The following is a 121,896-nucleotide window of genomic DNA, read 5'->3' as shown; positions in this document are numbered from 1 at the left end:
GTTACACATCGAGTGGAACCGCGCCGTTACGAAAGTTTGTTTTTGGCCGATAAGTGATTCCAGGTAGCGACCTAGACAGGTAGCCGCAGCTAGAGATTGGTCAATAGGTCCAATATTTTAAACCATTTCGGACTGGGTTTTGTGTGGGAATATGCATCCCATAAATCACTTAAAATTTTCCTTATGGAACGCAACATTTTATAAATGAACTGATCTGCGAGCAAGAGTTATTTGAAAAGATAGCAACTGTGTGACAATTTCCCTGAACCACGAGCAACAATTATTCCCTTGCACAACGGTATAGCGTAACGTATCCGTTAATATCGTTTAGTAATCACCATCTTCAGCATCCCTTTAAGAAGCACAAGATTACGAGAAATTGTGCCCGACGTGTAATTAACGGCCGGCAGCATTTTAAAAGCCTCCAATATTATGCTACGCGTCCAAGAAACATCTGTTTTGGCACGTTTAAACGCTCCGTCGGTGATACGGGAAATCAAGCGGCTCGATTACGGTAATAGTTGGTTGGGGTGGTGGTCCGGAGGCACGGCATGGTGTCCGAATGGATGACCATCGGGGTCAGAGGTTGTACCGTAATAAAACCGCTACGCGCGCGATGGGCCTCACTTGGGATGGTCAGGACTTACGCACGCGATAAACTGACGTCCTCGTTTTGGGGGAGACGGCTGTGTCTTGTCGTGAGCTTCGAAAATTTGCATACTCAGCCTGTCCGACGTGCCTGACGGGATGTAGATATACAGAGGTGCGATATTCGGACGCTCATACAACGTGCCAATCACTCCAGGACTTTTGGACCTGGGTTTTGGGTGTATGCAAAACTTCTGTTATCTGACACCGATTCATGATCGGCCATGCGTCGGTGCGTTCGTCGTGTGAATCGGACATAAATCCTCGACGGTTTCGGTGGTTTTCTTTAGACAGGCGAATAGTACGTGCCATCTCTGGTGTTGGACAGGATACGCCCATAAAGACCAACACACCAGAAAACAAAATGAACTCGAGACAGCCGGTGTAGAGAGGAGTTGCTGGTGGATTCTTCGATGGCTTCCAGTACCTCCTTAGCTTTGTACGACACATTTCTCCTTCTCGATGACTACGGAAGCGCGACCTGAAAGGCCTCCAATGGATGAGCAACACCTTCTCCACCCCAACACTCTACACCAGCGTGGAATGGGTTGGAAAATTTGACAGTTTTGAATTACAAATAAGCATTACGGGACTCTGCGGTTAGCCACTGCCCGATGCCTCTCACCAGCTTCATCCAGCACGACCACCATGTTCCCGAACGGCGGCATGCGTCTTCTTAACATCTTGCCTCCCTCAATACTGCCCGTTAGAGTCGGCAGAGGAATGAGGTTCATGGTGTGAAAACTTGAAGCTTGTCTGTTCTTTGAAACGTTCCAAAAGCTGAGGACCGCATTGTAGTTCCTTTAGAACTCTGCTGTCCAGATTCCCACGACATTCGGCGGGGCGTCCGTGACGAATCGCGCGGGGGGTATTCTCTTCTCGACCTTCTGGAGTGTTCGCACTCCAGGGAATCTGTGCTGCCATTTCGCGAATCTGGCGAAATAAGAACCAAGTTTCCAAGCCTTACCCTACACCGCACGCGTACGTTGTGCCTCATTACCCTGCCAGGGACCCTATATCTCGCGATATAAGTGATTTCGGGAATCGGTTTTGAGGTGGTCACACCGACATTCGGCTCTAATGGCACAGCAAAGCCTGGCGTTTTGACTCCCAACTTGAACCTTTTTCCCGAAACGGTGCTGTGGTCATTAACCGGAGCGTTTTAGATATAGTCGCACGATAGGGAACCTTTGCCCGGCCGCGTACGCCCGCTGTTGATATGGTCGAAGAACTTCCCCCACAGAAGGGGGAAAAGATGGACGTTTTCGGGCTTAACTGTTCCTCACCGAAATTGCCTCCTTTAGCTCTGCATTTAGCGCCTTAACCGTTCTAGCTCGCCTCATTTTCTTGTTTTCTCTCTTCTCAAAATATTACCAGCGTGCAAAGAAAAGTGCGTGTGTTTGTTTGTGAGCAGCGTGAAGAAAGCAACGAGGGTACGGTTTGATTGAAGCATCGGAAGAAGCCAAATTACATCTTGCGAGGGTGGAAATTAAACTTACCGGCTCGTGCGGTTCGAGTTCCCCCCAAAAAAAACGAGCCATTGTGTGCAGTGTGTTGGCGTCGGGGCCGTCTCAGCTTCATGATCTCCTCCGCGGTGTGTGTGTTTCGTGTGTAAGCCACCATTGGGGATCGTTGGAGCGTTTGCAGTGCGAAAGAAACATCTTCAAATCGTCAGCAGTGTTTCCCGACACCGGAGTGAGTTCCCAGACACAATAAACAAAGTATAGCGCTTGCCATTCGCGAAAGTGTTCCCTCAACAAACGCACTCGTAGGAGAAGGTCACAGGATGGGTCAGCATGACTTTCGCCGAACTCCATCGGCGACCAGCAGAGGACTGATGACACTAACGGTGCTGCTCGTTCTGGGCATCCTCATCGGACAGGTATGTACACGAACAGCGGGATGAATTGCAAGCGAGGTTCTTTATGATCACCGAGGGAAGAAAAGGAAGAACGAAGACCTAAGTGCCCCGATGGAGGCAAATCTCCTGGTCAACGAGAATGGTCAACCGTTAGCTCGCGGGGACGGCGAAGTGCATTTGATTTGCATATGCGAACACTCGCGAAGCATTTCGCACCGGTCTAGTGCGAATAGTTGAGTCAACAAGAGCAACACCTAGAGGCTGTTGGTACTTGAAACCCGCAGAAAAGCACCCATCAAGGAGCGCCGCTTGAAGTTGCTTCCTTCGTTCTAATGCAGCTAACACCGCAAAGACGAAAAAGAAATCTCCATTTGTCGTTTCAATCACATCGGTATTTCCGCAGTTTCTGGAAGCAATACTTTGACAGAGCCAGGTCTGTCATCCACGTACATGTAAGTGCGGGGAGCGTTTGTCGCACTTTGTTGAAGCGGGATGACACGTCGGATGCATAATGAAGTATGTTTGAAGGTACGACATGGGAAAAACTTATTCTCGTTCGGTTGAAGACGGGGTGGATCTTCAATTGCCATGTGGTTATTTTAAAGCTGTTACAATGCTGCGTTGTTTAAATAGAATACAATATGATTAACACTAGAACTTCCGAGATGTGTACGTGTGCAATTCAACGCGCAAGAATTCAAATCACTATGGATTATTTCGTGAATACTTTTATAGACCTGTTTATACTTCAATACTTTTTACTTTTTATATTTCGATAATGATAAAAAAACGATATTTCATTGAATTGCTATTGAGTTTGACGAAGTGAGTAGCAGACACAAAGGCGCTAGAAAGGAACTGAACCAGTCAAAATTACTGGTCCGGTAATGCTAGTGGTATTCATTAAAAGAGTATAAAAACAACACAAAATTTGTCTTATGTTTGCATGAGCAGATACATTCAATACATATACTCTCTTCAATGGTGAATTTTGTGCTACATCCTTTTCGACATTATTTTACGAAACAAGTATTAGAGTATATAAGTGCACACATCTGAATGCAGTAAAAAAATCATTGTCGAGTTCTAATTTAAACAGACAAAATTGTGTTGGAAATACGAATGTTCTTTGAGCACATTGTGGTATGAGAGTTAATAGAGGGTTTATACTCAGTAGTTGAGTCATCGTCATTATATATATTTTGTCATTCAGGCCACTTAACCCGGATTCAGATCCTTATTATTTGCGAAAATTTCTACTTTTTATGCTTATAGACAGACAAAAAAACAAAAACAAATTGTCGGCAATCGATCGAAAATTGCCCCGGGAATACCCATACGAAAGAGAAGCTTCCAGCTCAAGGAACGATGCAGTCGTTGTTCCGTTTTTTGTACACATTCATCGCCAAATATGTACACATGTAGCAGGAGAAGCTTATGTGGTTTGTTTTTGTCTTGACACACCAACAGTTTCATGGAATTGAAATGTTCTCGCGTTGAGTCATGTTTTCCTCCTCCTGCCCGGGGTCTCAAGATGTGATGAAAAAGTGCCTTCGGCGGAGAAGATACGACCAAAAGAGATCGGCTGAAAGCCCGAAACGTGAATGAAATTTGTAATAATTATGCTTTCGAAGGTATGCTGGTATGCTTGTGACAAAAAAAAAAGGGGAATGCAAACACATGGCGTGTGTGAGTAAGTTTGTGTGTGTGTGTGTGTCGCCGCAAGGGAAGGATGTCATTTTCGTGGAAATATTTGTGATGCATATTAAAAAATATTTGTCCGCCGTATCGTCTCGGTCCCGGTTGTGAGGCACGGGAAAGGCTCGCAATGGGTTGATCAAACCATCGACGGTGACTTCCACGGGCTATGTAAATCATTCGAGCAAATCCTCCCCTTCCAGCCGCTGTCCACCGGTCGCGTCCCAATTGGAATCGGTTACGTTTCGTAACGACCGATCGCACCTACTTGCGAGCCAAGGTGAGCCGGTGTCGGTCTGGGCGTCTTCATTGTGACTTGGCTGTGTATGATATTATTATTTATTCTTCGTGTACCCGTGCGTGTGTGTGTGTGCGCGCGCCAGCGTTTGTGCACATCACATAATGTTGATATGCGCGTCGCCGAGGTCGCCCGATCGAGCATCGATCTCGTGATGAGCCGGGAGCAGCATGAAATTTTCTCCACCTTACGTAACGCCCGTCCCGCGCTTCGATTGACATTTCCAACGGTTTCGGCCTGAGGGCGCCGAAAAATTTCACATGTTTCACATGGTTCATTTGAAGTAAAGGGTTTTTTTTTACCACACTTCCCGCCTCGAATCAGAACTGCGCAAACAACCCACAAGCCAGTCGGGACAGGAAATGTATGTTCACCTCCATAAGTGCGCACACAATAACACTCACACAGCCTCATCGGTCGACTGGCGACTTAAGACGGCCTCCGCTTACCTTGAGTGGCTGCTGCTTAACCGGTGCCGGTGACGTAATGTCATTGGCCGTTTGGTGACGACCCGGACGACGGGGGAAGCGCAGAGAAAAAAAGCCGAGTTGGTGACACTAGCACTGGCTTCCACCTACGGAAGTGTTCGATCGGCGCTGGCGTATGACGGCTTTGGTCAGGAATTGAAGTAGGTTTGCAAACAGACTCTACCGTTTCCTTTCCGGACAATGCCAAGCGCCGTGAAGCCGGTTTGGTCGGGTCGTTTGCTTTAATAATTTAATGTAATGTAATGATTCTTTTAACTCGGAACGAAGGGGAACTCATTGGCTGCCAGTTCTCATGTCAGTCTCTGGTGTTGAGGAACGCATCCAACGTCCGTCGAAATGAGAGTAAGAAATTAAAATCCCATTCGAAACGAAAGTGACCCTTTTGGGTTTGAAAACAGAAAGGATACGGTTTAACCTCTCCTGGACGAAGACGCCTGTTCGCCCGTCGCTTTGCTGATGATGACGATAATAATGATGATTGACGATAAGTGGTCATTCCTGTTGCTCCCGTGCACTTCCCGGGGTGGCCCACCCTTTGCCGCCGCTTGACGCCCCTTTGATTGATCGCCGGTAATTATAATCGTAGCCAAAGACCGGACCCAAACGGTGATTATCCCGCACACTCCCGGAGGAGGTGTTTTTCTGTGTGGCAACCCCGGTGTGTGTGTGTGTGTGTTTTGCCACCCCGGGTTTCGTCCGGGATGGAAGATTTAAATCACGCGCACGTTATCGTACGTCACCGGAAAGGTCGATGGTGGCATCGTACATCATTTTTACAACCACACCATCCATTGGCACCTGATAAAGTCGCACTGCCCTCCGGGCCCGGGGGAGGACGGATGCCGATCTAGTTCTAGCGAGGTGCGAGATAGCATCGGTTTGGGTGTTTTTCTTTTCCATTTTCCATCGCCGGAGGTTCTTGAAAGGGGCATTCCGCCGCCCGGAAGGGAAGGTGAATGAATTGATTTTGCCTTCTTAAAAGCAATCAATCAGCTAGCCTCTTACCACCCCCACCCTCCCTCTAAGCCGCCTCCCACCCACTGCCAAACCAAGAACCAATTTCCCGCCCCTCGAACACGCGCCGGCGGAAACCGGCTGAAAAGTGTTTCCTCATTAGTTCGACAGCAACCATCTTTTGATTGTTTTTCCACCACCACCAGCTGGTGTGGGTCGCCGCGGGAGGAAAATGTATATGGTATATTTTGCATCGGTACAGCAAAAAAAAAAAAAATCAAACTCAAAGAGGAACCGAAATGAAAATGCGCAGCCCAATTTAAATCGCGACGCGCTGCGCCATTGCATTACGAGCGCGATCACGCGTCGGGGAAATCCCTTTGGACTGTTTTTGTTAAATTTTCCGTTCCAACGCTCTGTCTTCCGCCGACGCTAATATTTTTTTTTTGTATCATTATTATTTGCCCCTTTGCCGGCGGGAAAAAGCAATGAAAAACGGTTGCCCTCCCCCCTCTTCTCCATCCCCAACAACTGCTCCAAAAATCAAAAGGGTCGGCAAACGTGGTAGGGTCGATTTCATTTGCGATTCACTTCCGACATCATTAGGTGATGCTCCGGTAATGATTCTGTTGGTGGTGGAGGGGGTGGGAAGAGAGGACGGGTGGTGGGCGGCTGGCAGGCTATTTAGCTTTTATTTTCGTGCCCGGCGCGGACCACAGCAGCATCCACATTTCGCCCCGGGGTGAGAGTGGAAAATCAGCGTGATGATGGTGGTAGTGTTTTATGTGTTCCGAAGCGATCGCGCTGGAATGAAAAAAAAAAGAAAAAACGGCAAGACAAACACCCAGTGGGGTGGATCTTTTCATCGCCCTTCGTGCTGCTGCCGTGTGCTAGTTTTTCTTTTATGATTTTATTGTCTCTATTCAGCAGAACGTCGTTCGTTGCGGTGCGGGTGCCCCGTTTATGGGCACTTGTTTATGTTGGCTCTGCATACTGATGAGATGAAACATTTCCCTCCCCGTTTCCCGCCCGTTTTTGGGGGGGAGGGGGTGCATTTGTTTATTGCACACGGACGCGCGGGCAGTTCTAGATTTGCAATGGAAAGCGCATCTATTTGGAGCGGATCGTATATTCACGAAGCAGGTTCCAGGTGTGAGCATCGGGCTTTTTTTTCGGTGAGTTGGGTTTGGAAAAACGTTTTTTTCCCAGAATATCTGCCTACTAATATTAAAAGTAGATTTTTATTATCTTCTTCTCCAGAAATGGTTGGGAGAACTCTTTTGGGAAGTACCGTTGTCAAGATTGCCTGAGGGTGTAAGCGTCGGTTTTCGAAAGGAAACGAATAAATAAATAAACCCTTTGGAAAGGTTTTTCATAGCGGAAAACACTAGCCAACCTTCAGCACCGAAACTCCACCCCAAACACAACCAAGCACAATGCATAAATCTTCATTTGCGTTGCTAATCACAACCTTCCGAGTCGTTTCCACTTATTCTGTCTACATCCCAATCAGAAGGTGCTCGTTCTAATCAGCTTACGAGTACTGTTACAATCCTTCCCACGGGTCGCCCATCGCGCCATTGGAAGCTGCGTGTGTGTGTGTGCGATGTTTTCTTCCTCAAATCCGCGACTACCTGCGGTGCGGTATGTTTGGTCGAAGTCGAATGCATAATTTCCCATCATCTGCCACCCGCTGCTATTGAATCGACGATCCTTATCCGCTACAATCACGGCCACGACCAAACTGAACGCCTTTACCAGTTCCTTCCTAGTAGTTCCGTAGTCGAGCCTAATTATCACCTCCTCTAGAACTCACCGCGCGTTTCCTCAATCCGTTCTTCGTTTGCATGTTAATTTTTCCCAACCCGGGAAGGTGAAAACGGTTCGACACCGTACGACGACTAACAATTAGATAACAATCAACTAATGGCATGTAATCAGCACTTTCTTTCGCGTCTTCAAACCCAACGGAACAACCCACGATGTCTGTGTGCGGGAAAGTGCAATTAGACGCATCCAAAGAACGCCCCGAAGAGGTACTTAGAAGAAAAGCCAATAGAAAATGATAGTATTTTCCTTCCTCCCGAACCGTTTGCTAATAACATCGCACAGAACGGATGGAGTAAAGGAGTTAATTTTCTAAGCACCTAGCACAAACTGTGATGGTGATGGTGGAACTTTCGCTCTTCTGGCCTCGGGCACCGCCACGTCAATCAGCCCGCATTCGCTCACCAGCCACTCATTAGCATCGGGATGGCGGCGATGTTAAGGGCCTCCCGAAGACGTCGACGCGGTTTTGCGTTCGCTTGCATTCGCGGACGTACGTGCATGTGCTGGCGCTGCACTGCGCTGTTGCGTCATCGTTACGTTACCGGGGGTCGCTCGGAAATGCATCATGCAGAACTGCCCTTTCTCCGCACCCAAGCCAACCACCGAAGCGGGGTTGAAGCGCGCACACGATCCGTCGAAAGGCCGGGGTCGAATTTTTACGACAATTCGTGGAAGGCAGACATTTTCGTCGTCGTCCCCCACCCTCCATCCGTGTTGGGTGCCCGCTGATTTTTGCTTTCCGTTTTCGATGCAACAGCATCCTGCACCGTGCACTCATGGGGTGCATACGTGTAGTTTTCTTTATTTTATTTTTTTTGTTTTTGGCACTCGCCCTCCGGTCGCCAATCCGTCGCCGCGAAACCGGTTTGGTTTGGGGATTTCGGGTTGAAACGTTTTTCGAATTCGCCTCGCCTAACGCGAACGGAGGTCGTTGCATAAACGTCCTATGGCTTCGTCCTGGTGGATGAACGAAAAAGGGAGAACCCTGGTGGAGAGCCCGCGGGTTAACGATACAAAAATCTAACATGGTATGACGGTTTCGGTTCGGTTCGGTGGTGGCGTGCCGGAATTTGCAAACCCTCCGAAACGGTGGGATGATTTATCAGTCAATAACCGAACCCGGGTTGGTGCGGTGGGAACTGTACAATCTATTTCCCTTCACCTCCCCGGGTGACTGCCATTCCCCCATCAAGCCCTAGGAGATCGTGACCGTGCCGTGATCAGCCGATCGGAGTCCTGCCAGTGGATTTCATCACCGGCGAGCAAAAATAATGTGTGTCTGTGCCAACGGCCGGGAGACATCAGCGCCCAACCACCTGGAATCGGCGCGAAACAATGTTTGCCAGACGGTGTCGTTCACTCCCGGACACCGACGGGTGTTCCGTGTTCCGTTGGCCAAACTGGATTCGAACCTTGCACGCGCGTTCCATGTTTGGACCTTTGGGGGTTCGTTGCCTGCCCGGGCGTTGGTGTCGTTCGATTTGGAACGGCCAAAACCCCGAGCCGTCCGGCCTGCAGGCTACCGGTTTGCGGACAAACGGCGGTTCGGTCTCGCATTGTGCGGGAGTGGCACAAGAAGCAATAAGCCAGGATTAATACATATTTCACTCAGAGTTCGCGCAGTGTACATGGATTTTGCGCGTGGGTTGATCGGCCGGGACACACGTTGTTCGGGGTTCGGGTGGTTAAATCATTAACCGCTTTTATTTTCTACCTCGCCCCGCGGACCTGCAAACCCCCGGGGCAACGTCCTGCCTAGCGGGTCTTACACGGTCGAAACCTTGCAGCAATCACCATAAACCATATTGATTTCGCAAACTGCAGCACGCCCGCCCTCGTTCCCGTGCATTAAGGCCCGCCCGCTGCGATGCGTTCCGTCCGACGTAGTGGCCACTTAAAGGATTGCTGGATGGAAATAAAATACAACAGAGCGCGGTGCAAAAAAACAGGTTTCCCCCTTCGTCGAGTGCTAATCGACATTTCCCTGTAAAGCCGTGGATTGTCCGCATTGTAATGTGACTGGTAACGAAATGTTCTGCCAGGCGATGGACCGTCCGTCATCCCGCGCGAACGGTACAGTTTTCGTTGCCTTAACGCGTTTTATCTACCGTGATGGATGACACACAAAACGAGGGGGGGCGGGGGAGAAAAAGCATTATGCTTAAAGCTTGAAAAGTTTACTGTTTCACTCCGAGCGTTTAATTTAAACAACCCAACCAATCGCCCACCGGAGCTTATCGCTCCGAGAGGCTCTGTTTTGATGGGCCTATGATAACGCAAACGGCCGTACCGTTCTGAATGCTGGCCCGTTACACGCGTCATGCTCAAAGAACCGACCCACGGCGTAAGTGGCTAATGGGATAGTGAAAATTAAACGACGGGGAAAGCGAGAATACGTGAAGCGCTTAGCTTGCGCGCTCCCTTTACCTCCAAACATAAACCCATTGCGCTGGCGCCATTAAGTGTGGACCACTTCTGACGGGCGGGCGGTCGAAATTACGATCGTTCTGGAATCGAAAAAAAAAACCCACCGAGGTCCGGCGAACAGCGATGGGCAGTTTTGCTGTGTTTCGATCATTTCCCGCGTGTGTGCTGGAACTGCTTCCATGCGCTCAACATCTGTGTGTTGACTGTGAGCCAGTCATAATTGGTTTTTCGTTCGTTCCACTCGTCATTTTCTTCTCCAATGTGCGTGCAAGGATGTTAAGGACACCCCAAGAAATCCACGACGTTGAAAAAACAACGAGCATATGGTGAGAGTGCGATAAAAATAAACTCAGACTTTTCCCGCTTTAATCCTGCACTCAGCAGCTCACCATCGACCACGGAGCTCCATCGCCGTCTGTCAATAGGTTCCGTTACAGGAAGGTCTTCAAGGTACGCCCCACCGTTCGATTGCAGCTGCAGTTGGCGTCTTTCCGAATTGCGAGCGCCGCCATTCATCCGGAACAGAACCGCATCGGAAAAGCGGCAGCTTCGAGTTACACGATCGCCGATTAGAGCCGGTACGATCCCGCTACGATTTGTTTGCTTAGCATTCCCGTCACGGTTGATCGGGCGGTTCGGCAGGAAGCTTACCGGGACCGGTGCTGGTATTAATTTTCAATCACTCAATCATAACCGAGCGCGACGATGGCGGCGCGGGGATGGGGAGGGGGCAAATATCAATCAGTTGCGCCACCTGTCCCGCCAACCCTCCAGAAGCCGTTAGCTGTGTCCGTGTGGTCCGTGGACACGGTCCGAATGTTTGCCGCGCAATTTTCCCTCGATTTGCTTCATTGTTTAATTAGTGCAGCCCGTCGAATGGGGGGGGGGGGGGGGGGTTCTTTACGTTGAATGGCTTTTCCGGGCGATCAAAGGGCCTGCCTGCACGAAACCGTGCCGCGCTAGAATGGACGAAAATGGATGCCTTTGTCAACGGGGGCTGCTACCAGCCGGCGATGGCTCTTCCGAGGAGGAGCGTATCGTTCGTGAAGCCATCGCGGGTGTGCGCCGTGGAGCGAAGTAACAATTACGCCAGCGTGAGGTAATTAATTACTCTCCGCCCGCCGGAAAGATCGTCATCATCCTCATCATCATCATCAACATCAGCATCACCCTTCGCACCACGGAAAGATTCCTTTTCGGTTCCGCCGTTCCTTCGCGAAACGGAAGGGTGGGTTTGCCGTCTGCCACGATCGCTACTGATAAGTGAAAGCGCTAACGGGACCGAAGTTAAACAGATTGTGACAAGCGCCGGAGACGGTTCGGTGCAGCGATCGTGAGGCGGCAAACCGTGGGCACGTGGGTTCACCCCTCAGAACACTCGTGGTGGGAGGGTGGGGAAAAAGGGGGCCCATTCAGTGAGAAATCTTTCGCTGACATCGTGGACGGCTACCGGCTACCACGCCGATGCACTTCCGAGAAGCGGCTAACAAATGACAAGGAGGAGGTTGTACTTGTTAATTAAAAGTATCTAAAAGGGGGAAAGGGGGGGTGTGTGTGTACGTGTGTTTCAAAGAAAAGAATCTTCCCTTCGTGTACAGACTGGCTGGCATGGAGGCGACCGTAGATTGGATGGTGATTATCGGGCTGCCGAATGACGATGTGAAAACAAATTGGAATGATTTATACGACGCTGTTGAACACAGGAATAACGAATAACGAGGTGTTGAGTTTAAAAAACATAAGCATACGCACGGTACAGGATAAATTTTCACATCCAACCGTTTTAAGAAGAAGAAAAAACAAGAAATAATAATTCCATGTTTGTTATAAGGATCTTCCCAATTGATTCTTTTGCGTTTAAATCCAGCGTGAGAAGTACCATTCAAAATATGAATCGTTAATCTAAGTTTTTGGGTTTTCATACACAGTTCCAGTAGCAGGAATTAAAACATTTTATTTCAATACGGTAAGCAATGCAGCAAAATCAAAATTGTGATTGATTGGAACAAACCACACATCTTCTTTAAAAATGATTATGTAACTAGCAAATACACAGTTACAATATTGAACAGCATCTTGAAGTGAAAAAATAGTATTAAGTTTTGAATATTGGAGGATTGAAATATTACTTAAAATTATTTCGCAGTTCATTTTGTTTATCACGAATATAATTTGAATAAGTTGGACGTATAATTAAGGACCTGAATCCTTCCTCTTTATAACATTGTAAATAGAAGCGCTTTGAAAAAGTAAATAGGGATGCATCTTTTATTTCATTCAAATGAAAATAAACGAATTGTTGAAATCATGGTTACATCCTTTTAGATGCACGCTAAATTTTTCGGACTCAACTCTTAATCCCCTGCCTATTATTATAAAGATGAAATTTTATTCTGTTATGAAATTTAAGTTGCACTTCAGTTTAAACCCATTTGTTCGTGATTGGTTTGTGATGTAAAGTTTTCCCCCAAGGGATATTGGAAAGGGTGTTAAAACGTTCGGTCTTAACATCTCAACATCCCCCAGGGATCGTCAGTAACTCTCTTAACAACTGGTTCAGACGGTGTTGTGCATGTCGAGCCTTCGCCGTAACGAAAGCCCCCGAGGGAAAGGACGCGAACGAGGCTCAGGAATGGCCATGCAGCTGGAAATCGGTTTGTTATCGATGGAGGGAGGAGGTTGAAAGTATTCGCTGGCATGTTGGTTGGATCACACAATCTCCGATGGTCAACTCCGGTCGGCACGAGTAATTAGATCCTCATGTGCGCACTATGTTGCGGTTTGCTGCTCGAACAAATTTCGGTGATCTCTTTGTGGCCTGCGGTCAAATACCGAAACGGACCCGAAGTAAATTGTGCGTCGAAAACCGGACCAACCGGGCGCAATGTCGGAAACATGGTAGAAGGAGTAAGTAATCGGCATTTTCGGATCAGCGGCATCTGCGCCGGGTGGACCGATTTCTTTCAATGGTAATGAGCCATTGTTACTTGCCGGCCAAACGTCCGGGCGTGGGTTAAATCAGTCCGATCAGTCGCAGGAAGGTCCTTTCGGAGCTCGCTCGAAACACAGGAATTTCGACCCATTCCGATGCTGACCGATGGGCGCTCCGCAATGCATCCGTAACGACGAGTGTAGCGCAATTGTTATTTGTCCTGCGTGTGCGTGGATTCCCTCCATTGAGTTACCGCAAGGGTTTCGAGTACATTTATCTCTTCGGGCCCAGCGCGATACATTTTTCCGGCCTCAGCCCGGGTCGGTTCCGTCGCTTGTCATAAAACACCATCTTTTATTGTTGCCGCTCGTATGCAACCATCCCGGGTTGCCTTCGCACAATCCTGCTGGGTTCGTAATAAACTTGCTCAAAATATCGACACCGTTCCGTTTTCCTTCCTTCGGTCGATCCTCGCCCGAGACGAAACGAATGCAATCGCGATCACCCAACACGGGCTGGCAGGATACCATCGGGGGGGCCCTTTTTGCCACCCTCCTTCGAGAGGCATTCCGTACTAAAATTATTCATTTCGCAATTTCTCGCGAAATAAAAGCGGTCCGCTTTTACGACGTGCGCAAGCGATCGAAACGGACGTCGCGTGCTGCTTTTTTAATGCTCGCCCGAGATCCCGCGGACATGCGAGAGAACAGCCGGGCGGCATGAAAAGTGTAAATCCGACAGGTAAGGACAAAACGAGAGTGAAATCGAATTATCCGGTCGCGTTGCACAATTGCGCGGATCCGAATGCTCGGAATCGAACGATCGGAACCGGGGAACTCCTGCGGCTCGCTCCATCGAACGTTTTGCGCAATGAAAATCCCTGTCCGTGTGGTCGCGGATGTCTTTACTGGCAATGTTTCCCTCGGTACACGGTGGGCACGGTTTTCCAATTGGAAATTTATACTGCTCCGCATCGCCGTGCCGTAAGGAACGTTGTGTCACAATGTAGCAAAGGGTTTATGCTTGTATGGAATTATGGTTTTAATGTTTCCTTCTCTGATAGCACAACCAACCCTTCGAGAGACAAATGTGCATTGGTCATTTGAAGAAAAATGGAAGCTTGACGCATATTTGTCGGGAAAGATCGATGGTGGAAAATTTTCTTGCTCCAAATACTTTACTCGGTTGCTTTGACTCATCACAAATCCAAAATGTTCGAAGCAAGGAATAATGTTAATGACAGACAATTTGATGTTGATCCATTTGGATTTATTTTGAAATTATTTAATATTTTGCCAACGTTATATTTTGATCGAAAAATAATTGCATATAGCCCCCGGGTTCGGAACATTAGGCCCATGCTTATACGGAGCTGTCCATGCATACATATGGGAACTACTAGATCGTTATGTTACTTATTTTTCTTCATTTGTTAATCACTCAAATTAATCACAATAATTTCCTGAACTGAACTGAAAATGCGCATTTCATATGCCATCTGCTTTCGCGTGAAACGATTAGAAAGCCTTTACGCATCGCCATCGCGGGTAGCTGTTGTTTTACGGGATTCGAACAGTTTTTGGCCAACCGGGAAAAAGAGGTGGTTAACCGCCCCTCCGAAAAACGAAAAAAAGGGCCCCAAATTTAGCACACTTTCCAAATCGCACGATCGCAAAGAGTTTGTGTGCATGTGTGTGTGTGCGCGATTTTGTGCAAAAATCCCTAGCTATGGTTTTTGGCTTTTCTTTTCCAGCCTTTATCGTCAGTTCCGCGTGCTAATGAATGAATGGATGGAAATTTTTGCAAAACACCGTTTCCCAACCCCACTCTTGGAGCGAAAGTGGCGCGTTTTAAGCGCCAACCGCGCGGCCCGTCTCACTTTTACTTCTAGCGGTTCGGCACTCTCGAGGGTGGCATATGTGGGGTGAATTTAGCATCCCCCCTTTTGCTGATGCCGAGGAACGGTGGTTTTTAATGTTGATTTCAGCGTGCAATTCCGACGCAGCTACAAAGTAACGCTACAGAACGGCTAATCAAAGCGCATTCCTGCGCCGCCTTACCGAATCCCTTATTCTTTGGCGTGGGTTCCAGAAGGGATAGAACGTTGGCCGTGGCTAATGCGCCAGGTGCTCCCTGGGGACGTTGTCGGTTCCCCCCGCGGAGAGGGAGGGTTGAACTGTAATTCACTGTTTTCCCTTCCCGATTTGTGGTTTGTGGTTTTGACGGAAACAACACACAGGCTTTTTCCGTCCGCTGCTCGTGGCGAAGGCTTGTTGCGGTTTTGCGGTGCAGCGATCGCGACGGCCTAAGAAGGGGGGTGCGTATCGAATTGGTGGAATGATACGTGGCGTAAAACATAGTAGGTAAAATGTGTAATGGTACCATCGTGGTTTAAACCGAGATGCAGCTGTCGCTGGTTGCCTCCGAAGACGACGACGATCACGACGACGCATGAAACACAAAAGACGAGCAGCCATCGTACGCAGTCGTCGGGATCAGGCGGACGGTGTGCCCGAAGATTGAAGCACCCCATGGTGGCCTTGATGCTGGTGGTGGTGGTTGTTGTCACGGTTAAACCCCGAGGGAGCCCACGTACTCCGAGCGGGAAGGTTAAGATGTAGGGTTGGGTGTTCTTAACACCTCCTCAATTCTTGCGCTCGATGCTGCTGCGCCCGTGGGCAGCGTTTGCGCTGTTTGCGGACCGCCAAGACCTGGTGGCGCAAGTGCAGACCCGCACGCCACGGTTATTTTCGTTCGCTTCGTTCTTTTGTGGAGGTGCGACGTCCCACCAGCGAGCGGACTCGTGAAGGCCACCAGGGTCTTTTTGGGGTGGGAGTCCGGTCGGGTGCTGCCCATTCGATCAAGCTGCGAACACGGTGGCACGCAACACCACGATGGCGGTCGCTCGTTCATTGACCGACTGACCAACGCTCGTCCCGTGAGACATGGCTCGGTTTTAGGCGCACGAACCCAAAAAACAATGGACCGCTTGGCTTGGCGGGTTTGTTTTAGCATGCTCTAATTCTTGCCATAAACCCTCGTAAAACGGTTACCACCCTCTTACCCCGCTGTGTAAATGTGTATTCAAATCTGGCCGGTCGCGGTTTTTCTCCCAAACCACAAACGCTAATCGTATGCGTATCGCAACCCAAACAACGCTCGGTGCAGCTTCACCGCGCTGGGAAACAATGGACGAAAGCTGTTTATGCTCGCAAACATTAATAAGAGCAGCAGGAAAGCATCAGCAGCCGCCATCTTCTAGGCGGCGCAGCTAAAAAACCCCTCCCGTCGTAGAACGTTTGAGGAAAAAGGAACCGCGAGACGCTCGTCCGCCCTAGACCTTCACCGGAGCGGGGCCCTAGTTTATTTTTTTTTATCGTAGCGTTTATTGTTCACTCATAATGCCCTTCGCAAAAGGGTCGAACCGATCTGGAAGTTATTGGCAAGATGGCGCGCGATGTCTGTGAGCCCTCGGAAAACAGATTAAGTCCCGCGATACGGTACCGGTCGGGGAACGAGCGTGCGTAATTAAATTTTCGCTCAGATCTCGAAGCGGGCGATTCTCGGTCCATTATAAAGGTAATCGGAGGATATGGAGGTGAGACCGGGGACATGGGTGGGAGGATTACGCCTATTCCCCGGTTGGCCTCACTGAGAACAGTTTGCGGGAATTGGAAACGAAGTAAAGAAACCTGTTAGACTATCAAAATCCTCCCCCAAAACTCCGACTTTACCGACCAACGGAAGAACGGTTCAAAATGAGCTGCGAAATAGCAAAAATATTGAAACGGGAAGATAAAAGAAAAACGTTAGTCGAAGATTTTCCCAGACCGCGATTGAAAACCGTGCTGATCAGCGTGTGAATTTTACGATCAACGGTTCCTACCGACATTTTGTGGCCGATCATTGAAGTCTTCGGTCTGTGGATAGCGGGAAGTAGCGGGTAGTTTTAAGAACCTCAACGATTACGTTCACTTCAATGTGTGCTGGAAACTGTTTCAACCCTCCCGTGGGTGGGTGGAATGAATGATCGCTCGTTGGTTTGCTGAGTAAGGCCAAACAGAACTAATTAAATGATCATGTTTGAGTTTTGTTTTTTTTTGCAATACGTGTTCTAGACTCACACGTTTTATGATGCTGATTAATTCCGCCTCCCATTCCGATTCTTTTTCTTCCTTGTTTCGGTTCGGAAATTAGCTCGCATTGTGTTGGAACGGAAAAAAACATCGACCACCTGTTCAATTTGACACAAACCGATCAGGCTCTCATATGGAAGCAATTCGTTGTACACTTTGTAGTGGTCGTATGCAGAGATCGACCCGTCCACCACATTTCCACATACCAGGCAAACCCCTTCGGGTGACATAACTTATGCGGTCATATGCAAAAAAAACCTACATGTTTGCAGTTGTGCCATCCGCTTGATGGTTCGTCCGATAGGCAGCGATGTCTGCAGTGAAGTATTTAACATCAACAATCGAACACGATGTCCGGACGGAAAACCGACCGTTCGACCACCGTGCGGTATGACGCTCTTCGTGCCCATAACATACGGTCGCACCTGAGGACGTTCACTTTCCCTCGTGTCCGCGAAAACGGTTGTTGACTTTTCGATGGGCCGGGTGACGTGATGATGCTGGTACCTGATGTATGTAGGTCGCACAACTGGAACCCGCCGTGTTCATCATCATCATCGAGTGTCGGATCTGCAGTGTTGCATAGAGCGGTAGCGTTGTCGGAGGTCGTTTTGTTGATGGGTTTGATTTAATCGAGAACAGATCAATCTAGCCGCCTCCTCCTCCGTGTTTGACTGTATGCTAATGTGCCCTTTCCTCCCCATGGGCTGGCATTGAACATCGGAAGTGGTGGAATTGTCGCATTACAAAACGCTGATGTCAGCAACAACAGCAGCACAAAATGCACAATTAAAATCTTGTTAAAGCTACTGCTAAAGCCATCATCGGAAATGCAATTACTTCCATTGGAACTGGCAGGGTTTGATTAATTTGATTTTCAAAACGATGATCTCAACATATAACGTGTGTTGAACATTTACCAGTTTGGGCAGAGTCTTAATGTAGTTCGTAGTTAAAACAAAAAACTTTCATAAGCAACAAAATCTATATTCTAATCGTCCTTGTTTGTCCATCTTTGAATCATTGTTGTTTTTAAAAGAATTGTTTCTTGGTGAATATTTGGTCATTTCTTTGTCAACATGTTTGCTTACACTAACAATAAGAGTTTATTGGGGACTGTTAGAGTATAACCGTTTCATATCTGGTATTTATATAATGTTAAAAACGATAAATCAAGAAGAGTAACATTTTCTTGAATTGAATAAAACAGAAATACAATTTTAATATTATGTTGAAAATGTAATCCAATGGAACAACTGTCTACGAAAGGTCTCAAACTATTGTGAATCGTTAAGGTGTTTTCAATGGATGAAACGACCACAGTTAACAAGACTATACCCGTTTTTTTTTAATTACCACCATTCCATTAATTAATTACATAATTATCGATTAGAGGAGTAGTTGTATATCTTTAGGTGAACTTCCCACGATACCAAAGCAAAAGAAAGATTGTACAACAGATCAAGAAATCGGTAATAAACATTCCACTGTTGAATGTGCGCATCTATAAAAGTCGTATACCCGTTACGGAATGTTTTTCTTTTCTGAGGACTTAGGCGATATCCATAAAATTCTATTCAAATGCACCCGTTTCACAGCGACCTAGAGCATGACCATGTGGAATGTTTTCGTAATTGTCACCCGTTCCGGGGAGGTCTGCTAGAATCATCCTAGAATGCTACTCACGTAGCCTCTAAAGACGCTCTAATGATGATCGACTGGAGTGGTGTCACCACGTTTGACTCGTTGCTCTATCGTTCGCGGTCTTGAAGTGATCATCGGCTCATCAAAACGCACACGTCAACGCGCTGGAACGCGGTCGCGGTTGGCGGCCCGCGGGTGCGATTCAGGTCTCATTTCTCTAATATGATTAACGATAACGACCGGAGACGATGGTTGGCGACGACAGATGGGGTGGATCCTGTGGCGTAATGCAGCCAAGAGGTGGAGAAGTCGGTTCCCGCTTGGAGCGGGAAACGGAGCGGGAAACCATTCCCAGCGCCGACCGTGGAAAGTGGCCCGGAGGAAGTGGCCACCAGCTTGAAATGTGCAGCGTAACCGTTTTCCACCCGTTCGGGGGAGGTAGAGGGGGTGAGAGACGAAGGCGGTTGAGAGGACCAAAGGAAGGCGTCCGAAGTGAGTGTTAGAAATGAGGTTAAGTCAAGCGTTTCCCATCGATTGGAATTTTCTCAGCTCGTCACCGCGCCTCGGCTCGCTGCGGTCGTCATCTCGTGGATGATCGATCCGAGGTGCCGCCAGCTAATTGTGGACCCATCGTGGCGATCGTGGTCGCGGTGGATTTCTTTTATAAGACCCCCATCGAACGGCAGCGCCTCGGTGGGCTTTATCTGGGGCCTTCGGATAAGGGGCAGGCGTCGTTTTTTACCACCGTATTTTTCTTTTCGGATGGCATCAATCGGAAAATCGACAATTACCACCTGTCCGCACACAAACACCTCCGGCCTGCGAGTAACCTCTGGCCCGGACGGATGCAGACCGCCAATTATCGATCGTCTGACTGAAATCGGACTCACTCGAGACGAGTGTTTTGATTGGCCTCGTACGCCACCGAATCGTTCGTGGGAAGGGGATGCAGAGTACAGGAGCATTGGGAGAACTTGTTAAGTGGCAATGAATAAAAAAAGCAACCCGTAAACATTGCTAACGCGCCTTCTCACAGTCCACAATCGGGGTCCGAAAATCGAACCGGGAGGCTCGTCTTGTGCGTGGCCTTTCGTTCGCGTAACCATAAACAGTTGCTGGCGGTGGCCAAAGCCAAGCCCCAAGTGGCCTTCGGTGTTCGCTGGGGCATAGCAATTTTCACCGGCGCACCGTGTTTCGGATGGAAAGGGGGTGATTTTCCGCCGCCCGACCGCATCTTAGGACTTGCTGTTAGCACCTAGAGGCCCGTTAGGATTTATGCATTTATGAGAGGTTAAATTCGTTTTGGGAGTCGAAGATAGCAACGACAACCCGCCGTTCGCCTTGGGAATCGGTTCGGCTTCATTGCGCCCCGAGCACGGTGGACACGTTTTCCTTTCGCGTGAAAATTGATTCATCATTCGATTCGGTTCTTTGGCTCTGAGGGGGAAGGGAGTTGATGGGAGTAGGATTTATATTTTTATCTATATATTTCATGCAACTGTTATGCAATTTTCGATTATGATGAATTGATTATTAACTATCAAAAAGTGTCACATTTAAAAGGTGAACCATTTTGATGTAAAACCAAATTGTGATAATCCATGTGATTTTTTAGAATGATATAAGAATGGTTAAAAATAGATAACATGAGCTACGTTAACGCAATCATTTAAATGGCAAAATTAATATGCAAAAATAGAAGGAAAATTTAGACGTTGTCGAGGAACTTGTATGATAAGCAAAAGGTACATGTCCAACATCATACTTAATTATTCACATCAATTCCATTTTACTCATTTGATTAAAGACTTTGTTCTTCAATCCAAATCCATAGTTATTTTATTTGACACAACATGACTTGCTTTTAACACGTTGACTGCCAAGCCTTTTTAGCTCATTTTTTTAGTACAATCTTTTTTAATCAAATTTGTTTATACCATTCATTAAAACGATGGTTTTTGAAGGCTAAACAAAAACTTAGCTTCCCTGAGAATTGATATAAAATATGCCTATAATTTTTAAGTTACATTTTCTTGTATTTATCGGGTAAAAAGTTTTTAGATCTAATGACAGTTGGCTATCAAAAATGCTAGCCACGGTAGTCAACGTGTTAAAAATGGTTTTGCCTTACAAAAACACTTCCTCTTTTACCAAACCAATAAACTAATCTCATTCGTGCTATTACTTTTGAGAAAATTTTTCGGTTCTCTAACAAACAAAAAATTTCTCTTCGAATTAAAAAATCGTTCTATTTCAAACCGTTATCTCCTCGAACAGCACGAGATTAAAACGGCCAAGAATTTCTACCCAACATGCACAGAACAATGAACTCACGAATTTTGGCTTTTCTTGCCAATGGTACGCCCACAACACCAGTTTTGCGATCGAACAGAACCAAATTCCGCAACCTAAGACTACCTGTGTCTTTCCTTATCCTGACAATCGCGAAAACCGGGTCCCGAAATAAACACAACGGGGTAAACGAACGGATCGGTGGTGGTGTCCCGCGATTTGTGCACCAAGACAAGTTTCTCCGTGTGACATTCGCGCCCATGCGGAACCGCTTCGGACTGCGGACGGCTTTGCTTCCATACAGCCAAACAGCGCTGACATTGAGCCCTCTCGCCCGACGATCGCCTTGATCGGCTCAAGGTGCCGAAGGTACGTCCGTCCGTCAAAAGAAAAGAAAAAAATCGTTTGCCACCTCCACGTGGATGACAACAAATTAGATCCGCCGCCGACCTTTTCGGGGAGAGGGGGTCTGCTTCTTCTTCTTCTTCGCCCTCGGTGGTCACGTTCGGTGAAACCTGTCGCACTTTTGGCAGCAAGCAAGCAAATCGTGACTGACATTTAAAATTCTACCAACGAACCACATCGGTGTTCGGGTAAAAGTAGAAGTGATTTTGTTCGGTTTGGGAGTACGATTTTCCAACCCGCAACCTTTGCCGCTTGATGTTGATTTTACGGTTATAATGGCGGCACACGCGAGATGCGTGAATTTTTCGGCAAACACCCCGTGGCAAACTTCATCAACGTCAGCTCAAGGGGCACGGGGGTCCTTTCAGCTGTCACTTTGCGGCATTGATACGCGGTTCCGTTCGAGCCCTGCGTACTCTTGGAAAGGCCCAATCCCAATACACGGCGGAACCCGTCGCTTGTTGGTCGGTTGCGCAATTTCATTCCTCGGCCCTATTGTCCGGAAAAAAAAGTGGCCGGGCAAGGGGTTACCTCACAGGGCAACCATTAGTGAAAGTGGAGCTTCTCAGCGGGATCTCCGGACGGTCGTTAAGAAATCCGGACCATTTCGGCGGCTCCAACACGGACACTTCCCGACCCGACGGGTGGTACATTTGTATATTTGCATGAAATAGCCCTCCGTCGGCCATGGGAATGTTTTTCAGCGTAGTTTAATTAAATAAACCCCGGACGGTGGGATTCGGTGACGGCGTGAGATAAATCATAGCACCGGGAGCGGGACGTGTTCCGCAAGGCATATCCAAATTTTAAACTCATCTTTCTCTTCTTTTCCTTTCCTTCCTCCTCCGTAGGTCACCGGGCAGGACTCGGAGTTTGCGCCGCACGTCACGGCCACCTGCAAGTCGGGCACGATGAACATCCGGATCCAGTTCGCCGGCCCGTACAACGGCGTGGTTCACGCGCGCGACTTCCGGACGCCGGCCTGCATGGCGAACGGCAACGGGTCGGCCTCGCTGGCGCTCAGCCTCAACCTGCTGGCCAAGTCGGGCAACAGCGAGTACTGCGGCATACTCATCAGCAACGTGAGTGGTGGTGATGTAAGCATTCCCTGTTCCCTCGCTTCTAACGCGCTTTAGCTTTAGTTTAGGTAAACACATTCACAGCTCGTTTGCTGTCCGGAACGACGGAACGGTGGCCAGGTTTTCCTCGTTCACCGTTTTGTGTTCGTGAGTTTGAGTTTGTAGTTTTTGAAATTTGAGTCCGGACCCAAAACGGCAGCCAAACGGCAACGGAGTCCGACCCGAGTCCAGTTCCGTATGCGCGCAGCGTGTTTACTCGCGATCACGTTCGTCTTCGTCGGCGAAAATGGTCCGTGGTCGAGCTTCCTGAACCGACGGTTTGTTGATTTTGGCAAACGGTCACGATCGATACGACCGGCGGAATTAAAACAGCGAAAGGGGTTTCCGTTTGGCAAACACTGACGAACCCCGGTCTAATGAGCATCGTTTTGGTACCGCACGTTTCACGGAGTGGCAAACCGTTGTTTCAAAGATATGGCATGGGACGAATGCGTCCTACAGAGATAAATACAGTATTTTGCCATCGTGGCGTTTTCGGAACGTGCTTGCAACGTTTTATTTTAGTGTTGTTCTATTTTGATAGTGAAACATTTCATTTCTCATCAGCTGAATTTTCTTATCCAAATGTTTGCATAAGCATAATAATGCTTCAACAAGCAACACTTAAAATCAAGGCTCCTTCACTATTCATATGATAAATAATAATGCCATTAAAAACGTGTTTCAACATCGAAACATACTTAAAGACGCGAGAGAATGAAAACAGGACTGATTATTGTATCTCCAGAGCATGCGTGATTGCAGTCGACGAATTCCCACGAGGAATGCCGGTGGAATGCAGCTTGTTTTAAGCATTTTTCTTCACAAGACTTGTCACTCGGAGTCAGAGAACCTCGTCCCATAAATCATCGATCACCCGTGCCCGAACGTTTTCTACTGCAATGCTGCCACTTAATTGACAGCAATTGTGATCATTTACGATCCTTTAAGAACCGCTGGAAAAGTTGCCCGAGAATGGTAATCAGTTGTGGATGAACTGAACGGAGGGGAAAGGATAAAAAACATCCAGAAACCATCCGTCCGCTTTGGAGCCATTCCTATCCCGTGGCCCCTATTTAATCGTGATCTCTAGAGAGCTGGGAAAAGAAAACCCGTCGATCGCACCGGTATGGACTTCACATAAGGACCTCTAGCTCTAGGGAAGGTTCCTCTGGCCGGTGGGTGAATGTTAATTGCCTTCTCCCCGGCTCGGCTCGCGGGTGAAGCAAAATATGGCCATAATGAATGTGCGACAACTTGTCAAACTCGGATCGGCCGCGCGCCCGACCGAAGTGACAAGCGTGCAGCCAAACAAAGCGAAAGCCCGTCAAGGACTCGCGCGACGTCCCGCCGGGAATGATGCCTGTCATCGAACAGCAAGCGAGCGCAAAACGGACGTCGGCTCACCCAGGACGTGGATTTACCCGGTTTCTAGATATTCGCAATGCACCCTGCGATAATTATCCTCCACTCCGAACCGGATGGAAGAAGATCTCGCTTGATCTCCTGCCCGAACGGAACGCGCCGGAATGTGCCTGGATGGGCCGTGAAATGAAGAGATTACGTGTGACTCGGCTCGAAACGGTTCCCATGGAAATGGTTGCTTCGCTTGGCGGGGACTGTTGATCTTCTTTTGCCTTCCACCTGCGTTCCTTCGTCCGATCGACCGAAGGTAGATCACATTTTCTACGTCCAGTCTTCTGGCGGACGATTATTCAAATCTCGCACCACGGGACGGGGATGCACTGTCGCTTATCGTAACCGTCGATTTATCGATCTCTCCTGCCCGCTGACCGATCCGTTCAATTCCATCTGGATTGGCGGCTTACATGTGGTTCCCGGGCCCCCGTTCCCCGCCCGCTTGCGATTCACGTGGTGCGAACAAAACTACGGAAATTGAAATATACGTCGAGCCGCGGCCAGGGAAGGAGTGCGGAGATACGGGTGGGAAAAAAAAGAGTGTGCATAGTTTTCCGTACCATAGTTCCCGCACTCGTTCGCCGCCCCGTAGATAACGATCCGAATGGTCGAAGTGATTGCTATTGTATGGAAAACTGGCGAAACTGGCCGCAATGGGCAGTGAGGAGGGGTGCGGAAGGAAAGGTGGAGAATGTATGCACTCGATGCACAATAGGCCTTTTTCTCGGTGGGGTGCGGGTGGATTGGGCCGAGATCAAGGCACCAATCGTGATCAGGGTCGATACGTCGACTATGGGGAGGCCGTTAGGGTTCGCATGTTTTTTGCTGAATGTTCTACCTTTGCACAAATGAAAATGGCCAGGAAAGCTAAACGATCGCCCTTTGGCCACCCAAACGGTGCACAAAGAAATTAAAGGGCTTGCAACCGAATGAATATCATTTTATGATACGGTAGTTTATGTGATAGTTATGCAATTGCAATTACTTTAACTCTTGCAGACCCCACAGAGTTTTACTTCATGTTTGGTCTTTAAACATTACTGACCACTTGTGTGCCTCGAGGTCAATAAGAAAATAGTGAAATAAACATGATATTATGCGCATGTTTATTTCATAATTTTCTCTTTTTTTCCAGTGTCATAAACAGATAAACAACTGTAAGATTGAGCTATAATTTCGATTGCAAATCTGTTGGCTTTAAGTTGACCACGCTGCCAACTTTTCAACCAAACAGAATAAACTGTTCATCGGACCTTAGACAGGCAGATAACAGATCCGCTAAGCAGCCAAATCGTGAGCTCCTAATTCTAAACCGCCTCGACAACTATGTGTGCAGTTTCACTGGGTCAATGGTTATTGTGGTAAGATCGGCAGATTTTATCTCGACTATGCTCACTGCTTATCTTCATATACGCTCGTGTAGTTGAAAGAATTCATGTCTTCCTTACGACCCTACAGGGATTGCTGTTCACACTGTTGTGTCCGAGGCACTCCAGAGCCAAAGCCCCAGCTTGGAATGGGTAAGGATTGGCCCGTTTTTGCTGAGTAATGAGTGGTTGCGCATTGGTTGTGTGTTACCTTGTTCGCCTTGTGAATGATGCTGAAATCGAGTGGTAAAGATAACAATACAGGAAATAGACGACTTAGAGGGACTTCGAAAGCCATACTCATACACCGAGGGGTCAAAAGATTGTGGTTTCTTTGTGGTTTTCCTTTACTTTTTTTTTCGAAAGAACCGTTTCACAATCAGCGTCCAATTAATCGCCATCGTCCACCGGGCAAACCCGCCGAAGCAGGAAGAGGGAGAGAGGTGGGGAAAAAGGGCTGAACTTCACCTGGTTTTTGTGTTGAATGGCACGTCCCTTTTCCCGGGCGCGCCGCCAATCGGGATCGGAGGCACGAAATCCAGAACATCTCCACCGGCCCACAAGAAAAGGGTGACCTTAATTTGACTCGTGTTTAGCGGTTTATGCGCCAGGCTCGCCGAAGACATACCAATCCGAACGAAAGCGCACGCTCGCGCGCTGGACCGGACCAGATTCCAGAACCGAGCATTCCGGTGGTACGGCGGAACCGGGCGATGTCTTTCTGCGGCTAACGGTTTCGTCACAGCCGCCGCTACCACCACCTTCTGTTCCGGTCGGTGGTGGTGGTGTTTATGGGCTCCCGGTGCGCTTGAACGGCTCCCAGCGCGGGGGCCGTTACGGGTGAAGTGAGCTGCATCGGTCCACGGGCGAGCGAGATTCCCGGACGCCAGCGCAGCGCTAGTGCCTTCATTAGGGACCTTTATATAGATTTAAAGCGCTCTCGATAGAACATTTTAATTGAACCTTCCGATCGGCTGCAGCCAGTTCACGTCCGCCAAGGGCCAAGCGGACATGGCCACGGCCAGTCGGACAGGTGAGATTGGGATCTTAACTTGCTCGACATTGCCCGCCCTGACCCGGGTGCCGTGTACGCTGTTCGCTCGCCGGCAATGCTGAGCTTAACCGAACTCCGGATGGGAAGATGCCAGACTAGGCATTAGAGCAACAAGGGGTCACCGTAGGTGGTATGGAGTAAAGAAGGCTAATAAGTGGGTAAATTTGTAGATTTTTCCATACATTTTGTTACTGTTTTCATTATGACGGAACCTAATTCAAAAGCGAATTTATGTCGAGCGCATGATGTAGAAAGGCTGCATTTTTCAGAACGTCTCTGGTACATCAAATGCGAATTGTTAAAAATAGTAAAAAATAACTCTAGTATTTTTGGAAGAACTTTTGACATCCAAACTTTATCTATCTTGGCTTTGGCAAAGTACTTTCGAAATTTGAAAACTATGAATTTAACTCCTAAGCCAATTTTAAAACGTAAAACGTAAATGCTTATCGAAATACTTTCGGTTTTAAATTATAATAAAGATATTCAACCAAAACAAAAATTTAAGAAAATTAACTGTGAGCTAGGGAACTGTTTTTGCAAGTGCTATTAATACATATTGGTGTATAAATTATCTGACATAAGAGTATAGTCATGTGAAAGTACAGTAAAATTTATCACTTCACATTTTTATTCAGATTCAAGTAGAAAACTTCAAACATTTTTAATTTCATATGTTGGTGATACTCCTTGCGATCGTCTGGTTCAACCACGAGTTGCTGCAATCTAATCGAAATTGAGTTGAGCACAATACATTGTGAGATTCGACAACCGAGCGACGTGTAATAGAGCCAATCCCTTCAACAAGACCTGCCCAGAATCGATCACGATGTTTCTTTGAATATACTTTAAAATGAATCAGCACCACCCAACGGAGCGTCGAACACATTTCGACGTGGTGGATGAGGTGATTTTGATAAAATTGAAAGTAATTACCTCACGCATCCCTCCGACATCCTCTCTCGAGCGGAGTCCCACGAGATCGCGAAGCGCCAACGGGAGCAGTACCGATTGTTGAACCACTGACACCGGTGTGTCAGTATGATAATTGGAAAAACCGTCTAATCCACGTCGACCGCGTAGATTGTTTACGTAACCGACGGCGGGGCGGAATGATTGATTGATCGATCTTTGCTTGGAGAAACGTTTAATTATTGTGTGTGGTTTAGGGAGAGAATCGAAACCGACCAGGTCGGAACATTCGCCCGATCGAATCCTTCGGAACAAAGTACATCTCATGAGATACGGTGAACAGCGCCAGCAGGGGAGGACTCCGATTTCTTTCTTTGAGTTGAGCCGCACAGAACGCCCAAACAAAGCGGACCCCTTACCTAACTTCAAAATCATTGATAGTTCGTGATTAGGGATTGTAACAGTATGTTTTACGTCGCGCCCCCATAGCGAGCGCCACCTGCAACCTGCATCGCCTGGATTAAACCAGTAACGACGGTAGTCACGACGTCAAACACCGGCGCAGACTTTGCTCGGTACTGCTAATCCGTCGCAAATGGGCCGTGGCGTTCCTGCCGCTCCCTCGCTGGCCCCACATTGACCGCAGATTTATGCCCGGAAATGGGGCACACCCGGTTGAGGCCCGGTTGCAGGCTGATTTTTCGTGATGAAAGTAGAACGACACAGATTAATACTGGGGATGGCGGGCGAGGCTAGTGTGCACGGGAGAGCACCAACTTCAAAAACGGGTTCCCTTGTTCGGATGTCGGTCGGATGGAGTTTTGATAGGACTCGGCCTCTCGGAACGGGACCCGGACCCGATGCAACCGGTGGGTGCAACCTTGGTCGATGGATAGTTTTTTGTTTGTTAGTAATTTGCTCCTAATGATGACGCTCGAGCCCAGAAATCTGGCCGCACCAGAAACGATCCAGAATATTATGTTACCGGTGCTGTATCCATGGAGCAAGAGTAATTTCACCACGGTTCGCTCCACCATCACAACTAGGCCACTGCAACGTGACGGACTCCAGGCTAGGTTGCCGGTACCTGGCTGCCCTTTTGACGATAAGGGTTCACCCGGTTTTGCGGGAGTCTCGGAAGTCGTGCCTTTCGTTGCGCATTATTACAAGGTTGAACTAGTTTCACTCGGGAGCCCAACGCGAGCACCCTTCATTAGACGTTCTTTATTTCCTGTAACGTTTGATCTCACAGTACGAGGGATGATGATCCACATTATGTCGCATTAAAGGTACTAAAGTTCCATAAGAGTGCTCCCTATGGAACTTGATCAACCCGGTGGTCATAAGAGCACAGATTGGGTATGGTCTTATCGTTAGGCCGGCAGCAAGATCTCAAAAAACGCTGGCTGTAGCTTTGTGTCGTTCTAGGGACCTTTGGTATATTGGAGTTGACATTTTCGAAACTAACAAATCCGGTGAAAAAAAGTTAGTCCTGAGTCAGCCTCACATATTTTAAACCATTCCCTTGTTCAAATGCTAAAGTATTGTTTCTTTTTCAAGAACTCGTTTTCGAGCGAAACATTCTGACTTCTGGGTTTAGAAGTAGTTTGTGTGTGAGTGAGCATGGATTTTAGCTACCTTCACTCGGACCGCCACAAGCTCAGTTCAGCCAGCAACGCAAGCATGGCCTTCAAATTCCAAGCCCGCCGGCAAGCGGCACCTGATAAAAATGCGAAACGGACGGTCCTGGGTGGTTAATGGAATTACGATTCCATGCGATCGAAATGAACTCATCCCGGCGATCATGCACGGAGCAAATTGATTTAATGCTAATTGTTTTACCTTAAATGAGATCCAAGCGAAGAAGCGAACGCTACTACGTGGCCTGCTATAGATAATAGACAACGCGTTGGTCCACTCCACCGCAAACGTTGGGTCGCACGTAGTCGCGATCGCGAAAGTAATTAATAGCGAGCAGGCGGGGAACCCTCAGCGGTCTCAGCGTTCAACCACCGGGCCGGGTGATTGGAGCGCTTAAATCAACACGGCGGGAAATCGAACTTAATTAAGAAGAATAATGTGCTGCCGACTGGCGATGACTGCCGCCTGCTGTATTAATCAGAACCATCATACCGCGCTGTTGCGCATAAGCGAATTCCTTTCAGCAGAAGGACCGGGCAGCGAAAACAATCTTCGCCAACAAGTCTGCAGCATTGATATGATAGGCCGTCCGGGCCGATTGTGGAGGATGAAACTGAAAGCCCATCAATCGCCTTCAAAGCTTCCCCGCTCGACAATGTCTTTAGCCGCCTGCTGCTGGGAAAGGCTTTTAAGAAAGATGCCTTGCTCGACAGCTCGTTTCTCTTTTCCGAAGGCAGGAGGAATCCTTCTAAGGATTCCATCGATCTGTGGCTAGTCATTGATATGGCAATGAATACTAAAAGGAAGGATGTACGTGCGATTTGCAAGAACTTGTTTGAACATACACACACACCTACACCTCTGCCTGTAATTAGCTGCTGTACGCAACAAATCGCAACACGACGCCTTCCGATGGTCCGACGGAATTGTACACGATCACTTCTTTTTATTTGCCCCTGGACGCGATCCTGGTCCGGCAAAGCGATCCAATTTGATTGATGAACGAGCCGCAGAATAAAGCTGTCAAACGCAGTCCACCGCTTTCGGGGCGACGTTTAAAGAACATCTCCGTTTTGCCGGCCAGCGGCGCGAATGAGTACGGATAGTGGTGAGCGAGCTAAATTGAACGGTGTTAATGTTTAATGTACTGCCGCTGGTGTCTGCTTGAATGAGTGCTCGTTTGTCCGATGACACTTACAACGCTCCGGGGAGGGAATGGAACGTTTGCTTGTGCTTCACAGAAGAAACAAGTTCGCGTAAAGGAAAAAGTAAAATGCGTTGGAGATCAAGGTTTGATGTCCGATTGTTTTGGATCCCGTCTTTTAGAACTAAATCTCTTAGTAAAACAGAGGAAATAGAGTGTGGTGTTCCGTGGCGAGCTTCGTCGCAACACTGTTGCATTTCTTTGAAGTCATGCTGTTAAACGTCGGTTCCGGCGATCGATACACGCAAGGTGCTGCTATAACTTCTACTTAATCTATCACGGTTGTCAATACGTAGAATTGATGGCGTGAGGCGAGAATCCTGACAGGAAACGTTGAACATTGTATCGTCACGGGCTACGACAGGGACTGGGTTCCGAAGAAACTCGTTCTAAACCACCGCCGGCTGTCCGTTTAGTGATGCCTTTAAGTCTCTCGCCCCGCGCCAATGCTCATCATCGTGTCAGGGAATTTGTTAAAATTATGTAGAAGTCTTTCGTTTCATTTGCGTTTTTGGTCCGATCGTATATCCTGAGGGTTGTTGGGCCTTGCTCTAATTAAGACACGTCCGAACAGACATCTGTTTAGATTCGTACGAACCGTGGTCCGACACTTGAGGGTGTTTGGTGGTTAAAGCTCGATCATGCCCAACTGCGGACCAATTTCCAAGCCTTCCCTCCGTTAAAGGGTCAATCAAGGTAAATCGACGCAGGAAAGGACTTATTTGCCGTGATCGTGATCAACCGGGTTCGCCGACGGGAAATATCTCCCTTTGGGATAGAACCCCTTACCACCAAACAGCGGCAAAGAAACGAAAACACCATCCCGGCACGCCCTGTCCAAACGCCAGCGTTTAGATGGAGCTCCTGCTCTCTAATTCAGGGCACGGCGCGCAGGGTCACGATCGATGCCACCGATCACAAAGTCCCGCTAAATTCTACCGGGCACGGCGGCCGGGAGGAGATCGATTGAGATGGTTATTGCGATTTAAATGCTTCCGACAACGAAATGTGCACCATTTACCGCCGGAACCCGGATCGGATCGGGTTTGCACCTCGGTGCAGCTGATGCGGCCGGCTTTCTTTCGTCTGCAGATTGCGCAGAAATTGAATCGTGGCCCTCGCTTCAACCGTTCCGTGGAATCACGCTTTGGAAAGGGTTTTGATTTTGTGTTAGTTGTCGCCCGGGGATGTGGGCACGGTGGACTAGAATGATTTTCCCATTTTTTCCGGCACGAACTGTGGTTCTCGAACAAAAAGCGGTTGAAGTAACTTATACTTTATTTTACCTCAAAATCCTTGAGCTCCAGCATGTTCAAGAAAACCAGCAGTTGTTGTTTGGGTTCATTTCCTTCCCTTTAAGTTGATGCCAATTCAACCGAAGTGAGACACTGTGTTAGCGTTACAGGGCCGTCGGAAACTCGGCATTGTAAAATTGTTATGAAATCAGTTCGCTTCAACGAAAAAAGTAAAAACCAGTAAACACTCTCCTGGGCTAGACAACTCCTCGTCATGTTGCACCTCGCATTTACCGGCAAAATCCAATCCGGAAAAGTTTTCCACAACACTTGCCTTCAACCACTTGTTAAAGTTGGGGTTGAGGAGAAAGAAAAAAGTATACAATAAAAAATAAATACACAGTAAACAACGCCGCTGGATAGCAGTGTCGGTTTATCGTTTTCGGTGTAACTTTTACCACAAGTCACGAGGTGGGAAAGCTATGGCTCGGTGCGCTGCACGTGCATGGCCGTACCATTTTTAACCGATAATCGGCGGTATATGTGCGCCACAAAATTATCGCACTGTAAGGGAAGTAACATAAATACCGCAAACAAATTGTAATGCCGCCAGGAAAGGGACGATTTCGGAAAGTGGACTATGTCGAACGCGGACGGGCGTGTGTTTACGTAATGCATGCAGATAAGAACGTTTTCAATTATTTGTTGAAGCGTATGTGAAGTCGAAATATGGAATGGCATAGGCATTTAAAGTGCAGATAAGTCCGTGAGGGAATGATATGTACGATATAAATCGAAAAAATAGTGCGTTTGAGCGAAATTTATGGATATACAAATTGTTATACTGATGGAGTTTTGAAAAAAAGAGGTGATATTACTTCAAACTGCGTGAAAAAAGGCTTATCATTGGTTAAGGGAAAGTTATATTCTCGTGTGGGGTCTATTTAGGTAAATATGATTTGAAAAAAATATCTAATTTGAATTTTATTTAAGCACGAAATGGAAGCAAACAATTTAAAAGAACTGTCAACAATTTAAAATAAACTGTACAATGAGTTTTTGACTTTTAAGCAATTTGGTCATTCTACATTTCGACTGACAGTATTTTACGATTTTGCTTCAAGTAAACTAAGCATGAAATAATAGAAAACGACTGCAATTTTTTTGGAAAGTGTGTTGGGGAATCTGATCATGGATCTGATCATTCTATAAGAATGGTTGTTTTTTTTCAAAAAATTGTGATAAATTTATCCATGTACTATAAGAAGATTTCTGTACTTTAAGAAACATAATTGTTGCAAAATAATGTTTGTTAGAAAATCGGATCCAAAATACTGAGGTGTTGTAGGGCTTAGAAACTTTGTATTGGAGCACAATCTATCCTGCTGAAGACTGCCTAAGCACTGCGATTTGTAGGTCGATTAGGGTTAAATCGGAGAGGAAAAATCTACCACCCCAATAACGGGAACCCGCCCCGGGAGTGGCCAGCAACGTTTGGCCGGGAGTTCTTGACAGAATCCGAAATTTATCACCCTGCCCGTGGATGGGTTGGGAAGAAAATGGTGGGGGCAAAATCTGTAAACAACGGCCCTTTCAAGCCCGGCCATCCATTATTCTACCGAGCGGAATGATTTTGTAGGTCGCACGCGCATACCTTCCGGTCGCTCGGGTCGCCTAGTTTTCCCCGCCCGCCCTCGCCAAGGGTGACCGCCCGCCATCCGGCCGCGCCGGCCGATCGGTCCCATGGTATCATTATTTGTAATCCATTATCATAAATTGCATTGTTCAGCATAAATCGCGTTATGCACGCGGCGTCGCCGAGCGGGCTCAAGCGTCCAGGGGACGATCTTTCCAGCTGGTCGGGCAGAGCGCCGAGTGGACTCTGGCTCGAGTGCGTGGTTAAAATGCAAATTTCATCCAGTGGCCATCCGCCGTTGCATCCATGGCGAACCAATTCGCAACCCACGTGACCCACCCAATGGTGTTGCTATTACGGGGTGTGGGTGTCGGTATCGAGAGCTCCATCCGGAGAGGCCGGGAGGACGGGGATCAAATTTGCAGCTGACCTAAAAGGTTGCACAATGGAAGAATAACTTCCACGGCTCGGGACGCATTTTTTAAACTGGGACACGATGGTGTTAAAACACGGTGCAAGAATTTACCTTTTGGGGAAATGGGCTTCAGGGAAATTGTTTCGCTAGTCGATCGTAAAAAACGATCGCGGGCTGCGGATTTTCCAACACGCTTCACGTTCCGGGTTTGTTTCTTGTTTAATCGGAGTCGAATGTTAACCCCACACTAACCCGCATTATTAACGCCACCGCAAAGACCTTTCTTTCGTGCTTTGATTTTAATTGCAAGTCGTCATGAACAGTGACACTAACTCGCTCGGAACGATTAATCTTTGCTTGGCAAATACAGCTCTTTCAATAATCTTCGACGACACCGTCTTAGGTAATTGCACGCACCATCGAACCGGGCCAGAGATCGGCAAGTCAGCGGGAAAACGAACTGAAGGATACATAACGAATCAAAGCTTCGTCTAATGGAAAAACACACAGACGAACCGTGTCCATTTCCGTCTGCTATCCACCGGTATCGGTATCGGCTTTTCGAGCAGTGACATTGTAAGTTGATCTGTACAGAGAAAGTTCGCAAGTCGAGCCAGTCGCCTATCGATCATTTGGAACCGGGTGCGTCCTCCGCAACACCCGTCCCCAGCAACACCCGTGAGAAAAACATGCTCACACAAACCACCCCTCGAACAACGAAAGGCGGACTGTCATTGCCGACGAGGTACATCATTCTATCGTGCACGCTGAAGGCATTTCTCAGTCCGACGTTTGCGCGATGCGAAAATAAATAAATCGAACCGATGGGTTGTTTTATTTTCCCTCATACCTCCTGCGCGATCGAAAACCCACCGGACGGATATGATCGAAGTCGGAAAGGCCCGTGGTTGGAGGCTTTTTGCCTTTCCGATGCCCTCGACCGAAGAGACCGCCTCGTGCAGAAATAATAGCGGATGATTTTTCACTTTCGCTTTCGCGCCACCGAATGGTCCAAGTCTCTCTGGTATGTTGTTACCCGCGTCACCTTCCCCCGTGCACGCGGAGGAAACACACGAACAACGTGTCAGAACGCTTTACCGAGTGAGGTGTGAATGCGAACCTTCTATCGCCTTCTAGCGGGCTCACGCCACAAACCGACGCGACCGATAGCTTCGACGGGCCAATGGTTTCCGCTTCATCAAAAGTGTGCTGAGAGTAGAGTTCTTCGACATCGTTTGCATCCGGCACTCAAACGCGCATTCCATAATGCCGCGGGCTAAACGTGAAAATGCTTTTAGAATGCAGTACACGATGCATTATTTGTCTGGCGATTGTCCATGTAGCAGAGATACCACGAGAGCACCCCGTGAAGATTTCTCTACGGTTTGTCTGGCGTGCCCTTGAGTGATGTGCGTAAGTATCCTCCATTTTTGGACCTCCTCGATACACCGGAACTTCAGCCCGACTCACCGGGAATGATCCACCCTCGTGTGTGTGTGTGTAGGAGGCTCAACTGCGGGAAAAAATTACAAATGATTATTTTCAGTCAAGTTATGGATGTTGAACGATGCAACAGGCTGGAATGCATTTCGCGCACCCGTCAGATTTTTTTTTTTGCGCCCGAGAGAAAAACACACTCAGAGTAGGATGTTGTTGATGCCATACCACATCATCGCCTGCGGGTGCCTTGGGGTGAACAACTTCACGTCGAGCTGGTTCCTTCGGGGTTTGGCCTTTTGATTATGTTTATTGACTCACCGTCGAAGGTTGCATCGTCAGCCATTGGTTCACTTCTGAAGCCGTTGCTGGACCTATGCTTCGGATTGCCTTTTTTTAACCATCGGGAAGGTCGTTGCGTTCTGCTTGCGGATCTGGAATGACCGCTTGTCGAACTGCCTTCGACTTGCAATATTGCATGATACACTTTGCGTGGTAGGCGTCCATTGAAATCACGCCACGGACGCACATCAAGCGGTGGTTTCAGGTCATGAGAAAACGGAAATTGGCTGGCAGACGCAACGCGATAGAAAATTGAATTTCCAATTAATAAGCCAACACTTCAGGATAGCACCTACGGTTGGGCGAAGGGCGAAATAATACATGGCAATTTCATGGACATTTTCACCCGACACGACCCGACGCTCCGTTCCATTGCCACCCCACCATTAGACGTGGTCCAATTTTGCTCCCTTCACGACGTCACGACACTTTACCGGCGCTGGGCTCTCGATATATTTAGGTTCACACTCACCGTCTTTTTTTTTGGGGAGAGTTCTTTGCCGTCCCGTATCGATTGGGGCTCCGAGCGATGCCTCGCCGTTCGCGCCAAATACCGTCTCTAATAATATCGAAAAAAAAATCCTAGGGTCTGTCGAATGGTTTGGAATGGGTAGAAGAAAAAAATATGCCTGAATAAAAGCTACAAATACCGGGCACTTTACGGAGGATAGAGATGCCCTTCACCACGTTCGTGCGTATGCAGTACGGTTGCCAATTTTAGGTCAATCAGGCGGCGCGGGGAAAGTAACAACAAATTTACCACTATCGTCGGCCTAGCGGAGGTCGTCGATGGTGATGGGATAGGTCTTAAATCGAAAGGTTTGGAAAAAAACGGCAGGCAGGCTGTAGGCTTTTTTGGTAGCGAGGGTGCTTCACTAGATGGCGTTAACAAGTTTGTTCCCAATAGAGATGCCTCCGACTGGTCAGTGTAAGTCACTAAACCGTAAGCAGCGGTGCGAACATTCTCTAGAAGAAATCACTACAACCAAATTGTGCGTAAGTGCTTTTTCGAGAGACCCAAATGCAGGTGGGCTTGTAAGAAAGAGTTGCATGGTTTTGAACGCTACGGCCTGGTATGCTTCCGTTCCCAGTTATTCATTTAATTTCGGGGAAAATCCTCCAAACTAAACAACGGTTGTTGAGTCAGCATTTCCCACGCATAAAATTCTCACTAGGTTTTTTAAAGAGAAGTTATCTGTCCGTGATCCATGAATCACCACAAATGTGTGACAATGAACAAGTACAAATGGCTAGGATAATTGGTTTCCAACACCTTTTTGATGATGAGCGATCACCAACGCCACTATCTGCTTTTCGAGTTCGTCACTTTGCTTTTAATCGAAATCTTTCGTTTGCGCGTCGCTGCGGTTATATTTGAAATGCTAGTGCTGCGTATTGCTAATCAACGTGCGATAACTGTCCATTTTGCTCACACCACAACAACAGATAAATGAAGTAAAAAAATGTTTCAAATAATAAAACAACATTGAACCTATAAAATGCTTTCTATTTAAAACTATCTCACATTTTTTTTTCTAAATCGAACCGACTAATGGCAATAAAATTTGCAAACTCCAACAAACGAACTCAATATTAACAAACTCATTAATAACACGTCCGGCCAATCGAAGCCTGTCGCGATAAAACAGCTCATAAAGCTGTCACAGCAAGGGTTTGTACAAATTTGTAGTCGCGTTTTTAACGAGCAGCTCATCTCATCTGCGTTTTTCTTCCCCCTCTCCCTCCATCTCTATTTCATTCTCCCTGCCATATGCCATGGCCTACGGCAATGCTTTTCGCCTGCAGCGCACCGAGGAACGCTCCGTACAGCTAGCCGTCCGCGTGCACAAGACGCTCGAGCTGGCCGACGACAAATTCTACGTTATCACATGCGGCAAAACAGGATTCGCCAGGTAAGTGTTTCTCGCGGTTAGCCTCAGGAAGTGTGCAGGGTATTACTGAATCGAGGAAAGGAATGGCTAGGAGTGAATCACCGTAGACGATAGACAGCTAGCCGTTGACGGCTCAGTGGTGCGGGATGTCCCGAACGGAGAGAAAAAGAGCGATGAAGCAGGGGCCCACCATTAACCGGTGCGTGGTGGAGGTGAAAATAATATTACGCCACCCGGGCTACGATTAGTGCTAATGAGATAGAAACGTGTCATGATCGTTCTAGCAGCTCTGACCCGGCCACTCCGGGCTCACGGTGCGACGTCATCGTACATTCCGTTGCGTATGAGGAAGGAAGCGGGCGACTTCCGAAAGGGGCGCCGAGCTGGAGGCAGGGTGGACATTTTTAGTAGGTGTAAAATTTATGGAACGATCAGCGGAGTTCACACTCGCTTGCGAGTACGCGCAGACTTCAAACCAGAGATGGGCCCAAAAACGGAATGGCCGGACGTACAAAGGTGTACCGGAATCATGGAGGAACGGACGAGGCGAGGGTCGATCCATGACAGTGGCCTTCATGAATATTGCAGCAACCGCTCTCCCTCACTACACACCACGCAATCGGTGACGTTCCCTCCACATCCGAGGGTAAAATCAATCACATTCCTCCGCTCCCACTGGCCGGCTGGCCCGTTGTCCTTATTGAGAAGCTTCACCGGAGTTGTCCGTTTCAATGTCAGGTTTCGCATTTTCGAGTGCGAACAGCGAGTGTGCCAATTTCCGCCCCTCGGGGCTTGCGTGTCAATGTTGAGGCCTTTACTAATGTCTCCATCAATCGGTTAGCTTCAGTGGAGCGTAAAGGTAACCGTTGGTACCAGTTTCGTTAAGGACATCAGAATCTGCAGTTAGAAATGAAAATATGATTTAAAGCGTTTAAAGGAAATACAAGAAGGGAATTTATATTCAACACACGCTTGACCCTGACACGATGACCAATGTTTTCTATCGAGCAATCGAGCAAAGATGCCGGACGGACGAACACTTTTGTTCTAAGCAACGGACAACGTCTTCTTGGTTCCGTTGTATAGTAATGTTAGACGGCTTGGGTTACAACGTTTACTTGCCACGTATGAACGATAACCTAAAAATGTGCTCTTTTATTCCGGTAGGGATGATAGCGGTGCGGTAGCACTCAAGTTCCTGGACAACACTGGACGGCGCGTCCGGGAGACGGTTTACAATCGGGAGTACACGGTCAAGGCGGAGGTGACCAACCCGAACGGCACCTACGGCATTCGGGTGAAGAACTGTTTCGCTTTCAACAAGAAAAACATGTCCGTGGCGCTGATTGATGATCGAGGGTAAGTATTCCCGGCGACTCTCCACTGATTTGAGAGCTGGTTTTGAACATGCTTCACGTTATCTCCCAGATGTCCACTGCAGAACGACACGATGACCCGGTTCCGGACGAATGCGGACGGCACAAGCGCCACGGCAACGATCAGTTCGATGTTCAAGTTTGCCGAGGGCTCCGAGGTGCACTTCCAGTGTGACGTGGTGCAGTGCAACGGCCGCTGTCCGGAGTTGGACGATGCGGTCTGTACCGGCGATGCGAACGCCTTCGTCAAGTCGGCGCGCGCCCTCGGGCAGGTCGATGATGGTATGCTGCTGGCAGCCACAACCGTGTTTGTGATCGATCCAGCTTTCGCGCCCGGTAAGTTCGGCATTTGCATTTGTTGATGGACCGTGATTGACCTTTCTATTGCTTTTCCTTCCCGGACCAGTGATCTCCCCGATTTGCGACGACACGGGCATCCGCCCGCACTGGCTGCTGTGGTTGACGATCGCGCTCGGCGTCCTGTTCCTGATCATGCTGCTTATGAACATCTTCCTCTGCACGGCCATGAGCTGCAGCTGTGCCCAGACTGAGGTAAAACTAAGTCAAGCTAGCCGGTTTCTATCTTTTTCATGCATGCCATTCGTTTTGCAGATCATCGAAAAGGAACCGTCGATCATCGAAGAGTACGATCCGTACCGAAGTTGGCACGGGTCACAGTACGGATCGCGTTACTCGCTCCACGGTGGTCGCGAGGGTGGACACAACAAGGGCTACACGAGCGGTGGCAGCACGATCCACTCGAACCGATCGCTGCCAATCGACTCTGACCACTACGCGATCGTGCACAGCCGGCCAGGCTCCCGGCATTCCGGTCTCCACGGACACCGTCCCCGAGGACCGCCGAGCAATATGTAAAACGGACAGCGTGAAGGAACAAGCCACCAGTCCTTACTTCCCCAGGAGATTCCTCCATCGCCTCCTTTCCCTTCCTTCTTCTCTATCTTACACCTTTGCCATTCGGGTGGGAGCGCTGTGGACGATGATCGCAGCTCGCGGCTGTCGCTTCCCATCGACCGGGGGGGGGGGCATGTGCACTGCATTCAACGCCATTTGTAAATAACCCAACGAGCGTATGTATGGCAATGCTTGTCCCTGTTTCCCTGGTCTGTGCGGTAACGTTCTTGTACGTGCAGCCAGAACCGTTAGACGCCGGTGGCGGTGGGTAGACCTCCTTCCGGCAAAAGGATCATCGTCGTTGCTCTCCCCTGACACCGAAACAAACATTGCGAACGAAAGATTTCAAGCGCTACATGAGCGGCGCGAAAGCATCCTACAGTAACCGGTACGGCCCATTGGCCCACTTAACGTGCTCCAGGTAGTATTTCTATCATGCTTCGCATTCCATCGCAGCGCTCGGTGGCCGGATGTATTCTGAAGAGTTGAAGATCCGTGAATGTCGGCCGGTTGGAGACTGACCAAATGCCATTTAGCCGCCGACGATACCGCTGCCTTTCGCGAGATTTCCTTCGCAACCCCGAAGCGTGGTGGAAATACTCGAGCAGTATACATAAATAAAATACATGTTATTAGAGTTTTCCTATTGCATTAGGGCGGACAAAAAATTATTTTCGGTATTTGTTTCTACCAATTAAGTTTTACTTCGATGGCGTAATGGAGCAGATATTTTTTCGTACCCTCGAGCGAGGTAAAGGGTCACAACAGGGTTCATTTCAGAAAACAGGTAGGCAAGAGCGCCGTTACAGTAGCGCATCCAAAATAATTTGAAAAAAATGCGCATTTTCTACTATCGAAATGATGGTCCATGAGCGTACGGTAGCTGTAACGTTGAGCAATAATAAGTAGATTAATACATTTAACCGTGAACAATGTGAATGCGATATCAAACGTGAAATAATCACTACGGAGCAAACAGAAACAACAATAGCAAACAAAAACTTACACGAAAGGCAATGGCTCTTAATCATGTAAATTTTTGCGTAAGATAAATTAGAAAATAATAAAACTAAGCACTAATACGAATAAACCATTAGTGTTTGAGAGTTTTGTTTTACTTACGTTTCTTATTGAAAATATGTATAACCAATCAATCAAATAAATATGCGGCCACATGAACCGCCGTGATTGTTTTTAAAAACCAATGGTAAGAAACAAATATATTGAAATCAATAATTATTATATGCACCCAGCAAGTGAGTTTTTGGTTAAATTAAACGATAAAAACAAATGAATAATCAATCCAACCATACTCCGCGCAACACCGCCGCGCCCCAGTGCTCCACATCACCCCCAACCACTTTACCCTTACTTTGTTTAACATAAACACCAGCTGTTAGCTCTGCTCCAGTGGCGCAATTGGTTAGCGCACGGTACTTATATGACAGTAAACGTGGCTCGATATGAGCGATGCCGGGGTTGTGAGTTCGAACCTCACCTGGAGCAGGAAGTGTTCGAACGTGTTTGTATGCACGTTATCGACCTTTTTTACAGTCAAAGTCCAACCAGAAGGGACATATCAATCAAATCCCAGCCCCAGCCAGAAGCGTTCTAGTTTTAGTGGAGTTAAATAAGCGGATATTCAAATCCACTAACGACACTATTTCGTCGTTTTGTTCAGTAAACCTACCAGAGTACCAGTAATTTTCTCCATTAATCACCAAATTAAACTCCACTCCATTCGGCCACCACATTAACCACCGCATTCCACAAATATTTATGAATTTGTAGAGAAAATTGCTAGGAATCGACTACGAAAAAAATAGAATCGAAAAACGCCGGGGCTTGGTGCCCTTATCAATTACCATAGCTCTACCATTCTACGAATTCTATTTTTAGATTTGACTAATTTTGTTCTGTCGCCTACTTTGAAATTGCTTGGTTTAGTGATGATTAATTTTGTACACTTCGTGTCACCGGTTAAAAAGCGGTTGCCGCTACTCGCTCGAGGAGAGAAAAAAAGTGTATCTTTACATTTGGATTTCTTCGGGTAACAATTAAAAAAGGGATAACATTATAGGACGTACGAAAATCTTTATTATTTACTTTTTCAATCCAAATGCTAATCAATTCTTAACCTCTTTACTGCAATTCAAGTTCGTTTGTCTACTTTGAGAAAATAAAAAAGACTCTTTTGATACGAACAATATTCGAACTCTCCATACTGTCGAAAACAGGATTTACATTTAATGATTTCATTGTTGAGTGTTGTTTTTGCTTTTAACGCATTAGGAGCCTTACAATATCGCCAGCATTTGTTTGAGAAAAATGTTACTTAGCCTAGATGCGCCGACAGACGCACTATGTTGTTCTATTAAACCCTATCGACAATGGTTTTCAAGTGACTGTATAATGGCAAATATGAATTGCCTTCTGCTGGCAGTATTATGAAGAGAACAAGCATAGGGGAGTGGTGAATCTTAGTAGTGATCATTGTTTGTTCTTGGTCATTTGTATACCCGGCTTGTTAAGCACACCACTTTTCGAAATTCAAACCTAACCTTTCAAACCTACTGATCCTACACACTATAACTAAACGACAGATGACTTACCAGTGGGTAAACGATATCCCAGAATCACCACACTCTCTTCTAAATCAAATTTTCTCTGCGTACTGATGTGTTTATCCATCATCCTTATCCGTCTTGTATGGTGGATGACCGCTCAAACGATAATCAATTGTCGTCCGGGTGCGAAGTTCTGAAAGTTATCTGAATAGTTTTCCCAAGGTTTGCAACCGAGTGCGATTCCCTGCTGTCGGAATCATTGTCTAACCCCGAACGAGATGCTTCACCTTCGTCCAATCGTTCGGACGAGAGGAGCCGAACGGTTTTAGGTTTCGCGGATGGCGTGTGCAGTGACTCTTGAGGTTCTGAAAATGGAAATTTTGAAAACACAAATCACTCAACTCGTCGAACATCGGCTAGTAGCACAGTTTTGTGCGACAACAATACCTGTTTTGACCTGTACGTTTTGAATAGTAATTTTAAACCGCGACGCCATCGATGCGGGTAGCGCCGGTCCCTCCGGGACGTCGCACTGATCTTCGTACTCGTAATGAGCGTATGCAGTATTGTGATCCTCATCCTCGTCGTCTAACTCCATTTTTATCCGATCGAGTTTCGTACCAGTTCTACCGCCAACGTTGCTCTCCACATTTCCACTCGCCTTCGAGCTATCCATGGATTTGTCGAAACTGGAATTGTTGCGTGCCCTAGTACCATTTTCTTCAAGAGTTATGATATCCGCCTTGACTCGCACTTCGATTGCTTCGATACTTTCTTTTACTTCTTGTTGCTTTTGTTCCATCATAACTGAAAAATTCGATTAAACAAAACAAATTATAAATCAATTCATAAAATGACACCGAATGTCAACAAATGCATACTTTGATGTTCCTGCTGGCATTCTTCCAGCTTCTTCCCCATGGCAGCATTCATCCGTTTCGGGAGGAAGAATATCGGTGGGTTCGATTTTGTTTTGATGAAATTCCGGAGCGGGCGTTTCGACTTCTCCCAAGTCTCCAAATCTTTAAGCTTCGCAACCTTCGCCTCGAGGGCACGGATTTCTAGCTGTTGTCGTTTGCGGTCAATGAACAAACACTGCTTTTCCTTGCGCATATGTTCACGCTCCTTTTTCTCCTGCTCTTCCACCTTCCTTTCAATCAATGCCTTTTTCTCCTCTTTGGACTTCAGCTTGGACTCTTCCTGAGAGAACTTTTGCAACGTGCCGAGCAGGGATCCGAAGATGCGGCGATTCCGTGCCCGGGATCGTTCGTCGGTGCCCTGGGCGGCGACAATGTCCTCTTTGGACGGTTGTTCTTTGATGACGCGGGAGAAGATTCGAGGCTTTTCGTACTCAGCGTCACGATTCGGGGGGCCTGATAGGCGGCTGAAGACGGATTTTGTTTCCCCGAAAGAACGACGCTTTGCAGGGTTTTGGGTTCCAATATCTGAGTATCGTCGCTCCTGTTCTCGACGTTGCCCGGCCATGCTTGGCGTCTCAAACGCCATCGAGTTTCGTTTTCTGCTCTCGAAGTTGTCCCACGCTCCTACATTGTTTCCTCCACCCGGGCCGCCCCCTCCTATACCTAACTGACCGCCACGAGCATTGTTGTACTGTTCCGCACCGGACGGTTCCCTTCCGATTATTCTCCGGATGCTTTCATTCAACCCTTTCAGGTTACTTCTGGCTCGGTCCAGTTCTTTCTGCAAATCGTTGTAGTCCGTCATAATCTCAGCTTCCATAGGACTTCTGCACTATTTCGACTAATCGAATTAATTGTTTGAATGGCAATAAAACTGTTTTAACACTAGTTTTTCATCAATTAAATTTACTAACAATTCGCTCCGTTTCTATTTTCTCATGGCTTTGACAACTTTGACAGACATGAAACTTTTTGACAGTTGAAAAAGCGATCAATTTCAAAAGGTAAAAACACTAAACATTGTAGCTTTTTGATTGAAAAAACAAGCATTTATAAAACTAGAAACAACAGATCACATAATTGATTAACAATTTTATCCAATAATTTAATGTTATTTTCTTCGATGAATTTGGGATGCTGTCAAATGCTGTCAGTGCCTTTTTGACATACATCAAATTATCGAACAGCAACAAAAACATGTGTCAAACAGTTCACGCATTATTGAAAGCGCGGAGTTGGCAAGAAAACTTGGACTAAAAAGGGGTGCTAACAGGATTATCGGATTTCACAGTTTTATTGAATGAAAATAAGTTTCATAAAGTGGTTAAATAATGAGTAGTTCACCATCCGTTGAACAGCTAAAGTTGGAGGAAACTCCCAACAGCGAAAGTGTAAATTCTCCCGCTGCAGTGGTAGAGGATGTGGTAGATCCATGGACTGTTACAAGCACGTCGGACGCCGGAATCGACTATGATAAGTTGATAAGTATGCATCTGCAACGTGGAACTACAGTGCACTTCAGTGGATTGCATCAATCTAACATTTTACTTACACTGCAGAGCGTTTCGGATGCTCACATATCGATGCGGCGCTGGTCGAACGGTTGGAAAAGGTCGCCGGAAAACCGGTTCATCATTTGATTCGCCGAGGAATATTCTTCTCCCACCGTGACCTTCACACGCTGCTAAATGCTGTCGAGACAGGCAAGAAGTTTTACCTTTATACCGGGCGAGGGCCATCATCGGATTCCATGCATCTCGGACATTTGGTGCCATTCATTGTGACGAAGTATGACCTTAATTGATGGGAAACACGTTGATTTGGCTGACGTAAAGTTTCGTTTCTGTTGCAGGTGGCTCCAGGAAGCATTCGATGTTCCGTTGGTGATTCAACTGACTGATGACGAAAAAACGCTGTGGAAAGATCTCACGGTTGAGCAATCGATGCGAATGGCGAGGGAAAATGCGAAGGACATCATCGCGATCGGTTTCGATCCTAACAAAACGTTCATTTTCTCCAACCTGGATTTTATGGGCAGATGTCCACAGTTTTATCAAAATATCATCCGCATCCAGAAGTGTGTCACCTTCAATCAGGTGAAGGGAATCTTCGGTTTCGGCGACTCAGATGTGATTGGTAAGATAGGATTTCCAGCTGCACAGGCAGCGCCAGCTTTTTCGACCACGTTCCCCTTCATCTTTGGAACGGACAAGCTACCGGTGCTTATTCCCTGCGCCATCGATCAAGATCCCTACTTCCGGATGACCCGGGACGTATCGCCGAGGTTGGGCTTTCCGAAGCCGGCCCTGATTCATTCGAGCTTCTTCCCTGCGCTGCAGGGAGCCCGCACGAAAATGTCCGCCAGTGATACTAACTCTGCCGTGTTCCTGACCGACACTCCGAAGCAGATCAAAACGAAAATCAACAAGCATGCCTTCTCTGGTGGGCGTCCAACGCTCGAGGAGCATCGGGAATTCGGTGGAAACACCGACATCGACGTAAGCTTTCAGTTGTTACGCTTTTTCCTCGAAGACGACGCTGAGCTGGAACGAATTCGGGTGGCTTACGGCAAGGGCGAGCTACTCAGTGGGGAAATGAAAAAGATCGCAATCGACACGCTGCAACCAATCGTGACCGAACACCAGAACCGTCGGAAGGATGTCACGGATGAGGTGCTGGATATGTTCCTAACGCCGAGAAAACTGAACTACGAGTTCAAGGTTACCACGGACATCTCTAATGGCCCTGGCGGAGAGGGAAAGAAGAAGGGCAAAGACAAGAAATCATCTAAACAGAATTAGAATCCTTCGGAAGAGAGAATCGCGTCTAACGGCAAGCAATTATCGGTACTTTTCGGCATCAGTGCTTCGTTTTGAAAGAATAACCATTATGATACTTTACATGCTGCGTTGCAGGTGTACAACCGACGGACATTTATTTATTTAATTTATTGCCGCAACATTGCTTCGCTAATATCACCCTACGGAAGAATGGGGGCATGAAAATAAAAGTTTCATCAAACACAACTGTCTGGTTATCGAGTTTGGGTAACGGATTTGTAACGAAAGAAAATGTTGATTATCTTTACCTTCAGTACAAAGGACTTTCACCCTTCCGATGCGATTATCCTTTAGTTACGAACCCTTAGCAAAAGAAAATTCAGTCTACAATTTCTCCATCGCCTTCCGCATCCGACTCCAAACTGTACAGTATTACTGGATCCCGTTTCAAGGAGTCGGAAGTTGACAAAGCGGACGACGAAAGAGACATTCAATGATCGCGCGTGAAAAGAATGATAAATGATCCTCTGACGGGCGCACAAAAGAACCTTCTCGTAGCGTTCGAAGACGTACGACCGTTGCGGCATAGCAATGATGCTGTATGTGCCTTGAGACGGCGGTACAGTAGCCGCACAGGTAAGACACTTGTGCACACAAAACTCTCTGGAGCCACCCGAGACAGAGGCCACAGAGCGGGCGGGAAAAAGAAAACAAGAGAAAAACTTAGAATCAGTCCAGCGATCGGGGTGAGGAAAATACGTGGAAATAAATAGAGAGTAACAACAATTCTGTATCAATTCGTGCAGCCGAGACCGGGTGGCATACGATCAATGTGGTACATATTGAAAACGAGGGTCAAAACGAGATCTAGTGCGTATGCGTCAGTATCAATTCGGATGTCTTCTAGGATGTTCTACCGGAAATTGGCGTGTGCTTCAGTGCTGAGAACTCCACGTGGTAACGTTGTGATCTTATCCTAGTTGAATTTGATTGCAATTTCGAGACAGTTTCGCTGTCCCGAAGAAAAATTTACCAGACGGACGATCAATTTAGCTATAAGTTGAATTCTGTTGAAAAGATCAGTGAAAGGACGAAAATGCGTTTTTTGTGATAAAGGTTCGATGGCATTCGAGATGATACCGTATGCTGATTAGCAAACAAATGCAAATATAGTGATATACTGCTCCGTAGGCGTACCGGCTGGTGAATTTATAATGAACATAGCCGATCTTATTCCAATCGACCTTACCAATGATCGCGATTATCCGGAAACGTCCAACAGTGCGCCGTTGGTCGTCGAAACGTTCGCAACGACCAATCGTGATCAGTCCTACGAGACACTGCACACCCCCGTCCTTACTGTCGCCTCCTATCCAACGGTGTCCGGTAGCTACCCGGAGTGTCCACCGTTTGAGCGCCGTTATCCGACGAGGCGCAACCGAACCCTAACCTCCACCGGGTACAACTCGGCGGTGCCGGTTGCTCTCGGCAATACGTGTAGCAATGTTACTACCGAGCACGCTACAATTCCGGCCAGTGTGCTAAAACTAACGCCGCCACGATCTACACCGCCTGCCACGTTGCTTCAGGTGAACGATGAGCGACGATCGCCGACGCCGGTGTTTGCCATGGACTTTACGCGCATCAACAGTGCCGAAACGAGCGAGGAAAGTGAGCGGCTGGTGAAGAACGTGGTGATTTCGTTCACAAACTCTCTGACGGGGAAAAACGAATCGTCCTCCACGGCGGCCACCACCGGCATGGCATCGACCGTCAGCCAGTGCTCGACGACCGTCTCTTCCAGTTCCAGCAACTCTTCGACGACCGATCTCTTGTCCCACTGTGACGTGAATCTGTGGCGCAAACGAGCCCAGGAAATAGAAAACGGTAATGGAGGACGATCGATGACAGTTATTGCAGACTCAGGTCATCTAACTTTCTACGTTTGCAGATTACAAGAGATCGGCGTGTGATCGGGAACGGACCAGAATGCGTGATATGAACCGGGCGTTCGATTTACTTCGCTCGAGGCTCCCCCATAAGAAAGCTTCCGGTAAAAAGTATTCCAAGATTGAGTGCCTACGGTAAGAGTGCCAATGTTGACCTTATAACGAACCACAAATCGCACAAAAAAATGCTTTTTGTAACATTGCTCACAGGGTGGCGATCCAGTACATACGGCACTTGCAACGAGAGTTGGAGATACCAACGACACCTTCGCCACCTCCAGAAGAAGAATGCATGTACGATGCGCCGATGCCGTCCTTTAATCATATTCTACTGCCACAACAACCACAACAACAGCAGCAACAACATCATCATCATCATCATCATGTACAACATCATCATCAACAACAACAACAACAACAACAACAACAACAACAGCATCAGCACCAACAACAGCATCATCACCAGCAGCAGCAACAACACCAGCAACACCAGCAACAACAGCAGCAGCACCAGCAACAACAAGCAGCAGCAGCAGCAGCTCCATCGGGAGCCTATCTTGGCTTGGATGCGAATAATAATTTGCCCCACGTTCCAAATCAAGCATTGTCGACACCAATGGCTTTATCGTTGGCTCCACCGCAGCAACAACCCCAACCAGTTGCTCAGACAACGGTTTCCCACAATCCTCAGTGGTATATTGCAAATAGCCCGGACGGTTACAGCTACTACTACCTTCCGTAACTTTGTGAATTTTTATCTTAAGAAGATGTAAAAATAAACAGCTTGTAGCCAAAAGGTCGTAGCACAAATGATGGATGTACAAATAAAATCTATGTATCAAAAACAAAAAAAAAACACATTAGTCAGATCGAAAATGTATTAATTAAGCTATGAGTAAACAACGACACGCGGACCAAATTTGCACAGCGAAATAATTTTATCCGACTTGCGATCCTCTAAATTTAACATTTTGTCGTATGTTTTGATCGTTACTCCAAAATGAATAACACTTAGCAATTTACTTTATGCCATTGTATTGTGTATGTTTTAATCATTCAATCAATAGTCAGTACCTTCGACATTTTACAGAACACGTTTTTAGCGTGTCCTGCAAGACACGTGAGCTGTATATATTTTTCCGGTACCAGACGTATTTCAAACGTCTCAGCTCTCGAAGGTATGCAATAATATAAATGTACCATAAAATTTCGCCTCATGCTATAACAATCAAACATTTAACTGCATTTAAAGTATTGCACTTTTATTGTCTCTTTGTCTGGATGGCGTTAAATGTGCCATCCAGAAATAAATGCATTTGCACAAACACAACTATACAATCGTGTCAATAGAAAATTTGTTAGAAAGTAAAAAGTACTAAAAAATATGTTTGCTTTCAGATGATTTCCAAAGAATTCATCTATCTTAGAATGCTACTTTTTTCATTCATTTCATTTTCTTAATATCAACACTTTCTTCCGTTTCTTTCATTATTTCTAAAAGTTTTTATTAATGTGTTAAAGATTAGCGAAAGATCATAAAGATTACAGCCCAACAGGTCGTACATGTTTACATACCTTATGTTGTTAAACGGATGCGTTTTAACGCAAACGCAACGATCGGCTTAATCTGCGTTTGTGCAATCGATTTGAAAAGTGCATATACTCTATCTCGCTCGCACGACATATGTCGTCGATAGAAAGGCGGATGGCACTTAAAGCGAGCCTCATCTATCTCGCTCGCACGACATTTGTTGTCGATCGAAAGACGGATGGCACTTACAGCGAGCCCCATTACAGCTGCAGACTTTCAGGACGCCGGACCATCCCAGTTAAGCATAAATTGAGTGTTTGCAAATAAGTATAACAAAAAATGAATTCAAATAATAACCAACATGAAGCTAGCCCTGGAGACATGAAAGTTGGTGAAGCGGTGCAAGAATATGGAGGCAATATGTTGCTACCGTTGGTCCTGCAACAGCATCGATCTCGACCGCGAAATAGAACTACCGGTAAGTATGCGCAGTTTTATGGGATGCTGTTCACCGAGGGTCCACTGGAAAAAACTCAGATTGTCTACGCTCTGACTCATAGTCCAAGTGCAACTGTTTACCTATGTCTGGAGACCATAGATTTTTATGGTTTTTCGCTTTGCATAATGGCCGCCACTAAGAAGAAGAAGTAGAAGAAGAAGAACGGCCGCCGTTGAATGGAACCTTCACCAATCGTTTGAATGGATGCATCTTGCGATTCGATATAGTTTTTTATGCGATTTTCATTCGAATGGGCTTACGATAAATTTAGCACATTTGACATTTAATGCTTATGACATTTCATATGTTTATGTCATATGAAAATATGTTTAAAATTTGTTCAATACAGGGTGTCCAACATTGAAATGATTGCATTATGTTGGGGATCGTCAGGAACTACCCTTTTTCCAAACCCCACGATCACATCATGATTCATCGCGATCGATATTAGGGTCATCCTTTCCCGGTGTCCCGGAAAACCTCCATTTTAGTGAATCGCATGCAAGCCTCCAACAAAACGTCGATGAACATGGATGATTATGTAAATCATAAAAAATATGCTCCAGGTACAACAATGGTTCTCCTGCTACATCTTCTACAAATTTTGCATTTGTAGTATTTTTGAAACAACAAATGAAATAGAGAATGGTAATGGAGGACATAATTACATTGCACGTACTAGGGGAATCTTACATTATATAAAAGATGTACATTTGCAGGTTACAAAATATCCGCGTGCAACCGGGAAAAAGCAAGGACACGTAAAATAAAGCGGGCGCTCGATTCACTTCGCTCGCTAGTACCCATTCCGCCAGCATCCAAAGAACGTTCCAAGACTGAGATCTTAAGGTAGGAGTGGCGTTTCGTAGCTTATAATGCATCCAAAAGACTCGAAAAACGCTTTTTGTAACATCCCATTATTCACAGGGTGGCGATCCAATACATACGGCACTTGCAACGAGAATTGGAGATACCAACGACACCTTCGCCACCTCCGGAAGAAGAATGTGCGTCTCCTCCAAGAAAGCGAAAAGCCGGTAAGTAAGTGCAGATCTGCAAATCTTTTCAAGAGTATTTTTATGTCTATGGGTTATCAAAAAACATGGTAAAAATTTAATCAAAGTGAAGTGGGTTGGGTCAACTTGATATTCCGCTTTACCCCAAGAAGAAACACACCGCGATCGAAATTAAGACAAAATCCCTGATGCAAGCCGCCAACAAAAACTAACTTATAAGATTTTTTGATCCTATTATATTGAAAAAACTGTATGGAATAACTACTCTCATCCGACATCCTCTTTTAATGTTGAATTTTTGACATTTTTTCTCACTTTTTGATCATTTTTGTGAAACAAAAAAACCATCTTGTTTGTCCGAGTAGTGTACCAGAAGTTAATAAATCGGATAACAAACAGAAAACAACAATACATATAAATCATAGCTCTGCATAAAAGAATTAAAAATATTAGGTTGCAAATTCTAAGAATTCATTCTTTCTTATAAAATAAAAAATTATTGACATCACGGCATGGAATTCTTGAAGTTGCTTTTATGTCTTAAAATCAGACAATATTAGAGATGATTGAGAAAATTAGTTAAGTTAGAAAATTAGTTAAGTTAAGAAAATTAGAAAAGTTATAGTTTCACTCTGCGCTCAACTAAGGTGGAATACTGCGAAATGTGGCATGTATTCTACAAAGAATAGCTGTTATTCGACGGCTGGGTTTTGTTATTGAAAATTTGTCAAAACTTTAAAATATCGGCAATTACTAGTAGTAGTGTACTTGCACATTGCGATGATCCGTTATATTTCTTTTTTTCTGTTGTACTAGGTCAAACACCTTCCCAACGTCGTCGGTGCGACTACGAGCACCGGCGGTTGGCCAAATTCAAAAGAGAATTGGTTAAAGTACGTCAACTCCTAGGTGTCTCGGAAAACGAGACTATATTGAAAACAATCACGTAAGAATTACTTATTGCAATTTTGTTGTTTTTTGTAGATTATCGTAATATTTTTAATATTTTTTAAACACAGTTCAACCTCTATGTACATAAGCTCGTTAACTGGGAAAACGAAGGCGATCGCAGAAGCTTCTGCGGAACCTCCGCTTCGGATGGACTGCACAGGTAGGTCATTAATTCTTATGGAAAAAAAATTTGATGTCAAAACTATCATTTATATTTATTTATATTATCATGCACAGGTATGCAGGAGCTTGCCGTTTCCTTATCAGGAATACCAGACGAGCCCACCTCCTTGCCACCGTTCGAGGAATGTTTTAATCTAAATTTCCACCATCATGCCATGATTTTTAGTGAGATTAACGTAAATTCGAGCGATAGTGTCCAAGAGTTTTCCGGCACATTTGATAATTTCTACATACCTTCACAGCAAACCTTAGTAGATAGCCCATTGCTTCCAATTAACACGCAAACCTCTGCAAATGGAGTAGATGCAGATACTACTTACCAAATAATGTCTCAACATGATCCACTGCTCAGTGAGACTATTCTATTGGATTCAAACGACACCGATTACTTGCCACACCAGAATAATCATCTCAGTTTTAATGAAAACCTTTTCCTCAATTTCTCTGAATATGTGAATTTGACAAGTGGCGAAGGATGGTAGTGGATTTTCGAATGGATTCAATTTAGATATGACAATTTCAATAATCCCTATAATATTTTTTCATATTGTGTTGTGCTAATAGTTAAATAACAGAAACTTCCGGATAAGAAGATAAGCATAAGAAATGCTGACCTTTAGGTAAGGCGATTCAGGTAGACACAGCTTAATTGTTGTGGAGATCACATTTTTTGAACACTGTACAAAATTAATAAGACTGCTGACTGATTTATACACCGACATCCTAAGTATACGTGAATGTATTCAAAGAGGGAAAAGGTTGGTTGATCTTAATTTTTAAATTAATTTTATTTGTGTTTTGTGATTTTTGTTTTTGTTGGAGTTTTGCGATTATAATTTTTTTTTTCTGTTAAGTTTTGTATGTTTTTTTTTCTTTTTTTTTACACAATAGTTATACTAAATGGACGCAGCAATGAAGGCTAAATCATGTATGAATAATCTTTTTAAAAAGAGCTACTATTAGTGAGAGGTGAAAGAGTTGGTGTTGAGAATAATGGTTCCGCGAATATATCGTTCAAATCTTGAGTGTCTTCCAGTGTTCTCCAGGATGCAGCTAAGGCAAATTTAATCTGCTCAAAAACATAGCCGTTGTGTACGGACTTTGCGGTGTTGGTGCGATTGAATGGTTCTGAAAGGGAAGCAACAGCCGTGAACATATTTGAAATTCATCGATAATTATGACATTGCGTACCTTCTATGCTCAAATAACAATGAGCTTCATCACGAATAGATGTTTTTGATTTCCAGGCACATTCTTTCGCGGGTATGATTGTGCCAGTGCGAACAGATAAGGCATAGTTTTTGTAACTAAAGGATAGGATAATAATACAGAAAAGTTCCTTAAAAATATATATGAAGAAGTGATTTCGAAACAAAAGTACTTACTCGAATTTGGTGTAGTATTTTAGGAAGTTAGTGAACAAGGAGCTCAGAGTATCATCATTATAAGTTGAAAAGGCCTCAACACGCTCGAATAATTTAAGGCGGTCAGTATTGACAGGTCCCTGAGATTAAGAGCGACGTAAATAAAATTGACTATATCGTCTTCGTTGTATTAAAACTGCTACTTACCGAAAATTTTTCAGGATATAGCTCATGCAAGCATGGCAAAACTGGAGGACTGACACCACACTGGAGAAAATTAATAACCATCAGCGCAAGTGAGTAGCTCGATAAGGTGCAGTTCTTCGGATCATTTAAATTATTGTGCTTAGCCCAAAGTTTCACAATTATCACCAAGGGTCGAACACGCCAGTCCACTGCAAAGACAATGGGGAAACAGTTTAGGAAGAGGTATGCAGTAGTTGAATGAAACTTGCTACAATTCCGTAGGAATATTTAAAATACGCACGTTGAGCGTAGCAGTGCAATAGTTGAGTGTTCCTTATTCCCACATAGTTGTTAAAGCTGATTTCAATGTCGAAATCATCCGGTTTGTGCTTGAGCCGCAGAATAGGAACCATTGCGCAGATTAGTGAAATTTGCTCCAGATTTGTCGAAGGCATTCTATCAAGAAATTGTTTCACATGTAGGAGATTCTCCAGTGCTTCCGTACGCAAATCGCAATACAACGGACCATCCTTTGCCACCACACACATATCGATGTCCGAGCCCTCCATGCCGAACCCAGAAATGGTGCTGCCCATCAGAAATAGCTCGAACTTTGGCAGACGCGGAATCTTTTGGACGCATTCGTACAGGTGTCCCCAAAGATTCATTTTTTGCAAGAAGGTTTTCTCGGTCTGCTTTATAGCGGTAAACCTTTGCCAGATGCTGAAGGAAAGCTTGTCCCAGCACCCATTCGTTGGGGTTGATGTGCGAGGTAACATGGTGACGGAATGTGGACTTCGTGGTGAAATGCGGGCTTTGGAATGATCGATCGCTGTTGGGTAGTACTGCTTCTGGGAGTATTGTATATCTGCAAGATCTCGTGTTGTTTCATTTTGATCGGAATGCAGATAATGTGAAGGTTGTTTAACGCATCCGCAGTGATAATGGTTGGAAAATGATCGTAACGATTGATTCAGTTGATGACCTCTATACAACCACCGATCGTTATAAAAGTCTTTCAAGTCGCAGGTGCAGTGTTCCGCCATCGGACGAAGTCTTTGGCAGTGACAACTGTTTTGCGACGCTGCAAACATCTTTTCTCTTATTTCGTGCAAAACATCGAAAGAGTACTTATACTTGGTATTTTTGGACTCCCAGCAACAAGCGCGGTGATTCAAAGGAGTTGAAAAACATGCTTCAGGATGATCCATGTGAATGCGATGATGTGGTGATTCTTCACAGTATTGCTCATTTTTCCAAGCGACATTTCTTTTCATCGACTTTCTGTCTGCTAATTGCGATAAGGTCGGAAACGAATCCAGGTTGAAAGACAATACATATGGAAATGAGCTAAGCGTGACTTTCGGAGAGTTCAGCTCTGGCTTGGATTTGATCCTGGATCGTCCCATCAGAAGGCTTTTTAATAGGCTATGAATGATGAAGAGATAAGTATTGAAAAATGTAGAACGGCATACAGAAAAGTAGGATAAAAGTGTTACCGTTCTTTAGCTCCTTTTCAAGCTTCCTCGGAATAGTTTAAACTTTGAGCTGCGGCCAGATATCTTGCGAACTAATCAGATCTCCTCACGATCTCAGATACTACAAGAATATGAATAGCTAATTGGTGATGGCAAAGTGAACTTTGTTAATTCAAGAGAAAAATTAATTAGGAGTTGGTTACTCGATGCATTTTTATTACTATTTCTACATTTTTGTAATTAACAATTGAATAATAGTTCCAACACCGCATGCATTAAATTCATGTTTTGTAAACTTAACACATTAATCTACATTCCCTGAACCTACAAGGCTTTGTTCCTAGGTAAAATTATGCTACCTTTTTATAAATGACATTCAAATGATTGGTCATTGGTGTATTGGTTGTCGCCATATCTGTTTGAATCTCGAGTGTTCCGTCCGAATTCAGTCGATATTTTTTCTGAACCGCCGTCACAGCTGGATCCTTTCCAAAGGACATACGATCGACGGATTTTGATAGCAAATTTAAAGTTGTTTCTGTAGCCTCTCCTTCTTCCAGCACGACTAGTCCAAAATTATGCGCGATCATGAAAGCGACTTGATTGCTGCCCACCTTAACGCGCAAGAATCCGTTCTCCAAATGCATGGGGGCTCCGGAAACGGGGTGTCGGGAACGTGCCTCATAGTTGAGCAACGGTTGTCCCAGTGACTCGAACTTGATGACTTCGTTGTAAGAAAAATCGTTAATTGTGGGATAGCTTCCTTTTGCGCTAACCGATTCCCAGGTTCCGATGAGCCACTGGATCGGCCGTAACGCTTCGTGAACTTTGGCCATCTGCAAAAGTCCGCGTGAGACAAAAACAAATTTAAATCACTTGCCGTATATTTGCGTACCTCTCTACGCTTTTTTCTATCATACATTGCTTCAATACTTATACTCTGAAATACGCTGATTTTAAAGCCTTTCGCTTTGGATATAACGAACGTCCGTGCCGGTTCTTTGTTATTTTACGTAAAAAAGAACAGTTGTTTTGCTTGGTTAATCATCCGTCTGTCAGTTCGTCTGACGTTTTGGAGAGGCGTCTGATCATCAACCTGGGCAGTGTTTAATTCACATAAAAGCTGAATTTAGAGGAACATTAATTTCATCAACAACTTTTTTGCCTAAAAAAGGTAATCTCCCTTAGGAAGTGAATTGTAAAAATGACTAATCAGTCAACAAATTGATTATTTTAGCTATTGTTTGGACTAGTAACCAAGGTTCTATGAACGAATCGGATGATTGCATCAGAAGGTGAGTTGATCACATCTTTTGATGTTGTTCGAATGGCCGGTAATTTCAGTTGCGTGGATTGCAATGTCGATAAAAATTACTATGTTGTTAATTTACATAGGTTAGTTTATGATGCAATATATTGTTTACATGTTATGTAACCTTTTAAGCATATTACGATGCATTATAAACTAATAAACCAAGAAAACCAATGTGTGTTTTGTTTAATTCCATAGGAAGCATTTTCATGCGGAACGAAGAAATTGTAGATAGCTGACCAATATTCATGTCTTTTATATCGTAGTTCATTTAATATAATATGTTAAATTTGAATTATTTACTCTGGTACCACAGATTGTTTTGTTAAAATTATTATCCAAGTATTTCTGTCAAATTTCGCCCTTCCGTCAAATCACTGCACATTAGTTTGCCTTTCGAAGCAATAACGCTTGACTCCAGTAACCTTGCTTCCGACTGTCAGTTGACAAAAATCTTTCAAGGTGGACGGTCGACGGTATCTGTAGCTGATGCTCGTTTGGTTGGCATCTTTGTCTTTGTTTTAACAAATTTGGTTAAAAACATTTGCGTCCGTACCAGTGGTCGCCCTGTCGCAAGTCGGTGGATTTTCTTTGTGTACGGAATGGTGGTCGCGAGCTCGAGCGATACCGCTTTGTGCTTCGGATGTCTGTAAGCGACTCCCGACCGGATGTGTTAGGATAAAGGGTGGTTTTTCGTGAATGAAACAACCGGAGGTTGTGACACGGTGTCTGTCTTGTGCTCTGTTGTTCGTGTACGCCCCGTGAGGAAGGAGTGCTGTGCTGCAGGATACCGTGCGCTTTTCGGAAGTTGCGTATTATCCGAAGGAGTGGCGACTTCCATTTTCCTGTCAAATGGGCGCAGCCTCAAAACAACCTCTGGGCGAATGGCGCTGGTCCATCGCCGCACACCCAGCTGCCGCCACCAGGTGTGACGACGCCTCGGAAATAGTGTAATATTTTTTGCAAGCATTTTCCGTGCGGATTGTGTGCATGTGTGTGTGTGTGTTCGTGAACGTGAATCGCGGGGTGTGATGACCCGTAGTGTCTAGTCGCGGAATTGCGTTATCTCATCTCCTCCCGTCTCGGCGACTGCTGGCCATCCGTAGATTGTGCCGTATCTTTGGTGGTTTGTTTGCTGGCTCCTGACGTTGGATCGAAAAAGGAGGAAAGCGAAAAGCTAATCGACGGCGGCACCCCTGTTGCATTGGCTTTTCCAAATTTTCCTGATCCCCGTGGGCCCGGAGAGCGCCTTACGGAGCGCAATCCAGGGAGAGAGAATACGATATCTATCAACACGGTGTTGTCCGATAAGAGGCAGAAAGATTTGCGGCCGCGATAAGTCCCTGTTTGCGCTTTCGGTGACTGAATTTTGCCAAATAAAAATATTAAAACAAAAACAGCAAAGTAAAACCTCCTAGTTGTACCGGAATAGGTTAGCTCACAAAGCCATACCTTTTGCTAGCCGCGACCCTTCGCGTGAAAATAATCCATCAAAGGCAGCCGCCTCCTTTGGTGTGTGGTGTGTTTTCGTGTTCGAGGCTGCCTGCGAGCGATGTGTTGTGTTCGTCGTGGGTGTCGTTGAAAAAGGCGACGCTGGCTGTGGAGATAAAACGAAAACCGGAATCAGGGTTTTGAGCCCGGAAAGTGAAAGCAAACCGGAAGAAAGGTGGTGTGTATGAAGTGTCCATCTTAAACGCAAGAGATAGCCGGAGAGAAAAAGAGCGTAGCGATATGAATACAAAAGATTGCACTAAAAGGGCCAATTGAAAGGTAATTCTTAATCCGCGCGGGTTGGTACGCCGTTTGTCAGTCCTCCAGCCCCGAACGTCCATCGCCCAAGCGAAAGCCAAAGCGAGAGAGGCCTCACGTTCCGGTTGCCATAGTTCCCGGCGAATCCCGGTGTTGAGAGTCGTCGGTTGCGCCGTCATCAGAGTAGCTGTGGCAAAAGCGCAGCGAAAGGTCCCGGTTTTGCTCTCGGTTTGCCAAAGGGTTGCTGCGCCTCCGGAACCGGAATCGACCAGCGAAAGGAGAAGAAAACGACAAGTGAAACAAAGCCTCCAACACCGCTCACCATGACCGACAAAGTGGCCAAATTCGAGAGGATGGCGATGACCAAGCCGGTCCCGATGAAGCTGTTCGCCGCCTGGGAAGTGGACCGGACGCCATCGAACTGCATTCCAAGGTAGGTTCCTGCGAAGGAGCGAAACTCGGATTGAGTTCAGCCGGTGGTGCAGGAATACTGGGTGCTTCCGTAATGGGGTGTGTGCCGGTACAGCGCGTTCCTATATCCGACACCTAACGGTACCGAACGGTATTGCGTATTTGGAAAATCGAAGAAAAAGGCGCCCGCCATGCCATCTCTCTGGAGTCCCTTTTCGGCGTACACCAATTCCGTTCGCTCCGTATCCGACCGACCGCGGCTGGAGCATACAAAAGGTGCATTCCCGGTTGCAGCTGCAGCAACATTTCGGCACCGAAAGTGCAATGTTTGGTTGTATGCAATTTCTCGACCCACTCCGTTACATCCTCAAGCGGGACAATCTCTTCCACGCCAGGACAACGTCATATTCTCTTTCTCTCTCCTCCTCTCTCTTTCCATCTCTAATTTTCTTCGAGAGATTTTCTTCAACACTCCACCCGTGTGCAACAAATTGGTTTTTCATCTCCGGTGAAATTCAGCGCCATTCGATTGCCCCCGGGCAATAATGGGGCAGCTGGTAATGTTGCACATGAAACTTGCACAGCATGTTATCAACGAAGAATTGCATTGAAAAGAAGGGTTTGAGAAGAAAGAAAAGCTGTTCCGTAGATTGGTTAAAACTTTTGGAAACTTTAAAATGATTATGGGCTTTAAATAAGTAATAGAAACCCCAAACAACATATTAAATCATTGTTGGAAAATGTGTTTTTAGAATTAGTTAACAAAAAACAAACCCCTTATCAACGTACAGCAAGAAGAAATAATTCCTTTTTTAGTATGTGTTGGGGTTTAATTTGAATCATCAGAAACCGTAAGTTCAAGTACGGGGAGGTCCGTGATGATTATTATTTATTACGCCACGTTTCGCCGGTCCCTTGGTCCAACCACCCGCTTCCACATACTGGATGGATGAGTTCTCGAGAAGGGCGATAGAGAATCGTTGAACCCCGCTAGAATATGTCGTTGACCCAGATTGAAAGATTTTCACTTTTGATTCTGGAGCGACAATCACGAAGTCATGCCAACCCATACCGGTACCGGGTTGGGTGAAGGGTTTGTGGGAGGTGGAAGGGAGGAAACGAAGAAAACCTAAAGCAATCGTTTGGGGGTAAGCGACCTCAAGGCGGTCGGGCAACATGCTTTTCCCCATAAGTCAAGAAGATGGACGAGTTTTTCCCATTCGTCATTGGGCGATGATTATTAAGAAGCGCGGTGTTCTTGCCGCCTGTTGGGCCGGATAGACAAAGCGAGCGAAGGCCAAACGGGATTGGAAAAGAGGTGTGTGGGTGGGTCGGTTGGGTGGGGGAAAATGTGTGATTTTCTTTCCCCTTCGCCTTTAGCCCCATTATCCACCACCCCATCAAGACTGGTCTAAAGATGATGCCGAAGTGGGGGAAAAAAAGAAAAAAATCGTACAAACACACACTCCCAGCTTTGGGGAAAATTATATTATATGCAAGCATAAAAGTTCGCGTTTCTTCAGCGGCTGAGGAAAACTGGTTGTGTCTGTTGACCTCCGAGAACCAGAAGCTTCGCCGGTGTTCAACGATGATGAATTGGGAAGTTTTCCTCTATTTATAATACCTGTTCTGTTCAAATTTTCTCCTCCATCGGTGTATTTGGCCTTTTTTCCGTCACGGTAGATTTTGCTCCATTTTTATTTCGCCCCGCTGCCTGCCCTTTGCTATCAGCGATGGAAAACCTTTTTTTCTCACTTCTAATTTTCATCTCTAGTTTATTACGGTTGGTGTGGTGTTGTTGAAATCATATATTTTTAAACAGCTGTATGAGGTAGCTCAAAAACGCTATTGCGTTGTTGAACCAAAAGCGTAGCTAAACTTACTTTGCTATAATCTCATTTATAAAAACGCTTTACGATCTCGGCTCGATATTTGCCTGCACGCGAACGTGGCATATATAGGAGAGAACGAGATTGTTCGAATCTGAGCCGACCCACGCTTTTCGAATGGGCGATCTGGAGTAATTTATTATAATTTTAATTACATAGTTGAGCCCTTCCACCCCCTCCAGCGTCTTGCGCTATGGCGTGTTTATAGTTCGGTCTTTCGGTAGTTCTTCGTTTACGTTCTACTCACTACTGAACCCAGGCCATTTTAATCTTTACGAGCGCCTTCTTTGTGGAGGAAACGGGGAACTGGTGCACGAAAGAAAAAAAGAGAACCGAGCAACCAAGCTTGTCTTTCTCCCACGAGGTCTCGGTTTCGGGTCTAACAACGACCCGTGCATGCCATGCATGGCGCACCCATCCCACCGGCATCGGTCGTCGTCATGGTCGTATGATAAAATTCAAACGACTTCTCCAGCTTCCCCGGGTTGCTACCGACTTCCCCGTGCGTGGGCCGAGATAGGTAAAGATTATTTCCCGCTCGAGGGGTGGATGTGGAGGCATTAGAAAAAAAGGGGGCCGGCAAAGGGCGGCATCATAAATCCTCGAAAACTACCTTGGCGTCTTCGGGTTGTTCTCAGCTTTCGAAGAATGTCATCTGGAGTGCGGAAAAGAATGCTTAAAACTATGTGGAGCTGATGGATCGCTCCGTCGGATGTCGGTGTGAAAAATGGGAACACTGTCGATGCCGGTTATGAAAGGCAGGAATGTTCATTTAGCATCCCGCCAAAGGTCCGGGAAAGGGTTGTCAACCTTTCGCATGATGTCACTGCTATCGGGGATTGGATTGCTCCTCTAACATATTTCGAGTACAAAAATTGGGTAATAAATTTTACCATATTACTCATTTAAAAATATGCTACCGTACAGTTCCTCTATGGAGAAAAAGCTTATGAAAGTTTGCTAATCATTTTCGTATAGACCGAAACCCTATCGCTCGCTTTCATCCATCCAACATAATCCGGGAAGAGTGATGGTGAAAGCAACAATCCGTTCATTGCATTCGTCTTGCCGTAAAAAATAACACGACCGTGTCAGAAGCTGGAGCCCGGCAAACATTGCCCTTTGCCTACGGCGGGGTCCCGTATGAAGACACATTCCAGCCTGTTTATGATCAATATTAGAACATAATTGGACGTCATTGACTGGTTGTGCGACATAGAGGGAAAGCGGGCAGAAGAAAATAGGCTGGAGTGTTTCGCTCCGCCCCCGGATGCCCGGGAGAAAAGCGTCATTGCTCTTTTTATAGGTGGTTTTACTCTTCTTCAGAATACGATAGTAAATTGAAGCACGTATTAACTTTACAGCCCGATTGATTCAGGACGGGGATCATGCCTGATACAAATGAGTATGTTGATTTGTGTTTTATTTTGGGGTTAAATTAATATTCTGTTCATTAACATTGTTATTTTTACTTTTTAATATAATAGGTAACGAGCTTGACATGAAAGATACCACCAAGAGTGGTGAACTATAATTTACCTAACTTCATTGTCACAGTTTTTATCTGTTGAGACTTAAAATGGTTTTTTAAATTGTAAAAGGAGTTCGTGCTTTGCAGTAGTATTAAAGCCATATCACTTAGCTTTGTGAATATATTATGAATGTATAACACAAATTGGTAGATGTCAAGATTTAAATGAATTTGCAATATGGAAATAGCATTACGTAGCTTTTTAAAGGAATTAGCACAAAGTCTCCAAACAAATCTCCAACATGATCTGCAGTACTTAATCTTAGTACTTGGAAAGTGAAATAGGTATAAAAGTTTTAGCGTACGCTAAAAGTTCATACAAACACAAAAGTTTCATAGAAAGGAACAAACTTCTAAACTCAAATTTTTCCAAATATAATTACAGATTTCACTAAAGCGACAATGTAACTGCGCTGGTAGCGATCCTATGTTGCTTAATTTCCCTCAGTTTGACTTTCAACCCGTTGGGCGGAATTCCCGCATGGCCGCGTGCCAAATGGGCAGCAGAATCTGCACGGGTTGGGTTGCGACAGATTTATACGTAAAAATAGTCAAAATGGCACCGAAAGATACAAAAAAAATGTAAATCGCGGCCAAGGAGGTTAAACACCGTGTGAACATAACGACGATGCAATGGAGCCTTAAAATTGTCAACCCCGGTTGCGCGAGGCGCAAACCGATCGGAACAGCCGGCGTCCGGTGTTCGGTGCGGCATCCTTGGCTCGATTTTGGGGATTTTTGATCGCTTGGCCGCATCTGGTCGCACGTTGGCACATGCAGATTTGTTCAATTTTTAATTTCCATTTTTTTCGTTCTTCGTTTTTGATGTTGGCGCTCGTGAATTCTTTTTTTTAGCAACAAACACACATCGTCTCCCTATCGAGCCGGGCACTAATGACCATGGACGGTGATGATCCGTGCGGGCCTTGGAATGTCGGTGGGATATGGGTGCTACAGTGATGATACACAGGCAGGCAGGCAGACATTCCGAAAGCAACGTGTACCCGGTGCCAAACTCCGAACGCGGATGAATTCTACGACACTTTGGCTTCGGCCAGGCCGGTTGTTTCGTTCCTTTTTTGTCGCCAATTTCAACATCCGCTGCAACTCGTCGGTGTGAACGGCGTAAACATTAAATTGTTCGCGCCGCTAACCTATTGCATAATCGACGCCGCGTTCCTTTTTTTCCGCGTGGCACCACCCGGTGCCTTTTACAAGAACTTGGCACGGTTGTGCAATTGGACTGTGGAGGTCAAATATTTGGATTCGCCATAATGCAGAACAACATCGGAGTAACGCAGGCGATGGAACCGACCGGCGTACCATTTCCTTGCCGGGCCAAAGAGAAACAAAAAAACAAAACGAATACCAAAAAGGCCGCCAAGAATTCATTCGTTTCGCGCGGCCCGAGTAGGATGTCGCCCGTGGCAAAATGCATGACGTGGCACCGTTCGGTGACAGAATGGGATATCCGGAAGGAAACGAAACCGGATGCGACGGTTTCCTTTCCAGGGGGTTCGGTGGGTTGGGAAGGTTTTTTTTTCGGTGTTTGTTCGTTCCTTGTCGCCCCCCCTTCAACAACCTCCTACAACACCCTTCGGCGTGGCGGGCCTGCCGTTGACAGGTTTGTTTTATTTCGCCTTCCATAGTGGGTCGAGTGGCGTTTAGCTCCTCGTGCAGCCCGTAAAAAGCTCCTTGTGCTAGCGCCACCGGTGGAAGGAATTCCTGGGGAATGGTGGGGAGGGAAGAGACAAAGAAATAAGACCCGAAATAGGCCGCACCCCAAACAAGCCACCACCGGCGCGAACCCACACCGAAAGCGAATCCTTGGGTGCGGGTTTTTGGAAGGCTTTTTGAGGCGAAACGAAAAAACAACCATGGACCGAGTCGGCGACGTTGGACGACTCTTCTTTTCGCAATTTCCTGGCGGAGCATGGGGATGGGGAGGGGAGGGCGAGTGGAATCGATTTTCCTCCTTTGCGCAGCCTGTGCAGAAAGTAGTCCCAAATGAGCTGGGCTGGACGCGGATGGGGTCGCTTGTCTGCCAGGGCTTCCAACCGGCTCGGAAGCCAGCGCCCTATCTTATATCTCTTTATTTTCGCCCGGACCGGAATGGTTCTGGCGAAAGAACTAACACCGGATGGCCGTTACTGGCGACCGGCGATCCTTTATCGATGCCTTATAGACATGGCGTAGGCCGTAGACGTTTCTTCTGACGTCTGGGTAATAGGTCTTTCTGTTTTGGGCCGTGATTTGCGTCCAACTTTGGTTTCCTTCGGCAGGAAATTGTCATCGCAAACACTTTTTCTCATCTCATCATCATGGCGCACAATCTTTCCCCTCGAAGTTTTACTCCTTTAATTGCCCGGGAACAGCGTCGTACGGAGCGTCGTACGGAATTGTTTTGCCCGTGCTCGTGCCTGAAGCGGGCAATAATTGGTCACCTTGGCCTTCCGTGTCAATCACTGTTTAAGGTGCTGCTGCAAGCGCGACGTCGCATGCAAACGGTGCTGTCGGAAAGATGGCCAGGCACCCCGCTATGTCCGGTGCACCCTCACCCTCCCCTCGGGATCGTCGAATAGATGTATGTTTCTGTCGCAATGGATCGCCGGGCAAAAATGGAACAATGCTCTCGCTCAATGCTAACCGCGTCTGTCGCAACCTTGGTCTGGTCGCGCGGATCATTTCCGAATTCAGCTGCCGAACCGGTTTCCCATCACGCGAAGCCCAGGCCGCCTTCCCTCCCGGGTCCGAAATTACCACCTCGTTGGCTCGAGCAAAAAGTCGGTGTTACACTTCCGTGCTGATCTGTGAGAATCGCTGCCCTTGAGGCCGGGATCTTTCGGTTCGCTGTGCATTAATTCACTTGGTCAAGGTCTTCGGGTTTGTCGTGCAATCGATTGCGTTTTGTTTCTTCCCACATCCAACACAAAGAGTCCATTTGCTGGTGTGAATATTTTCTCCGACCTTGACGACAGTATGTTTGCTAAACGGAATAAAGATAAAATAGAAATGGACACGAGATAAAGATACCGTGCCACCGTAATCTTATCACTTTACTGCTGAAAAGGATGATAAGGTCGGTGAAACGTATTCTTCGCTCGTATAAAATGTGATAAGGGCTCAAGAACTTGACGTTACGGTAACCTACTTTTGTGTTGTTTCAGCAATAATTTTAATGATTTTTATCGTTTTTTATGGAGTACAACCTGTACTAAACTGTATACATTTGTTTCTTCATTCAAAAATGATGAGGCACGCTTTGAGAATACCTGCTCTTGTATACTATCAATATAAAAATCAGAACTTCTTGTTTTGTATCTTTCCAAACTACTAATAATACTGTAGTTACGCGAGTATAACATTTCATTCGAATAACGCAACCCCTTTTATTGGTTTTTCTCCAAATTAGTTTTTTTTTAACAATTCTGTCTTTAAAAATTAACATAGCACATAGATTAATTTACTAAATTTACTTTGACTGCCACTTTTTTGTGATTAAAAACAAGTTCTGTTCAATTATCTTTGAACTTACGAATATTCAGTACTATGCAATTCTACTTATTTTGTTGTTTTTCAATTGTTTGCACCGGTTTCGTCCTTTTTAATCGGTAAATTTGATTTTTAAATGTTCTACGAATGATCAAAATTTAAACAACACCCCATTTGTAAACATAAGAACAGAATTCCTTGTGTCACACTTATACAAAACAGTTATTCTTATTGTTTTGTTTATTCTTTTCGAACTTATGCTCAACGAAAAGACAACTTACGCTCAACGAAAGAGTGAGTTGACTTGGCTAATTTAGATTAAAAAAACAAGTTGGAATGCCAAGAGGTAAACAACTGGCGCCCTGTCGAGTCCGTGAAAGATCTTGTTGTGTTTTTAAACCAATATTCTTCAGCTATATGCACTGTTTGTTTTAAAATACTTCTTTAAAAATCACACACGAAATGCTTCGAGATCTGGAAACCAACTAGTACTTTTCAACTTTGTTGACTTTTCCGTGGAGATCAGGTTCAGTTTTCTCTTTCGAGTACGAGTTCAAAGGTAGCCAAAAGCTCTGCCACGCTGTTGGATCACCTAAGCAGACCTGGTTCTTGGTCGATTATAATGGTTGGTTGTTAATTGGCCAAACACTGAGAACCGATGGAGTTTCCAACGCTTCGTCGGGCAGCGAAGGAGGATTGAGAAAAAACTTATTTCACGGTCTTTCCGGGAGTTACAAAGGAAGTTACAAAGGAAGTGGCGAAGCTGGTGGGTTCGATTGGGCAGATCGTTAGGTAGCACCAGGTAGATGTTGAGGTAGCGATTCCCGGTTTCACCTTACGGCGAATAAAGACCGGGGCGCCCGGGTCGGGATATTGCCATCTTGCGTGCGGCTACAACAACCCTCTTCTCGGTCGAACCTTTGTGACAGTGGGCCAGTCGACATCGATCAGCACCCTTTCGGGCGCCCGCGAAGGAAACGAGATACGTTTGGCATTGTTGGTGCCGCCGTTTCGCTTTGACGGATCGCGTTGTGGCCTCGTTTCTTGCGAGGCCGGTTAGCGTTACGGTTCGCTGACGCTCATCTCACCCTCTCACAGAGCCCCTCAACGAGGTAACCGCGTCGTCTTCCCTCTCTCCCACCCTCCACCACAGTGCTCCGTTTGTTCTAAGTCGTTCACAATGCACTCAGGCAGAGGCAAACCCCGGTAAGTCGATCCGCGTCGGAACGGTAATGAATTGATGTTTGTTTTCGTTAGGTTGACTGCCGTAACCTCGAATTTCATAACACAAAACCGGTCCACCATATACGCCGGTGCCGATATCGATTGCTGCGCTTTTGATGCTGGCCGAGCAGGAAGAAGGGGGTCGGGGGACGGTGGAAGGCGACGTCGTCGCATGTAACCACAGACGCGCAGTTCTTCCAGGCGACGTTCTTACAAGACGCCAGCCAGCGATGCGAGAACCGTCGCCACAATGCGAGCGCGTGTTGCCAATGGGTTTGTTTTTCCAGTCGCCGTCGATCGTTTCCCGCTGTGTGTTTCCCAGCCGAGGAATGGCAAATATGTGCACTATATTACGCCTGCATACGTAATGCTGTAGAACGCAGCGTCTAGTGTGTCACTGTGTGGAGGGAAACTTCAGAACGAGCCTTCTGGCGGAAGGGTGCATAAGAGCCATACTCCGAGACCTTAACGTGCTTTTGCGCATGACGTTGCTTTGTGGAAGGTGTGTGTGTGTGCAAGCAGTTGAACTTCAAGCTGGTGTGTTGCCCATCGTTGTTGGATCGAAATGTACGAACTGTTTGTGCCGGGTCTAATACTGTTTTTTTCATACCTTCGACAGCTAATCAAGCACGAATCCTTTGTGTGGTGGAAAAGCGTTCGTTCGCTCGCCTCAGGAGGAGGATGCATTTAAACTGCATAGAGGTATATTGGCCGCTTCCAATTGTTGCCTTCGTTGCGTGAACCGATGTGTGCCGTGTCCTTCCAGGGATCCGACATCCTCATCCCCCGCTCGACAGGTGCCGTGTTCTAATTTTACCTAGAACAGCAATTTGCCAAACCGGCTCACTTTTCTCCCTCATTGAACAGTACCCGCTCGTGCGCGCCACCAAGAAGACGCACTGCATTATTTACGCCGGTTGGTTCCGTTCGGGCTCACGAAGCTCACGTTCGACTTGCCCATCAGCTCCTCCAACCCCCGGACGGGAATGCTCCGGTTCGATCGACAACCAACCGGCCGGTAAAGGGTCTCGATGCGCGGGTTGCTATACTTTCCATTTGGCGGGGTTGCGAGCGGCCTCACTCCCCTCATACCGTTCCTTCCTTCCTTCCGGGTTCTGCAGCAGCAGCTACAGGTCTCATTAAGGTCTGACGTCGTCGCCATGCACACACCGACGATGGAGTGCTACAAATTTCACCTTCCACGGTTTGGCGGCGCCAGCAACAGCATGCGCGTGTCTAATGCAATTTTGCGGAATCGAAATCAACATGGAGGGTAATTGTTTTTCTATTCCCTCAACACCGTTCTGCCGCTGCTGCATACTTTCGGCTCGGCTATGTTACACATGCTAGACATTGGTTTAAACTAGAGCTGTATAAGGTTCAGGTTTAGATTCATGAATCTGAATGATTCTTTGCGTTTTGCAGATTCATGAATCTTTGGATGAGAGATTCATAAATCCCAAAGATGCATCGACTGATGAAAAGTGATGAGCCAAAAGTGGGTAGGAGAACCCCTCCCCCCTTTTTTTTTTTGGTCGCATGTTCCACGCCAATGACAGAATCGTGGAGATTCGTGACAGGTCCATGAAAGAATCATGAAGATTCATTAGGCTTTCGAAAGATTCATTAAGGTTTGAAGATTCGAATCCCTAAAGATTCATTATTCCATCTCAATGAATCTTAGGTCAAAAATTCATATGAATTAATCTCGCCGAAAGATTCATTAAGCATACCACTAGTTTAAACTAGTTTTGTGCCTTATGTGTCTTTAGGTGAGGTTCATCCATATGAATCTTTTACCTAGATTCGTTCAGGATGATTCGTGAATGTTTTGGGGGTTCGAATACTGTTGAATCTTTCAAAACCTTAATATTCATGAATTTTTCACGAATTTTCATGATAAACGTGGATCAAGTGACAAAAAAGGGAGGCTTCTCTTCTCTTTTTCTCCGATTTATGGACTGTAGTTTTCTGTTCTTTCAACATTAATGAATCTTTGGGATTCATGAGTCTGTCAATATAAAAGATTCGCAAATCTCGAAAATGAAACAAAGAGTCATACAGATTCATAAATCTGAATCGGAATTACAAAACTATAGTTTAAACTTAGTTTTATTTGATTCAAGAAAACTTTCCTTTTATTGTTGGATAGCGAGCAGTTCGGTTGTAGATTGTTCGATTATTCAGTTCCAATTTAGAAAAGGACATTTAAAACTTCTACGATAACACAATTTCCAATAACTCTTTGCCAGACGCTTATAAGATCCACTTTGCAACGTCCAGCCTTCGCCTTTATCTCTTCGAACTCCGAAAAGTGACTTTGCTGCCTTTGTTTACTTCCTGGCCTAGGTTGGCCGAGAAACTCAACCATCCATGTTTTATTGCTTCTGTTTGATCGGTATCACGTCTCGTCAGCGGCCGAACACATGTCGCACAGTAAAACTTCGCATCGTACAGCAACCGTATTCACAAACACATGGGGCAAACATGAAAACAGGAAGAATGTCACTTAGAAGAGAAAGTTATTAAACGACGAATAGCGGGCACAGCGCCAGCGCGGTTGGCGTGGAAAATGGCAAACCACCCATCGTGTGACGCCCGAGTGTGGGCGGTGGAAAATGTGTTTCCATTTCGTTGCGAGGCGCAATGTGCAATGAATGAAAGTAAAATGTGCCGAATGCATGGAGATGACGATGATGATGATGGAGGAGAAACAAGAAGTCGCCAACTTTGCTTTGAACCGAAAGTGATTCAGCGCCCTCTCGACCGAACAACTTGTACCACTCCCATGTGGTTGGAAGGTTAGAACCCACGATTGTGTCACCCCCCCCGTCGCCCACACTTCCACCGTCGCTGGCGGAACAAATTTGCCACAAAACAAAGCTATAAATATGTAGTTTGTAGTACTTACGACCGAACCGAGCACAAGACCGTGTTCGGTTACAAGAAGTTCAAACACAAGCCCGGTGTAAATGTTCGGTTGGTGCTGGGGATGTTTTGGCCGGAGGCGTCACGCTAGCCCTACTTTATGGATACGGCGGAGGAGATGTATAAATATTTCAATCGTGCCCGGAATGGTGCCTTGGTCATTACGCGTGTGCACTTGCTGCTGCTGCTGCGAAGCTGTTTGGACCCCGGAAGGATATTGATTTTCGCGTCGTAAAACGCCGTGTCCCATCCAGGGTCCATCTACTCTGGAGGTCATGATGCGAATCTCGAGGCAAGAATGTGTCGGTACCCTCCGGCATGTGCCGGTTTTGGCAGACTTTACTGCCTCTCGCTTGCAAGTTGGCATTAAACGACAAGTTCAGACGCTCCCAAGTGGAGCTAAAAAGCAGGAAATGTACATGTACGCGCAGAGGTTACATGCTTTGCGAAAATCCATCGCTGCACCATTCTAACGTCACAACCGTCGTTCCATTCCATTCCATGTACGGAAATATCTCACTCGTTGTTCATGCGGTTGTAGTCAGAAAACCAGCATTATTTCCGTGTGACGCCGGGTTACGAAAGGACATTTTCGATCGCTTTCCATGTGAACCAGCATCGGTGGACATGATTGCAATTAAACCATGTCACTAACGCTAACGAAATGGTGGTTGGCTAATGATTTATGTAAATAGAGTTTTCCGTGGGTACCATTTCCTGCTTCACCGATTTCTCGGCTTCGTCAGAGATTCGAAACTGTGTTTATCTGATAATTGACGCTAGCTTTTGGCTATGTTATCTTTCCAATCTATTTTTTTGGAGAATTTTTCGTTCGGGTCTTAATATTGCATAGTGCACTTTGAACTTCAGCAAAATTACATGATATGAAGTAACAATTTAGGTTTTTTCTGATACTCAAGTACGTGTAATAATATCTCGATTCATAAAACTTGCATATTGCACTTGGAACTTCATTGCGACAAAAATGTTTATAAGAAGTACGAGTGTTTAAACTCCTCCTAAACGGCAGAACCATTTTTAATCCACTTTGGAAACATGTTTTCTTTGACATGAGTTTTTAACTATATTTCTTGTCTGGAAACTACATACTCTTTAAATAAATTACGATTTTCTATCGTCATATATTGGTATACGCCTTTGAAGAGGACTTTACCAAATCCATAAATTTCGCTAATGTTTGTTTTGGTTATCCAGTACATTACAATACAGTTCTCTTCAAGGATTACTCGGTACGTTCCAATGTACTGCGTTTTAACGTTTGGTGAACCGTTCCTTCGTTGATGATAGACCAGTTGAACTGAAAATTATCCATTTGGTCCCTTTTTTGTTGTAGACAAAATTGGCTTTTCATGTACAACCGTTCACTTCTCCCGGTTTGAGAATTACTGGCCTTCGCCGTTGTGTTCAAACAAGGAGGTACTAAGGCGCGGTCCTAAACAAATTGATTTCGTTTCCGGTGCGTGGCAATTAACGAAATTGGGTGGATTATCGGACCGGCTTTGTCACAGTTTTACAAACTTTTTCCCATAAGTCATTGCCATGACGTGTCACATCGATCACATCTCGCTGGCAGGAATCGCCCACGGGGAAGGGATCCCTCTGCAGGACAGGACGGAGGACTATATTTGGAATCCCGCACCGAATAAATAATGAGCCTGTTGTGGGCAAGTGTAGTGGTCCACCGAGAAGGGGTCATTCGTCCCGCTCCCGGTGGGTCGTTAGTGCATTTCGGTGAGCCTCCGGGAGGTTGATCGATAGGTTCAACCCAACCCTTCCTCCCCTCAATTTCGACCCGGTATGGTACGACGACCCGAATCAATCGCAATCATGAGTATGGGAGGTCGTTCGGTAAAGGACGTGCTCGTCACTCTGCTTTCGTAAGGGTGATTCCCGGAGTTTGCTGGAGTATCCTCCGGGCCCGTCGTTTTCCGGCTTAACTGCACGAAATTTAATATTCCATCCCTTAAATTCGATTTTATTTGCATCCACCACTTCGTTTCTCTCAAGTGTACGATCTTGTTAGTGTTGTCCCACTTTTCATTCACCAGGCCGTAGTCACTCTGTTAGTGTAAATGTTGTTCAGCGGGGTGTTCATTGTTTTTGAAGCTCGTAACGAGACCGGAACGGGGGGCATTTTGTTCTCCAGTTTTTCACTCGCTCGCTGCTTCCGTTCCGCGGTTCAACGTATCGGTGAGTGGAATCTGTTGAGCACGACCAATGGCTATAGACTATCACATAACTGTGTTGGAAGGTACTAAGAAGGGGGTGTGATGGGAGCCTTCTTCCTCCCGTTTGTTCCCCCAGCCTTTATTCCCACAGTAGTCCGCTGAACCCACCCGCTCCAAGCTCGGTGTTGGACCATCATTTCCGCGCATACCGCTGTCAGGTTATACCTTTGGGATTGACGGTGGATGGTTTCATCTATTTACTACCACTTCAGTTTGGCAGTTTTTCTTCCCGGTACTTGGTTTGTCTAACGCCGTTGGACCACTGGGTACAAAGTCGTTCCCTGCCCCGTTCCTCTATCTCTACAGCGTGTTGCATCACTTTTCTCCTCTCGTCGATTGTTAGTATCTCCGTTAGTGTGTGTGTGTGTTTACCTTTCGCTCCATTGTTCCACATATTTTTCGCGCCTCCGAGTCCATCCCAACCGCCAGCCGACCGTAAACAGTGTAAACACTCACTGGGTGCAGCGGCTTCGGTAGCGTTCTTTTTTTTTACAGTTTACTCTTTCACCCGTGACGTGCAGGTTGGCCGACTTCCGACCGACCCTTAACCGTCTCCCCTCCTCTTGATCGGGTTAGTTGCTGCAACGTAGATGCTCTCGGCGGTCGTCACAGTCAAGCTTCCTCCGCGAAGAGACGCGCAGTTCCCCGTTTTGATAACAGTTCGATGGCGAACCCACTTGTCACTTTCCTCCAACGTGCCTCCAGAATAGGGCAAGTGCTGCTCCAGCGTTGGCTCCTTGCGATTTAACTGCGACGCAAGTGATGCTCCCGTTTCCAGTCCCGGGGCGCCATCCTGGCCATTCGCTTATCTGCGGCTCAGATTTACACCGGACCTACCCACATCGGTCCGGTAGGTTCCGGTTTGCGGAACGACGCAGAAGCCGAAGCATCCTCTCCCGGTACACGATAGTAGCGAAGAAGACATCCATATCGAGGATTGTTTTCACACGGCCACATTCCCTTCCAACTCACCTCCCTCTCAGGGGCGTTGTGTGGGCGTTGGGTTAGGCTTTGGGTGGTGGTGTGTTGTACACTTGTTTGTTCGCTGGGTAAACGCCGGGACCGTAAAACATGCCTGTAATGGGTTGTTAAACAGGGTAGCAGCAGCAGGAGGGTTGTTTCGATAGTTGCACCGCGTCGTTGTGGTGTCTTAGATCTCGTGCAAAAAAAAAAAACAAACCGAAAAAGGATTCCACTGCCGACAGGAAAACACACACACACACATCACATTACTTATAACGTTTAATCGGTATTCTTTCGAAGCGGGCACATTTGTTCGCTTCAAAAGAAGTGGAGAAAGATTAATGGACCATATAACCTAACCGCCCCAGTGGGAGAGGGAAGGTGCCGTTTCCCTGATTTTCGCTGTTTGTTCGGCACTCTAGATACATTTTCTCACCTTTTCCCGAATGTCGTGAATCTTTTTCCTCTCCCACCATCGCTCCCTCTTGGCGTTGGTTTTCCCGGGCTCTGGCGCACGAGATGAAACGGTTTTTAATTTTGCACGCATATCGATACAAAAATAGAATAAAAACTCATCATCATCCCTAGGGGAAGAATGTGGGGGCAAGGGCTGAGGGTCGTTGATGCGGCCACCCAAGCCGGGCGAGAATTTCGGTGGCGTGTGAAAGAAGGCAAGTATTTTTTTTTGCAAGTGCCCCCTTGCGACTTTCCCACGGCGCCCGACACCGAAATGGCGCTCTCGTGGTGCTTTCAGCGGAATGTTTCACGTGGGCCAAATCGGCGAATCATCTTTTAATTAGTGTGACACGTACGTACGGTAACGTCTGCTGTGGGAGGCAAACAACATTTTTGTTGAGTAAGCGCATACGCGCAACAACCATTACTCATCGAATGCAAATGCCAGATACGGTCGGTGGTCGGTTGATAAACGGACTAAAATAAGAGAAAAGTGCAGAAACAGGTATTAACTGTCATTAGTGTCGCGTTAGTGACGGGGGAATTTCGATGAAACAATGGTCGCTAAAAAAGATACCACGCGGTGAGTCATACCACAGCCACAGATCGGATCGATGCACTCTTTGGGGCGACGGTGGTGTGTGTGTGTGTGTGTCCGTGGCAGTGGGGGAAGTAAGAAACATATGTAAAATAACATACGCCGTCATCAGGTGGGTTCGATTTTATGAGCTGGAAAATGAGGAGGAGAGACCTCATTGGTAAGTGCTGGAAGAGCGTCAAATCACGCAGCTTTAATGCACCCTAAGGTTGGCCGAAAAAAAGGAAAGACATAAGGGAAACCTTGAGGAGAAGAAGTCACGTTCGGAGGCGCCTGTGGTGCTGCACCCGAGGAAGTGAAAGTTAGCTTCATCCGAAACGAACCGAATGCACAACCGATGGACTGATCGCGCCCTGGACCGGAGCCACTGATTTACAGCGGATTTGCTCCGGTTTAGAGTTTATTTTTTGGCCTCCTCTTTTTTGTACCCGCGTTGTACACACGGACACGATGATCTTCCACTTGTGGATGTGGAAGGTCATTGGATGGGACTAGAGAGAGGAGTGGCTGTTGTTGATGCGTTTGCGTCGGGAATAAATTAGTTGTGGCGACGCGATGGTACATCGGTGTAGTTGCACGCCTCCTCCTCTCCCCCTGGACGATCGGCGGTTTGCCTTCGGGGAAGCGCGGCACATGAGCGGAAGAGAACCCTTACTACCCACAGGCCCATCACCCCCGCACCCCCGTTCGCTGTCACCCCGTCAGAAGTTCGCCGTGGGAGATCAGGTTGGAGTCGGTGAAATTGTTGATTGCAGTGCATAACCGTAGTGGAGATTTTGCGCAACCCACTCACAGCAAACCCAACCCAAAGAGGGGTGCAGTAGTTGCTTTCCGTCCACTGGCAGTCGGTACCGTTGAGGCTGGGTAAGGTGCACCCATATACGGGAGCGCGAAACTTCGGTACTCTAAATACCACTATGAAGTCGAGAAAGTGTTTCTCGTGTCGATTTCAAACCGAAAGTGGATTTCCTATTGCTTTTGTGTAGAATTAGCTGAAATCATACCAATTATGAACACCTCCTTGATGGTGTTCTATGTGGTGAGAACTATAATCAGGATAAATATTACTTTTAACAACCATTGTCATTTTCAGAAGACTAGCCAAGTATTGATTCAATTATTCATTTATGAATTTTAAATAGTTTATCTGGAGTAAAGTATTTACTCACAAGCAAATTTTAGCTTTAAACCTTATAAGTAAGAATGTTCCTCAGAGGATGTTGTTCGAATTGTAGTAGAAAGGGGAAAAAATATATATTTAAAAAAAAAAATGGTGAAGATAGCTCAATCACTAAAAAGAGATTAAACATTATCACAAACTCTCTCTTTAAAGTAGACGTTCCTCAAAAGAACATAGAGTTGTTTAATTTCGATTCAGACTTATGAATCTGAATAACTCTCTGGTTCGTTTCAAGATCCATGAATCTCTTAATGAGAGACTCATGAATCTTAAATATTCATTAATGTAAAAAGAGCAGGAAAATACAAAAATGCAAAAAACTACCTGGTTTTCTTGCATGATAAGATATGTGCAAGATTCATGAAAGATTCAGAAGGATTCATTGTAGTTTTGAAAAGTTCAGTTTCATGTTTTATGATTCGAATCCCAAAAGATTTCGGAATCAATCTGGTTTAATCTTAGATGAACGATTCAAATAAATGAATCTCGCCTAATGATTCATAAGGCAAAATACTAATTTTAACAGTATCTTCAGTTTTAATGAACTTTTCTCTCCGTAAGATAGACAACTCTCTAAATAACCGACGTTCTAAGGTGCCACATGAGGGTTGACATACCACGATTCCTTAACCGGCTGTCAGAGAATGTCAAATACTCTAGGATGACAATCGCATTTTGTCCGTTTGCTTTCTGTCTTAGAGAGGCTTGACTGTATCTACGCCTGTGAACTGTACTTGAAGCTTGAAGGTAATTTATGGTTTTTCTCGAACCCGTGGTCCGTAAGCGCTCCTCAAACGTATCACTTTACATTCAGGCTGTTGTTTCCGTTTTACTCTTTCTTTTTTTTTTTTTTGGTATTCCAACACCCATCGAAAGATGGTAACGGTTTCGCGTTTCTCGCGAACCATGATGTCATCGCACGTTCAGTGGACGACATCTGCGAGAACGGTTCCAGAGTTCGTACCGGCCGTTAATTTTCGTTCGGCCTGTTATTCTTCCCAAAATTCCTTTCGCCCCGGGGCCGGCAAAAAGTTACCGCTTCCGAGTGAATTTGATTGCCAACAGTTGCGTTGGGATACGGTCGGTTCACATCGCCACCACGCAAGGATGGAACCGGCGCCGGCAACTGTACCGGATATTTTCGCACGGTCCCAGCGCGCAAAAATGGTTGGCGCTTCCGCGGAACTACTCTATACGCAAAGTAAGAAGCGGGAGTAAAAAAACACGTTTATTTACTCGACAAATTTACGATCCTCCGTCCCCATTTGCCTTGTTCCGTCTCGTCTCCATCTCGCGGGGTATTCTAGAATCGTTCCGCTAATTGATGAACAGTCGAGAGATGACGATGATGAGTGGCAGCGCATCGAAAGTGAAAACTTATCACATCCAATCACACATACCCCCCTCACGCACACACACGCACACATTTCACTCGGGGCAAAGGAACGGAAGCGCCACTTGTTCCCGCACTGGCTGGGGTGTTCTGGTGTTTGTCGCGTGAATCCGAGTCACGTCAGCAGCGTCCTCGTGCTCCATCCTGGGCGAACCGCGTTCGCGCCAAGCTAAAGCAACGTCATCATCATCACCATCATCACCATCATCATCCTCCAAGTCGCTGCTGCGTAGATCGGGCGTCCTATGTTTTGATAGCATCCGATATGCAAGTACACACACGCGCGCTGACGGTGCGTCCAGCGGGAAGAGCAGGGTGTGCCTTCAAGTCAACAAACAAACCTCTTCCGAACCGCACCCCTGGAACTCGACCCCCTAGCCAGCCGTTTGCGCCAGAATTTACGCCGCACACGGACTCGCTGCGGTCATGGAAATCCTGTCGTTTGGCTACATTGCTCTCGGCTCAGCTGCCTAATCGCATCTGGCAGCGTTTGGGGTCGACGAAGCGGTTAACGATTTGATTGGCGTGACAGGTTTGAATATTGCATCCCTACGCCTAGAGTCTACGGTACATATGGGTGAAGGAAGGTGCTTCACAAGGCGGTCATTGATCCGCGAATGCATGTTTCCCGTGTGCACTGATCCTTGGAGTTAAAATCAATCCATCACTACTGTGAATCTACTGACAATCAGAAGATTTCACTTAATATTAATACTCATTTCGCAACAAACAAATTATTTGATTGGTTTGCTTCAAGAAATTCATTTTGTTTGTCGAATGTGGGAACGCTCGTGCTTGTTTGTTTATGCATTGGCTCGTGTTGTGCTCCGTCCGGTGTGAGACAGGCACTTTGTACACAAGGATAGCGTAGCACGATGTGACCACGAGCTGTGATTGTCGGTATCCTGTCGGTCGATTCTTCCTCCCTCGCTTCGCAAAGTCGCACTTCCTGCTGGTTTGGAATAGCTTGCTAGTACGCTTCCGTCGCCGTTATTAGTTCGGTGCCACTTTGTGCCAACGATTTGCTTGCGGTTGGAGGGGGTGAAGTCCATTTCCTATGTGATGCATGATGTGACCAATTAATCATACGGAACCGGCCGGTCCAATTCTAACCCGCTGGGAATGTTAAAAAAACTCAAAGGTACATGGAAAACAGCCACAGCGTGCACGAATTGATGATCTTGTGTCACAAATGGTGCACGAAGATGGATTGCTTTATTCTCGAAGGGCCGCGTCCAAAAGCCGATACGGACACGGATGGCGTGTTCGATATTGGAGCTGTTTTTTTCTCTCTTTACTTTCCAACAAGACAACAATGCGTGGCCATTCTATAGCCATCGTGAGGAACATGATGAATCATAAATGATTTTTGTGCGATGGCGCAATCATCGCGATCGTGATTATACATCGAGGAATCTTCTGCATGATCATTACTCCACTACCACCATCGTCGGGGTTTTCCTCCCGAACGCAACTTCTGCTTCCGTTCGCGGTTTTGGAGGAAAAAAATGGCTAATTCACGGGTTGGTAAATTCATGCGACGGGCCACATCATGCCTGTTTTGTCCAACTTTAAGCAGTTTGTTTGACATTTGGTTTAGAAACTTCTATGTTTTGAGATATGGTTTTTCTATCTTCGAGAAAGTTCAGTTTCTAATCATTTTGGGGTTTTAAAAACATTTTATTTTTAATTTCATTTATCTTATATTAATAAAAAACAATAAATTCTTATCTTACTATTTGTTTGCATATACACTAAGAAACTAAAAAAAACCCCTTTGGTATCAAGTTTTATTTACCACTTAAAAAAGTCTTCTATATTTTTGCGCAAACAAATGAAACAAGCTTTTTCTATATTTAAATCTCGCGATCAGTTTTTTATTCCGTCTGATCGCATGGTTTGCCATGCATTGCGGTTGACAGTGCCCAAATACGGGTTTGAAATTCGTTTATGCTGCTATCATCAAATATGAAGCCATAAACCTAACATAAACGAACCGAAGTAAAGGACAACAAATAACTGAGAACCGGAGTGGTTTATCGACCCCCTTGCACCTAGACCCGACCGGTTGTTCGTGAGATAAGTGATGCCGCGAAAATATAAAATTCAATAACAATTTCCATTTCGACAGCACACTTCCAACCTTCTCCGGTCGTTCCCCACCAAACGCAAGATCGATGGACTTGTGACGTAGGCGGGGGAGAGGGCGCCTGGGAAATTCCGAGCTTGGTTTTCACTTTCCTCGATAAGCTGCCGAAGGTTCGTGTGCCACTCCGGCGCTTTCCAGTCCGATGTGAAGTGCAGCGTCTTCGCTTTTCCGGTGCCGTAATCGATTTGGCGAGTGGTAACGATTTTTCTTAAGCGCATCAGCCCACACACCCACACACACACACAGACGAGCGGTATATTATTATCATGTTGTTTGTTGTGCAGCTTGTTGAAAGGGGCTAACAAATAGAGAGAAGGAAAAAAACGGTTTGAGAGCCGAGCAACACATGTTTGAGGCTGGCTTCAATGCTTTCTCCTCGCTTCTGCATCTTGTGTGGTGGAAAATTCAGCCCGCTCCCCGGCATCCGTCGGCCACCGGGGTCGAACGGCACCGGCATAATACCTCGAATGATCGAGGATGCGTAACGATGGCTGAATATTGCATGTATTATGGATTATGCAATCCGTGCGTTGGGGTAGGAAAAAAAACAGAAATATGTATCGAAATTGCAAACATAATGCCTGCTCCAGCATCATGTGCCCGATTATGTGTGGTCGAAGGAAAGGAAAGACTTGCTGAACCGAGGGATGCGGTAAGTTCTTCAACACCCAGCTCTCTACCTCACGCCGAGAAAGGATGGTTACGGTGATTGAGATTGAATGATTAGCCGCGATCGTGCGGACGTGTTCACGACCCCCCAGGGGGGGTTCACGAAGCCACAATCTATTCGGTTGGCCCAGATTTCGAGCACGCGCCGGTTCACGATATGCAACGTCCCCGGCAGCGACCTTCGGGCCCGTTTGGTTGTCGGTCCATCCCTCGGGCGAGGGTTATCAACTGAATTGGTGGGGTTGGGTCTGGGGCGGGGGGCATCGTGAATTAGAATGATGAATGAGTTCATAAATACTTCCTCCCTCTCGGTGGCTGTGTTCTGAGATGGCAACGGGCAAGGTCAGGCAGAGGCAATCTGGCATCTGTTCCGTTTGCCGGAGGAGGTGTTTTCTGCTACTTGGAAAAATGGTCCCGCCGTCCAGCTCATCTGCCGGCATATTTTGCTTGATCAGCTTGAATCATCGCTCCGATTGACGTCGGAATAAAACTGATTGATGATACGTTCGATACTTCCCAGAACGTGGACGTCGTTTCTTTATAGGCCAGCAAGCAAATTTTGTATGCTTGCTTCTGTCAAACTTCTGATACTTTGTGTTAGAAAGTGTCAAGAGCGTTCGCGATATTGAACTGATTCAAATAAGCGTCAGGAACTATTGACTTTCGATATTCTCTCAACTTTGTTTATCTTACGTTTCGTTAGATTCCTTCCAAAAAAGTGCGTTGTTGACATTATTTCTGAACTGATTTCACCTAAATTGTGTCATAATCAAAAATCGGAGAATGGGTTGGAAACTACCGTCTTCTTTTTCACCCTTCGAATTGAACCTTCTCCTACCGGAAAGGGACTATCTGCAGAGAGCACGTACACACAACAGCGATGATTGTGTCGTGGGCCCGCGTTCCGGCACGAGATCCAATTCCGCACGGAAGCGAACCTCAGTTTACACGGACGGATAAATTATTCAACGAGCCGATTACACCGATGCCTGCCGGTTATGTCCTCCGCCACAGCTGACGCCCGACCAGGGGTTGTCACCGTGGGGTCTTAAGTGGTGGATTTAACTTTTCGATTGTTCTCGCGTGACCTTGTGGGGTTGTGAAGGGTTGGGACTTTTTTTTCTCTTTCATTCTGGAACCTTATTTAGTAAGGTTTTTTTTCAGCTCGTATCTGGATTCCGCTCAGTTCATGCACGGGAGATAGTTGGCTTAGCGACACATCACACTCCATTGTTTCAGTGGATGTCGTTGTTTTTCCCTTCGGATTGCGAAGAAAAGGTGTGATTATCGTTTCCCTTCCGTTAAACGAATGCGATAATACAAGGCGTAACGATTGTCTGGGGGTTTTTTGTTTATGACATACAAAAAACAAATCGTTGCAAATCGAACAACCACGATCCACCTCCAAAAACGTATGCAAAATCACTGGAGGGACGCTTATTGCTTATGGAAGCGTGTGCAGGCTAATTGCATACAGCTATTTTGCATTCCATCAAATCCGCCCCGTTCGCTCGGTATTTGGAATGGAATGCCAACGCGCAATTAACATCACCGTATGGTGATTCCAGTCGGACATTTCCAGAAAATGTGCCATCCATCCACTTTCCGAAAAATTGAAAACCCTCGAGGCATATTAATAGCGCTTCCCGCTAAGGTCGCCCTCTTCAATAACAAAATCTCTCGCAATATCAGAGGGTCGATCGATCAATCATGCGTCGGAAGGACGGGACAGTCGTACACATTAGCATCAGATAATAGCAAAAGACGCGCAAATGTTGCGCAACAAGTCGACGCTTAGTTGGCGGGCGTTAGAGCTTAAACTAAGGCGTTGTGCATCAAATGAGACGCAGATTTGCAATCGCCAGCTGATAAACCATAAACCGCCCCTCCTTAATTTGTAGCGATTAGTTTAAGGGGGAAAAGCTACTCATAAGTTCGCGACCCGATAAAACGGATACACCCCCACCACGCAGTAACAAACAAATGGAGGATTATATTGATCGATTGTGACGGCAAGATAATGTCCTTCGGTTCGGCAAGCGTTATTTTGACGTCCGTTTTGACAGATCAGATGTTTGTTGGCGGTTTCGATTTGTTGCACTCCGCGTGTATCTTTGTTTTTCGACCGATTCCTCCGGCCTCGCCGTGTTTCCTATTTTTATTTGAAAACAATTATTGTACGGCACACACACACACGCACACGGACACACGAGAACGCAAATAGCATTCGGTTTCGTTACGTGCCGCAGCCGGGGGAAGAAAAAAACACGTATTTGTTTACGCGGGCGCAAAGTAATCCCGCCTCACTTCGGTCTTGACACTGACGCGAAGCCGGCGTCCGGATCACGAGACGAGTGGCGCTGCTGCTACTGTGCGTCTTACGGGGCGAATGAACCAAAGGTGTGTGTGAGCCGGGTAGGGGGTTTTCTGTCAACATTCCTCCGGCACCGCAAGCCAAGGTCCGCAAGCGCGTGGTTCTTGTGGCAGGAGGGAGCGTACGGGTTGCTGCTGGGTGGTTTTTCTAACAGTCATTACGCCGGTTCAGCTGGGTCGGCCGAAAGCGTCCGAAAACCGTCCCTTCCCACCACCCGGCATAAAAGGCAGGTCGAGGCCGTTGGAGGACTAAAAATATCGCCAATCACCTCTCCGCTTGCGAGCTGTCGTGAGTTTCGTGAGCATATTTCGGTGTTGGTTTTCGGTTTTGTTTTTCTTCTGTGCACCCAAGATGGCATGCAACGGTGCGTTTTTCCCTTGCCCCACCCGCACCACCCATTCCCATCAGCACTCAACAGGTTAGCGGAAGGCGAGCAAGGCCGGCAAGTGCACCACATCCGCCGTTGCACGTCGGTGTCGGTGGCCTCGTTGAGCCTTCGCATCTGGCAGCAACGGTGACTGACGGTGACTAATTAGATGGCACTAAGATGCGACCTGCTGTTGTATGACACATTCAACATGGTTCTCTTTAGTACTGTGCGTGTCCTTGCCCCGCTCGGTATTGAGAGAGTTCTTTCCTCTTCATTGGTTGCAAAGGCAAAGTTCTGGAAGAAAATAATTCTTTTGTGTCGGGTCCACCCGGGAATGGCAACGAATAATTAATCCATCTCAAAATGGACCTTTCACGAAATTCGTTCAAATCCCTTGAGCACGAGCGAGAACTCCCCCCCCCCCCCCTTCCTGGCTAACCTTTACCTGTTCACCAAACGTGCTTCACATTTAGCGTCCAGTGTTGGCGTCCACAACCGGCAAGAAGTTGGCACCGGCCGCAGGAGATTGCACCAGAAATTGCACTCGATCAATCGGCCACATCCGGCGAGCGGATGCATGTGGTTGATTCGGTTCGGTTGGCTCCACTTGCAGCATGCCGGGCGTGTCGGTGTCAACAAAATGTGACTTTATTTTTATCGGACCACCCGAGTACTTGTAATGTCAAATGTTGTTGCGCGGCGCAATCGGCGCCCCGTCTCGACATCAGGTGCTTTGGAAGAGGAGCAAGAGGGAGGGAAGTAGTGAGAATAGGAGAGAAAAAAACACTACCTCACATTTAGATGATCTATCACGACGCTATATACCGAGAAGGGACAGTACCCGTCCTTCCCCCACGACGGGTAAACCCTTGAGATAAGCACGGTGTAGGAAAATAAGGTTTGAAACGGTAGAGAAAAACGGGGGAGAGAGAGAGAGAGGGGCCCAACTAAACACACAACAATGGAAACGACAAACGAATCTCGTGACATGTGCGACACGGGAGCCCCAAGTGTGTTCGTGTTTGCGCCAAGATTCGATGTAATTAAGTTTACTGCGGACAATTAATTTGCTTGCGGTTTCGGCGAGCACTACGTCGCGTTCGGGATCGGAGATTTCTGTACTCGTCCTCTTGCGAAATCCCTTCTATGTTTTTGTGGTTTTGTTTTGGCCGGAAGACGTGGACCCACAGACACACACACCTGGTGTAGTGAGGGAAAGTAATCACGTCACGTGGTTCAACGGTGCAGACGGAAAGGTCGAGCGAGAGGTGGAACGACGGGGGCTTGGCTAAGTTGTACGAGTGCCGTGTTAATCGGTGCCCATAGGTTAATTTGCACGGACAAGAGTCGTGTGCGAGGTGTGCGCCCTTAGCGGTTGTACTACTAATAAGGGTGCCGCGAAAGTTCACCCTAGTTTGGCCGAAGCAAAAAAGTACCGCAAGAAGTTATTATTACTTTGCGTTTGGATTATGGTTTTGTTAGTTTGTCTGCGACATTGGAGATACTCAAGCTCGGTTGTAAGCAAGGATTATCACCCCCCGGGGAATGGGAACCGTGGGTTTGTTTGATCAATTTCTTGCATGACCGTTAAGCGGTTGAATGTTTTTCACCTTTCGAAATCTATTTTTACTTGGTAGTTTGAAGCATTTCAACCAAATATGTTACGCGATGCTTATTTCTGTAGCGTCGTAAATTATTTTGGGTAACCTTCCACTTGGAGGGAAGATAGGTCTCGTGATGCCAAAAATGAGTGAACTTTTGATGGGGGATCTTTTCACATTGATTCAAAAACTGGAAGCCAAGTTTATGAAACGTAGCGTTAAGGAAATACGCGGTAAAAATAGAACAAAAATATGTTGGTTTAAGAGAACCAACTTAAATATGTTGGTTTAGCATTCTCCGTGATCATCTAGTTCAAGGATCGGGATATTTTTCCTAAAAAGGGCCAGATGATTAAAAGGAAACTGAAAGCACGGGCCGGATACCTCAAACAATGATTTAATCATTTTAAAGCAGTACCCTTTTCAACGGAGTATCAATTTTCTAAATAGTAAAAATTGGTAAAAGATAAAATTCAAAAAATAAAAAAGTTAAAAAATGTTTGAAATTTTATCGTTAAACTTATTAAATTTTTTTCATTCTTATTTTCGTTGAATTTTGATTTATTTTTTCAACATATAACAGAAACACCTTCAACAATTTGAATCTTCCTTTTTGAGGAAGAAAACAAACATGATATCGTGAACAAATACGATAAAAATCGAGATGGGTGTTTTTGTATGAAACAGTAAAATTTTCTTACGGGTCGATTTACTTTTGACCTAGATGTTGGGCATATACATATTTGAAGATCAATAGATTATAATATAACTTCTTTGCGGAGAAGAAGTATCAAACTTTTCATCCGACCACTTACTTGTTGCTTCAATTGCATCGGAATCTGGGACTCCAGTGTCTTAATCTCATTCCCTTATTGTGATGCAGCTCACATCGAACGCTTCCGGTTTTCGGAAGATATCAATTACCGGCTTCGACCTCCGGTGCATTCGTAGGCCAAAAGGGAAGTACATTTCCTATCGCTGTTTGGTTCGTTCGTCTTCACACACCTTCCACTGAGGCTCCTAGAGCCAGCGGAACGTGGTCACGTACCACCGCCGACCGATGAGAACAAAGAACCGTCGAACGTGATTTGGCCCTTGGGCTCGCACTTTGCACTTCATTCCACGCAGTCAACCGACGCCCGACAACATCATCGTCGGCGGAACCGTACCTACGAAGCTGGAAGTGGAAGTGGCCTGCCGGAGGGCATAGTTGCGGCGGAAAGAACACCCTCAGCAGCGGGTGGTAATGATCGTAGGATGAGGTGGCTGGGAAGAAATTAGGAACCCGAGAGACACCCGCGATCGACGAGATTAGCCCCGCGTCGTTGGTGTACGTCTCTTCGTCCTTTTGCTGGCGATTAGAGAGGGTCCAAGGAAAAGATACCGTGTCTCAGGGGCTGGCGTGTGACCTTTTTGCCAGCGTTTAGGCGTCAACAGGAGTCACGATATGTCCGTACCCCGCATCGGTAGCTAAAGGTTGGACCTGTAAGAAGTGGAGTTGAGGTGCCGTTGTGAAAGTGCTGCCTCAAATTGGTCACGTTTTCGCGACACTGCGGTACTACGGCACGCAGGTTACAAAGATGATTAAGTGTTGATTTTTGGGACGAAGAAGTTAACCGGAAATAAGAAGAAAGCAAACCTAAACTAAACAATTCATTACTTTGTTGTTTTGGTTTTTAAATCTGCTTTTACAGCTCGCGGATAATAAACAGTCTTCAATCGATTTATTGATTTTCATTGATAAGACCCGGGTTTAGAGACAAAACGTTGGTCCTAGGTTATGTTCGTACAGCGAACTGCTGGGAACCAGCGTTTGCTGTATTTTATCATCTTTCCCTTATCGCGACCATTTCCAACAATAGCACGCGATAACGATCGTTTCCATCGATTGGCGTCGGGCATGCATTTTTGGTGACAGGTTGTGTACCGTCTGAGCGTGTGTAGGTAGGTGGTTGTGATGCTCATAATTTATGCAACAAATCGACACCGACTGTGGCCTGGTGGTTCACCGGAAGAGCGCCACCGGTGGACACCCGAATGTGGATTATTTCCCAGCCCTTGCGTGACGAACGATAATTGATATCTCTGTGTGAAACGCAATCTAGTTAGAATTCGTAATTTACTTTCACAGTTTTATTTTAGATTGGGTCGCATTCGATTTAATGCTTTGTGGTGGACTTTACCAATTGTGAATGGGAAAGTTTTTGTGTTTGAACGGTAAAACGCGTCATTGGTCAACTAAAATGTACTTAACCGTTAATGAATTCTTGCTTAAGATAACTTTCTAACACATTCCTTTGTGTGTTCTCTTTGACTTTTAGATTATGTTCGCTGAAGATAACACGTCTCACACTGCTCATGCCGCTGCCGTCAGATCTCACATCACTCTCCCTGGCGGTCCGGATGCAAAGCTCAAAGCGGACGCTCCGCTCGCACGAAATTCCGGTGCCACAGTCAATTAGTACGGGGTACAGCAGTGGCGGCGCGGGCCTCGGATCCATCGGAGGGGCCCCCGGTGGCGGTTCGATTGGCGTCGGCCTGACGGGCGGCACCGGCGGCATCATTGGAGGCGGTGGCGTTGGCCAGCTAAACTCTCCGCCGCTGCTGGAGACGGAGCTGGATCTACACTTCAGCCTGCAGTATCCGCACTTCATCAAACGCGATGGTAATCGGCTGCTGATTTTGCTGCAGCGTCGCAAGAAGTATAAAACGCGCACCATCCTTGGCTACAAGACGCTCGCCGAGGGCGTCATTCGGATGGATGCGGTGCTGCAGAAGTCGATGGACATGACGGTGGAGCTGAACGGGTCGGGCAAAGCGGGACGGTCCGGGCAGACGATCGCGACCCTGCGCGCCACCCAGGTGACCTCGATCCCGGTCGATCAGGACAACAAGAACAACAACAGCCTGCTGGTGACGGACCGCGTGAACGAGTACTCGGACGAGGACGAGGAGCAGGAGTTCAGCTCGGGCGACGAGAACGACGAAGGCCTGTCGGGGTACGCGGCCAAGCGCAACTACGCTGGCAAGCGCGACTCGTACAAGAAGTTCGAGTCGGGTGAGCAGGACGGCGAGCAGGACGACGGCAATATGCTGCCCTCGAACCAGGCCGACAGTGACAGCGACTTCGACAACATGGGCAAGGAAAAGTCGCGAGGGAAGATGAGTCGGGTAAGGGCTGCGGGGGTGGCTTCACTCTCTTCTACAACCTTGTCACCGGGCCGAGACTGAATTTCCACTGTTATTTTCTCCCTTGGTTTTTAGCAACGAAACTTCAAACAACGCATCATTTCATTGCTCAAGCGCTTCAAGGTGCCGGAAGAGCTGGAGGGTGATGTGCCGGAGCGAGGACCGGCCCTGCGTGGTAAGCGCGACCTGGACGCACTCTTCCAGGAGCTGGAATCGTTGTCCTGCGGCGAGGGTGATGACTCCGGCCAGGACATGGACAGTCTTTCCATCGGCTCCACGCCGAAGCCATCGCTGCGGCCATTCTTTGAGAACTCGGGCAAGCCGGTGCTCACGCAGCAGCATTCCTCGATACAGCTCAGCTCGATGCAAAAGGCGGCTGGTGGTAACAAAGGTAAAATCTACCATCGGCGCGCAAGCATTCCACACCACCGCCGGCACAGGCTCGACTCGTCGGGCCCTCGCTTCCGTCTTGTTTGTCTGTTTGTTTTTTTGGTTTTTCACTTCGAGGGAACGATGCCCGGGAACGTGCGAAGCGTGTGCTAAACAGGACGCGTGCGCTAAGCAACGTATCATATGTTTACCGGCTTATCCGGCTGGATAGACTTTTGGCAGCAGAGAAACAACAAGAAATAACATAACCATATTTTGTTTTGATTTGCTTAGACGCTTCTCGTACGCCGCATAATAGCTTATGATTGGTCAGCATTCTGATGCTTTTTTCATTTAGAATTGTGCTTTTTTTTTTTTTTAAACATTCACATTTGATAGTGATGTTTTGTTGAGTAGTACATTGCTTATTGCTTCCTTCATCAATTATTGAATTTAGCTGTATTGTACGTTTATCATCGTTGACTTTTTCTAGAGTATTCATGTAACCACCGATTGTATTGGTTTCTTCCTTAGTTTACCGTTTAACTTACTTTTTATTTAAATTTAGCTAATTTTAAATTAATTATATGAATTTTAACGTGGTTTTATCGAAATGATGTCCTTGAATTTATACGCCATGCTTTAGATATGAATTTATTCATTGAAATATAGTAATCTTATCTTCCTTACCGCCCTATCATCTCATTCATTCGATATCTTTCGTCTGCCACGCAAATCTACAACCTGCCATGCTCATTGGTTCCACGAATTCCTCCTGCATAGCATCCATCTTTCGTGCGCACACCTTATCATCTGGTTGCGCCTGTCATATGTGCTGCATGCCGTTACTGCTAACTTCTCTGACCCTCTATGCGTGTCTTCATTCTGTTACCTCATCAACGGCCCATCACTTCCCTTCAATCTCGCTCTCTCCGTGCTATCATAAGACGAACTTGTCTCATTTGTGTTGTTGGTGGTTTCGGTTCCGTCCCAACATGCATTCCCCTATATTTATATATAAGAATCCATTTTAGTTGTTACCCAATTTTCTTTATTTGTTTACTTTCATTATCTTTTATGTTCCTTTCAGATTTTATGCCAGAAAAGAAACCCAATTTAGAGAAGCGTGACTCGCTCGCCGAAAAGAAAAGCAATTCAATAACAATTGCCAATAATATCATTAATAGTATGAACGGCAACAGTATTAATAACAATCAGACTAGCCATTACAGTAACATCCAAGGTTTGTAGCTTTATGAAACAAAACAAAACAAAAACGTGTCGTTGTGGTTCACGTGTTTTCTATCTTCTATCTTTATCCACACACACACACACTCTCTCTCTCTTCCTTTCTCTACTCCACGTCTACCTGCTTCTGAAGATATCCACTGTTACCCCCTGCTCTCTTATTCTACTATTGTGCACAACACTGTTCTTTAGCCCTCCACTTTATACCGATTGTGTTGTACGTAGGCAAATGAATATTACATCTTTTGCGGGCAAGATTTGTGATTGATAATTAATCTTTATAATTCACTGTGCATTTTCCACCCTCCCTTGAACACCAAAATTTTCCCGTACGTTCATGAGTTTGTTACTATAAAGCAACTGTTTGAAAGTATCACACCTAACTAACTGTGGAACGAAGACTAATGGAATGTTTAATTAGCTTTTTCATATATTTTCTATCATCACTTTTGATCTCCCCCGTTATGTTACCGAATCCAGTTGTGCATTGTGACGCGTGGTTTGCAGCACGATAATGTTATGGTTTTGTGCAAGCATTCGTTTGATTTAAAAATAACTTTTTTTCATTCTTTTCCCAAACTATTCTTCCATTCTTTCATTAGCCCTTCTATTTTCCTACACTAACCAGTTGTTATTTCACTTTCACAAATTTCGCATCCTTCTTACTTAATGAACTTTCGAGGCATTGGTGCAGCCAATTTATGGCTCGTCCCTTGGAACGGAAAGTATCGATGTTTTTAACTAACGAAAGACTTTTCTTTCCACGTTTCCCCTCCCACTAGACCGTTCGGGTGAGTGGAAGAACGATAGCTCCGGCAATGAGGGTGGTGCAGGCAACACGGACCCGGAAGCGCTCAGCTCCGATCCACAGAACACCGGCAGCCCTCCGAAGGAGAAGGAGACCGCGGTGGAGAAGAAAAATCGACTGTTCCGCACGACCAGCAGCACTCCGAACAGTGCCAAAAAGCAGAAGCAAACGCTCAGCTTCCAGATGGACCCGCACCAGCAGCAGCTGCAGCAGCACCAGATGCAACACCAGCAGCACCAGCAGAAACCGTCGCCGCTAGAAACGTGCCTATCGCCGACGAACGTGGAGCCAAGGAAGTCCCTGCTCGAGCAGCTGCAACGGACGTTCACCACGGAGGAGTCACTGCTGCCGGAGGTGGTGACGGTAGTCGGGCCGCCCGAGGCCAGCACGGCATCCCTAACGCCACGGCTCGCCTCGCTCATATCATCCACGTTTCGGCCGACGTTTTTGCCCAACAACACGGCCGAGGTGAAAGCAATAACACAGGCACTAATGAACAAGATTCAGAAATAGTAAGTCTTCCACTTCTTAGTACAGTTTTGAGTGCACAGTATTAAACGATGGTATTTTGTTTCGGTTCTATTTTCTTTTGCATAACAGTTGTAACTCAACCGCCAAACCGCCGACCACCGTAAAGGTAGTTCTAGTCGGAGGTGACTGGCTGCAGGGGGCGGTATTGCGGCATTATGTCGAGTTGCTGGGCATTCGGCCACCCGACTGGGTGAACCATATCAAATTTTACATCGTTCCTTTGGGTAAGTTTTTAAAGTAAATTTCATTGTGGTAGGTTGAATTTTTAAAACAAACGAAACGTTCCTTCTCGTCTCCACTAGGATCATGCGCGGTGGCACGGTACATTGGCATGATTGACTCGACCTATATGAGCATGTTTGGTACGGAGAACTGGCAGCAGATGTGCGACCGTACGGCCAATCTGGAAAGCGCACAAACAAAGAACGAGTCGGCGGAGATCATTAGCCGGATACAGCGCTACCTGATGTCCGGTGGACCTTGCACGCAAGTTCCTATTGCTGAGGCCATGGTTAACTACCGTGACGAAGACTCTTGTCAAATCTTTGTACCATTCGTCAGTGTAAGTAATCAGGTTTTTTATTACTGCAATGTTTGCTAAGCTATAAGTAGAGTGTTATTTTTCAAGACGCTTCAGTTATAAAGAGTCCAATTTGCTGAAAGCAGGTTATTTTCATTTATCCTTCTTTTCTAACTGCAGGACGTAAGGATCGGCTGTCTCGAAGGGCCCCAGGTGTCCCTTGATCTCGATGAATCGCTCACCTACGTTTCGCAGAGCAGTGCCGATCGGATGCTGTCCAGTTCGCCACCGCAAAGCGGCCGCACATCGCCTCCCTCGTCCCAGACACCGATCGCGGTCGCGCAACTGCAACAGCAGCAGGCGCAACAGTCGTCCTCGACTTCCTCCGGTCAAACGCAGGAGTCGCTCGAGCTGCAGGTGGACTACTGGCCGCTGGCACGGCCTATTTTTGATCCCAAGGAAAAACCGCTCGGCAAGGGACAGGATCCATCCGGGAAGAACAGTATTAAGAGTACTTTTCGCCATCTACAGGTAAGCCACCGTATTGTATTTTGCTTATCCCTTAGACAAACTGGATTGTAACGATTCGTTTGTTTTTTTGTTTTCGTCAGGTGTGGCGGCTACCACAAGCACCGTGCTACGGAGAGTTTCCGAACGGTTTGACGTTAAGTTTTGCCACCAAGGAAAAGAAGCAAAAAAGTGAGTGTTGAAGAAATGTGCCTCTGTATGACCTTGATCGTCTTCAAATGTCTGTTGTTTGATTTATTTTAGTTATGAGATTAGGCAAGAAGAAGGAAAAAGATCGAGATGCAGAAAAAGAGCAGTGCGTCGAAGGGGTGGCCCGGTTAATTTGCTCGCCAAAGCAGTCCCATCCAGTTCCACTGAGAGGTAACATAGCAGAAAGCGGTTAATCCACCGAATGTATCGTAAACAATCTAATGTGTTTGTGTTTTCCTCTCCACTTTCCCTTCCTCCCGCGTGTAGTGTACATCGACGGCACCGAATGGACTGGGGTGAAGTTTTTCCAACTTTCGTCCCAATGGCAGACACACATTAAGAACTTCCCGATCGCGCTCGTCGGTGCGCCGCTAGCATCGGCGGAAATGCTAACCTAGTCAGTTTCATCCTCCGCTTTGACGGAGCTACATCCACCTCCTACTCCTCATTCTCCATCGCCGTACGGTTGCTCGTCCACGCAGAAACAAGCACCACCCTTTGGCGTGCCGTTGCTGCCGATTTGCTCAATCATCAGTAAACTGCCACCATTGCCACGTTCCGCTGGCTGCGATCCACCAGTGAATCCCGCGCCATTCCCACCAGCCACTAGCTCCGGGAGCGGGGGTAGCAGCCATGGCCACAGTGGCACCACGTCTCGGCTTCTGCGACCACGTAGCTGGGCGGCCGTTAGCCGGTCGCGAGGTGATTAAATTGTCTAAATCGATCAAGCCTAGCCACATCCATTCACATCCTATGCACTGCAATCTACGGACGGTGCTGCCAGTGAGGTTGCTGCATTTCCTAGATTATGCGGATGTTTGGCGGCTCATTAGTGTGATTTCGTTTGTGTTTTATGGTGAAGTTTGCATTTTGTGCAACTGTTCGTTTACAGCTTTTTTTTTGCAATTATCTAAAAAAGAAGACGTCATTAGAGGACGCTTTTGCTCTACTCATCTTTTCCCTACACGTAGAGAGTTATTTTTATTAGTCCTTGTTTTTTTTTGGATTTGTGATAACATTAATTTCGAATGAGATATACACACTTCTTCACCTCACTCCCACTCCTCCCCTCTTCATGGCTACATCGTGCGAGTATTGTATCTACAGTTTCTGGAAATGTGTGTAGACCTCGGAAAACTAGTCTGTAGGGCAGTCAAGCCAAGTAGTAAGTGTTAGCAATGCATCGATGGAACAGGAAAAGGATATAATTAAATCCCGCTTCAATATCGAACCCCTTGTCGTAGGTTGCCTGATCGCGCAATATTACGGCATGCGACAAAAAAAAAATCACTCTTACAAATTGTGCGTTGCGAAAATCGACAGTGAAACGGCAGAGACTGTGTCCGTGTTTACGATGGGATCTGGCTGTGTTTCCCTCGAACAATGTCTGCATTTCTTTGAAATGAAGAGATAATCAAAACTAGTTAGTTTGTATAGTTGACAAACTCATACGCGTTAGCTGGCATCATCAACCCTCCTATAGCATATTACCCATGCGTGGCAGCATCTTTAGGCCGACCAGTGGTAGTTTGAATAAACCCGCATCCCGGAGCCGGTAACCCCCATCACAAGTATTGCAGACATTAGTAATATAGCATGTTTGCATCCCGCACGGGGGATAAAATAATAAATCGATTACCGAATGGGTATGAAATATCCAGTCATTTTTGAACATTTTATTTCTATTAAGAGGCAGTGAGATTCCGCATTGTAACGGATCCCTTCGGTATAGATACGAGTAGCAATAAATAAGAAAAAAAAACACAAAGCAACCGCTGGATGCCCATAGAAGGAGGACGGTATTGTTTTTTAGAACCTTTACAGACTGCAAAATTTGTCATAGTTCGTCTTGTTTTATTTATTGTCAAAAATAATGATAAATAAGATCTTATATTTGTAAAAATGGATATGTGCGAAGCAACCAAAGCACATTGCATTATGCTTATTGTGTGCCGAAAGGGACACAAGGTGCCGAGGTCGCTGTGTAATATTGCAATAAAGAATGAAAACCGGGAGAGTAAAGGAATGCATACAGGATGAAGGTCGGATGTGGTATATACTAAGGTTGGAATTGGCAGAATTTTGCGCTAGCGTTGTAGATAGTTGTGACGAACTGCAGTAGGCAGTGCCATCAGGTATGAACTGCAACAAGTAGACCGAAGAGTATCTAGGTTGCTTGTTACCATTCTTACCTAACATCACAGCCAACTGTTGTTCGCAGCAATTTGTGTTCATTTTGTTTGGTTGCCACACCGTGTGCCAGCGTTATTGGAGCATCATATATCACGCATTAAAAATACACCAACCGAGCGGAGAGTCCCTCTCCAGACAGTTTTACATCGTATAGTTGTATACCCTGCGACGGAAAACCCCCGCTGACCGCTGTTGCCATGCAGTATTCGTGATTAGCAAAACAATTCACCATATCCCAGCAGCAAGCTCCCCGCCCTTTACCGTCTAGCGACACGGCGATCAATGTTGGTACGAGACCCACCGGCGCCGACCCCATATGCTCATAAACAAAACAAAAAATAAATAAAAATAAAATATGTTCGTTGTTTCAACAGACGCACGAACACTCATTAATCAATTGATAAACAATAGCATTGGTCTTGTGCTGGATTATGAATGTCTATTACCTAAACAGTTATAGTCTCTAGCAACATGCCCTCAAGCTCCCGAACAGTAGCCAGAAATGGTGGTGACATCGCAAAAAAAAAAAGAATAAATACATTATAAAAACGATATAGGATAGAGAACAGGCTAATCAATTGTGAACAATAATTGGAGGTTCTTTACAGCGGATTTGGAGCTTCAGTGGAGTGTATAGTATTTTATATGATATTAAGAAAAGCTGAAATAAAAATAATAAATCGATTTAAAGCTGAAGGAAAAAGAAAAGCCGTAGAAGTCCTAGGACGATACACAACAAAAAAAGTGGAAGGAAAGGGATGGGAAGGCCGAAGGAATAGTAGAGCGTAGCAGTAGCTCCAACTCTAGATGGAGGATAGAAAACAGTAAAGTTTGGAAAATTGATATGAGAGATTGATTGATTGAGGGATTGAATGACGAATCTGATGGATCTGGAGGAAAGTGCATGAAGACGATCACTTCATGGACATGGATTTCACGGAAAGGATTCCCACTTACAAGCATCTACACATATCCCAAAAAACGGTGGAGAAAAAGCACGAACGTTGCGATGGACGCGCACTATGGCGAGGCGAACCGAGGGTTTGTCGTTTATAATGGCTGTGGTTAATTACCGGAAGATTTAAAAAAGAAAACACACACACATACACACATACATGGTTAGGCTGTAAGGATTCGGTATTTCATCATCGTTTCTGTCCCAATGGGGCAGAAGCGCTAAGCCATCAGCTCATCAGCTACAACTTTTATCATGCGCAGGAAGTGTAGGAAATTGTCCCCCTTCAAATGCACTCAAGAGTATAAGGAAAAGTAGGCCTCAAGAGTAGGAAATATCCTGTACACGTCCCGCGCGTCACTCGTATCCATAACGCATATTTCCGGAAATGAAGGCTTCAATGTTGTTGTCTACTTGTGTGTGCCGACTGTTTAGCGAGTTTTCTCCGCTCCGGGTAGCATGGGGCACGCGCGCCTATCTTTACTGTCAATTGTTGAGGATCGCATATTTATTCTAGAGAATCGGTCGGTTCCCTGATCAACACGGGCTGTATCATTGATCAGACTTACCGTAGCGTAGCTAAACGATTGTAGCATCCAACCCTTTACCTTAACATCTATTAGTACTATTTTAGCTGAATAAAAACTCATACTATACTACCCTATCAGACATACCGCTTTTCGCGGGGCAGCAATTACGCGCGCTTCTAAGGTAGAATTTTTCTCCGGCATATCGCTATTGCGCGTGAATTTAGGTTTAACATTTATCGATCCTGGTACGATTGTACATTCAGTAGTGTGTAGCAGAACACTTTTTCGACCTTTTCCTAGTTGAATAGTTTATTTTTCGTCGTGCCGTTTTACCGGAGTGGAAAGCAATTTGAAGCAATTCGCTTGCGCTAGCTTTCTTCAATTTCGGATGTTTCCGTGCAGCAATGGTTAAGCAATGGATGTCGTTAGGATTTTTGTGTGTAGATCTCACATTGAGTGATTTATTCGATCTTGTTTCTTTTTATCCATCACCTGAGCATCAGTTTTCTAACCGATGGCACGTACTCATAAAATGTCTCCGTTATCGATCGATTGACTGTCCCAGCTCATCAGCTAGGCCATATGCATTTTTGTCCCTGTAAATATGATTTTCTTGTCCATCCTCCGCTCCTTTGCTACTCACTTTGCATCACAACATAAACATTAGAACCAACTAATTTACCATTGCTTCAGTAGTTTGGCTGCAGTTATTTTTTTATCGATCTCTTGTTTTCTTTTTTGGTTACCTATCAAAATATGGCTAAGCAAACGAAAAAAAAGTGGAAATCAACATGGAAGGGCTACACGTAAACATATGAATTACATCGGTTAGTAAATAAATTAAAAAAAAAAACTGAGCATACCATACAACGGAACGGAAAACAATAAACGCAATAAATGTCAAACTAAAGAATTAAAAAACAATAAATAAAGGAAAACAAGATGAGAAACAGAAAACACTGGCAGGGAACCGCAGTGATTCAACTCATCGGAAGAGGGTTGGGACTGGGAAGTATGATGGTGGTGATGATGATCGTACCGATCATGGAAATCAAAGTGGAGAGCGGCCTCCGAGTGGTTCAGTCAGCATTGGTCCCGTTTTTGCACCGGCAACAAGGACAAATGCCTGGGGGTAAGGTGAGGAAACTATGTTAGACTCAATGTGAATAACGATGAAAAAAAACAAGGAGGAAAATGGAGAAAAAAAAGCAAATATCTCAATACTGTTTTATGCATGTTTTAAAACGAATTATATATATACATATATATATATATATAGCCAAACAAGAAAAAAAAAAGAAAATAAAGCTATGTGAAGTAAAATAAAGTTGAATATTGTCTCAGTAAATAGTTCCATCTGGAGGAATCTGCAAATAAATATCTATCTATGCACTGGGGGGGAGGAGGACAGTATGCACGTGCTGTACAAGTTAAACGTGGACTCGTCGGAGGGTTAATAGCGGTAGGTGGGTAGAAGGGTGGCGCTCGTGCGATCAGAGAACGATCTCGTTTTTAGCCTTGTAGTTTTCGATCATGATAAACTTGCACAGCAGCCCATTGCAGCCGGCCATGCCACCCTCTGGCAGGATGAACGTTTCGTTTGGATGTCCGACCGGTTGGCAGAACTCGACTAGATTGGCATTGCTTTTGGCCAGATCCCGCAGGGACCATAGGGCGAGGTTTTTCGTTTTTCCGTGGCGTGCAAATACATAAAACTGCAATAGAGAACAGAGGGGACTGCTTTGGGAGAAATGGCGCAGGAGGTGGACTTATTCAACTTACGTCTTCGAATTGGTCTATGAGGTAGCCTACGACGAGTGCCCAGTGCGCACGGTGACCCCGGTTGAGGCATGGCGTGTGGTTTTTGTCCGGATCGTAACTGGGCACGAGATGTTAGACGGGTTTGTTGAGTTAAGGAAAAACTATAAAGCTTTCTACGCATGCGTGACACACGGAGGGTTGGGAAAAACGATTAGTATACAGTATTATTTTTTAAAAAAGGATACGGCACTAGGAACATCGCTCCCAGGCGCAGCTTGATTTGTATGTTTGGGTCATCCATCCAGCCGTTGATCAGCGTGTGTGTGACTGGTTTGTATTCGACCAGATGGCGATTTTCCTCCAGCACGACCTCGAACAGGGCGTTCAGCTGGCGGGCGCTAAACATTTCACCGTTATTTGAGTAGCCCCGGGCGATGGCCTGCTCCAGGAGGGCTTTCGCGGACGGCGAACCATCGAAGATCATGCTGAGCGCCGTCAGGCCACAGGTTGGTCCGTTCTGCAGTATCGGCTCCACATTCTGTACCCGTAGCTCGCGGGGTGGCGCATACTGGCAGACGCGGTTCAGGAAGCACGCCTTCTGTATCTCCGGATACTGCGTCGCCCAGGCGCATTCGCCCGACGAAAGAATCACATTATGGTGCGGTTTACCGATACGGTTCCCGTTGTTATTGATCACATCTACGACGTTCAGTTCCGAGAGCGGAGTTTTGGACTGTTGGCACGGGGTGGCCGTGGGTGGTGGAGGTGGTGGCGGTGGCGATGTGGGACTGTTCGACATTGAAGGTTGGAGCACTCCCGGTGGTAGAAGGTGATGGTTAAGAGCGAAGGGAAACGGGTGCACTGGTGGCGGCTGCTGTGCTCGGAGCGGAAGGACACGCTTTTCGCGAAGGTGTTGTGTGCCTGTGCGTCCGAGGGGCACTTGGCAGGGAAAGTGGTGCAGGAGACAAAGGACGGTGGTGGCGCTGCACTGTCGCAGTTGGTCGTCGCAATAACAGAAGACGGATGGAAAACCAGTTAGATCGGAAAACGGACCAGTCAGTGGGGTGGGTAGTAGGGGAAGGTGTTTGGAAATTGTTTTGGGAAGCTGTACATCGGAAGGACATCCGTATCTCACCTCACGATGACCGCGAACGCGAACCACGGGACAGCAGCACCAGCGGCAACAGGTCTTACGAGCTAGAGAGCGGAGGAACAGAATAATAATAAACGAATGACATTCTTTGTAATTTTAGACCGTCGAAGCAGCATTCGTCGGAGAAAAAAGCAACAAAGAACTGTCAGAAATAGAACTACGCCTGAATGTAAACAAACGGCCACCGTTATACGTGCGAGTTGAATTCTTCACTTCACAAGTCCACTCTTAAACCCTTGGGGTCACAAGCTGCAATAGCCAATTTGGTCGTCTCACGCTAGGTACCACATTTTTTAAAATTCATGGTTTTTCAGATGATAAAAGTAGCAATGCTAATTCCAACTGCAGCACATGATATTCCAACAGCATAAGTGGACGCGGGCATGTTTATTATAGCTGTTACACTCGCTAGTTGCATATTTTGTGCAAGCACCTGTGGTGGGATTATGATATCAACTGCTGCGATTATCATTTCAAGTGCCAACGCTATAATAAAGATGATCAGGCTATAAAATCAGCTAATGCTGCTGAAATATCATTTGCTGCAGTTAGAAATAGTACTACTAGTTGAATATCATCTGAAAAACACTGTACATTTCACAAATGACAGCCCAAGGGTGTTCAACATACCAGGTAAGTTAATCGCGAATGAATCGCTTTGAGTTTTCTATGCAAAACTTGTACACAAGATTGCGTATTATTTTAAAAAAATTATGAACTTAACGGACATTTACTTCTTCATAGTTTTTTCCCCAAAAAGGGAAAATAAGAGTGATATAGTAATAAGTCGAATCGAAACCTTGGGTGATTTTGAACCTAACTTTGACTAAGTTGGGGGAAATTTGGATCAGTCTCAGTTTTTATGAAGTTATAAACTTGTTAATGAAAGAAACGGATAAAATGTTAGCATATCAATTCACAAACAGCTCTATTGGTTTCAGATAACATGTATGCTAAATTTACACTGAAAATTTTATTCCAATAAATAAAACCTAAGGTGACTTATTTTTCCAACCCAACCGAGGTAAGGTAGATGTAGAGATAAGGAAAAATAACGGTAATTAAAATACAATTTCGGTAATAATTCAATGATGTATTTCTTGATCAAACCATTCTACGATGGATAACAAAAAATAGCCAGAAGCTTCACAATTCAGCTGACTGAGCGTTATATTGCATTATTAGCATCTGATAGCTAAATCTAAAAAAAACAGCGCTAGAGGACATGTTCTTTTCGTTCCGCCAAAAGAATTCATCATGACGGACGACAAATTTCCAATCGATGTTCGAACAAACCAAAAATCAAAGATAGCAGGGAAGCAGGGGAAATGCATATAAAACATGAAAATCGCTCACACGACAGTCGAACTCGACAGGTAGAGAGATAAAAAAAACAAGTCTCTAATAAACAATGACCACCCAGGAGCAACAAAGGCAACTGAAAGGAAACTCCTCATTCATCTCACCTGCCGAACAGTGTTTTTCACGCCTCCAGGCACTTTCACCCAGCTGTGGCACCGGCGGACCGAACGACAGATCGAACCGGTCACTTAGCCGTCCGCTTTTGGATTGGTGCTGTTAGGAACTAAAGTTTTTCCTTCAGCTGGCGGTTCCCGCAGCAGCCGGCAACAATGAATGGCAGGAGGAATACATGATTTCTACCCAGCACTCCCACGAAGGCGAGCAGTTTAACGATTTCGAAAGTTTCTCCTGCCGATCGATGCTCTATGGTGCGTAGCGACGAACGGTTGCAGGATGCGATTGCGATTCGAATAGTCCTGCTGAGTAAGGTGAGCCAGGAGGGTGGGGAAAACGAACGCTACAAAGCTGGAGGAAAGATAGACGGTTGGAGAACCGAGACGAGCGAAGAAATAAAAGCGACATGGGGAGAACGCACGTGGTTCATTTTTATGCGTCCCCCAATAATGGAGCGACAAAGCAAATGGAGAAAAAAGTCAGCCGCGCCGAGTGGAAAACGGAAACCTCAGGCGGGTCATCGGCGCTATCGGATGCTTGGGAGCGTTCGACCGTACCGGGAGGTCGACTTTGACCAACCGAGCATGGTCTGAGATTACCGTACGTGGCAAAGTTATTGCACCATTCGTTGTTTTGTTGTTTAATTGTACCCGTGAACTGTTGGTTTTCTCAATTTTCTATCTCTTAAATAAGCAAATGATATGTTCATCTATTTTAAATTTTGTTTTTTTTTAAATTATGGTAGTATATTTTTTTTCTTTTAATTTCCTAAATTGTAAATAGGCTTACATGATTTTTATACTAAACCAAATTAACTGATCTTAATCTATCGAAACACAAAGTAAACTGGTTCAAAATGCAAAGACTCGACAATACGCACCACACACTGGTCAGCATACGGATTGTTCAAAAAGGTTCTCGTGAAGAAAACCGGAGGCAGAGCAATGCAAAAGTTAAACCACTCCGGAAACGGTCGAGTGACAAAGTCCCAGCGGAGGAAAAACCTCGTCCGACTGTCGCCAGCGGCGCGACCGGCGTCCGCAGGTGCACCAAACGGTAAACAATCGGAAGGTGCCTATTTCGCAGTTGACTTCTACGGTTATGGACTTTTATTGGGGGCCACATCCAAACGGCTGCTACTGCCGCCTTCTACGACGCCTGGAGCTCCGTGTCGGTTCTAAATGAACACATCCTAGCCGTTCGGTTCGCTCGTTCCAATGTCACCCGGTGATCCCGGAGCGTTTTCCCAGGAACTACGACCGGCATCCATCCGAGGCCGGTTCGCGTTCGGTCGTACTGAGGTCCATTTTTACCGGCTTGACACCAGGCACACCAGAATGCACCGGTCTCGAAATAACTGCCGCCGGTCTGGGACAGTGTGTGATTGTTTTTTTTCTTGCCATCCCACTTCGTGCCGGGAAAATGCTTCCCTTCTTTTTCTGTCTTTAGCTGCAACCGATGGTTTCACACGAGACGGCAGGAAAAACAACGGCAAGTCACCGATGGTGCAGTTTTCCATGCGGAGGACCAGAGGAAAAAATAGTTTTTCGTTCGCTTCGGTTTTGAGTTGCCCTCTGACGCTGTTGTTTTTTGTTGCGTACTTCTTTTCAAACTTGTCTTCAGTGTCCACTTTTGTGCAAGCACACTCGCTTCGCACGCGAAACAACACGCAAAACTTTCCGAGATGGGACCCGGCAACGATGGGGGTGGTTGTGTGGCTGTGTCCGAGTTCATCGATAAGACTCGGGAAACTCGATCCGAAACAGAGTGTGGGCAGAAAAAAAAAACGGGTGAAAACCAAAGCGGTAGATTCTTTAAGCACTTTTTGCAACAGTTAGCACACCCCGAGCGGGGGGGAATGGTGGCGATTCAGGTTGGAATGTCTGTGCGCTTGTGGAACTTCAATGGCCGACACTTAAAGCCATCGTCCAAGCCTACCGCTTTAAGCTGGACACATCGGTGAACATCGCATTGTGAGGTTGTATAACAATCGCTTCAAGGGGCTTCCGGTTCGCATCCGGAGCAAGGAATCAGATCGTTTGCTGAAGCGATACGTTTACGTTACCAGTTCGATGTGGCCAATATGTTTTTTATTCCGGAATTACTTGGTGAGTAAAATAAATATAGTCGTGCAGCAATGCTTTCTTCCAATGCCGGCTTGCTTGCATGCCTACCTACGCCTTAGAGTAATAATAAATCTAACGGAGCAGAGTAAGCAAAGGAGAAAACGGGAAGATGGTGTCGGGATCGACGATCGATGTGGTTTACGGTGCCACACTTCCTGGTTACATTTTGACCAAGCTATTGATTTCCAGCCACAAACTACAGAGGATTTGCCCAGCTGCACCGAAGAAGCTCCATGTCGATGGTATAAATAACCGTAATAGATCGATCCCTCTCATTAAATAGAGCTTAAACAAATTGAAATAAACAGCACCGGGTGTGAGCGAATCTCATGGACTCGATTTCAATATTCCAACGCATCGGTAGCTACCGTGCGGCGATTTGTGGAGAGTTCTGGTTCGGTGTCTGAAAGCCAGCACTTTTCCATGGAAAACACGTGCTCCGATGGAGGCGCATGGTGGTTCACGGTGGGACAAAATTTCAATGGCAATCGGGCGGACCGTTTCATTCAAAACTGACCAACCGCAGTTAAGAAGCAAGCAATGTTGTTCAGATTTCATATTGCGTCAACTAACATGCATACAAAACAGGATGCTCGGGCTAAGAAATAAAAAAAGGTGGAACGTTCCTCGGAAATCTCCTAGCGATCATAACTTTCCGGTGGTCGCCATAGCCTCCGCTGTAGCCACGCAACACCCTCCAGCATCGATCGTCATATCGTATCGTATCCAAGGAACTGCGTTGGATTGCGTGAATAAAATTTCCATCGCACGAAGATGTCCCCGAACGCGGTCGCTTTGGTGGCGAGGAAAATCCGGTCCGTGGAAGAAAACAACACCATCGGCGATGATTGGTTCAGGGGGAAGGGGGAAGAGCCACCCGAAAAGCACTCCGACGAAATCTGCAAATTTGAAACGTTAACGCCACCCAAACCGGCCATCGCAATCGGGGAAGGCCGTCCGGAAATTTTAAAGTCTCGCCCGACGAACTCGGCAGCGTTTGGGAGTTAAATTCTCAAACAGTCCTTCTGGTGATATTTTTTATTTCTTTTATTCCCCCCTCTCTCTCCCTCCTTCCTGCCATTTATCGGCCAATGCTTAGGATCACGGTTTTCGGGGGTGGTCCTGACGACGTGCGTCGTCGCGGGCCCATAAATAAACCGATAGGCAATCCGGGATCCGGGAAGCAAACATCACGCCAGATGAAACGGTGGGGTGGGTGGGGGGGAAAAATACAAACATTTTATGATGTCCCAATGCCCGAATCGGTCCAACGGACCAATCTCGCCCACCCTGGGGTGAGCTTAGACTTTGCTGTTTATTTTTGGTTCTGTCTCGCTGCGTTTTGTTGCTCGGAAAAGCCCTCTCGGTTATGGAGAAAAACACGCCCCAACGCTAACGATAACGTTCCTTCACAAAATCGCCCATACACGTACACACACACACACTCATACGAATATACTCCAGAAGGCACAATAATATTTTAGCGATCCTTTGGGCCTGGATCCGGTCTGTGCTCCTGACGTCCCGATGGAGGAGGAATTGAACGTTTTATTGATGGCAATATGATATAAAATCCAAGTCGTTCGAGGTGGCGTTATCCCTGTGACCCTACTGTGAATTTCGGTGCTCACGAGCGTCCCCACGGCTGAGAGAGCGAGGTGACCGGAAGTGGGTGATCCGCTTCGTCGCTTTGTATGAGCGCTCGTGTGCTCGTGTGTGTGATGTGTGGATGGGAGATGGGATGCTCTTGTGTGTGCGGACTTTAGTCCGCTTGTGTACCGACCGCGCCGGAAGCTCGAGGCAAACAATCGATTGCCGTTGTAATGTTTGATTTTGCAGCTCAAACATCACGCGCCGGCAAGGGTCAGTGCGGTGGAGTCGGGCAGGAACCGTCTGGTATGGGCACGTCCTCGCCGGAAGCTGACCCGAGGAGGAAGCAAATAATCTAATAACGTTCATTCTCGGGGCGTCACTCGGTGCCGCTAGGGGGCCGAAGGACACCGTTATGGGGTCGCAGTGTTAAGGAAGCCTAGAGTCGGCCCGCCTGGCACGGGAATCGGTGGCCACTTTGAAGATTAACGCAAGCAGCAACAGCTCGCCGGGGGGTTGGAGATGGCTGGGAAGGCAGTGAGATCAATAAACTGCAGCCCAATGGCTGCATAAAAGTCTTTATGGCGGACGACAACGGTGACAACGTCGACATGGGCGACGACAAAGATGGCACGGATCAGCGTTTCTCGCGGCCGGAATTTTCGGCTGATCGATGTCCCTCAAGAACGTTGCTGTGTGTATGTGTATGCGTGGGGTGTGGGGAGGAAAATTTACTGGAAAAAATTGCCGCTGGGCCGTGGTGTTGCAATCGGTTTTTATTTTATTGATCTCTCACCCCGGCGGAGGAAACACAGCATGATTTTCGGAATGGCGTAGGAGGGGACAAAAACTCCACGACATGGGAGGCAATTCGGTCCAATATGAATGAATGTGATTGTTCATGACAGTGTTTTCGACAAGGAAAGTATTAACCAACCGCGACTTCATGTGGCACGCACGGAACAACGTTCCTGCCATTCAACGTGTGTACGAAATAGCCACAATTCCAGCGAACTTTCTTACTTTTTCCGGGGAGAAGTTCTTCATCAGATCGATTGTTTTCTCCCGGTCATGGTTTTATTGTTCGGTTGCGACGTCCAACATAATACTGCTAAGCGTCGAACCACGTCAGCCTCCCGTCAGTGTCTTTCGCATTAGATCAAAGTGTGTAATTATGTGCGCAATTCCTATGACCCAAATTGGTTTGATTCAATCTGTAACAACACAGGTTATTTTGCGAGCTCCAGGAACTGTCTTGTAGTACACGGTAGATCCGTTTAGGTTCAGCGTGCTCCGTTCAGATCAATTTTGTAGGTCGAGCAAAGATTCCCAAAAATTATTAACAAGCAGAGTTTTTCTTTTTCCTCGAACAAGATATGCGTCGATAAGCCAGGCGAGAAAGAATAACTGATAGGATGTGGACGTTTGTAGGGCTTTTGGGGGTGTAAGAATTTTATAACGATGAGAAAAAGTAATTGATTCGAAGAACGCGAAACATAGGACTTTGCAAGCAGCGTTGAAATTGAGCTAAAAAATAAAGAAAAGTTGTTAGCTCACTTAGAAACCATCACATCTGACATTTGACCTAGAAAATTGTAAATGAAATGCAAAATGGCTAGTCTTATGTTAGATGCAATCTATACTCCAAACATCTGTAAAAGAGAATAAAATCCAAAATATACCCAAATGTTTGTTAGCATCAAACTGAGACAATTTTGATCATGCCCGTGAGCTTTATGAATAAGCTTTTCAATTAAAAATGATAAGAGTAATTAAAAAATAAAATTATAGTAACATAGTAAAAATTGCGATCGTAGAATAGAAAGGATCGAAACAAAAATATCGGAACTTCACTAATCTCGTAATACATTTTAAAACGTAAAACTGATTAAGTTTATGTTAATTTGAAAAGCAAAACTTTTGTGCTTTACTAACACAAACATACCAATAGATTCTCATTGCTAAAGTTTGTGGTACAAAAACATTGTAAATTGAGATTTGCTTATGCTGACAGTCGATCAATAGATATTCATAAATATATTTAGAACATAGAAATGTTAGGTATTATTACATTACGGATTTATACACACATCTTTGGAATAGTATTGTTCATGGTTCGTTTGGGATTCCCATGGTATTGATTACCTAGTAAATGAATTTATCATGAAGCGAAAGCTATTAATTTTTAAATTTCGTTCATCAAACTGGAAGATCATGGGACTGGAAAAATTTATCGAATATTTACCGTCCGTACGGTAGCCATCTTTGCGTGAACAGCAAGTTTGTTTGGAATTCTAATAACGAGAATTGCATGCATTTTATGAGGAAACCAAACAACCACCGCACCCAACCCACCTGCCCACCCTTTGGTTGGAACGGGATGAGAAAACCTTTAGCATACTTTACTTTACGAATAGCTCCGGTTCGGCAGCTGCCCCGGCAACCAGCGTGACATTGAATGCACCGACGTCATATTTTCCCACCGCACGACATTCTCGGACGTGTCGTGGAATCGGGTGTGGTCACTGTGAAAGTAGCCGCTTGCAAAGTGCAGCCCTCCAAGAGCTCTCCTGCATCCACGTCGAGTGGTCAACGCTTCATACCGTCGGCTAAGAAGACCTGGCGTGAGCGGTACCGTACTCCGACCGCATGTAACCAGGATGCAATGGACCATCTTGATGGGAGGGGGAAAGGGGTTTTCGAACAAGAGAAGCCGGGAGCGAATGAAAAACTAAAACGAACGCAACAGTTTCGCAACAAAATTGCAGCTTTCGTAGTCGAGGGGAGGGAAAAATTTGTGAACCATTTAGCCATAAATAGAAAGTTTCGGGATGGGCTAGCTTGGTGAGAGGGGAAACCTGACTTGGGGGGAGGAAAGGACGCACAATACATCGACGTTAGGGGAAAACAAGGAGCGGGATACGGTAGACCATGGCACCAGGAATAGTTGGCATTATTTCTACTCTACCGAATTAACTTTCCAGCTTGACGTCCTTTCGCCTGTCCGATGTTGGTTTTAGTGGTCCTGTCCATCGAGTCGCTTGCCGCCAACCCCGCATCCCTCGTTCGCTAAATGGGACACAGGAACACCACCACCGTTTGCCTCGTGGAGGGCCGGTTCAGGGTTTCCGTGCCGTGCGTGGTTTCGATTTTCCAGAGGTTTTTGTTTTCCACACGGTTCCACTTTTGCTCAACATCGAGACGCCGACATGGGAAAGTATGCACTACCACCACCGCTACCACCAGGGAAAGCTCCTGAAGTGCATGGAGGTTTCGGGTATCCTAAGGCCACCACCGGCGTCGGAAAAACCGGGATCGGCAAAAGGATGGTGTAGATTTTTCTGCCCGAATCGGGTTTGATTGATGTGCCGGTACGGTGAGCATGTCGAACGTGCGAAGGAATTCATTTGCCGACGGTTTATCGCAGCCCCCCCCCCCCCCCAGGTTTTCCGCTGGCGGCAATGGGATGACGACGAAAAGTCATTTAAAATTTTAAGCATGACCTCCGCACGGGATCCACCTAAGCAGCGTGTCAACGATGCGGTTCGGTTCGGAAAGCTCTCACCATCCGGGGCCGTGGTCTTTCTTTCCGTCAACAACGGTGTCTTGTCTCATCGACGCTGTGTGTGTGTGTGTGGGTTTGTGTGTCCGGTGCAAAAATGAACCAAAACCGGGTGTCCATTTCACAGGGTCCGTAGCTGCATTCTTACCACCCTCCCGCCTCCCGGGGCCATGCATTCCGGTAACCGAACACTGACTCCCGTTCTGACGGACGTTCCCCGGGCCAAAAGACTTTGACAAGCGACAACCGACGGATGGCGGGTGTGTTTGCTTTTTTTTTGTTTTTGGTCATTTGTGTGAGTGAGTGTGTTCTATGCTGTGTACTGTTTAGGTCCGACGAGTGACGAGTGATTTTCTGCAGGCTCCGATTGTCCGTGTGCGTTCGTTCACTTCCGCCAACGACAACGACGACTACGAAGGGGCCGAATTGCTTGTCAATCGATCCGGGTGTTCCGGGGGCCACCCTCTAGTGTCCGGGGAGGTTTTCACGGGTTTCCTCGGGTTTGGTGGGTGGAAAATATCCAGCATCGATCTACCGGGACGGTGGCATTCGGGTGCCGAACGATTGGGACGAGATGGCGGGCGGACGAAGCGATGGCATCGATTGTTTCGGGAAAAGTGCACCACCAGGAGTGACAACCGAAAAAGGCATCGTGTTGATGGAGCCTGCCTCGACAAAACAAGCACCAGGGAAGCTGAGCATAGAGAGAGAGATAGAGAGACCAGCGAACATAGAGAAAACAGATATGGAGAGCTTTGGTGTGGCCAGGAAAAGGCAGGCGCATAGACCAATGCGTTCGGCGACCGATCTGGTCGGGGCTAGGGACCGCTTTTCCACTGGGGGCTGTGATGGACCGTCGTGAATATGTCAGGTTGAGGTTTCGTTGAGTGATAGGTGTGTTGAATTCAATATTGTTGTTTTCATGCGGCGTGGAAGATTCCGACGTGTTATAGACCGATGTGCAGAGATGATTTAACTTTCACAAAATTCGAAAGTGGAAGGGCCAACAAAACGACTTACGTTTGTCAGAACACTGCCGGTTTTGATTTGTGCCTTTTTTTACACCTCTTAATTGTTTTATATTGTGAAAAGGCAAATAGAAAAGGTTTGATACTTTTCAGTCTCAGCCAACATTCGCGTGGGGTTTTGAACAATGTCTTTTGGATGATTTCGATTAACGTCTATAATTGTTTTATGTCTGAATTGAAATGAACTGTAAACTGTTAAAAATTGTTACCAAAATGCGAGTCATATGTAAGCTGCATATATTTTTATTTGACCGATGAATATTTTTACTGGTTGTTTTTCATGAAATGCGTTTTTTATGTTTTTTTATGTTTATGTCTTTCAAATGCAGCATTCCAACAAAAACTCATTTTAAAATTAATCGAATGGCACACCAGTGAGAATTTTTCAATAGACTTACGAATTTGTTTTAAAAACAACCATAAATCATGTTATAGAAATTTCTTGTTTTATATTATACTTTGGATGCCATTTAGTTCCAAACTTCATTTTCTTTAGATTACTGTATTTAAATAAATAGATGAAATAAGATAGCAATCTATGTATCTAGCTCTTCAATTAAGGTTTCGTGAAATTGTTTTGTTAAATTGCTTTCCAAACAGATAAAGAAAAACATATTATGCACTCTTTATCGTTGGTTTTTAAAATGTAGTTCCTAGAGTTGTACACTTTTTCACTCTTTTTTCATCTTTTTGGAATGATTGTACAGTATTAAAGTAAAATAAAAAACCACAACACATAATTCGATGTTTTACAGTATTTTGGGAGTTTATTAGAGACACTCGATGGAACCTTCGCTCGATGTTGCCCAATTGAATATCTTTTGAACGCAGTAAAACAGAATCAATTCCATGAAGTGAAGAAAACACTTAAACTTTGTCGCTCCTTAAGGCCGGTCTGGTCAGTTTCGTTTTCCTGCTGGCTCGTTGGGCGAGCGAGCGAGCGGCTTTATCTACCCCCGAAACGATCAATCAAGCCGAAGATCATTGACCTGCCATAACGGTGAAGGGTAGTTAAATTTTACTTCTGGATTCATTCCAGCCCCGGCAAGCAGGGGCGAACCCATCGGAAAACCGCACGCAGCTAAGGGAACGTTAAATTGGACTCTTCAGTTTCCGGCACTGGAAAAGGACGAACTTCCCTCAGAACGGCGTCGACCACTAAATGTGTGCGTCGTCCCGTGTAGTTAATGTGTGGCGGCTTAGGATGCTAAGGGTTCGGAGGCCCTCCCGCGAGGAGGGAGGGGAAGAAGGAGATTGATTTCCGTTCGGGTGTGTGCCTTTGTGTCTTTCGGTGTGTGTGTGTGTGTTGTAACCGTGGCGACCTTTTACCCCGGTTGGCGGCGGGACACAGCACGGTTGGTGCGGGTGCGCCTATCAAACAAGACCGAAAACAAGCTCATTTTACGGTCCATTAAAGGGCCTGTAATAACAAATCTTCAATAAACATGAAAATTGTTTACGACCGGTACGCCGAGCGGCAAGTGGTGAGCGATTCCGTTTGCCAGGATTCGAAAAGGAATGCACGCTGGGAGCCGACAAAAAGGGGTTCCGGTCGACCGGGAGGAGGGCTGGAAGCGGTGTCGTCGACGGTGACAACGATGATATCTTAATCTCAAGCAGTTTCCGATGGCGGCATTCCGGGGCGTCGAAGGCGAACGAAGCTCACCGAAAGGATTCCCGTCTCATCGCAAAAGGCGTAGGGAAATTAATTTCCGTAAAGAGGTTTTCCCCCCGGTGGCCCGGTGTGGTTGAAGGGCAACAAAGGAAGAGCTAAGGGGATGATCCATTCCATAGCAAACAGTGCTGTCGGGACGCAGCAGACATCGATTCCCTTCGAGAGAGCGGCGACACAGTAGCAGCATAATGTTGTGTGGCCTTTTTTCGTGTCCTCGGTGTTCGGGCAGGGTACCGTTAAATTGACAGATACAGCAACAACCACCCTTTCGGCAACCCATCCCAAGACGGGGAAGGATCGTTGGATAAGCCAACAACTTCACCTTACTGCTACCGAAGGTAAAAAGTTTACAAAAGCTCATGCCAACACCGGTGTTTCTTTCGTCCGGGAAAGTGTCGAACCAACCGGGAGTGGATGAAGCAATGGGCGGGGGTTCGGTCGGTCGGTCGGGTTTGTGTCTTACACGGTACTCTCCTGGAGGGAGGGGAAGCTTTTAAGGAAGCTGGTCGCGTCAGGAAGCGAAGCCGAGCCAAACCAACCATTTGCGTTTTGGAGCCGCTGCGAGGCGGAATCGGAGAAGGCTGGCGAAAACTGACGCCCGACGACGACGAAGACGACGGCAACCCAAAAGCCAAGCCATGTTGCTAGCCGGCCCAAGAAAGCAGCACCGGTGGCCACGGGAGCACAAAATTGTGGTTAGGGGTTAACGCACATAAACCTTGGCCAAAGTTTTCCTGATTAAATGGTTTATTAGTTTTGAAGTTCACTCTGGAAATCTGCGGTCCGGGTTGCGGTTTGCTGGGGTTGTGAAGACGCTCGAGACAAACCGGAGGCCAAGAAGGCTGCCACGCTGGGATGCCGCTGCAGTTTACGGTGGTGGTCGACGCGAAATGAACCTGCAGCGAAGTTTGGGATGCTTCGGTACAGCTTTACGATCGATTGTTCAGCCAACGACTCGAGTGCGGACCGGGGTTTGCCGGGGGGTTTTGCAGGTGAGCGCGAGGTAGAAAGGTGATGCCCGCCAGTTAGCGTTAGTGCGCGTATAAATATATTTCTTTATCTCGAAGCCATAGTTCTGGGCCCGCCTGCATACCCCGTCGGTGTAGTCCTGGCGTGGCGCCATATTTTACTCAGTCCGCTCATCGGCATGTTTTGCCCTTGCTTTTGGCGAACTTCTTTCGCCTCACCTGCACCTTAAGCCCGGGGTTTGGCCAACTTTGTTGCCGACCTTCCCCCACAACCTTCCGGCACGATAAGGATAAAGTGCTCAAGTGCGACGGGATGTGTGCTTGTGCGGGATGTGTGTTTATTTTAAAGTTTATTAAATTTATGAGCGATCAAAGATAGGAGCGCATAAAGTTTATATTTGCAATGCATTAAAGGCACAATTTATTGGTGCCACGAGCCCGAGAAAAATGGTAAGCTTGAGGGAGGGTAATGCTGGCCGACCTAAGTGGATAACGGGAGTTCGGACCTGGTCTTGGTCACTTGGCGGTGGCTGGCGTAGGGATTTAATGGACGCCTGGTGGCAAGAGATTGAGGCCAGCAGAAACTGCCCGGATTCGTCGTAAAAAGGCCGTTTAACTTCCGTTTTCCGGACCCGTCGACCGGAGACAAATTTTCGTCGTTTGGAAGTTTGCCATAGTCTTTTGTAGGTCAACATGGGATTGTGTAGTCTCATTTTTTTTGTTTTATTTGTCCGAAGTCGATTAGTTTTTGTTGCAAGACAGAGCAGTGAATATATTTGAGAAGTTTGTGAAGTAAAATAAAAGGGAAAAACCAGATTTCCAAACTCTTTTTGAACATATAACACATAGATAGTTTCCGTATCGTGAAAATGCGTAAAATTGAAATGTTCAAAATGACCACGAGATTCTCGGATTTTAAACCTTTTCAAATGTAAAATTATATGAACTAAAAAGCATTGCATGACTTGACGAGCATTTTTTGTGTGCCACAAATAGTGGAGCTTTGTGTTTATAAATGCTCGTAATATAGGTAGTGCTCAACGGCAAATGTTTTCAATTGATTAAATATGCATTTCCAGCATAAAATTTAATCATTTCCCTTGTAATGCGAAACGATGTTCATTTAATTGACTTTTAAAAGTGTGAGGTCAGCAACATGCGTATTAAATGTTGAACCTCAATTTATTTTTCCGTGTATCTTATGGTAAAATAATTTAGCTCAATTGGCGGGCAAACTGTACTAATAGTAATACATTCGATAGCTTTGATTCCAATCAAATGGTTATTCCGCATATGTAACCATTAATTTAATATCTGTGTAAATTTGTGTTTAGCTGGTTATTAATGAGAATCATAAGAATCGAAAATAATGTTTGGCGTAGTTGCAAGTATTTAAGTTAATTCATATTTTTTATAAACATTATTAGCTTATTGAATGGTTCCTGTAATAACGAAATTTACCTGAAATAATTTTGCAGCAAACGATGTTTACTGTAATAGTGATGAAAATGTCTGCTAATGATGGACACTTCTACGGAGCACAAGAATTCGCCAAATGTATGTCAGTAAAAAGGGATGATAGAAAAATGTGTTTAATGTATAAAAAACCCATCAACCGTTGGTTCGAATCGGATGGTGGTTGATGGTGTCCTTTATCATTTTACGCGCGATGCTTTTGAACGTTTTTGCTAGCCGGTTTCGAAACCGTAGCAGTGAAGCAAAGAAAGGAAAACAGGAACCTCGTACTCGCTGATCCGTTTTGCGTGGGTCCTACGAAACCGCAACGGTAACGGTGTCTAATTTCTACTTACGGCCCATTTTGTTATCATACACTCAGATGAAGTTTCGTCCATCCCGCGGCTACCTTTCTACCCGCATGGGCCGAACATGGGATAAATGAAAACCCACATGGTCGCTATGCTGACGGTCCGGTCGCAGAAAAAGATCCCCGTATTTGCGGAGCGCATTTTAACCCGTTTTTTGTTTGTTTTCAATGGATGGGACTGCAGGTGGCAAAGTAAATCCATTGCTTGATACGAACACCTACGAATTTTCCACACCACCGCCGGGATGCCGACTCGTTTTTGCATGCGGGATGGTTTGAGTTCAGCATTTCTAGGCCGCTGTGGGCTTGTGGTCAATGTAAGTGTGGCTACGCTGGGGACAGTTTTCTCGGGGAAGCTTCGGTACGCAGTAACCTTTACCGGGTAGGCTTGCAGAATTTCGGTTTCCCGGACTACGGATTTCCTCGTACGCAAACGATGTTGTTAGATGCTGGGAAAAGTAAAATCGTTGCTCTGTTACGAACGCTTTAGTGGTTGCCCTTCTGCGGACGCTTTTATGATGGCCTCCCATACCGATCAGGGTTCCGTTAAATGTTTGGATCAGGTTTGAGGAGTAAAAAAACTTCGTATTCTAATATTAAAAACTTAAATATATTGAATAAAAAGATTCTAATTTCAACATATATCGGTAAGAACCTTCTTGCAGCAACACCTCCGAAGCACCGCGCTCGATTACAAAATGTTTGCCTTGGCCGTGAGCGAATAATCCCTCCCGGATTGTGGCACAATTACCCTTTCCTTGGCCGCGTGGGAAAATGGAATCCTATGGCAGCATTCCCGCAATGGCCCGTGTGGGACGGAATGGCCTCTTGTTTGCGGTTTGCAACCGCAGGCGGATGCATATTATCCGTGCTCTCCAAGGGTTTTGCGACTCCGACGGAGCATATCGCCGCAGCGCAACAAACGATCACGATGCAAATTCGTCTTCTTCGTCGGCCACACACTGGAGCAAGCCCGTTTTTGCGGCCACCGCCCGACCATACGATCGTGGCTGTGCACAGTACCTGGAATGGCATCCGAGATAGCAGGGCGCTTTCAGGGCGCGTCATGAATGGAATTGGTGCACTCCGAAGTACGTCCAAGTGGTGGGAGCGAAACACACAGTGAAACAACTTGATACGATTGACATGCCAAAAGCGTCTTGCTGCAGAATGGATCACTCCTCCGACCGCCAAGCGTCGCCGGCTCCGCAAGCACGCCCATGGTTTAGAGGTTTTCCTACATGGGAAACGCTCGGGAGAAAACTGACCAATTCGTACGGGCGAGAAAATATCACGTATGAGATGAGCAATTAAATTTCAGCTTTGAAAACGCAAATCGAAACGAGCTTGGCGTGCGCTCGAAGGCCTGCCAAACTGGTCAGTGAGCTGGCTAGCTGAGTGCCGGTCAACAGTGGCGCTTTTGGGATGGCTCGAATGCCGTTTCCTGGCCCTCCAAAACTAGGAAGAACACGAACCGTTGGCCACAGTACGGGCACGTTGGTAGGGGGCTGATTCAATAAAGCCCAGCATCCAGCCGTTCGCTGGCCATGCTGTGGAAAGTTGTAACTATTGTAGCCTAACCTTGACACCAGGCGCCTCCATCGTCGGGTGAGTGAATTTAATGGAGTGCGGGGTTTTGCCCTGAAATAGGTCAGTCCATCCGAGCAGAGCTGAGTAAAAGCTCGATTATGGAAAAAAGAGGGTGTACGAGTGAGGTGGTAGGTGGTGAGAGTCCAAACTGGATGTAATCCTCTAGGAGAAAAGGTAAACAAGATGGGGTAAAATTGTTTTGAATTTAAATGATTTGTTTTCCTTATAGTTAGGGCTAACGTGCAAGATACACAATTTTGGACAATCTTTGAATAATAGGAATATTAATCTATTGTATGCGACATCATAATGGTATGTTTTAAGTTACTGAAACATTAAATTTAGCTAATTTTATTTATCCAAAAAAAGAAAAAGATCAAAATTCCTTTTTTCAAAACGGTTGCTCGATTTATCTTTAAGGAATGCGTACTAAGTACTTTATCATATGTTCATATGTCATCATCTACTTTTTCTCTACTTCTTTTTGTTGTCTGTAAAATGTCTAATTAACAGTATCAGTTCGTATACTCCAAGAGATAAAACAATTTAAAGCGATGCTTCGGACGCACAATGCAATGGAGAAGGGTTTGCGGCATTTAAAAAGAGTGTTTACAATAATCCAAACTGATGGATTACTCAGTAAATAAAATTGTTGATATCGTACGGAATGCGTGATAAGGTGAAATGAAACATGTTAACAGCACTCTCCATCCGGTAGAAACAAACTTGTTCATCGCTGGGGAAGGACGTGACGTTACATTCGAGTGAACAAGGTGTCCCCCTGGGAAAACCGCATCACCAACCCGTGTATCGTACCGTAATGATTGATCACGTTGTTTTATACAACCAAGCAAAAAAGGACGAAGCGAATCAGGCCAGCCTGCTAGAGTGCAACATTATTTTCAATCATACCTTTCACAGGGTGCGAACCGCGTTTGTTAGAATAATCGGTTATGTCCGTGGACATTACGGTCAGCTCAATCTCCCCCGGTCCCTTTTGCCGCCTCCTCAGACCCTGACGCAAGTAGGAAAATTGTTTTCTATCACTTTATCATTTACCACCACTCGATTCGATTCGAACCAATATTGATTGACCAGCAGCGGGTGGTTAGTTCGCTTATCCACTTAACGGTTTATGCTGCTGCTCCTGATGGGGCTCACCTAGTTTTTTTTTTGTTATGTGTTGTTTTGTTTATCATCATTTCCAATCGCTAAACCGCACCTACGATGCAGTTTTGATTGCTGCTGGTGTCGGCTGCCAACAGGGTTATTGAATTATACAAAAAAAGTTTAGACCCAACCGGTGTCGGCATTTATCCGATCGGTCAGCTGGACGTGTTTGATTAAACAATGGACACTTGTTACCCAGACGGATTAGATAACGATTGGATAACGTTTTAAAATGTGTGCGTTTTTTTCTAAATAAAAATTAATTATGACTTAGAGTTGATAGATATGTCAATTCCTATTTCCTTCGCTCGTTTCAGACAAAATTTATTATTTCCTCATTAAAACAGGGACACTTTATTCATCCATTGTTGATTTGAAATGCAATACTTCCTATTATTCAATAAGTATATTTTAATGAAAACCACAAGCCAGCCTGCAAATGTAATTGTTTTGCTGGTTTGACCGGGTTTTCCAAGGAGCTGACTTTAAGCAGAAAGCTTTGCATTATGATTAATCTCTCAGCAGAGGGTCAGCAGCGTGTCGTGGCCTTTGAACGAAACACAAAAACAGAAACCCAACAACTGGTGCAAACCCATTGTTTGCTGTGGCCAACACCGACCCGATCCATTAAGAATTAACTCATTTATGAACGAACACTGCCGTTTTTAATGTGATTGAAAAGGGCTTTGGGAATGCATTTCCATCATCATTATTGCACCGTTGGCCGCAAATGGAGATTATTACTGATGTATTCGGTTGTTCTCGTTTTTTTTTTTCGTCTTCAAGCTCATACTGTATGGCTCGACTGTGGACACCTCGATATGAAGAAAACCGCCGGTGCCGACGGTTCGTGACATTGCGGGGCGATTCATTAATTCATTGAAATTATTGAAAATCCTTCCACCGGGTTGAGGTTGGGTTCGAATGTTGGTTAATGGAAGCGTCGGGTCGAATGCAGCGTAAAGGTTCAAAAGCTAGTGCTTCTTCTCTCTCCATCAGCTCTAGCTAATTGAACATGGTGGAACGAGCCTCGAGAGGATTTTTTTTATATCACTCTCAACAAAAGCGAGGAGAAAAAGAAATAACAATGCAACGAATCGAAATGAATTGGACGCGGAAACCCTTCCATCGTATCCGTACCACGGGGCATAAATCTGTGAATCGATAAATTTAAATTCCTTTCCCTCTCCAAAAGGGTCGGGCCCGGGTTTTGGTCCCATGTGCTGGAGTACGGTTCAAATTTGGGCCGAATCCCGAGCAGTGACATAGATAAATAAATGAATTAATTGTATCAACGGTGCATTTGCGTTACACAGTTGGGGCCCCCAGTTGGGGTATGCATGAAACCAGCAAACAAAAATGAAAATGCAACGAAAATAAGGACCAACAGAAAATTGGCTGTAAAAATAAGTCAAAGCGCCGGTCAAATAATGTATCGCCAAGCGCTTTGCTTCGTGAAGCACGCCCCCGGTTCATACATTATTGGTTGTTACGCGGACGCGGGCAAATGGATATTTCCGCGTTTTCGCTATTAACATCAACCGTCATGGGAAGGGAACTGCGCGGATTTTCCGTTTGCCCGGCTTCAGCAGTAAAAGGATTTCCCAACCGAATCCGATACGGCCCGCTCGGGTTGAGGGATTTAACTTTTGTTTTACGAGTGTAGGGGTTTTTTGCTGCCATCGCTGATCTTTTTTATGGGAGTATTTGAAAGTATGTGTGTGGGTGTGTTTTTTTTTCCAGTTGTTGTCCATCAATTGCCGCCGACTTTCGTCGATCAACCTAACGTGCACCTTAATGCAACCGGAAAACAAACCAGACGTCGATATTAGCGGTGGGTTAAAATCACGGCTGGGAAAATTTATTTAACGACCTCCTCCTGGCACTCCTCTCCGTGGGACTACCGCCCAGCATTTGGGGTTCAGCTGCAAGCGTACTGTCCGGCCGGACTTTTCCGAAACAGCGGGAAATACCAGTTCGGAGAAAAATAGTAACGCGAAACCAAAAACACGCTTAAAAATTGCATACCAACAGGGGTTAACTCGTGCGCTCGCGGAAAAAAAAGGTTGATGAGAAATCGGTGTGGAAAATCCACCGATAAATGTACAAAAAATTTAACCAAACATATATTGCTTCAATTATTGAGTTCATGAAACATTCCTCAGGATGGACGAAAAGAGTCGTGCGGGGAAGGGCGGGAAGGGAGAGACGGGCGCAGTTGTGGTGAGGGTATACGTTCTTCTGTTCATTTGTCACGGTGAAGGGCATTCGGGCCAGCTGGTGAATGCGTTTCCTATCGCGAAACACTTCAATTGATCGTCAAATCGGACCTTTTTTTGCGTCCTCCCGGGTTGGATAGATTTTGGTATGTGTGCATGCAATGAAATGCCAATTATTTTAAAGAGGGTGAAAACTTTTATTGCATGATTTCGGCGATAAAATGCCTTTCCCTGGGGTTGCTTTTTTTTTCAATGGAAATGTGCTGGAAAATCCTGCGCATGGAAATGGAAAATGAAAATGCGCCCTGGTGGTCACGCCTAAGCGCTTAATTATTGAAATGAATCGGTTTCGGAGCGTTGACGAGGGGCAAAAGTGTCCTTTTTGCGTGTAAATTCATGTAGGTCAAAACAATTTTGACGCTACAGCTAGAAGAATTTATAACTCTTCATATGTTTCACGTGTTTCAGATACCTGCAACTGGTTTTTAAAAGATCCAAAAACTAAAGAATACTAAATTGAAATTCGATTCAGTTTTGCTTCGAAAAATATAAAAATTCTTTATCAGCGGACAAAAGTGTTCAACAGTTATTTTGCTACAGTGAATAACTTTATTTTCCCCTAACACAAGCCATACATCTTCCCGGCGGTGGCCCTGTGGCCGATTTAACAATGGCGAGAGACTTTAAGATGAACGCTCCGGTGCGTCCCGAAGGGCCTGGCCCCTCGTACCAATCCGAAGCTTAATTCCAGGGTACCGGCCGCGAATGCACCGGAGTGGCGCACCGGTTCCGAGTACGAAGCTCCTACACCGGTAAATCAGGCCCGATTCCGGAACGTGCAAAATGGCGCAGGCGGAACCCCGCGCGATATCCCGCCCGACTGGGATTTAACTGTAATTCATTCATATTTCATTCCCGGGTTTTTATTCCTCAACCGTTTCCGGGTGCTGCGGACGGTGCTGGAAACTAGCGCACAGTGATATCGCGGGCGAACCGGAACCGGCCGGAGCGCTCGGAACGGAAGGCGAATATAAACGCTACATGCGGAAACGTAATAGAGTGAGCCGTGGAAAAATGGTGGCCGCCAGCGAACATGCCAGCGTGAGCGTCCGATAGAACGAGATAAAGCGACGCCGGGCGAGGGCAGTGGAGTTCTTGTTGCGGCAAGACAACAAGAAAGTATGAGATGATAATAATTATTTCATATCCGAGACGTTTCGCCGGAGCCGGTTTTGCTTTTAGTCCCGCGTGCTCGTGAAGGTTTCGTCCAGCCATTTTTTCGGAGCGGCGCGGAAGGTGGGGTCGGAAGAAAAGTTGATCGCTGAAACTTCATTGTAGTGCGGAGAATTTATGTTTTTGCCCGGCGTGCGCAGTTATTTGGGACGGAGAAGGACACTATTGTTGAGATGTATGGGACCGCACAAACGTGTGTGTTCGTCGGAAAGTAGGAAGGAACCGAGAGAAAGCGTTTGGCGAAGGACCAGAAATGAAAAGCTTAGTGCATCGTATCCATCGGACTTGAAGAATTATTCACTACAATCTGCTGGGAAAAGTGGAAAAGCGATGAAAAGTACTTCTTCACAGTAGCAGTGATCAGAGGTAAAACCTCTCTAGCATATTCTTACGAGTGCGCGTTGGAGAACATATTTATCTCATTTCCCCATTGGTTCCTTCACCAATGGTTTCACTTGCATCCGGTATTCGTTCGTACATATGTTTTGTGTAATTATGGGTGCTCCTGTAAAATAATAAATTCAAATTAACCTTCAAGTAATGATGATAGGTGATAGATAGTTTTCTTTTTATCTTTTCCATCAATCGATTTCATATTTGTTCATTTTCATAATTTTTAAAGTGTCTTGTGGTAATAGATTAATTTATGCCTTGGGATATATCATTAATAAGTTCTAGATTTATTGACAGAAAAAAACTGTTGCATATTTAACTTGTTTTTAATCGATTCTCGTTGACAAGCTCATTTCGATTTATTTTATGTTTCTGGAGTGCTAGTAGTGCTAGAACCAGTAGTGATTATAGTGGAATCAAATCCTAGCTCCACAAAGAAAAAAATACAATAGCGTGATTTGTCCAAGTGTGAAATGTGCTTTGATCTTCTATAGAGTATTCAAATGAAGAACCTTCCCACTTTGTAATTTGAAGCCTTTAAAACTTATATGCTGGATTTTTTAAGTATTTATAAAATAAATTAGTCTATGCGCCCAATGCATATGACTAATTTTGCTGTTCTGTTTGAAATATGGGTCAAAATAAATTACAGTAGTAATATATTCAGTCTTTTCCATGTTTTCTGTATTACCACCACTATAGGTATTCGATACCATAACTATAGGAACCATATCACCATTATAGGGACAACCAGCTTGGAAGAAATAAACGCTCTTTTCGTATATTTTCATGGTGTACGGTAAAAATAGATACCTTTCCGATGCATAATGGTGTTTCGATCATAATTTATACAAACATGGAAAATATTGTGCTCTTGACAATTAGAAATTACATCATATTGTTAGTTACATGACAACATGTGCCTCTAATGGTACCATTACTAGATCGCATGTAGATGTCGACTGATAATAGTAAAATAATTACGTCGGTCAAAAGTGTTTCCATATAAAATTGTTAAAAATGTTTAGTTTTACAACCACCAATAGCTAAACCACCCGGTGAAAATCCTTACCATGATTATGCTCCAGAGAAGTTTGTGTACGGCATCCAGTTCCGCAGAATCATAAAAGCGCGTTAAGAAAACGTGCCCGTAGCTAACAGCTTTGGAAAGTTCCAGTTTCTTTAGAAGAGGAAAAATCCCCATGCTCAGCAAGGGACAAAGATTTGCTCCATCAATGATCCTTAACCGCTCGCTAAGCATCGTTAAAGCATCCAGTTCGTTTGCGCCGGACCTCGTTTCGTTCCTGGACGTTCCAGTCGCACGAAACCGAGCGAAAAAAAAATCCATTCTCGTTTACCCGTGGCCATTAAAAGGGCACAACGATGCAAGCCAAATGCACATGTTTGCATCGGGTGCAAATGTATATAGATTACTGGACGTCGGTCTTCAGCCCTTCCGCCCCTTCGTGCCGAAAGTCTGCGAGATTCTTTCGAACCATTTTCCCAACCCATGGGTTGACCGAAGACAGATGAGTATTAGTGAGTGTGCCGAGGGGGGTCGGTCTGCAGCCCGTGTGTGGGAATTGTCCTTCTGCCTGTGGTGTCCTTTAAATGTTTGTTTTTTTTTTCGTTCCCTCCATCCGGTGCGGTGGTCGCAGTATGTTGCGAAAGAATTTTCGCAGTCCCGCCGCACTTTCGCTACGGAAAGTGGGTTGCTGGTTTGTGTTGCTGAAGTTTTCTTCTCTTTTTGCTTTTACTGTCCCTAGGACCATGCGTTGTGACGTCCTGCCAGCGCTTCCGCACGCGTCTCCCGGCCACCCATCCGGTGACTTCCGTGTGAGTTTATTTAAACATTTTTCTCCATTCCACAAATGGGACGAGGAAGCCCCAGAAGGGATGCGAGGAAAACGTGAGGGTGGTGCGAGGTCCTCGCACATTTCGCCGAAGTGGTTGCCTTAAATTGGAAGAAAAAGGCAAAGGCAAAAAATATATACCGAGCCATAAATAACCATTAAACTTTAGCCAAAAGCCACTCGGGCCCGACTCGGCTGCTTGGCGCGTATCTTAGTCGAATGTATTGAGGCAACCGGAAGGGAAGAGAGGGAGGAGAAGGGGGAACTCATATAGCGGCGAAGAAAGGCAGCAAGCGGGCTGCATGCGGCGGTTTGCTTAAATGCGGATGAAAAACTCCTCCTTCTTGAGTGGTCTTTAAAAGTGGCCACAAATTCCATCGCCATCGCCGTCTATATTGTCCATCCGGCCTCGGCTGGTCGGGCGCCCACCTCGCCCGGCACCCCAGCTTTTCTATTGCGCGTTTTTCCGGCTGTCAGCAACGTCGTCAGCTCGCGGTCGGTGGAACGAGCACCGGAAATGGAATGTGACTCCTACGGTCGCTTGTTACACCGGGGCGCACGGTTCGGGCGTATTCTTTCTCTACCCGCCCCACCCCGGTGGGCACGAACGGACCGTGGGGGAGGTGTGGGAGGGGAGGAGGAAAATTAAAAAATGATGTACAACTGTATGGAAAAATTGTTTTCATTTCTTCTTTCCGCTTCGTATATCCTGTTTCCTCCGCCGGGAGTTTTCACCGCGCACGTTGGGAAAAACCGGCAAACCCGACGTCCGTAGGATACCGTTGGGTGAGGGAAGAGAAATTGGTGCTCGTAGTGAAAAGTGTCCACTACCAGGCCGCAAGAATCCGGAGCCGCAGCACGCAGCACCGGGCATCAGCACTCGTATATCAAAATCACCCCCGGCCGTACGGACGAACGGTACGGACATTCTCTGCGGAAGTGGGGGAGGAGGCGGCGGAAGAGAGGGTCCAACGTTCACCACCTGGCCGGGGTCTTGTTGATAGTCTTTTGGGTTCGCCTTTTTTTATTTTTCGCTTTTCCCGCTCTCGTGCCACGAGCTTTCTTTGGCTTTTCACGCCGGGCGGTACCTTCTCGTACCGACAATACTCCGGCTCCTTCTTACGGTCCACCGTTCACTTCCTGCCCCTTGGATCCCCACATCCATCGCTCGTGCGCCACAGTTTTTTACCTGTCTGCGGTCTCGAGGTTGAACTGCTCGGTCGAGTTTTGCTTCTTTCCCTCTGGCCTGGCGTGGGCGTTCTCCTTTGTAGGCAGGGTTTCCCACAGTTTGGTCACCGGATGGAAATCAACTGTTGGTCTGTGTTGGTTTGTATGTATGTGTGTGTGTTAGTGTGTGTGGTCTAGTGGGTCTCGGTTTGCCTCGTGGTTTAGCTTGGCAACGCTTGTTGAATCGGTCCGAATCTGATGAAAGGACCGACCCGAAGAAAGGAAACTCCTTCTCAAGTTTGTCCGTTCGCGTTTCGCTCCGGAAGCTTCTCCGGGGGAGTGGCAGGAGCGCCGTGTTGCTGCCGGGTTCGGAAGTGGAAATAAGCGTGATTGTAATCTGCAGTATTTATATGGATTACCGATGTTCAATTAGATTGGCGAAGTCGTTCCGCTGACACGTGGCGACAGCGGACAAAAGCTGCCAGAAGTCGCAGCGCTGGGAAAATTTG

At 46.1% G+C, this 121,896-nt stretch overlaps 8 protein-coding genes and 1 non-coding gene across 9 annotated transcripts; 5 read left to right on the top strand and 4 right to left on the bottom strand.

Annotated features, from left to right (window-relative positions):
* The first annotated feature begins 2,434 nt into the window (after positions 1 to 2,434).
* On the top strand, positions 2,435 to 39,537 carry LOC131272730 (uncharacterized). Its single transcript, XM_058274568.1, has 7 exons — positions 2,435 to 2,530; positions 22,465 to 22,710; positions 37,200 to 37,306; positions 38,453 to 38,644; positions 38,714 to 38,997; positions 39,068 to 39,213; positions 39,274 to 39,537. The coding sequence occupies exons 1-7, from the start codon at positions 2,435 to 2,437 to the stop codon at positions 39,535 to 39,537; spliced, it is 1,335 nt and encodes a 444-aa protein (XP_058130551.1).
* A 1,443-nt stretch (positions 39,538 to 40,980) lies between these two features.
* On the top strand, positions 40,981 to 41,082 carry Trnai-uau (transfer RNA isoleucine (anticodon UAU)). The gene is made up of 2 exons: positions 40,981 to 41,018; positions 41,047 to 41,082. It is a non-coding gene; the product is annotated as a tRNA-Ile (tRNA).
* Positions 41,083 to 41,647: 565 nt separating this feature from the next.
* LOC131271769 (pinin) lies at positions 41,648 to 44,002 on the bottom strand. The gene is made up of 3 exons (XM_058273298.1): positions 43,025 to 44,002; positions 42,591 to 42,950; positions 41,648 to 42,508 (listed from the first exon to the last, which is right to left on the bottom strand). Exons 1-3 carry the CDS (start codon positions 43,881 to 43,883, stop codon positions 42,312 to 42,314), a joined length of 1,416 nt encoding a protein of 471 aa, XP_058129281.1. The 5' UTR covers positions 43,884 to 44,002; the 3' UTR covers positions 41,648 to 42,311.
* A 295-nt stretch (positions 44,003 to 44,297) lies between these two features.
* Positions 44,298 to 46,089, top strand: LOC131272194 (tryptophan--tRNA ligase, cytoplasmic). Its single transcript, XM_058273850.1, has 3 exons — positions 44,298 to 44,548; positions 44,623 to 44,851; positions 44,916 to 46,089. Exons 1-3 carry the CDS (start codon positions 44,395 to 44,397, stop codon positions 45,862 to 45,864), a joined length of 1,332 nt encoding a protein of 443 aa, XP_058129833.1. The 5' UTR covers positions 44,298 to 44,394; the 3' UTR covers positions 45,865 to 46,089.
* Positions 46,090 to 47,057: 968 nt separating this feature from the next.
* On the top strand, positions 47,058 to 48,534 carry LOC131272719 (uncharacterized). Its single transcript, XM_058274556.1, has 4 exons — positions 47,058 to 47,730; positions 47,795 to 47,927; positions 48,003 to 48,119; positions 48,327 to 48,534. Exons 1-4 carry the CDS (start codon positions 47,058 to 47,060, stop codon positions 48,532 to 48,534), a joined length of 1,131 nt encoding a protein of 376 aa, XP_058130539.1.
* A 4,381-nt stretch (positions 48,535 to 52,915) lies between these two features.
* On the bottom strand, positions 52,916 to 54,301 carry LOC131272709 (poly(A) RNA polymerase gld-2 homolog A-like). Its single transcript, XM_058274545.1, has 5 exons — positions 53,824 to 54,301; positions 53,544 to 53,731; positions 53,358 to 53,476; positions 53,164 to 53,279; positions 52,916 to 53,100 (listed from the first exon to the last, which is right to left on the bottom strand). Exons 1-5 carry the CDS (start codon positions 54,299 to 54,301, stop codon positions 52,916 to 52,918), a joined length of 1,086 nt encoding a protein of 361 aa, XP_058130528.1.
* A 909-nt stretch (positions 54,302 to 55,210) lies between these two features.
* LOC131258849 (peroxynitrite isomerase THAP4-like) lies at positions 55,211 to 55,997 on the bottom strand. Its single transcript, XM_058260238.1, has 2 exons — positions 55,921 to 55,997; positions 55,211 to 55,836 (listed from the first exon to the last, which is right to left on the bottom strand). Exon 2 carries the CDS (start codon positions 55,834 to 55,836, stop codon positions 55,351 to 55,353), a length of 486 nt encoding a protein of 161 aa, XP_058116221.1. The 5' UTR covers positions 55,921 to 55,997; the 3' UTR covers positions 55,211 to 55,350.
* Positions 55,998 to 57,257: 1,260 nt separating this feature from the next.
* LOC131260408 (phosphofurin acidic cluster sorting protein 2) lies at positions 57,258 to 95,625 on the top strand. The gene is made up of 11 exons (XM_058262119.1): positions 57,258 to 58,494; positions 85,860 to 86,709; positions 86,803 to 87,118; positions 88,187 to 88,339; positions 89,127 to 89,664; positions 89,753 to 89,907; positions 89,986 to 90,245; positions 90,384 to 90,734; positions 90,815 to 90,902; positions 90,975 to 91,091; positions 91,188 to 95,625. The coding sequence occupies exons 1-11, from the start codon at positions 58,385 to 58,387 to the stop codon at positions 91,316 to 91,318; spliced, it is 3,069 nt and encodes a 1,022-aa protein (XP_058118102.1). The 5' UTR covers positions 57,258 to 58,384; the 3' UTR covers positions 91,319 to 95,625.
* Positions 95,626 to 95,868: 243 nt separating this feature from the next.
* On the bottom strand, positions 95,869 to 97,601 carry LOC131260409 (actin maturation protease). Its single transcript, XM_058262120.1, has 4 exons — positions 97,495 to 97,601; positions 96,605 to 97,342; positions 96,381 to 96,477; positions 95,869 to 96,313 (listed from the first exon to the last, which is right to left on the bottom strand). Exons 2-4 carry the CDS (start codon positions 97,156 to 97,158, stop codon positions 96,092 to 96,094), a joined length of 873 nt encoding a protein of 290 aa, XP_058118103.1. The 5' UTR covers positions 97,159 to 97,342; positions 97,495 to 97,601; the 3' UTR covers positions 95,869 to 96,091.
* Between the last annotated feature and the right edge of the window lie 24,295 nt (positions 97,602 to 121,896).

The sequence above is a fragment of the Anopheles coustani genome, chromosome 3 (assembly GCF_943734705.1).
Source record: "Anopheles coustani chromosome 3, idAnoCousDA_361_x.2, whole genome shotgun sequence".
Taxonomy (NCBI): Eukaryota; Metazoa; Arthropoda; class Insecta; order Diptera; family Culicidae; genus Anopheles; species Anopheles coustani.
This window is presented reverse-complemented; position numbering and strand designations above follow the sequence as displayed.

Excerpts from the sequence above, each read along its gene's own strand:
- LOC131272730 (XM_058274568.1), top strand. The coding sequence starts at position 2,435 with ATGGGTCAGCATGACTTTCGCCGAACTCCATCGGCGACCAGCAGAGGA. Across the intron at positions 2,531-22,464 it reads TGGGCATCCTCATCGGACAG|GTCACCGGGCAGGACTCGGA; the intron begins GTATGTACACGA and ends CCTCCTCCGTAG. Across the intron at positions 22,711-37,199 it reads GCAACGTGAGTGGTGGTGAT|CGCACCGAGGAACGCTCCGT; the intron begins GTAAGCATTCCC and ends TTTCGCCTGCAG.
- LOC131271769 (XM_058273298.1), bottom strand. The coding sequence starts at position 43,883 with ATGGAAGCTGAGATTATGACGGACTACAACGATTTGCAGAAAGAACTG. Across the intron at positions 42,951-43,024 it reads ATGCCAGCAGGAACATCAAA|TTATGATGGAACAAAAGCAA; the intron begins GTATGCATTTGT and ends CGAATTTTTCAG. Across the intron at positions 42,509-42,590 it reads AAACGTACAGGTCAAAACAG|AACCTCAAGAGTCACTGCAC; the intron begins GTATTGTTGTCG and ends TTCCATTTTCAG.
- LOC131272194 (XM_058273850.1), top strand. The coding sequence starts at position 44,395 with ATGAGTAGTTCACCATCCGTTGAACAGCTAAAGTTGGAGGAAACTCCC. Across the intron at positions 44,549-44,622 it reads CGACTATGATAAGTTGATAA|AGCGTTTCGGATGCTCACAT; the intron begins GTATGCATCTGC and ends CTTACACTGCAG. Across the intron at positions 44,852-44,915 it reads GTGCCATTCATTGTGACGAA|GTGGCTCCAGGAAGCATTCG; the intron begins GTATGACCTTAA and ends TTTCTGTTGCAG.
- LOC131272719 (XM_058274556.1), top strand. The coding sequence starts at position 47,058 with ATGAACATAGCCGATCTTATTCCAATCGACCTTACCAATGATCGCGAT. Across the intron at positions 47,928-48,002 it reads TCCAAGATTGAGTGCCTACG|GGTGGCGATCCAGTACATAC; the intron begins GTAAGAGTGCCA and ends CATTGCTCACAG. Across the intron at positions 48,120-48,326 it reads ATGCCGTCCTTTAATCATAT|AGCAGCTCCATCGGGAGCCT; the intron begins TCTACTGCCACA and ends AGCAGCAGCAGC.
- LOC131272709 (XM_058274545.1), bottom strand. The coding sequence starts at position 54,301 with ATGTTACCTCGCACATCAACCCCAACGAATGGGTGCTGGGACAAGCTT. Across the intron at positions 53,732-53,823 it reads ATTGCACTGCTACGCTCAAC|TGGACTGGCGTGTTCGACCC; the intron begins GTGCGTATTTTA and ends TTGTCTTTGCAG. Across the intron at positions 53,101-53,163 it reads TTGTTATTTGAGCATAGAAG|AACCATTCAATCGCACCAAC; the intron begins GTACGCAATGTC and ends CTTCCCTTTCAG.
- LOC131258849 (XM_058260238.1), bottom strand. The coding sequence starts at position 55,836 with ATGGCCAAAGTTCACGAAGCGTTACGGCCGATCCAGTGGCTCATCGGA.
- LOC131260408 (XM_058262119.1), top strand. The coding sequence starts at position 58,385 with ATGACCGACAAAGTGGCCAAATTCGAGAGGATGGCGATGACCAAGCCG. Across the intron at positions 58,495-85,859 it reads CCATCGAACTGCATTCCAAG|ATTATGTTCGCTGAAGATAA; the intron begins GTAGGTTCCTGC and ends TTTGACTTTTAG. Across the intron at positions 91,092-91,187 it reads CCATCCAGTTCCACTGAGAG|TGTACATCGACGGCACCGAA; the intron begins GTAACATAGCAG and ends TCCCGCGTGTAG.
- LOC131260409 (XM_058262120.1), bottom strand. The coding sequence starts at position 97,158 with ATGTCGAACAGTCCCACATCGCCACCGCCACCACCTCCACCACCCACG. Across the intron at positions 96,478-96,604 it reads GGAGCGATGTTCCTAGTGCC|TTACGATCCGGACAAAAACC; the intron begins GTATCCTTTTTT and ends TCTCGTGCCCAG. Across the intron at positions 96,314-96,380 it reads TCATAGACCAATTCGAAGAC|TTTTATGTATTTGCACGCCA; the intron begins GTAAGTTGAATA and ends TCTCTATTGCAG.